The sequence below is a fragment of the Dendropsophus ebraccatus genome, chromosome 4 (assembly GCF_027789765.1).
Source record: "Dendropsophus ebraccatus isolate aDenEbr1 chromosome 4, aDenEbr1.pat, whole genome shotgun sequence".
Classification (NCBI taxonomy): Eukaryota; Metazoa; Chordata; class Amphibia; order Anura; family Hylidae; genus Dendropsophus; species Dendropsophus ebraccatus.
This window is the reverse complement of record NC_091457.1, coordinates 77,621,006-77,765,184: the sequence shown is the minus strand read 5'-3', so window position 1 is coordinate 77,765,184 and position 144,179 is coordinate 77,621,006. Positions and strand designations below refer to the sequence as shown.

Sequence of the window (144,179 nt, the reverse complement as noted above, 5' to 3'; positions counted from 1 at the left end):
CAGAGTCCTACTTCACACTGATGAGGGGCTAATAGGTGGTTAGGTGGTTTCCTTGAGTGGAGACATTCCTTGGCTTGGTTGTTCCTTCCCGAAGGAAGGTCTGGCTAGTTCACTGACATCGAGACATGTGATGGTGTCTTTGCAGTGTTCTTTTTCATACTAACGGACGCTGACTGACACTTTCTAATGGAAGCTGACTGATACGTACTGACGGACACTGACACTGACACTTTCTTACTCTGACTGGTGCTTACTAACGAACGCTGACTGGCGCTTACTAACCGACGCTGAGTGACACCGATGCCTACTGACGGGCACTGATTGATGCTTACTAATGGACGCTGACTGACACTTACTAACCGACTCTGACTGACGAACACTAACTAACTAAGATCACAGCAGCGGGGGGCAGGGATGCGGCGGCAGCAGCTTCCCCTGGATCCCGAAACTCAGCAGAGACAGGGACCAGGGGTTTACTGCTTGCTTCACCTGGATCACTGGATAGTTACCGATCCACTGATGTCGGTGATCGCCTCTGCTGGACCCCTATCAGCTGACAGTTTAGTTTTGGCTCCCGGTCACTGTTTATGTAAACAATGAGCATCGGGAGCCGGTCAGTACGTTCTGGTGTGGAAAGTTACCTCCGGCCAGGACATACTATAACTGACTTGTGCGGCTAGGGGCTAAATTTTTTCCTTGAGCACTTCCCGAAAGAAAAAATCCATTGGGGTCAAGCTTTGTGAAAGTGCTGGCCAATCAAGTGGGCCTCTTCAGCCAATCCATTTATTGGGAAATGTTTCATCAAGATACTCTCTGACTACTCTTGATTAATGTGCAGGGGACCCATCTTGTTGGAAATAAAGATCATTTGAATTAGGCTGTTGCTGTAACTTGGGAACAACTTGATTCATTAGAATGTCAAGATACTTATCTCCTGTGACGGTTCCATCAAAAAATATTTGTCCTAAAACAGCAAAACTTTAAATACCATGCCAAACATTGACACCCGGCTCATTTAGTTGTTGCTCTAATGTTAAATGCATGATCTAATTATACCAGTAAATACAATTATGTTTGTTAATAAGACTGGATAATTTGGACCACCACATAATTGTATAAATAAATCAAAATAAATATTATTTTCTGTCCACCTACTTTTGGACCACCCCGTATCTATCTATCTATCTATCTATCTATCTATCTATCTATCTATCTATCTATCTATCTATCTATCTAGTAGAAGAGAAGAAGCAGCACTGCTTAATGTGGTATTGGTGGTGCCAGCGGATCTTGATCCAGACCAAGGATCGTAATAAGTATATATGCAGAGAATCCACAGCACTCCAGCGTAGTGAAAAAGCTCAACAAGCTGTGTTTATTCAGTCAATTCATAGTGCAACACTCCAAACGCAACGTTTCAGTGATGCTTGAAAATGGTGACAGAGAGTCACTGAAACGTTGCGTTTGGAGTGTTGCACTATGAATTGACTGAATAAACACAGCTTGTTGAGCTTCTTCACTATGCTGGAGTGCTGTGGATTCTCTACATATCTATCTATCTGCAAAAAAATAATACAAAATAGAGAAATACAGCTCACCCTGAGTTGTGTTTTCACTGCAGCGGTCAAATGGTTGATAAAGGTGCACGAGCTCCTGGGCGTGGGCTAGGCGCCTCGAGGAGTAGCTGAAGATTATAGGTGGTGGAGCCAGCACCGTGGGACGTGAACTATAAAATATAACTTTTATTCATAAATTAAAAGCGATGCTCCATGATAGGACCTACCCGTTTCGCGCCAATGCGCATGGACTAGACCATGATTAAGCACATTGGCGCGAAACGCGTAGGTCCTATCATGGAGCATCGCTTTTAATGTATGAATAAAAGTTATATTTTATAGTTCACGTCCCACGGTGCTGGCTCCACCACCTATAATCTTCAGCTATATCTATCTATCTATCTTATATATATATATATATATATATATATATTTATTTTATTTCTTTTTGCGTAAACTGCCTAGGGAGAAACAACCTAGGATATAAACATCACATCTAATTTTACATCTAAATTATCCTTTTATAATAGGATTCCTAGGAAACTTTGCACTTTTGCAAAGATATATTGGGCTAGATGTGCCACTATGTAGTGATGGCCTAAACAAAGAGCCTCATCCTACTGAATCAATGTTCCTTTTACTTTTATTAGCCAGTTTATCGGAATAAAAATCAGAATAGTCACAAGATTCAAGGGGTTAATCACTGGGATGCTGTATGCAACAAGTAGAGGAACAGCCTGGGGTGTTATCATTGGTATATTTACTAACTGGTTCCACGGCTCTTTGTTGTGGTCTTGGGGCCATAGCACAATAAAATCTTCTCACCCATGTGAAACATCAGTTCTGGTATTTTTAGCCTGTGTCACAAGTGGTTCTTTCTCTGGAAAATATAGTCATTGGATGTCCCCTAGAGCCTAAAGTGTGGAGACTTGTGAGCTTCATTCCAACAAAACTCTAATGACACAATAAATTATTATAAAAATAAAGGAGAAGTCTAGCAGATTATAAAATCTAGCAGCCATGAGGGGCAGGGAAGAAACTGATTACAAGTACTAACTTACCTCTCCCCATGCCCGTAGTGAGTGATGGGACTGGCCAAGGGACCCCCTGCCGGAAGGCATTTTCCCCCAAGACATCACAACTCAGGGGAAAAGGCCTGTCCCAGCTGATCGACTGGCTGCTCAGCCAATCAGGGACTAGAGCGGCATCCCGCCCCAGTCACTGACTGGCTGAGCAGCCAGTCCATCAGCCGAGTTGTCGTGATGCGTCAGCTTTAGAGTTCCCAGAGCCAGGAGGGGGTCCCACGGCCAGTCCCACCACTCACCTTGTGCACGGGGAGAGGTAAGTTAGTACTTGTAATCAGTTTCGCTCCTGCTGGCTGCTGGAATCTGACGGACTTCTTCTTTAAGGGGGTACACCAACCTACTGTTTGGGCAAACAGAAAAAGACTACAACTGTATAAGGGGGTGATCAATGCTATATGGGCAGGGCCGCCTTAACCAGAGGGCACATAGTGCACCGGGCCCACTGGTTAAAGGGCCCCCCCAGCAGGCCGGCCGTTGTTAAGTGTGACCAGTGCAGTAGCACAGGGCTCTGGCCACCAGCCTGTCAGGGGGGAGCGCCATGGATGGGTAATCTACTTACCCATCCATGGCGCCCCCTGCAGGGCCCGCCCGCCGCTGTGCTTCAGCAGCAGTAGCGGTACTGACAGAGAGAGAGCGCCATTGGCTCCCTCCCTGTCAGTCACTCTTGTGGCCGCACTTCCTGCGGTCACAAGAGGCAGCACTCTCCCTCTGGCGCCCGACGTCACTGGAACGTCGACGTGAGGGTAAGGGGAGTGCAGCCTCTTGTGACCGCTGTAGTGCGGCCACAAGAGGGAAGAGAAGAGGAGCGCGTGGACCCAGGTGAGTATAATTGTTTTTTTTTTCTTTTTAATGTTATATGGGAGGGGGAGCGCACGGGGGAGGGGGAGCACACCGGGGGGGGGGGGGGGGGGGGGGGTGCACAGCAAGGGGGCTATATACTATTGGGGAGAGCTATATACTATTGGGGAGAGCACAGGGGGTCTATATACTATGGGGAGAGCACGGGGGGCTATATACTATTGGGGAGAGCACACAGGGGGTCTATATACTATTGGGGGAGCACAGGGGGGCTATATACTATTGGGAGAGAGCACAGGGGGTATATATACTATTGGGGAGAGCACAGGGGGTCTATATACTATTAGGGGAAAGCACAGCAAGAGGGCTATATACTATTAGGGAGATCACAGGGGGGCTATATACTATTGGGGAGATCACAGGGGGGCTATATACTATTGGAGAGAGCACAGGGGGGCTATATACTATTGGGGAAGATCACAGCAAGGGGGCTATATACTATTGGGGAGATCACAGAGGGTCTATATACTATTGGGGAGAGCACAGGGGGGCTATATACTATTGGGGGAGACCACAGGGGGGCTATATACTATTGGGGGGTGCACAGCAAGGGGGCTATATACTATTGGGGAGATCACAGAGGGTCTATATACTATTGGGGAGAGCACAGGGGGGCTATATACTATTGGGGGAGACCACAGCAAGGGGGCTATATACTATTGGGGAGAGCACAGGGGGTCTATATACTATTGGGGGAGAGCACAGGGGGGCTATATACTATTGGGGGAGTGCACAGCAAGGGGGCTATATACCATTAGGGAGATCACAGGGGGTCTATATACTATTTGGGGAGAGCACAGGGGGGCTATATACTATTGGGGGAGAGCGCAGGAGGGCTATATACCATTGGGGGAGTGTACAGCAAGGGGGCTATATATTATTGGGGGAGCGCACAGGGGGCTATATACTTCTTGGGATAGCGCACAGGGGGGCTATATACTAATGGGGGAGCTCACAGGAGGGCTGTATATAACTGGAGGACCACACGAGGGTCTATATACTACAGGGACACCTTAAAACTATGGAGCTACGGATAATAAGATAATAAGATAATAAGAAAGGAAAGGGCAGGCTAGATGGACCAGGAGGTCTTTCTCTGCTGACAGTCTTCTGTTTCTATTATTATTTGCAGTTTTGCATATGCAGACTGTTTATGGGCCTTGTTAACAGCACTAGATCTGAAATGGGGGAAAGAAGTCTACTTAGGAGTTCGAAGGGTACTCCCAGGCTCAGACTGGCCCACAGGGGTGCAGAGGAATCCAATCCAAACAGCATGTAGGCTTCCCTATCTGGCAGCTCCAGGATGACATATAATCATCCAACACTGCTGCACATGCCTTTCACCTGGTCACTAGCTGTATCACTGGTCACACTGGTCACAAAGCTGTATTCCACAGAGAGATTGACGGCCGATAATCACCCCGTGGAACAGAAGGCAACGATCAGCCGACATCGTCCATGTCGGCTGATTGTTGCGTCATTTGTCTTTCAAACATGTTGAAAAACAAACGACTCATACAGCAACGATCTGCTGCTGTCTCTCCGTGGAATAGGAGCGGTGGCAGCAGACCACTGCTGAAAGCTATGGGCTTCCCGGACGATCTAGCGATCACCAGGGCAGCCCCCCCCCAGCACCTCCCTGAGGCCCCTCCTGCACTCACCCGCTCGCTGCTGCCGTGTGGAATAGGGGCGGCATCGAGTGGAGAACGAGGAGCAAACGAGCGCTAATAGTGCTCACTTGCTCCTCTCAGTCGGCCCGCGGGATTTGGGCTTTATTGCCTCTCATCATCATCATCATTAACTTTACAGTAATGGAGCAGCTTTATCAATCTGCCAGAGACAAAACACAGTCTGATTTGCCTATTGCAACCAATCACAGCTCACCTTTCATATGTTAACAAGCTCTTATAAAATTAAAACTGAGCTTTGATTGGTTGCTATGGACAAGTTATGGTGCGTTTACACGTAACGATAATTGGCCCGATCATACGATTAACGATGTCGGAGTAACGATTTTTTTTTTTCATAACGAGCAGCGTTTAGACGGTATGATATATTGTATGGAAAATTCGTTTTGCGATCGTTTTGCGAACGCTTAAGCCTATCTCACACATTGGTTAAATCGGCAAACGACTGTTCACACGGAACGATTTGCGAATTTTTTGCGAACGACGAACGCCGATTTGATAACTTGTTGAAAGATCAAAATGAGCGATGTATCGTTCGTCGTTTGATAGTTTGCTGCGTTTACACGTATGATTATCGTTCGAATTCGATCGTTAGCGCGCAAATTTGTACGATAATCGTTACGTGTAAACACACCTTGAGACTGTGTGATGCTACTTTTACACGAAGCGATAATTCGCCCAATCGATCGTTTAACTATTTTGTAGCAACGATTTGGTTTTCATAACGATCAGCGTTTAGACAAATAAATCGTTAGAAAATTCGTAAGAAAATTTGTAAGAAAAATCGTTATTGCGATCGTTTTTAAGATCGTTTAAGCCCATCTTTTACATGGGGTGAATCTTTGAAAGACTGTTTACACGAAGCGATCTGCGAATTTTTAGCGAACGATGAACGATGATTTAAGAACATGTTAAAAGATCAAAATGAACGATTTTTTACTCATCGCTTGATCATTTGCTGTGTTTACATGGAACGATTATCGCTCAATGCGATAGTTTTTGGGAAAATTCGAACGATAATCGTTCCGTGTAAACGCAGCATAAGGGTCCATTTACACAGAAAGTTTATCTGACAGATTATCTGCCAAAGATTTGAAGCCAAAGCCAGAAACAGACTATAAACAGAGATCGGGTCATAAAGGAAAGCCTGAGATTTTTCCTCTTTTCAAATCCATTTCTGGTTTTGGCTTCAAATCTTTGGCAGATAATCTGTCAGATAATCTTTCTGTGTAAATGGACCCTAATGGCCTAATGGCCCTTTTAATTGGCCCTGTTCGTTTTTGCACGATAACGGTCGAATTCGAACGATAATCGTACGTGTAAACGCAGAGAACGATCAAACGACGATCAAAAAATCGTTCATTTTGATCTTTCAACATGTTCTCAAATCATCGTTGGTCGTTCGCAAAAATTCGCAGATCGTTCAGTGTAAACATTTTTTCAGCAATTTCTCCTATGTGTGAGATAGGCTTAAACGATTGCAAAACGATCGCATAGCGAATTTTCCGTACGATGTATCGTTCCGTCTAAACGTTGATCGTTATAAAAAAAAAATCATTCATTCAAAATCGTTAATCGTGCGATCGGGCGAATTATCACTCCGTGTAAAAGTACCATAATGCTGCGCTTACAGAAACGATAATTGGCCCGATCGTACGATTAACGATGTCAGAGTAACGATTTTTTTTTTTTCATAACAATCAGCGTTTAGACGGTATGATATATCGTACGGAAAAATCGTTTCGCGATCGTTTTAAGGTTGCCCGCCCGCAGCCCGGCCCCCGCTCATCCGCAGCCCGGCCCCACGGTCATCCGCAGCCCCCTGCGCCGGCTTGATCGCCACCCCGATCGCGGGAATTTCAAACGGCTCCTCTTCAGCCAATCAGTGCTCTCTTCAGCACTGATTGGCTGAAGAGGAGCCGTTTGAAATTCCCGGCTCCCCTCTTCAGCCAATCAATGCACGGCAGCACTGATTGGCTGAAGAGGAGAGTCGGGAATTTCAAACAGCAACTCTTCAGCCAATCAGTGCTGCCTTGCATTGATTGGCTAAAGAGGGGAGTCGGGAATTTCAAATGGCTCCTCTTCAGCCAGTCAGTGCTGAAGAGGAGCACTGATTGGCTGAAGAGGTGCTGTTTGAAATTCCCGGCTCCCCTCTTCAGCCAATCCATGCACTGAGGGGAGCCGGGAATTTCGAACACCCGCTACGCTGAGCAGGTAAGGTATGCTCGCGGCGGGGGCGATCGGAGCGGCGGCAGCAGGGATGGCGATTGGAGCGGCGGGTGTGGTGATCGGAGCGGCGGGGTGGCGATCGGGGCGGCAGGGGTGGCGATCGAGCCGGCGCAGGCGGCTGCAGATGAGCGGGGGGCCGGGCTGCGGATGAGCGGGGGGCCGGGCTGCAGGTGGCCGGACTTTCGCGACGACTGTTTACACGGAACGATCAGCGAATTTTTTGCGAACGACGAGCGACGATTTAAGAACAAGTTAAAAGATCAAAATGAAGGATTTCTCGCTCGTCGTTCAATCGTTCGCTGCGTTTACACATACGATTATCGTTCGAATTCGATCGCTATTGTGCAAATTCACACGATAATCGTTCCGTGTAAAAGCAGCATAAGTTGCGCATGGAAACCAATCACAGTTCAGCTTTTATTTTACCTGAATAATTTGAGAAACGAAAGCTGGGCTGTGATTGGTTGCTATGGGCAACATCAAACCATGTTCTTAGTGTGGCCTAACCATAAGCTGTTTGCTTGGTCACAAGTGTGTTTAGTGACCTCTGCAGTAAAGTGCGTTGCCAGTCATTAATGGGTTAATGCTTTACATGTGTTTCCTGCAGTAACCATGGCAACCGTGCACTGTGAAGACAAGCGCTTATGTCATAAAGAAGGTTCCATAAAGCAATGCACCGCGCCCTGATCAGTGCCATCTTGGATGGGCCAGAGGACCTTGAGCTTGTATACTTTACTGCCCCCTACCCCTTGGAGGTTTTAGTATGGGAAAAGAGGTGGTCTGCTTTAGACTCCCCCTTCATTAAGTCCCCATCTTTTTAGAGGAGTGAACCTGGATCTGTGAGGGAGAAGAGATACATCCGCCTAGCCATCAATAAGGTGACAGATGTTTCAGCCAGATCTAAGAGCCCTTTTACACAGAAAGATTATCTGCTACATTATCTGCCAAAGATTTGAAGCCAAAGCCAGGACTGGATTTGAAAACAGGAGAAATCCCAGTCTTTCCTTTATGACCTGTTCCCTGTTTATAGTCTGTTCCTGGTTTTGGCTTCAAATCTTTGTCAGATAATCTGGCAGATAATCTTTCTGTGTAAAAGGGCCCTAAGGGTCCATTTACACAGAAAGATTATCTAACAGATTATCTGCCAAAGATTTGAAGCCAAAGCCAGAAACAGACTATTAACAGAGATCAGGTCAGAAAGGAAAGCCTGAGATTTCTCCTCTTTTCAAATCCATTCCTGGCTTTGGCTTCAAATCTTTGGCAGATAATCTGTCAGATAATCTTTCTGTGTAAATGGACCCTAATGCTACGTTTACACGAAATAATTATCGGGCGAATTTTCGCAATAACGATCGAATTCGAACGATAATCGTACGTGTAAACGCAGCGAACGATATAACGATAAATCGTCGTTCGCCGATCGCAAAAAATTTGCCGATCGTTCCGTGTAAACAGTCGTCGCGCGATATTCCGGCCGCCCACCGCCCGGCCCCCGCTCGCAGCCCGGCCCCCCGCTTATCCGCAGCCCCCTGCGCCGGCTCGATCGCCACCCCCGCCGCCACCGCCGCTCTGATCGACACCCCCGCCGCCGCTCCGATCGCCACCCCCGCCTCCCCTATCGCCTCCCCCGTTGCCGCTCCAATCGCCACCCCCGCCGCTCCGATCGACACCCCCGCCGCCCCGATCGACACCCCGCCGCTCCGATCGACACCCCCACCCGCCGCCGCTCCGATCGCCCCCCCCCCCCCCGTCGCTGCTCCGATCGCCCCCACCGCTGCGGCCAAGAACATAAGTTACCTGCTCAGCGCAGCAGGTCTTCAGACATCCCCGGCTCCCCTCTTCAGCGCACTGATTGGCTGAAGAGATGAGCCGGGAATTTCAAGCGGCTCCTCTTCAGCCAATCAGTGCTCCTCTTCAGCACTGACTGGCTGAAGAGGAGCCGTTTGAATGCGATCGGAGCGGCGGCGGGGGTGGCGATCGGAGCGGCGGGGGTGGCGATCGGGGCGGCGGGGGGCAATCGGAGCGGCGGGGGTGGCGATCGGGGCGGCGCAGGGGGCTGCGGTTGAGCGGGGGGGGGGGGCGGGCGGGCCGGGCTGCGGGCGCACGATCGCAAAACGATTTTTCCGTACGATATATCGTACCGTCTAAAGGCTGATCGTTATAAAAAAAATTGTTACTTCGAAATCGTTAATCGGACGATCGGGCCAATAATCGTCTCGTGTAAACTTAGCATTATGGTGCGAAAGATTTATCTGACAGATTTTGGAAGCCAAAGCCAGGAATGGATTTGAAAAGAAGAGAAATCTCAATCTTTCCTTTAAGACCTGTTCCCTGTATATAGTCTGTTCCTGGCTTTGGCTTCAAAGATCTGACAGATAAATCTTTCTGTGTAAACGCACCATAACTTACATCCAGTTTATTATATTTATAGTATGGTATTACCCTCTAAGGCCAGGGGAGGGGCAATTCTCCAGCCATGGCTCCCTCAAAGTTTCCCCCACAGGGGTTTTTTCCTCGTCTGAGTGCTGGAGGGTGACTCTTCTTGAGTCGGGGGTCTGCCATTTTCAGTGTCATGTAATTTTAAATAAAATTGGGACCCTTTGACACCTGATTACAATGTGTTGTGTCTTTATTTTGCGTTCTTTGGTATAACTTATTATCCTTGGGAGTTGGGGATCTATAACATATTGCAGAGTCATAAAGCTGGACATCAGCCTGATACACGATCTATCACCTGCACAATGAGCACAAGTAGGATGGAGCAGTGGCTAGTAGAACTCCTGCATGTATGTGCGTATCCCTGGACTAAAGGGGTACTCAAACCTTGAAGAAAAAACAGCATATCATAGCAACATGGACACCACCATAAACATACATCACATATATGTTGCAGGGAAATGATAAAATCAGGGATTTGATAAAAATCCCTAAGGATTTGATGTACGTATCGTGCGTGTGTTTGTACTATGTATTCATATAGGTAATGTGCATTTCTTTATATCTGTGTATGATGATGTGTGTATATATTGTGCATATTTGTATATAATATGTATGTACACATTTACTAAGCGTCCGCCAGGGAGAAGGTGCAGATTCGCTCCTTCTCCCTAGCGTACGCCTCCCGTACGCCCCGCTCACCCGATGAGCGCGCCGGGGGAGCTTGGGGGGGGGGGTGACAAGGTGGGAAGGAGGCGTGGCCTCCTCCCGCGCCTCATTTATCTTGATTTACGCCTGCCGGGAAATAGGGGGCGGAGCCTAATATAAGACCAGCGTACTTGTGCGCTGGTCTTCATAAATCCCCCCCCCCCCGTTATGTTCACTTATTTGTAACTCCTCCTCCCATACCTAAACCTGCTGGGGACTCAGCGTCCAACTGTCAATTAAGCAGGGAGAAGCCTTTTCGACTCTTTCTACCATAGAATAAAAGCATTTTCTATGCTATGGAAGCACAGACAAATATATTTAAGGTACCATGTGTTTGGAACATGAATTACAGCTGACAGATTCCCTAAAGGAGAAGTCTTGTGAAACTAACAAATGACAGGCAGGCAGTAGGGTGTGTGAAGATAATAAAGTATACTTACCAGTCCCTGTGCCCCTTAGCGCTGCTCTTGGGTCTCTCTCACAGCTGCCAGAAGTAATTTTCCCCAGGTTCAGTGTACATCTCAGCCCTGGCTCCTCCAGCTGCAATGTCACGGAGCGGCTGATGGATTGCCTGCTCAGCCAGTCAGTGACTGCAGTGGTGTCCCGTCCCAGGCACTGATTGGGTGATCCATCAGCCTAGTATGTGACGTTGAAGCTGGAGAAGCTGAAGGAGGCCTGCATCTGTCGGATATAGTTAAGGAAGCGCTATGAGAGCACGGGGACAGGTAAGTATACTTTCGTTATTATGTTCCTGCTCCCCCCTGGCTGCCTCAGATTTGTTAGTTTCATGACACTTTAAAGAAAATTAAGTGGCACGCTATGCTGTTTGCATAGAGAGACTGACCAGTTACTAGCAGTGAGCTCGCATCGCTGGTCACATACACAGCTCTGTGCAAAGTCGCTATAGTAACGTTAAAGGTTTGTCGCTGGTTATATCTGGTATATGTAGGGTGGGCCCCTAGGATTAAATTCCCTGGTGGGCCCAAGGTACCCCAGTCTGACACTGGGTACTCCAGCTAGAAGTAAAAAGAAGAAAAAAAAGATGCAGAAGCATATAGCATTGTTTACCTGTCTGACCCAGTTCTGAAACTACTAAAAATCCTTTGTTCTGTATTTTGTGGTTGCACTTCCTGGTTGAGCAATTGCTCAGTACTAAAACTTCCAGAATGCAATGCTTTCTCTCAGCTGTTCATCACAGTCCTCCACCCTGCCCATTCCCCTCCCAAAGCTGTTGCAGAACATCTAGGCTGTGTTTACACATTGCAGTTTCATTGTGTTACTGAATTATTTAATTGTACTGTAATGTATTGTATTAATAGTACTTTATCATTTCATTGTCCCACCCATACAGCGCGCTGTATTCTCTAACTGTATCACCACACAGCACACTGTATTCTCTGCCTGTAACACCAGACAGCATGCTATATTCTCTACCTATAACACCACACAGCACGCTGTATTCTCTACCTGTAACACCACACAGTGCTGTATTCTCTACCTGTAACACCACACAGCACACTGTATTCTCTACCTGTAACACCACACAGCACCCTGTTACTACCTGTAACACCACACAGCACACTGTATTCTCTACCTGTAACACCACACAGCACGCTGTATTCTCTACCTGTAACACCACACAGCGCTGTATTCTCTACCTGTAACACCACACAGCACACGGTATTCTCTACCTGTAACACCACACAGCACGCTGTATTCTCTACCTGTAACACCACACAGCACACTGTATTCTCTACCTGTAACACCACACAGCATGCTGTATTCTCTACCTGTAACACCACACAGCACCCTGTATTCTCTACCTGTAATACCACACAGCATGCTGTATTCTCTACCTGTAACACCACACAGCACGCTGTATTCTCTACCTGTAACACCACACAGCACACTGTATTCTCTACCTGTAACACCACACAGCACGCTGTATTCTCTACCTGTAACACCACACAGCACACTGTATTCTCTACCTATAACACAACACAGCACACTGTATTCTCTACCTGTAACAACACACAGCGCCCTGTATTCTCTAATTGTAACACCACACAGCACCCTGTATTCTCTAACTGTAGCACCACACAGCACACTGTATTCTCTACCTGTTACACCACACAGCACACTGTATTCTCTACCTGTAACACCACACAGCACACTGTATTCTCTACCTGTAACACCACACTGTATTCTCTACCTGTAACACCACACAGCACGCTGTATTCTCTACCTGTAACACCACACAGTATGCTGTATTCTCTACCTGTAACACCACACAGCACGCTGTATTCTCTACCTGTAACACCACACAGTATGCTGTATTCTCTACCTGTAACACCACACAGTATGCTGTATTCTCTACCTGTAACACCACACAGTATGCTGTATTCTCTACCTGTAACACCACACAGTATGCTGTATTCTCTACCTGTAACACCACACAGCACACTGTATTCTCTACCTGTAACACCACACAGCACTGTATTCTCTACCTGTAACACCACACAGCACGCTGTATTCTCTACCTGTAATACCACACAGAACGCTGTATTCTCTACCTGTAACACCACACAGCACACTGTATTCTCTACCTGTAATACCACACAGCACCCTGTATTCTCTACCTGTAACACCACACAGCACACTGTATTCTCTACCTGTAACACCCCAAAGTTGACCAGCTGCACACTCCCTCAGTGAGATGTAGAATAAGCAGGTACCAGCTTGGCCTACTCATTGAAGTCTCATTTCAGGGCTTTTAGTGATCACATGACCCATAGCTCCCCACCGTCCCGGATCCGGCGGGACTTTCCCGATTTTGGGGTGATGTCCCGCCGTCCTGGAACGTCCCTCATGTGTCCCGCTTCATAATAAAATGTGTTCAGCGCCCGGCAGGGATTAGCACTGCATATAGCAGTCAGGTCCCCTCCTCTGTGCATCCATATAGTAGCCAAGCCCTCTCCTCTGTGCATCCATATAGCAGTCAGGGCCCCTCCTCTGTGCATCCATATAGTAGCCAAGCCCTCTCCTCTGTGCATCCATATAGCAGTCAGGCCCCCTCCTCTGTGCATACATATAGTAGCCAGGCCCCCTCCTCTGTGCATACATATAGAAGTCAGGCCCCCTCCTCTGTGCATCCATATAGTAGCCAGGCCCCCTCCTCCGTACATCCATATAGCAGTCAGGCCCCCTCCTCTGTGCATCCATATAGCAGTCAGGCCCCCTCCTCTGTGCATCCATATAGCAGTCAGGCCCCCTCCTCTGTGCATCCATATAGCAGTCAGGCCCCCTCCTCTGTGCATCCATATAGCAGTCAGGGCCCCTCCTGTGTGCCTCCATATAGTAGCCAGGCCCCCTCCTCTGTGCATCCATATAGCAGTCAGGCCCCCTCCTCTGTGCATCCATATAGCAGTCAGGCCCCCTCCTCTGTACATCCATATAGCAGTCAGGCCCCCTTCTCTGTGCATCCATATAGCAGTCAGGCCCCCATTTTGTGCATCCATATAGCAGTCAGGGCCCCTCCTGTGTGCCTCCATATAGTAGCCAGGCCCCCTCCTCTGTGCATCCATATAGCAGTCAGGGCCCCTCCTGTGTGCCTCCATATAGTAGCCAGGCCCCCTTCTCTGTGCATCCATATAGCAGTCAGGCCCCCTCCTCTGTGCATCCATATAGCAGTCAGGGCCCCTCCTGTGTGCCTCCATATAGTAGCCAGGCCCCCTCCTCTGTGCATCCATATAGCAGTCAGGCCCCTTCTTCTGTGCATCCATATAGCAGCCAGGGCCCCTCCTCTGTGCATCCATATAGCAGTCATATAGCTGGCTGCTATATGGATGCACAGAGGAGGGGGCCATTGCAGGTTTATACAGATTTTCTAATGTTATATGTTCCTTTTTATGAAATCCTATTTTTTTGCAATTATTAACCCTTAGGGGACACTTTTGCGCTTTCGTTTTTTCCTCCTCGTGTATATAAGGCCATAGCGCCTGCATTTTTCCACCTAGAGACCCAAATGAGCCCTTATTTTTTGCGCAACTAATTGCGCAAACTAATTGTTTTTGATCGCTTTTTATTACAATTATTCTGGATTTGATGCGACCAAAAATGCGCAATTTTGCACTTTGGAATTTTTTACGCTTACGCCGTTTACCGTGTGAGATCAGGAATTTGATAAATTAATAGTTCGGGCGATTATGCACGGGGCGATAGAAAGCATGTTTGTTTATTTATTTTTATTTATAAAATGGGGAAAGGGGGGTGATTCACACTTTTATTAGGGGAGGGGGCTTTGTGTTATTAAAAATACATTTTTCTTTTACTTTACACATATACTAGAAGCCCCCCTGGGGCTGGATGCGGGGATGGATGCGGGGATCGCCCCCCCGCAATCGCACCGCGGGGGGGGGGGGGCATCCCCCCACTAGACCACCAGGTATGGAGATGAGCAAGTATTTAGTTCTAAGTTCTAAGTACTTAATTAGCGGGCACGGCGATTGGACCGTGCCCGCTAATAGCCGCTGTCCGCCGCGCGACCCCCCTCTGAACTCCCATAGCGGCACCAGGACGTTCAGTAACGTCCTGGTCCACCTATGGGTAATAAAATGGGCCTATTGTGACGCTTACAACAGTTTTATTGTTTCACCTACGGGGCTGTTTGGGGTGTCATTTTTTTCTGCCATGATCTCTAGTTTTTTTAATACCACATTTGTGAAGATCAGACGTTTTGATCACTTTTTATAAAAATTTTTTTATATATAATGTAACAAAAAATCAGTAATCCACACTCTTTCCCCCCTCTTTTCGTGTACACCGTTCGCCATTAGGGATGACGCTTGATATATTTTAATAGATTGGACAATTACGCACGCTACAGTTTATTATATGTTTATTTATTTCTTTTTATATGTTTTATTTATATAATGGGAAATGGGGGTGATTTAAACTTTTATTGGGGGAGGGGCTTTGGGGTATTTATAAAGACATTTTTATTTATTTTTTTTACACATTTTAAGTCCCCCTGGGGAACTTTTACATTTAACACTTAGATTATTCACACTGATCATTGCTATGCCATAGGCATAGCATTGATCAGTGTGATAGGCGCTCTGCAGATTAAGCCTGCCTGTGGCAGACTTAACTAACAAAGCGCCGATTTGTCCACACGGAGGAAGGTGAGAGACCTCTGGCGATTCCGGGACTGCCCCTGTCACTTACACGCCATGGCTGTGGCGTTTAAGGGGTTAATGAAATGCTGCAGCACGATCGGTGCAGCCTGTCATTAACGGTGAGGGCCCGCCTGCCCACTGCAGCCGGCCCCTACCACCTATGAAGCGCGCTCCGCTCTGGAGCGCACTTCATAGGACAGGACGTATCGGTACGCCCAGGGTCGTCTTTTAATTAAAGTATTGTATTTTCCCCCAAAAGTTATACAAATCGCCAATATACACTAACTAAAGGAAATGCACATAAGGGGGGACATTTATCAAATGTCCACCTGAGGTGTACGCCAGGGAGAAGGTGCAGATTCGCCTCTTCTCCCTGGTGTACGCCTGCCATATGCCCCGCTCACCGGATGGGTGGGCTGGGGGAGCTAGGAGGGGCGTGACAAGGCAGGGAGGAGGCGTGGCCTCCACCCGCGCCTCATTTATCATGATTTACGTCTGCTGCTTCCAGCAGGTGTAGATTTATTACACCAGGCGCAGGTTCGGGCACCCGGCCAGATTCACTAAAAGGCATGCGCCTCTTAGTGAAACCTGCTAGGGAAAAGGGGGCAGGGCCTAATATAAGACCGGCGTACTCATATGCCGATCTTCATAAATCCCCCCAAAGTGTTTTTTTCCCTGCACTTACTTCCTCATCAAGGCTTCACTTTCTGGATAAAATGGTGATGTCACAACTCGACTCCCAGAGCTGTGCGGGCTGTGGCTGCTGGAGAGGATGATGGCAGGGGGACACTGAGGGACACAGGGCACTGGAGGGACACTGAGCATCCCTCTGCCATCATCCTCTTCAGCAGCCACAGCCCACACAGCTCTGGGAGTCGGGTCGTGACATCACCATTTTATCCAGGAAGTGAAGCCTTGATACAGTAGTAAGTGCAGGGAAAAAAGCACTTTCTGTACATTTCCTGTAATAAGTGTATATTGGGGATTTGTATAACTTTTGGGGAGGGCAATAGAATACTTTAATAAAAAATTTCGCCGGACTTCTCTTTTAAGGCCCCAGGACTGAAATGTGGCGAGAGGTAAGTGTGTATATATATATATATATATATATATATATATATATATATATATATTTTTTTTTTTTTTTTTCCTTTCCTTATTTCCTGAGGTACACATATACCTACTGGGGACAGCCATGGTTACTAGAGTACAACTGTGCTAACTAGGGGCAGCAACACTGGTAGCAACTAGACCTCATGTGAATAGCTCTACTGGGGGAGAGTTCCAGCTACTAGGGACAACTATACCTACTTGGTGGCAGCACTAGTCTTTGCAGGGGAACTATACCTACTGGGGCAGCTATATCTTTATATAAAGACAGCTATATTGGGGGCAACTATACCTACCAGGGACAACTTTACTTACTTGGGGTCTGCTCAAGTTTCTGGAGGGCAACCAGGGCCGGGACAAAGGGTAGGCCAGGGTAGGTGATGGCCTAGGGCACCATGTCCTGCTAAATTACAGGGTGCGCAATGTATCCTCAAGTAAAAATCCCCCCACCCAACCTCATCCCTGGCAGCATCCCTTCCCCTCTCTGCTGAAGGCTTCAGCCCCACAGCGGCAGGACCTGGCTCCTCTCTTCTGCTTGGCACCGGAGCTGAAGAAATGAAGAAAATCTTCTGACCAATATCACATGACATTCGGAGCCAATCAGGAGAGAGGAGAAGTGCAGAGACAACCCTCCCCCTCCTGACAAAGACAGATAAGGAGTCCGATCCTCTGCTGAGAGACAGTTTCATCCTCCACTGCTACTGCTTTGTGGGTGAGTATATGTATGTATCTGTGTGTGTGTGTGTGTGTGTGTGTGTTAGTGGAATGTGTGCTAATGGAGTGTGTGTGTTAGTGCTCATGTGTGGCTGAGGTAGAACTACAACTCCCAGCATGACGTGAGTGGCTGTGGTAGAACTACAGCTCCCCTCCCATCATGCTCCTGTGTGGCTGTGGTAATACTACAGCTCCCAGCATAATCGTGTGGCTGTGGTAATACTATAGCTCTCAGCATGCTCCTGTGTGGCTATGGTAGAACTACAACTCCCAGCATGCTCCTGTGTGGCTGTGGTAATAGTACAGCTCTCAGCATGCTTCTTTGTGGATGTGGTAGAACTACAACTCCCAGCATGCTCCTGTGTGGCTGTGGTAATACTACAACTGAAATCGTTCACCCAATTACACATAACGATGATCGTTACTTATAATCGCCCTTGCGGTCGTCTCTACTGCGAACGACCGAACGGCATCTTATTTCATGCGAATGATTTGCAAACGAGCAACAATAAAAATAGGTAATGATATTCAACCGAACAATAACGCTTTGTTCCAAATTATTTAACGATTATCCGAACGATAATCGTCCCGTGGAATAGGACCCTTGTGTTTGCTGTATGATTCTCCGACAAAACACAGCAATCGCTGAGCTCAGGGAGACCAGCGACAAAAAAAAAAATCTAATGGAGTACTCACTAAAGAGTCTCCACTGATGCATTGCCCCCTATAAATTTAAATATGCAAAAGGGTCCGTGGAGTCTCAGTTACGAGTCTCAAAACACAGGAATAGCCAGATATCCCTCCAGGGGAGGGAAGCCTATTGCCAAGGGGGTGCCTCCCAGTGGGGAGATCACCAAACCACCCTGATACGTAGCCCCTTAAGTCCCACTCGGTTGCGAGTATTGGAACATAAATAGGGAAATTCCAGGGTGGCCCCTTTTACGTCAAAGTCTAACTCTGTGGCGAGTATTGCGACATGACAAGGAGACAGAATTAGAAAATTATAGATTCTTGCTAGCATAAGAGAGTTGCATTTTTGCATCTGTATAAACACCTGACAACACCTGGCAGGGGACAGATTGGCAAAAGAGGGCTTGTGCCCCAGATGTTTTAGGACCCTAGCAACGCCCCTGTCTCTGAACATCCATAAATATAAAACACTGAATGACTCCTTTCATTAAGGAACCCAATATGGTAGAATTCTGGACAATATAGTGTCTATTCCTCAGTACATATGTGACGAGGGTGAGAACTAGCACACTAAATACATTTTATGTGATATATAAATCTGAGATGAAAGACAATTGACCTGTTCTTCTTGTTCTGCTGGTTGCGTGCAAAGAAAATTGTAAGTTACATAATAGCTTCAGATGTTGCCTTTAAGTCATGACTAACCACAGATAAGACCTGAAAGCTGGATCTGTGGGTTTCCAGTTTCTAAAGGTGTTTTAATTCCACTAGAAACCTTTATAAACCACTAAGGCTGTATTCACGTGATCCGTGCTCTGTCATTAGCTCTGTCATATTCATATATATATATAGCTAAAAAAAATAACTCAAATAATAATGGAAATCAAATTTATTAACCAATGGAGGTCTGGATTTGGAGACACACACAAAATTTAAGTGGAAAAACACACTACAGGCTGATCCATGCCTGTATGACCTCCCTACAATGCCTGGGCATGCTCCTGATGAGGTTGCTGATGGTCTCCTGAGGGATCTCCTCCCAGACCTGGACTAGAGCATCCGCCAACTTCTGGAAGTCTTTGGTGCAACATGACGTTGGTGGATGGAGTGAGACATGATATCCCAGATGTACTCAGATTCAGGTGTGAGGAATGGGCGGGCCAGTCCACAGCTTCAATGTCTTCATCTTGCAGGAACCGCTGACACACTCCAGCCACATGAGGTCTAGCATTGTCCTGCATTAGGAGGAACCCTGGGCCAACCGCCTCACTCACTGATTGGCTGAGTGGGGCCATTTCAGAGTGGGGCTGTGACATCACAGGATTTGGAGCCTGGCGGGGGATTATAAGCCATAATGTTGCACTGTGAGAGCATGAGAACGGGAAAATAGGACTTATATTTTATGATCCCATCATCCCCTGGATTTCTCACTGTTGCCCAGAATACCCCTTACATTTCTGCCTCTAACATGCACACAGCCTGCTGTAGTCATAGCACACACACACAGCCTGCTGTAGCCATACTGCGCGCCCCCACACAGAGCATTCTGCTGCCATAGCACACACAGTCTGCTATAGCCATAGTGTGCATGCACGCACACACACACACACAGCCTCTTGTAGCCATAGCATGCGCGAACACAAACACACAGCCTGCTGCAGCCATAGCACACACACCCTGCTGCAGCCATAGAGCACACACACACTCAGCCTGCTGCAGCCATAGCACACACACAGCCTGCTGCAGCCATAGCATGCGCGAACACAAACACACAGCCTGCTGCAGCCATAGCACACACACCCTGCTGCAGCCATAGAGCACACACACACACTCAGCCTGCTGCAGCCATAGCACACACACAGCCTGCTGCAGCGATAGCACACACACACTGCCTGCTGCAGCCATAGTGCGCACACTGAAGAAAAACACACAATCTTCTCCCAGGGAGAACACCACATTGAGGACAGGGTTTAGGCCGCTCTACTTATGGCTTCTCCTCCTCCTTCTCTATATTACACTGCTGCTCATATACAATCATCCAGCATTCAGGAAGAGAACAGCACAGATCTCCCCCCCCACACAATGGACTCTTCCAGCTCAGAAACAAACTGCCAAATAGTGACCGCCAACTTTTCCCTGACTATTCCTTATCTTATAGGGCCAGTGCTTTATTGCTGATATATGGAGGAAATGTTTTTCTGGTTGTTCTAAATAAGGTCATTGGATTGGTAGAAAATAAACTATATTAATGAGGAATGTTTATAAAATTCATATAAATACTCAATTATAAAATTTTCAAAAATTTTGTTAGAAGCTGGAGCCGGAACATTTATTCTGACTCCAGCCAAAACTAGACTCCACAGCCCTGATAGTTACGCCCCTCTTTGCCTCTATATATTATAGGCATTCTCTGTGCTGTCATATAGAGTTTGGTCTCTTCTGTGCTGCCATATAAAACCTCCCTGCTAAATTACTGGAATTCTGTTGCTGCTAAAGGAAGAAGATCTGAAAGGAATACTGGAACAGTGAACTTCTAGTCAAAGTGTACCTGTCACTTTAAAAACTTGTCATAGAGACATGTCAACAATTTTGATCAGTCGAGGACTGAGTGTTCAGAACCTGACCAATCACTAGAACCCTGTTCCTGTTACCTGTGCCTACAACAGAGATGGTCCCATAGACTTACATTTGGGTTTCCTCTTAATAATGTGGCAAAGAGTTGGGAGAGAAAATGCCTAAGAAAAAAACTTTGTTTTTTTTTCAGCCCCAAAAAACACCAAACAAATCATGTGTTTGTTAAAAGCCCTAAAGGGGTTGTTTAGGATAGGCTAATAATAGTTGATGAGTGGGGTGACTCCCTCCCACTAACCAGCTGTTTGGCGCCCTTACTACAGTGAGAACAGAGCTGTAAGCAGTTGTCTCAGCTCCTATTGAATTGAATGGGAGCTAGTGTTGCAGAACACCAGCACCACTGCTACACAGGGAACAGAGGAAACAACATACAGATTCATTCTCACTGTAGTGAGAGTGCCAAGCTGCTTATTGACGGGGGAGACAGGTGTCTGCCATAATTTATTTTTGTATTAACATTTTTTGCTCACACATCTGCTGATCACTTTATAACATGGGGGAGATATCTGCACTATGTACTTTTGCGCAGATTGATCAATCTGGGCCAGTATTTCTTGTGGGATAATCCTGGGAATGTATCCCCTAGATTTATGTTCACTGATTAGAACCAGATACTGTAACATGTTTAATTACATTATTATGGGAGCAGTTTTTTTTTTTTAAATAGTCCTATGAAACTATGAAAATAGAACATATAACTCAGGCAAAAGGGTAATAAGAACATTATTAAATAAGCTACCCTCCCAGGGGAGCATCATACATTAGAAGAGAAACTATACAGTTGGGAGCTATTAAACAGAAATTAAAGCGACTCTGTACCCACAATCTGCCCCCCCCCCCCAACCACTTGTACCTTCGGATAGCTGCTTTTAATCAAAGATCTGTCCTGCGGTCCGTTCGGCAGGTGATGCAGTTATTGTCATAAAAGATTACTTTTAAAATTGCAGCTCTGTGCCCTACGGGCATATCTGTGCCCTAACTTTGCACCACTCCTCTGTCCCTCCTCCCCACCCTCCTCATCATTAGGAATGCTCCAGGCAGATTGCCTCCTAATCCCCACCTGTGTCAGCCCGGCACATGGGCTGGATCATTAAGACACCTGTGCAATGTTCAACATGGAGAAAATGTTCCAGTGGCATTCCTAATGATGAAGAGGGTGGCGAGGAGGGACAGAGGGGGTGGTGCAAAGTTAGGGCACAGATATGCCCGTAGAGCACAGGGCTGCAATTTTAAAATGAATTTTTTATGACAATAACTGCATCACCTGCCGAATGGACCCCAGGACAGATCTAGGATTAAAAGCAGCTATCTGAAGGTACAAGTGGTTGGGGGAAGTCAGATTGTGGGTACAGAGTCGCTTTAAGTAAAAGGTCTAAAGCAACATCTTACAACAGTCATGTTTAAGCACCGAGTCGTGTGCGGAAGGAGTCATAGTATGCAGAGAGAGGACATGCACACCATGCACCCCAAATCTAAATTTATTGGGGTTACCCCTATTTTTATAAACATGTCAGACTGCATATATGTGACATTTAGCCAGTAGGTAGGCACTTATCTGCTTTAGGGTTATGGCATCTATGCCTGACAACATTTTAGTGATATGATTTACAGAAAGCCCCATGTGTAACAATGTATCTGTTCTACTGGAAAAATACGGAAACATTACTGAGCATACACTGCAATTTTTTTGAAGACATCATTCCACAGGGAGGCTGATTTGTCAGTGTTATCTACTGAAATATCTGTTCACTGGTGTCACCTTTAACTGTTATGATGTACAGATCACTTTACAGCAGACTCCTTATCATCAAAGAGAGAAGTGGGGGGGTGTCACCAAAATACTCTTAAAAAAAATCTGTTTAAGGCTGGGTTCACACATTGTATATTTCAGGCAGTATTTGGTCCTCATAGCAACCAAAACCAGGAGTGGATTAAAAGCACAGAAAGGCTCTGTTCACATAATGTTGTAATTGAGTGGATGGCCGCCATTTAACGGCAAATATTTGCTGTTATCTTAAAACAACGGCTGTTGTATCGAAATAATGGCAGTTATTTACTGTTATATGGCGGCCATCCACTCAATTTAAACACTGTGTGAACAGAGCCTTTCTGTGTTTTTAATCCACTCCTGGTTTTGGTTGCTATGAGGACCTGACATTAGGACCAAATACTGCCTCAAATATACTGTGTGTGAATCCAGCCTAAGGCTGGGTTCACACTACGTATATTTCAGTCAGTATTGTGGTCCTCATATTGCAACCAAAACCAGGAGTGGATTGAAAACACAGAAAGGCTCTGTTCACACAATGTTGAAATTGAGTGGATGGCCGCCATATAACAGTAAATAACGGCCATTATTTCAATATAACAGCCGTTGTTTTAAAATAACAGCAAATATTTGTCATTAAATGGTGGCCATCCACTCAATTTCAACATTGTGTGAACAGAGCCTTTCTGTGTTTTTAATTCAATCCTGGTTTTGGTTGCAATATGAGGACCACAATACTGACTGAAATATACGTAGTGTGAACCCAGCCTTAGGCTGCGTACACACTAAGTTTTTCCTATCCGTTTAACGGATACATTTTATGAAAAAAAACGGATGCAATTGTATGCCATCCGTTTGGATCCGTTTTTCCATTGACTTCCATTATGAAAAAAGAAAAAACTGTTGTTTTTTTTTTTAACGTACACAAAAATAGGGTTTACTATGTTTTTCTGTCCGTTAAAAGTAACTAAATAAAAACGGATAGGAAAAATGTACAATTACTGTAGAATTTAGCAGTAGTCAGACTCTTTTAGTGCTGAAGGTCTCCATAGACCTTGTAGCCTCAAATCTAAGCCTTACAACGGTAAAGGAGAGTTATTTTTCATTGCCCAAAGGTTGTTGGCATGGAATCAGGCAAGGCAGACAGACTATAGATAGGATGTCTTCTTTATGGTAACCCCCGGTTATGGTCCAGGGAAAATCATCTATAAACCATAATTTCAATCACAGGTCCCAAGTGAGGTCATTCTGTCAGAATGAAGGCAGTTCATCGCTGGAACAAACCTCATTTCATGTTTTCCGTATGACTAGTCTAATTCTGAAGGCACTGCTGTACCTCACATGAGATTTGTTAACAAGCTGGATATTTAAGCCCCCTGCTTCACACTTCATGAGATTTGAAGGACTCTCACATGTTCTCAATGCCTGACAGATAGAAAACACATGATTTCCACATGAAAAAGTATTTTTTATGGAAACTATTATTTTTTTTAGAACCTGTTTGGAATTTGCACACAGAAAGCAGCACTGTGGCATAACATTTCTATTTATTGCACTGTACAGTTTGTGTAAAAAGTGTGGTGGGCAAAGGGGAATTCTTAGGGACTTGTCCTAAGAATCAGTCCCACTCTTCATCTCCTTCCCCATCAGGATTGTCCTCCCGCGGAGGTTCTTGGAACTGGATATTAGCCAGCATGTCTCTCATTGCTGCCATGAGTCGGTTCACACCTCTATTCAAGTCTCGGACAGCTCCAGCATCTTCACCCTCAGCAGCAATCTCACCCTGCAAAACAATGCATTTTTATTACAGGACTACTGATACCTCTCTGATAGGTCTACTGTTAACAGATGACTAGATTTTACTCCCAGAAGGGATGCATATGAAATGTTTTCCCCTAAAACAAAAACCACCATGTAAAAACCTGGAATTGTTACCACCAAATTTACAGAATAAATGTTTCCGGAGCTGCAAACTTGCAGTTGGATGCTAGTTTAATCACTATGGGGGATAATTGGATACTATATCGGGCCCTTTTTTTTGGGGGGGGGGGGGGGGGGGGGGGGGGGGGGGGGGGGGGGGGGGGGGGGGCGGGGGGATTTGATACTATATGGAGCACTATGGGGGGATTGGCTAATATATTGGGCACTATTGGGGAGATTGGCTACTATATGGGGCACTATTGGGGAGATCTGCTACTATATGGGGCACTATTCGGGAGATCTGCTACTATATGGGGCACTATTGGGGAGATTGGCTACTATATGGGGCACTATTGGGGACATTGGCCACTATTGGGCACATTATTGGGGGGAGTAAGTATGGGAAAATACTGGAAGGAGTTGGCTACTATAGTGGGTGCTAATGAGGGGATTAACCCCTTAGCGTCCCATGACATACCTGGTACGTCATGCTGGCGCAGGGGAAGTTCAGAGAGGGGTCCCGGCAGGACCCCTCTCTGAACAGCACCACTCCCGGCTGCTATCTGTAGCCGGGGAGTGCCTCTATTAGACAGCGCAGGTCCCGTTGCTGCGCCGGATAATTAAGCATTTCAATGCAGCTGTCAAACCTGACAGCTGCATTAAAATGCTTTGTACTGCATGTCCCTGGTGTCTAGTGGGACGGATCTCCCCCGCGATGCGATCGCAGGGGAGAGATCCATTCTTCTGGCTGGACCAGGCCTCAGCGTCGCACTGACGCTGATCATGGCTCAGTAATACATTGCTATGGCCTGCAGCAGGCCAAAGCAATGTATCACCGATTACAATGATCATTGCTGTGTATATACAGTAATAGCTCGGTTTTCGAACGCTTTGGAACTCGAACTGCTTGGTATTCGAAAGAAAATTTACCCAGAAGTAGTGTTTGGATTTCGAACTTTGCTCGGTTTCCGAACATTTTTGCGAGCGTGGATGGTGGGTTGTACCTGGCGAGTTAAGCAGAGGTGAGGCTTCACATACAGTACAGTGCTGTATAAGACTGCTGGAGTGCATATACAGTGCAGTAGTAGTACAGGCAGTGCACCACCATCTCCCATACATTACAGTGCTTGGATGGGGGGGGACGCTATACAGTAAAGGATGGGTGAGGAGTTGGTGACTACTGTACTATAATTGCTGGTTCTGATGAACATTTCTTATGTTTAATGTCCTGTACAGTATAGTGCTGTTCTGTACTGATTATGCTGAGCACTTATCAGTGTAATAAATGAGTATTGTAGGTAATTATTGGTGGCTGCTGAAACCAATTAATCACATTTACATTATTTCCTATGGGAAGACACTGCTCGGTTTTCAAACTGCTCGGTTTTCAAAACTGCCTTCCGGAACCAATTAAGTTCGAGAACCGAGGTACCACTGTACACAGCATTAATCTCTATGAGTGTTTTTAGGGTATAAACCCACACACCGTATATGCAGCGTATTTACTGCTGCGATACGCAGCAAACTCGCAGCAAACTCGCAGCAAACTCGCAGCAGATTAGATCTAAATAACTGAACACAGCATCAAATCTGTACCAACAAATCTGCTGCGTATTTGTTGCATATCTGCTGCATATACGGTGTGTGGGTTTATACCCTTAAGTGTTTTTATTAATAAAAAAAATCCCCTCCCCTAATAAAAGTCCAAATCACCCCCTTTTCCTATTTTATAAATATAAATAAATAAACAAATATATAAACATATTTGGTATCGGCACGTGCGTAATCGCCCGAACTATTAAGTTATCCCATTCCTAATCTCACACGGTAAATGGTGTAAGCGCAAAAAAATTCAAAATTGCAAAAGTGCAAAATTGCGCATTTTTGGTCGCATCAAATCCAGAAAAAATGTTATAAAAAGTGATCAAAAAGTTGCATATGCGCAAACAAGGGACCGATATGAAGTACAGATCATGGTGCAAAAAATGACACTTCAGACAGCCCCATAGACCAAGTGATAAAAGCGTTATAAGCCTGGGAATAGAGTGATTTCAAACACGTTTAGTTTATGTGTATAGTTTTTTAAAAGCCGACAAATAATATAAAAGTTATGCAAGTTACATATTAGTGTAATTGTACTGATGTGGGGAACATAGATAACATGTTCGTTTTACCATAGGGCGAACGGCGTGAATACGAAACTCCCTGAAATGAAAACAAATTTCTTTTTTTTCCATTTGACAGTGCAAATGATTTTTTTCCAGTTTCGCTGCATATTTTATGGGAAAATAAAGTCTGTCGTTGCAAATTACAATTGGTGTTGCAAAAAATAAGGGCTAATGTGGGTCTTTAGGTGAAAAAATGCACGCTCTACGGACTTTTAAACAAAGTGGAAAAAGCAAAAGCACAAAAATGAATATTGCCATTGACCTTAATGCTATGTTCACACGGCGTAAAAGTGAGACACTGCCTTATTTCCTATGGAATCCTGGCCGAAGTGTATATACATTGTATATGCTCTGGCCAGGATCCCATGCGGCGCCACAAAGAACTGACATGTCAGTTTTCTGCGGCCGCAATTCAGTAAACCCAATTCAGTAAACCCATTTCTCCCCTATGGGGAGTTGTGATGCAGGCGCGCGCTGATGCGCCTGCATCAGAACACTGCCGCCATAAAGATCACCCGGTCCGAAACGTAGTGTTAACATAGTCTAAGGGGTTAAAAACAATATGGGTTATGGGTCTGATGACTGTATTCTCTATAATCTGCAGGGTGATAATACTCTTCAGCACCTGTGTATACCTGGTATCTGATTGTATCTGAAATTTTTCTGCGCTGCACAGTTGGCGCAATGGGTGTATGGATATTTGTATGTGGGCTGGTGGGGTTTGTGTGCCAGGGCTGCTTTTCAGTGCCAGTCCGGCCCTGTTTACAGGCCTAGCTTTGAATTTGTGAAGGACTTCTTCTGAGTTTAGAAAGTTGGAGGGTGGTACCAATCACCTCAGGAACCCAGCATCTTCATTCCCAACACTGTGTGCCTTCTCCTCTGACATTTGATAGTAGATAGGAATACTAAGCACTTAACAAGACCTGCCCCACCCTGTGGACACTTGCTTCTTATTTCATCCAGGATAAAACAAACTGCAAGGCTCACAAGCAGAAGTTCCCAAATCTATAGGTATGCCTGCAAAGGTGTGTCTAACCTCTACCTGGTGCTCTGATTCTGTGACCTCACTAAGAACCACATAAACAACCTGGTCCCTGACTTACCTTACACTAGATCAAATTGCCCTCTAAAACAAATATTGTGTACTGCTTGTGAACCCCACTCATGCCTTTTTATTGTGTGTCCCTCTCACTAATCCTTATTTCCCTACTTACATCAGTGCCAGTGCTCCGTTATATATAGCACTGCCCTCTCTAACATCATCACATGAGTGTACTGGTGGACCCTTTCCAGAAATGATCTGTACAACTGGTAAACAGTGCAGCAAAATAAGAAAAAAGGAAAACACAGCTTTAACCCTAGGGATATGAATCTGTGAAAACAAGACATTGTGCACGTACTTCTGGCTGATTACTATAATAACCTAGGTCTGTGACAGGAATACACTGCTGCTTAACTGTGATAACTAATGGAGAGTGAGAGAAGAGTATAAAGTGTCTGACTGCCAAGATTTCTGTACTGTAGACACAGTGGGAGTTCATAACTCCTTGTTTCTCTACAAAGGGGGCCCAAAGAGCTACACACATTACCTACCTGTAAACACCGGAATAGACAGACATGCAGCCATTTGGCACTCAAACTTGAATAGTAATAATATTACAGGGGTTGTCCAAGGAGCAGAAGACTCATAAAGAGCTCACTTTCTGAGATTCCACTTCTCTAAGTAAGCCTTCTGAGGTGTGGGGGTCAACACATGTGGGCGTAGATTCGCAATAGCTGCACAATGTCTCAGATATTGCAGAGACACTGTGCAGCTATTGCAGGCGTGTTTCATCCGCATGAGATGAACGTCTCAGAAGGAATAGAGGTTTCAGCATTTGCAGGCAGGAGGCTTTAGCCATCCTCTGCTCACCTGACAAGCCCTTTAATGCCTTCATGTCCTGCAAAGTAGAAAGGGCAGACTAAATGGACCAAGTGGTCTTTTTCTGCCAACAATCTTCTGTTTTTAAAGTAATATTATGTCTTAGCAGAAAGGTGGCTAATGTGAAGCACCAGTATTGCACAGTGTTAACGTGATGCCATTTTGGTTTAGCGAGTGATGCAGGAGCTGCTGTTCTAGACACTGGCTATGGTCATGCCTCTGCAAAAGCCGTTACTGGTCGGTCAGCAATGACTGACTATTTGCAGCTCAAGATGACATCAGACACTGGTATGTCCATTACCTTCTACCCTGAATGCCTCTATAGTTTGGGTTTTGTATAGGTGTAACACAGGCAGCCTCCTCATCTAAGTGACAACCACAAAACAGATGGAAGAGATTAAGTCTAACAGAAATGGCTTTTTTTTCTAAGCTTTACAATCTCACCCACCTGCAAATTAAAATTTGGCAAAAGTGATCTAAAGAACAGAGATAGGGTCCCTTCATTTGATGGACGATTCGTCCTGTGAGGGGAAAGGGATAGCATATAGAGAAAAAAAAAATCAATCAGGCATAAACTAGACACAAGCAAGCAAACCGACAATATGGGGAAATAATAGTGGAAAATGGCAATGAACAAGACACTTACCTCTCAGGTCTTGTGTAAGAAACCACAGAGTCCAAAGGAGGTAATGGATCAAAGCTGAGCATGGGCTGCGATGTCACCTCCTGAAAACAGTACAGTATATCACAATTTACACATAAAAACTAGAATTTCTGCACTGCTATAAACAAGAATCAATAAAATAATTTATAGACCAAGATGCAATTACCAAATGTAAGGTTTTATTAAGGAGCCTTATGCATAACACGTTACATAGGATCAGGTTTGATGAGATATAATATATACTACATATAGGCTCCATACTGAGCAGGGCTATTCACAGCAAATACTAGAGATTAGTGATTCTTTACTGTAACACAAGCACATTCAATCCAGCAATTTCACAGTATCACCCATCACCAATCAATGCTAGACAGTATATCAGCATGGTCGGTAAATGTCTGCAATGTGACTGGGGCCAGTTAATACCATGTTAAATACAATTATATCCAATGACAAGTTACACAGTATTACAACATTAAGCCTAGTTCCATCTTTACATAAGTTTACAGCCTAAAATAAAAGTAAACAGCTATGGAAATACATTTATTGATATAATAATTTAGATAGAAATGTTGGATTGCTGCAAAACTTGGCCCGCAGTTATGTACAGGACTAAAGGTGTGGTATGACTGGACAATGGGCCCAGATTTATCAATCTAGAAAACAAACTGGTGAAATTTGCAAATATCAACCAATCACTTCTTAAATAGGACCTGTCACTACATAAATAAATGGAATCCAATAGGCTCACCTAACTGCTGCTGCCTCCTGTTCTCCCATGATGCTTGTCCTTTTGGATAGTGCAGCACTTAGTAAGACATGCCATTACAGCGCACTCAAAGTGATGGTGTCACCCAGGTTTCCCTGAGTGCTTTTATTATTGTTGAACAGTGTGACTAAGGCAGTGCCTCATCACAGTGGAAGCATGGATAACAGCAGTGGACCGAGCAGGAAGAGGGGGCTCAACGGACGCTAAGCCCCACCTTAGTGACACTGTGCAACAATGATAGAAGCACACGAGAGAGCTGGGGCGTCAGTATCACTTTAAAAAAATACATTTTTCCCAGTTGGCAGACTCAGAGAGGGGGGTATATCACTAGAGTAAGAGGAACAGGATAGTTTCTTCAACAAATTGCTGCTTACTAATCCTTTCTGACCAAGTTGTAAAGAGGTGTTGGAGCAGTGGTTATGTGTGGGCACACACACGTCCAACAGGCTCTAGACAGCCCAGACAAACCACAGATAGAGAGGATTGTTTCATCTGCCAAGAAGCACAAGCAGCTCCTACGGTTTCCTTGTCCATCATCTGGACACAGGTGGCACCTTCATTACACACCCGTCTGCAGAATCAAGAGGCCAACCAGAAAGGGCACCTAGGGCTACTGAATGATTTGAAGTAATATTTTTGGGACTGACCACAGGCCCTTTTTTAAATTGTTACTGTCATTTGTAGTAACTGTTGAAATGTCATCAGGAACTCAAAAGTTATTGATCGCACTGGATCTCACTGCTGAGATCCTCAAAAGAGTTGGGTGTTCTGCCAGCCAGAAATTGAAGTGCAATGCCACAAACTCCCCCCAGCTGTATCTCAGAACCACAGCAGGTCTTAGCAGTGACAACCAATGCAATCTGTAACTTTGTCTCATGTCATGTCAAAAAATACTACGAATTAAAGTAATGCTTTAAGGCTTGGTTCACACATAGTATATTTCAGTCAGTATTGTGGTCCTCATATTGCAACCTCAACCAGAAGTGGATTGAAAACACAGAAAGGCTCTGTCCACACAATGGTGAAATTGAGTGGATGACCACCATATAACGGTAAATAACTTCCATTATTTCAATATATCAGCCGTTGTTTTAAACTAACAGAAAATATTTGCCATTAAATGTCGGCCATCCACTCAATTTCAACATTGTGTGAACAGAGCCTTTCTGTGTTTTCAATCCACTCCTGGTTGAGGTTACAAAATACTGACTGAAATATACTGTGTGTGAACCCAGCCTAAGGCTGGGTTCACATTTCAGTTTGCTCCTCCGCTTGTTTTCCTCTTTTATAATTAGTTTGGAAATCAGACAAATGGAAATAAACTAATCCGTTTAGGTCCCCATTGATTTAAATTAGAATGTATTTGCATCAGTTTGAATCTGTTTACGAACCCACCCTAAAGCATATTGGAGTAATGCTTGCACATTGATGACCATTACAGACATCTAATGATGATGTTACAGTGTAAAGGGTGTGGATCTTACACATGCAGCAGTTGTAGAAGTTTTTCCGAAAGGAAAATTCACAAAATATTATTCACTGGTGCTCCTTTCATGTAAATGGAGTGGCGTCTCAAAAATGATACTTTATTACTGGGCCGTGCAAAAGCATCTCAAGAATGAGTCAACTGCTGATTCTGAGTATTGCCTTAGCTCCCAGCATAAAAAAACAGACAGCCATTTGTTTGCAATGACATCTTTCCATTTCAAGATTACGAAGTGACATCTTGTGATATTAAGAACATGAAAAAAGCTCATATTTCTGGACTGTATAAATAGTAGCACTTAACAAATAAAAACTGTGAAAATGGAGGGGGCACAGAAAATGGTAAAATCCCTTCAGATTACACCCAAAGCAGGCCGGATACTGACCAGAGGCAGTGCAGAGTTCGCTCCCTTGATCTCAGACAAGATGACATGGCGATGTATGTTCCTGGGGGCACTCTGATACCGAGTCTTTCTCCTGGCAGTGGAAAAAAGTTATATTTACATCAGTGCAACAATACGAAGTCTTGTAAGCACAGTGCAATCCAGCTATTTCTATCCAGAGATAACACTTTCATGTTTTCAATAGGTCATTGTTCCAAGAGGTTATCACAGCCAGACTCCTTATTCAACAGTGTAAAAGCTATGTTTTTGGTCATAACTTCCTAAGTAATAATTTAGAAAATACAGTTTTCCAGATTTTTTCCTGCTATATTTTAAGGAAGCTTACTGAATAAATAATATTCACCCCAAAAATTAATTTTCCAGTTCTCCTATACATACAGACAGCAGGCAGCTCTGCAGCCCATTCATTTATGTGGAGTGGGTGTGATAGGGTTAATAATGTGTTACAAAAAAAAGTGGTTTAACAAAACGATTTTATAGACTACAATGTCATTGGGTCTCCAAGTTCTACTATGCAGAGAAAGACTCTAAGACACATCATTTAGTTTCACTGCCAACACTTACTGCCAAAAGATAATGCACAATCCCGGAACATGCGTGGCAGAGTTTCAGCTCTGCGGTTTCATCAATATGCTGAAAGTACCAGCAGTGAAGCTCCAACTGGATAACACTTGCATCTTATGAACTGCTTTATTCAGGGTTGTCACCAGCACCCAGTCCCTTGTCACTCTGTGAAACCTAACTGAATTACGTTTGCAGTAGCGTTTTTTTTTTGGCTCAGTGAGCCGAGAAGAAGCGTTTTATACGTGAAACGGCCGTCGCTCTGTTTATTTGTGGATAGTACCTGCTATTGATGCCTTCTATGTCCAAATAAAGCATCTTTTAACTGATTTTGGTGAGCTGCCGCACTTCATCTTATCCTTTTGTGCAAAGATTTTACTGGACTGTTTTCTCAAGCTGAGCACAACCTACGGTAGACTTACACAAACCAAGGGAGAGTCACGGTGAGGTCCAAGTTTAGTTTCCTAAAACTGGGGACAGTGCCAGCATACACATCTTGTGTGAATCTAAGTATTTAAATTGTAGCAGCAGTAATTGAATAGTTCATCAAGTGTTAATTCATACAGTTAGTGATTAACAGCGTTGTTCCCATAGGCAGTTGCAATACCAATTGTGACATACGACTCGAGTTTATCGCTTGGTGGCGTAAGTTGTAAATGACTGTTTTACTTGCTTAGTGTGATATACAGAGTTTATGTTAGAGGTCACTTACTGCATCCACACTTCAAAGTGATAAGCCGCGATGTGTTAGTGTTAGTAGCGGTATCAGTCTGTGATAATGCTTGTAAATAAGCGGCAGGAATATTTTTTTTTTTACTTTTTGTGCATTGTTATGGGAGCTGTCATCTTGCCTGAGCTGTTAGTAACAGGACTTAGTGATGTGCTTTACAGCAAGACTCATGGGCATAGACGAGAATAGACAGACTCCCCTTGAGATGAATGTAAAACATTACTGAATGAACTTTGTGACCTTTGAAGAGGTCATGCCACAGGGAGCAGCTATTGCTTCCTCTATCTACTGGTGTTACACGTCACGGTTATGCTGTACAGATCACAGGACTATGAGAAAAATAATTATTTTATTTTACTTTTTCTGCAACTGCTTCAGCTCATCCATGTGTGGCTAACAACCCATATAGAGGAGGCTGAGGTGAAACAAGACTAAAGGGATACCCTACCTACACTGGGCGGCCATCTTCTCTCCTGATAACAAAGACAGGACTACATGACAGTGAATAGATAAAAGCGGTAAGCTAAAAGACTTCACTGCAATTTGCTAGGTTCCTTAGGGTTCCCCCCAACGGCTAGCTATACCCACTAGGTGGGGTCTACGTCCCTGCTCTGTTACAAGGTGCCCATAGACAGCAAAGGGTGGAGGATTCATACCCATGGACATAGGCATTTTCTCTTAAAGCCCCTTCAGTTGAGTACCCCAGGGTCTAGGTAGGCCCGTATAAGCCCGGAGTAACCCTTAGTCCTCTCCTCTGCCAAAGCCAGCCAAGCTACAAGATTCAAAGACATTCCTATTAAATAAATAAATTATTCAAGCATTATCCCTCCAGCGAGAAGCTGTGTCCAAAGATACAGATACCTAGCTCAAAGATTGGAGAATATATATATGCATACATATATATATATATATATATATATATATATATATATATATATATATATATATATACACACACACACACACACACACACACACACACACGGTAGCTATACTTTAAGAAAGGGACTGACTACCCTGTATTACGTGCAAGGGTTTACAGTAAAGATTGTTTTCTTGTTCAAAACTCAAAACTCTGGTGATTTACTGCACATCTACACCCATTTTACAAAAGTGTTTTGTTGGTGTACCCAGAGATGGGCACATACCCCTCCTGGCCACCGTGACAAGTGCCTCAGGAGCACCACCTAGCATCCCCTGGTCACCACAATAGTGCTCAGTAATGTATCATATTTATCTCAGAGGGGACAGGTCCTGTCTATTATCTATGTTATCTATGTCTATGAGACTTGCTATAAAGCATATCACTAAATGCTTTTAAAACCAGCTCAGGTAAGATGTCAGCTCCCATAATAATGTACATAAATTTAAAAAAAAAAATACAATCAGAAAAAAATCAGAAAAAAATAGCATGTTTCAGTATCTGGTTCTAATCAGTAAAAGAAGATGTAGGCAGAAAGCTCACTCTCAAAAGCCTCTTAAGGGTGCCTTCACACCTACCGACTCACAGCGTTAATAACGCTGCAAGTCGGCTAGGTCCTGTCAGATCACTGCCGGCTGCTTAACCCCTTCTGATGCCGGCCGCCTCCCGATCTGTATACATACCTCCTCGCTCCACGGGGTCCCGGCGTCCTGCTCTCGCACCCGGCCAATCAGTGTGTTGCCCTGCCGCAGCCACTGATTGGCCAGCCGGGAGAGCAGGATGCCGGGACCCCGTGGAGCGAGAAGGTATGTATACAGAGCGGAGCGGGAGGTGGCCGGCATCAGAAGGGGTTAAGCGGCCGGCAGATTTACATACACGCAGCGGTCGTTCAGACCGCTGCGTGTATGTAATGACAGTGATCTGCCAGGACCTAGCCGACTCGCAGCGTTAAGTCGGTAGGTGTGAAGGCACCCTTAAAAAGGAAAATAAATAAAATGTAGGCAATTCAAGCACCTTTAAGTAAAAAGAAAACAAAACCCTTAGCACAAAGTTGCCATGTTCTCACCGGAGCTCACACTCTTTCACTACAGGATCATTACGGTCAACCATGCGCAAAACTTCCTGCACATTCTGCTCCAACCAGGACATCACTGAAGGCTCCTTCCAGAGGCTGTGGCATCTTCCAATATAAAGACTGGTCAATTGGGACAGGGCAGCGGGTTGGCTGTGAAAAGAATAGTAAAATACATTTTTTTTATTGCAAAGATTAATGCATACATGTCAGTGGTATATATCTATCCATTCAGCAACCACTTCAATAACAGACTTGCTTACAATGACTGGACTGGTGTAGTGTTTAGAAAATGAAAGGACCCCACAGATTTACAAGGAGCTGTCTAAAGTGGATATTTCCTACTTAGAACTAAGCTCTGACACATTATATTAACCTGGAAACCCCTAGCAATAACATAAAAGTTATCTGTCACTTGCAATGTAGGTTTCAGACTGCTGAAGAGTGAAACAAAAAATATTTCTTAGACAATTGAAATCAATTGGCTATACAGTACTTTAATGCATGCTGCATCAAGTCTTGGTTTAAATAGTGGCAGGGTCTCCATGTGTAAAAGTGAATGAAGATGCTGATATGAATCTAGAAAAGGTCTTTATAACACCAGAACTCTGTTTTAGTGAAGATTGAAATTAACCACTATTTACCTTATTTGGGCGACTGCTCCAAAGAAAGGATGTGACGCTACAGCAGAGTCGGGCTGAACCCCGCAGACATCAAGAAGAGGGATAAGAACTATAACAAAGAAGGTAGAATAAATCATAGCGATCATTTATTAAGCAGTAAACATATTAGCAGAAAGAAATTAATGGTTAAGGCCGTTTTACACAGCATGACAGTGAGGGAGAAGCGAGCGCCGACCAGGGCCGTATTTACCACTAGGCACCCATGGTCCAGTGCCTAGGGCAGCACCTTGCAGGGGGGCAGCAACAGGGAGCAGGGGGAAGAAAACAACTTCTCCTACCTCTAGTTCAGACTTGCCAGTAAATCTGGTGTCTTTTTGAGGGGGGGAGGGGGGTGGGGTGTATGGTGGAATTGTTCAGGCCTGGTATGGTGGAGTTATCCAGTCACAGTATGCTCTAATCATTGATTCAATGTGGAAATTTGTTTATGTTTTAGGCCGTTAAAAACCATGAAAAATGTGATTCAGACAGTGTTTCTACATGTGGAGAAATGCATGTGGCCAAAATCACGCCCCCCGCTCCCCAAGATGGGGCATCTTCAGGTTTAGTGCCTAGGGCACCACCAGCTGATAATACAGCCCCTGGCGCCGACCTATCAGATAATCGCTTGTTTCCCCCTCGTTCCCCACTCACTGCCTGTGCTATTACATGGCAATAAAAGACTCCGTGCACTCTTTTTAATGCAAAAGTGTTCAAAAGTTTATTGACAGCATGCAAAGGGCAAAGCCAGGTATATATACAACATTTATCACCACACTGGTGACTATATAATGGAAGCTTTGTAAGGCGACCGACAAAGCTTCCATTATATAGTCACCAGTGTGGCGATAAATGTTGTATATATACCTGGCTTTGGCCTTTGCACGCTGTCAATAAACTTTTGAACACTTTTGCATGAAAGAGAGTGCTACGGAGTCTTCTATTGCAGTCTATTGGGGTGAAAACCCATCCGTGAGAAGCACCTACCATCTACACCAGGGGTGTCAAACTCAAATACACGGTGGGCCAAAATTAAAGATTTACACAAAGTCGCGGGCCAACCTTGATATTTATTGAAGATGGCATGCGGCGCTCCTGCCACTGTCAGATTAGTGTGTAGTGTTCCTGGCACTGTCAGATTAGTGTGTAGTGTTCCTGGCACTGTCAGTGATGTGTACTATGATAAATGATAAGATAAATTGCTATGATATTGTTAAACCCCAACCCCAATGGTTACCCATTATTTCCCCCAAGCAGTAGGTAATCCCATAACTGTGCCCTATGCAGTAGCCAACCCCTCCAATAGTCTCCCACATAGTAACCATCCCTCCCAATATTGCTCCACATAGTAGTTAGCCCTACTATTGGTGCCCCTTATAGTAGCCATATAGTATCCAGTCCTCCCAATGGTGACCCATATAATAGTCACCACCCCCAAATGTCCCATATATTAGCCAACCCTCCCAGTAGTGCCTCATATAGTAGCCAGCCCCCAATAGTCTCTTATATAGAAGCCAGTCCTCCGCAATAGTGTCTTTTATAGGGGCCAGCTCTCCCAAATAGAGAGTTTTGTGTAATAGGGCCTTAAAGGAGAAGGGTGGCCAAAATTTTTATTAAGGTATTGTATTGCCCCCCAAGATTTATACAAATCACCAATATACACTTATTATGGTAAATGCTTATAAAGTGCTTTTTTCCCTGCACTACTGCATCAAGGCTTCACTTCCTGGATAAAATGGTGATGTCACGACCCGACCTGCTGGAACTCCCAGAGCTGTTCGGGCTGTGGCCTGCTGAAGAGGGTGATGGCAGGACTGAGCACTGGAGCCTGGAACCTAGAGTGTGTGACCAGAGCAACTGGTCACAGTTGTGGTGTTGGAGGAGCATTGGCAGAGCCCCCTGCAGCGGGGAGACAGAGGCAATCAGACACTGAGCGACTCTGAGCATCTCCCGGGGCAGAGGTGAACACTGCCCCACTGTAAGACGGGCAATAGTATTATCCTGGGGACGGAAATACTGACTCCACAACTGTGGCAGAGGCAGCAGCAGCTGCTGGGCACACAGTTGCCCTGGTCACACACTCTAGGGTACAGTGCCCAGTCCTGCCATCATCCTCTCCAGCAGCCAGCCAGGTCGTGACGTCACCATTTTATCAAGGGAGTAAAGATCTGATGCAGTAGTAAGTGCAGGGAAAAAATAAATAAAATTTCCCCATATAAGTGTATTTTGGTGATTTGTATAACTTTTTTTTGTGGGGGGGATACAATACTTTAATAAGGATTTTGGCCAGACTTCTCTAAGTCTGAGTTATAGAAGTGGAGGCCAGTTATACACGCCATAACAGATTAGAAGAAGGATACTACAGAGGACAGGTGGCAAACCCATGGCACAAACAATGTTTGCCTAGCATAGAGAATTAGAGATTAAGTACAGTAGAGCTGGAGCTACTGAGGAACATTGCTTCATACCACAAGCATTTACCAATACTATATTCTTTATGTTCTTTTTGGTCTTCACCATAGTGCAGTTTGGAGTGTGACTGTTTGAGGTTGTGGCAGGTGTTTTTATATTGATAACAAGTTTAAACAGGAGCCAATAAGTAATGAGTGGGGGAGAGAGGAGCCAGGTCTGTGAGAGCGAAAAATCTTGCTGATCTGTAGGTGACAAAATACTTATTTTCCACCATAATTTGGAAATAAATTCTTTCAAAATCAGACAATGTGATTTTCTGGATTTATTTTCTCATTTTGTCTCTAATAGTGCAGGACTACCTATGATGTCAATTACACAGGCCTCTCTCATCTTTTTAAGTGGCAGAACTTACACAATTGTTGGCTGACTAAATATATTTTTGCCCCTACTGTATGCACAGTAATCCATAAAGGCATAATACAAAGATACTGGGTGTTACAATATTACAAATGTTACAATTATAATGTTACAAATAAAGACTAGAAAAAAGGAATTGCTATAGAATAGGACGCATACCTCCTGGAAACATTATAAGAGCTTGTCGAATAAGATGTGAAGCTCTGTCATAGGTTGTCACCTGCTCCTGTTCTGACACCTCATCCTGCTGACTGTATTGTAATAGAGCCAACGCTACAGAAAATGCAAAGTTGGGCAGTTGTGATAAATTCCGATGAGCCTGAATATGAAATGAAAACAGTGATAAAACATTGTCTCGGAATAAACATCACCAACGATTTCTTAAAATGTATGTAAACATAATAACAGGTTTCTTTGCCTACTCACCTCCCATTCATCAAACATCCGGATGAGAAATAAGTACTCCCGTGCACGCAGAGCCAGGTAATCAACTAGTAGCAGCATACAGAGAGGGTCATTCTCTGGATCAAGACTGATACAATGACAGAATATCAGATTATTCAGTCTCATAATTAGGTACTTGGTAAGTATCACAAGTGTCACTCCAAAAATATAAAACCTCCTTCAATCTCACACTCACTAGAAGCTAAGGTATGATAAACTGTTTGCCGGGGTGCTCCCAAGTGGTGTTATCTGTTCCTGTAACAGACTGTGACATAGAGAGAATACTAAGGCAAAAAACCTATTAGGAACTCTCTGCCAAAGCATAGCATTCATCCACCAAAATCCGTTTCACTGCCAAAGGGGAACTAAAACATAACTTTTACTGGATATTTATAAAAGCTTCACAGAAAAAAAACTAATGATCCAAGAGACAAAATACACATGACCCACACAAGAGATACGCCGGGTATCTGATCCACTGCAGATATTGTCCAACAAGCTGTACAGGATAACCAGATGATGCACTAAGGGTAGACCCTGAGAGGAATTGGGGTCCTAAATGGTGAAAGAAATCAGGAGCAGTGGTTTGGTATAGGGGGAAAAGGAAAAGCTGTAGAGCTGGTATTGTGGAGTATACAGCCTAATGTGGCTGTATTATGAGTGCTGTCTATTCCTCACCTAGGCAGAGTGTTCGCCCTTTGAAGGGTGGCCCCGCTGCAGAGCCTAAGGGTTGAACTGCTAGATCGGCACTCGCTTACAGAGCCTATTGCATGGTATTGCAAGTATATAAGTTAACTCTTTCTCTATGCTCCCTGGTGTTCTTCTCGCTTCTGTCCGCTCCCTGCAGCTGCAACTTCAGACGCTCAGCCAATCACTGTCCGAGATGGGACAACGGCATGGCCAGTGATTGGCAGAGCAACCTGTCACTTCAAAGACAATTGTAGAAGCCTCAGAGGCGAGTGGGCAGAAGTGAGAAGAACACCGGGGAGCGGTCAGGTATGTTTGAAGCTTTTTCTTTTTGTACATAGTCATCAGTCGTCAGCTATGCATCGCCATTATACTCAGCAATGCGCGGCTGGCGACCTATGATTTTTAGCCAGGATCAAAAGACTTGATCAGCTGATAAACATTATCATCGGCTGATGGTTGTCGTTATTACACAAAGCGATAATCTGCAGAACTGTCTGGTTTGGCAGATTATCCCTCCGTGTAATAGGGTCCTAACCCTGCACTCCAATTGTTCCTTTTAATGGTGTTTTTACACAGGCAGATTTATCTGGCAGATTTTTTAAGCCAAAGCCAGGAATAGATGTGAAAAAAGGAGAAATCTCAGTCTTTTATGATCTGTTCTCTGTTTACAGTTTGTTCCTGGCTTTGGCTTAAAAAATCTGTCAGATAAATCTCTCTGTGTAAACGCACCATAAATAAGTCTAATTATCTAACTAGTTGTGGCTCTCTAGCTAAACCGTTTGGGGGGGTGGGGGGGCAAGGTGAAAACAATATTATTTCCATACTATAGGCAGGCACGGATACAGCAGATCAACGTTGCTATGACCCAGCAGATGTCTGATCTCGGCATCCTGGACCCCTGTAGTATTATATTCAAGTAAATGACTAAAACATGTAAGGTACGTTCGCTTACCTGAGGATCAGCTTACAGTACTCAAGTGCAGTCCTTAGACAACCTCTCTTCTCCAAGAACATCATGTGCTTGAAAAGAGCCAAGAAAAACCCTCTATAGAAATAGGGAAAAATTATCAGGTTGTCTTTCTTCTAGAAATGTGCATATACTGCATAAAAACAGCGTGAGGATGGTAATTCTAGGCATCTTCTAACAATTGGTGCTAGATTAAAGGAGAAGACCGGCGAAAATTTTTATTTAAGTATTGTATTGCCCTCCAAGAGTTATACAAATCCCCAAATCCCTGCACTTACTACTGCATTAAGGCTTCACTTCCTGGATAACATGGTGATGTCACGACCCGACTCCCAGAACTGTGCAGGCTGTGGCTGCTGGAGAGGATGATGGCAGAGGAATGCTCAGTGTCCCTCCAGTGCTCTGTGTCTCTCAGGGTCTCTCTGCTATCGTCCTCTCCAGCAGCCACAGCCTGCACAGCTCTGGGAGTCGGGTCGTGACATCACCATTTTATCCAGGAAGTAAAGCCTTGATGCAGTAGTAAGTGCAGGGAAAAAAGCACTTTATAAGCATTTCACGTAATAAGTGTATATTGGTGATTTGTATAACTTTGGGGGGGGGGGATACAATACTTTAATAAAAAATGTTGTCGAACTTCTCCTTTAAGGGTTTATACCCCCAGAAACACTGATGGCATTGATTACATAGACTAACAATATCTATCGTATGTGTAAAAACCTGGTTTTGGAAATTAGGGCACTCTGATGGCTTGCTTTTTGCAGAAGTACATTTTTTCATTGGCAGACATTCATCTGCGGCATAACATTCTATTTTTGTCCTTTCATTTTTCACTGCAGGACACAGCAGCATGGGTATAGGCCCTGCTACTAGAAAGCTGACAATAGGCATTAAAAAAAAAATCACTGGCTTTGCCTATGTAAGCTATACCCCGTCAACAGGCAATAGCCCAGTGGTTCTTAACCTGCTGTAGAAGTACCATAGGGAGTATGCTCTGCAGCCTTAGGGGGAGTACACTGGCCATAGTAAATAAGATTGCACTATCATTCTGCAGAGCTTCTATGCTAGTTGCTAGGGCACTGCTGTGGGATCAGAAGAGTGGTAAGTCTTCTTCTCTAGGAGTAGAACTCACAAAAGGAGCTAAACCTCTAAAAGAGCGATGAAGGCTGCTGTCTCCTTTTTTTAGGAATGAAAGAACTGATTCCATTGTGGCTTTCAAAAAAAGCCCTACTACCACAGAAGGCTAAGCATACTGCCCAAGATCTCAAAATCCCAAAGATGATACATAAAGCAACAGAACTAGCTACTGGTCTAGCGGTAAAGCAGGCTAACTCTACAAAGGCCTCACAAAGAAACTTGGATACATGGATACATTTTGGGCACAAATCTGTCAAATCCTCCTGAGGTACTCCTTGGACATGTCCTGCTGAAGTCCGTACCTTAGGCTCGGTTCACATCACAATTTTACAATCTGTTTAATGTATCTGCTCTATATAAAAAAACGGATGCAAAAAAGGATGGTAAAAACAGATGCTGTTGTATGCCATCCGTTTTGATCCATTGACTTAAAAAAAAAAAAAAAAAGGCTCAAAATGAATGTTTTTTTTTTTACATTTTGAAACATGCACAAAAACGTGGTTGACCGCGTTTTTCTGTACGTTTTGCAAAACAGATACAGTGAGATGGATTGCAAAATTGTGATGTGAACCCAGCCTAAGGCCCCCTTCACACGTCCGGAAAATCTGTCTGGATTTCCTATCAGGAAATCCGGACGGATTTCCGGACTCATAGGCTAACATTAGACACGGACAATAGGACCGGATTTTTTAGATCCTGTCCTATTTTCGTCCGGAAATCCGGCACGGACGCCCCCATAGAAGTCTATGGGAGCGCTGGAATTACGGGCATTTTCCTGATGTATATGGTAGAGAGCCAGGACCTCACCACGAGGCCGACCACCCGCACCGCACACTGTGCCCAGTGCTGGCAGGCCATGATGGGAGTTGTAGTTCTGCAGCCTGTGGCCATCCTGATGGTAAAAACAGATTACTGTCAGGAAATACTGATACTTTCCTGATGACATTTGAGGTCTCCTGATCAGGATTTCCTGACAGTAAAAACTGACACGGACGTGTGAATGGGGCCTTAGAGGTTAAAGGGAACCAATCACACAAAAATTGGCTATAAAGCTAAGGATACGTGCTGGTAGATCAGCCAGCACGCTTCCTAACCATCCCCCTGTCCTCTCCGTCCCCTGTACATAGAGCCCGCAAAGTTAGTTTATTAGTCTCCCGAGCTCTATGCAAATTACCATGTAAGTAGTCACGGTGGGCGGGCGGCTTCTTCAAGTAGTCACGGTGGGCGGGTGTCTTCTTCAAGTAGTCCGTGTCCTGGGCCGACTCCAGCGCTGTAATCACGCCCCTCTGGGCGTGTGTAGAAAGCGCTGCATGGTGACGTCATTAGGGGGGGCCGGCAGTGCACGTCGGCCTGGCCGACGTCTTTACTAAGCTGCGCATGCGCAGTACTGTGGGTGAAGCCACTGCTGTACTACGCCGCGCAGGCGCAGTACCGCAGCGTCTTCTCCGGCTGCACTGCGCATGCGCAGCTTAGTAAAGACGTCGGCCAGGCCGACGTGCACAGCCGGCCCCCCCTAATGACGTCACCATGCTGCGCTTTCTACACACGCCCAGAGGGGCGTGATTACAGCGCTGGAGCCGGCCCAGGACACGGACTACTTGAAAAAGACACCCGCCCACCGTGACTACTTGAAGAAGCCGCCCGCCCACCGTGACTACTTACATGGTAATATGCATAGAGCCCGGGAGACTAATAAACTAACTTTGCGGGCTCTATGTACAAGGGACGGAGGGGACAGGGGGATGGTTAGGAAGCGTGCTGGCTGATCTACCAGCACGTATCCTTAGCTTTATAGCCAATTTTTGTGTGATTGGTTCCTTTTAAATGGTCGGGACTGGAGATAATCTGTATGCCAGTGGTTGCAGCAGGATGTTGGCCACACGCAGCCAGCAACCACTGCTGATGGTGTGACAACAGCTCATGTGCTTACATCATCCATCAACTTTTAATTGAAGGTCAATTTGCAGCAATGCACCAGCAAAATGGACATACAGTTAAAAGGTTAAGGACATTTTAAATGCACACAATAACCTACCAGCGCTCCCAGGAGGTCAGAGGAAAACGAGAATAAACAGACAACTTTATTGTATAGCAAAACACATTAAAATCAAGACCGAGGGGGAAGGATACCAAACTACTGGAACACAATTGTGTGCAGACAAAAGGGCCATTAGTGAATACAGAATACTATAGTATAGTGTGATACAATAAAGTATATATTTTGTGTATACCATGTTTACACTCTTTTTTGTGAAAACTTGGTACAAGTCAAAACCTCTACTTGGTATATAGCAGGTCTATTGCGTATTTCTGAGAAAGTTGGTGTTTATTACATCCTATTGATATATTATAAATGTACATGGTAGGTAAAGTGAAATACTGTAGGTGAGCATCATTACAGACCTGTTTTCTGATCGGCAATAATCGAGTCTGCAGGTCCCACTGGTGAGACTAAACACAGGATGGAAAGCACACTCCAGACTATAAAGGGCTCTCTCTGCAAAACAAATCGGTGTTATGAGGTTTTTAGCTGAAAATGTTGTAGCACAGAAAAAAAACAAGATTTTTTTTTATTACCTGGCCTCTGCTGTTTCCTGCAGTAGCTGTTACCATGCTTGCAAAGTCCTCATCCTCTCTACTTTGTGCTCCCTCTTAAAATGGGGTCAGCTTTCAGAGGCCAGTGGTTGAAAACCAAGCAAGCGTAGGAACAGCAGCAGTGGGAGACTGATAAGGTGAGTATATTTTTTTTTGTTGTTTATTTCGTATTTAGATTGTTAGAGAGACCCTTTAATACCAGCATAAACTGTGAACATTTACCAATTAAATCTCTCGCCATTTCCTGGTCTTCCTGAAGACGGCAGACATCGCTGAGCTGCAGCAAGGAGTCTACATGATATGGGTTCATCTGGAGAAGTAACTGCAGAAAGAGTAAACAAAGATAACATATATAACATAATGCATATGCATAATATGTAATATAGATAAAGATAGATAATCCATTCTTTAACTACACTCATGCAATTTCAAATGCCGTTTTATAAATGTTTGGCATGGCTGAACATTCTGGTGTTCTGAAAGGAGAGACAGGAGATAAGTCGCTGGCAGATTCCTACTCAGTGACTGACAGCTTTGTGTATATGAACACATACACACGGATAGCTGTCATTCACCACCCTCTTGACTACTTAGCAGAATGAGCAGAGGTTTACAAGGCATAAATGATAAGCAGGGCTGTGGAGTCGGTAAGCCGCAGTTCCGACTCCAACTCCGACTCCTGAATTTTATCAGGACCGACTCAGACTCCTGAATTTTATCAGGACTGACTCAGACTCCCGCTCCTTCAAAAATGGCCAGTCATATACCAGGGGAGTTATTTATCACACTGGCTCAGCAGCTTCTCCCTAATGTCCTACATGATCCTGGGCGACTTCTGAGGGAATAAGGAAACATATAAAGCAGCTTCTCCTGTGTGTGCAGTGGATGCAGCCAGTCTCCAGCCTCCATGTCCTGAACAACTCAGAACTAGACTAAATGGAGCAGGTGATCTTTTCCTGCTGACAGTCTTCTATGTTTCTAACTAAATATTCACCATACTTAAAGAAACACTGCTAAGAATGCCAGATACCTGTAATATTGAGGTCAGCCATAGTGATATACAGGGGGTCACACATAGTGATATAGAAGGTCACTGTGGGGGCACACAATAGCACACACACACACACACACACACACAGCCTGCTACAGCCATAGCATACACACACACCCACACAGCCTGGTGAAGCTATAGCACATACACACAGCCTGCTGCAGCCATGGTACACACACACAGTCTGCTGCAGCCATAGCACACATACACACAGCCTGCCGCAGCCATAGTGTGCGCACACACACGCAAACACACACACAGCTTGCTGCAGCCATAGCACACATACACACAGCCTGCTGCAGCCATAGCACACACACACACAGCCTACTGCAGCCATAGCACACACAAACACACACACACACAGCTGCAGCAATTGAACAGTAAATAAAAACACTCAAATCTTCTCCCAGAGAGAAAACACCACACTGAAGACAGAGGTTACTGCTACACTACTTATGTCTTCTCCTCCTCCTCTATATTACACAGGATATCTTCATATTACACTGCTGCTCATATACAGTCATCCAGCATCCAGGAAGAGAACAGCACAGATCTCCCCCCTCACAATGGACTTTTCCAGCTCAGAAACAAACTGCCGAATAGTGACCGACAACTTTTCCATGACCACCCTTATGTAATAGGGCCAGTGTCCTATTAGAATGTTGCTCATAGTATACATTCATGAGCAAAACTTATAAAATTCATATCAAAATTCAATTCTAAATTTTTTAAAGATTTTTTTTAAAGCTGGAGTCAGTACATTTTTTCCGACTCCAACTCCGACTCCAGCCAAAGCTAGCTCCCACTCGACTCCACAGCCCTGAGAAGTCACCCTTGAACCTTTCCAAAGAAAACTATACATCCATCTACTCAACTCCTCTTGTACCATTATGCAATGCCCTTTAATTCACCAGAGGGGTGCAGGTATTTGCAGCTTTTCTCTGTCTGAGTTTATAGATGTAGGTTGGGTATAGACAGAGGTTATCTAGAAAAGAAAAGTGGCCTAAGACTTACTACAATATTGTTTGGATCCATTGACTCTACGGCATCCAGAAACTTGAATTGAACCTGCTGGTAATCTCTCTGGTGCTCAAAGGTGAAATACTGAACCCCTCGTTTGGTCTCTAAAAGGCTCATAGTAATACCTAAAAAGGACACAAGAAACAGTAAATAGAGTGACCTTACAAAATATACCATGACTGACAGCTTGTCCGGCATGGAGTAAACACACAGGCAGTAAAGAGATCTTAGTTGCCATCCTGGATTTTTTTTTAAAACATGTTTTATTGATTTTCACATAAGAATTAAACATACACATGCCAATAGAGTGGCAAAACAGGGTGGCATTTTACCCTAAGAAGCACCCACCTGTTTTACTGAATCTTGGCCACGTGTTCTTTGGGGATGTAAGCCACGTGCTTCGGTGATGCAGCCGTTGTCTGTGTCGCGGTCTGCAACGTAAATGCGAACTGATGTCATCTCTAAATAATAATAAGGATTCTTAAAGTAAAGGACTGCTAGAAAAACAGTTATTAATCTCTTCCTGACATATGATGCACATGTACATTATGACGATTGCAGGGCACAAATACTGCCTGGCTGTGACTGGCTCTAATAGCCGGGATAAGAAATAACTCTAATCCTGGTCTTTTAACCTTTTAGACACTGCAGTCAATGGTGACTGTGGCATCTATGTGGTTACCAAAGGACAGGGGCTCCCTCTGTCACCTCATCATACTCTCCCATGACAAGATTGCAGGGTACAAATAATCTAGATATAATCCATATAAATATGCCTACTGGGCATTATGATTAGCATTTTGGTGACATGCATAATACACGCCTATATTACTTCCCAATTCCCAATAAGGACTAAAACTAAAAGGCGAAAATAATATCTGCTTTATTACATATATATAAACATAATTGATATTATTTCATTCTTAATGCCCTGAATGGTAACACACTGAAGGCCAAGAAATATAGTGAAATGTGATTAAAATATCACATGTACCCCAAAAAATACTAAAGAAATCTTCAGCTCATCAAAAAAAAAAAAAAAGACCTTCCCACAGCCCTGCTGATAGGCATGAATTTGGTATCACCATAATTGTAACAACTAAACCCATCTACTGCTATTATTACATATGGGTGGATTTTAGCCAGTGGGCGAAATCTTTGAATCCCCAGATGACAGGAGATGCTGCAGTTGTCCCTGTTTAACAATTTACCTCTGATCTCCCATGACCGCTCGAGATCCAAAAAATTTTTTGAGCTCAGTTTCAGGGTTAAGGTTCCTGCAAATAGAAAAAGTGCATGTTACAATAATAACAGACAGTACAGTGTCCTGGTATGGGAATTCCTATTGGACACACAGGGGAACATTTATCAAGACTGGTGTACTCGTACGCCAGTCTTAAAAAAAAGCCCCACCCCCTTTTCCTTGGCCGGATTTACTAAGAGGCATAGGTGTACATTTTTGCCAGGTTTAATAAATCAGGTGTTAGAGGAGGCCACCTTTCCTCCCTGCCTTGTCGCGCCCGCCTACCTATAAGGTGAGCATGGGATACGGTTCACGTACACCACGCTAATCTGCCTCCTAAGTGTCCAGTTATACACTATACACTAATGCAAAGATGATGAACTTTTGCCACCCAGCTGTTGCAAATCCACAATTCCCATCATACCTGGGCAGCCAAAACAATTTCTTTAGTTGTTCAGGAATTATGGGAAGATGGGTAAATATACTATTTTTTACAGGGGTTGTAGATGCATCTCATAATATTACTAGGACTTTGTGTCTGTAGACAAGACTGATAAAGAGGGGCTCCAGCAGGTGTTGGACCAATCCCACAATGGTGGCCTATCCTAGAGATAGACTATCAATGTTACATCCGGGGAAGCCCCTTTAACATAGGGCTCAATGTTGCCTGTGCTTTGTAAAAAAGCCATAATTATCAAACTAAAGCCATGCATTGTGATGCTCCAGAAGGCATGTTTATAGCTATGCAGACTGTTTCCCTATACATCAGTTGGCTGTGGCCATACGTTGTGCATACAGAGATATAGACAATGCTGATCAAGTTGGCCACATTAACTCTAATGCTACCACCAAAGAACAAATCTGTAACTATACCTGTGCTCAACATATAGCAGGGGACGGGTGTCTGTGCTGTTGCTGTTGTTCTGGATCTGGTACACAATTCCATTGGTATTTTCTATACTCTGTAAAATACTGTCAATATTTCCAAGCTCATCGCTGCGCTCTACAGCACCATCCGTCTGTATGTGGTTGGAAAACAAAAGGGTAACAAGTGATACTTTGCACAATAACATACCAATACAACATGCACGCCACCTCATAGCACTTGAATAAATGAAGAGATTAGCGTCACAACATCTTATCTCTGGGCTAGCTTCTAAAAGCTATGTCTCATTCACATAACAAACCCTAATCTACACTACTATCCAAGTGGACAGATTACCTGACCATCAGCAGGTGTAGACTTCTTTGCTTTTTTTTTCTTTTTCTTCTTCTTTGTTTTATTACTTGAAGCAGTCTAAAAAGAAAGATAAACAAGTTGTAATGTAGACCAGACAACAATATAAAAGGGTTGTCCAGTGACAGATTTTTATTAGAGATGAGCGAACCTGGAGCATGCTCGAGTCGATCCGAACTCGAACTTTCGGCATTTGATTAGCGGTGGCTGCTGAAGTTGGATAAAGCCCTAAGGCTATGTGGAAAACATGGATATAGTCATTGGCTGTATCCATGTTTTCCAGACAACCTTAGAGCTTTATCCAAGTTCAGCAGCCCCAGTTAATCAAATACCGAACAAAATAAATAAATAAAAATTAGAGATGAGCGAACCCGGTTCGCTCATCTCTAATTTTTATTTATTTATTTTGTAAATTAGATGGTGTGAGAATGAGAGGACTGTTGGGTTAGGGCGGGTGAGTATGGGTTTTTATTTTGGTAGCAAATCGAGCATTTTCTGAGACATGCCTAAGACAGCGCCTTAGAGCTGAACCTGAGTCCATACCTGAGTTGAAGTTGTCCCACTGAGGTCACTTTCAGGTTTCTCTTGCACACTGGGCTCCTCTTCATCTGTCATTCTGGACTGAACGCTCTGATCAATGTCTGGATCACTCTGGGGATCTTCATCTGCTTCAGTGATCTGTAACAAACAGAGCTGCATTATTTCCATGATCTTGTTTTCCCACAACTAGATTAAAACAGATGTAAAGGGATTGTGCCTCCATGACTACAACATAAAGCATAAGTGTCTGATGATGGGGGGTCTGACTGCCGGGACCCCCCAGAAGCTCAAGAAGGGAACTCCAGAGAGTCCCGTGTGAATGAAGTGGCCATCAAGCATGCACACTGTAGCTTCAGTCATTGTCTATGGGGATGTGGATGACAGCGAGCTGGAATTAAGCATCACTGTAACATCTTAATGACTAGATGTGTGTAGGCCTTTATGCCTAACTATTTTTTTCAGTTTCTGCTTCTACATATCAACAAAACACAGCAATCGCTGAGCTCAGGGAGACCAGCGACAAAAAAAATCAGATGGAGTACTCACTGAAGAGTAGGGCTGGGCGATATGGCCAAAAAATAAAATCTCGATTTTTTTAAAATTTTGGACGATTCTCGATTTAAATCTCGATTTTTTTCTCTTTTTGCTAAACAAACAGGACATTTTTCTCCCTGCAGCATCAGAAACTATTTTATAGACGTTTGAGACAACAACCATATTGCTTCCCAGTGTAACAGTGCTCCTCCCGTGCCCCTATGTAGTAGACAAGCCCATTGTGTGCCCCATATAAGTAGTTTTCCCAAATATGTGCCCTATGTACTAGTGTATTAGTAGTAGTAGTACAGATGAGGGGATTAGCAGTACAGGTAAAGATGAGGGGTGTAGTAGTGGTACAGATGAGGGGTGTAGTAGTAGTAGTACAGGAACAGATGAGGGGTGCAGTAGTAGTAGTAGTGCAGGTAAAGATGAGGGGTGTAGTAGTAGTACAGGTACAGATGAGGAGTGTAGTAGTAGTACAGGTAAAGATGAGGGGTGTAGTAGTAGTAGTACAGGTAAAGATGAGGAGTGTAGTAGTAGTACAGGTAAAGATGAGGAGTGTAGTAGTAGTACAGGTAAAGATGAGGAGTGTAGTAGTTGTAGTACAGGTATAGATGAGGGGTGTAGTAGTACAGGTAAAGATGAGGGGTGTAGTAGTAGTAGTACAGGTAAAGATGAGGGGTGTAGTAGTAGTAGTACAGGTAAAGATGAGGGGTGTAGTAGTAGTAGTACAGGTAAAGATGAGGGGTGTAGTAGTAGTACAGGTAAAGATGAGGAGTGTAGTAGTAGTACAGGTAAAGATGAGGAGTGTAGTAGTAGTACAGGTAAAGATGAGGAGTGTAGTAGTAGTACAGGTAAAGATGAGGAGTGTAGTAGTAGTACAGGTAAAGATGAGGAGTGTAGTAGTAGTACAGGTAAAGATGAGGAGTGTAGTAGTAGTACAGGTAAAGATGAGGAGTGTAGTAGTAGTACAGGTAAAGATGAGGAGTGTAGTAGTAGTACAGGTAAAGATGAGGGGTGTAGTAGTAGTAGTAGTAGCACAGGTATAGATGAGGGGTGTAGTAGTAGTAGTACAGGTACAGATGAGGAGTGTAGTAGTAGTACAGGTATAGATGAGGAGTGTAGTAGTAGTACAGGTATAGATGAGCCTGGTGTAGTAGTAGTAGTACAGGTATAGATGAGCCTGGTGTAGTAGTAGTACAGGTACAGATGAGGAGTGTAGTAGTAGTACAGGTATAGATGAGCCTGGTGTAGTAGTAGTACAGGTATAGATGAGGGGTGTAGTAGTAGTACAGGTACAGATGAGGGGTGTAGTAGTAGTACAGGTAAAGATGAGGGGTGTAGTAGTAGTACAGGTACAGATGAGGGGTGTAGTAGTAGTACAGGTACAGATGAGGGGTGTAGTAGTAGTACAGGTACAGATGAGGAGTGTAGTAGTAGTACAGGTAAAGATGAGGGGTGTAGTAGTAGTAGTAGTACAGGTAAAGATGAGGGGTGTAGTAGTAGTACAGGTAAAGATGAGGAGTGTAGTAGTAGTACAGGTACAGATGAGGAGTGCAGTAGTAGTACAGGTACAGATGAGGAGTGTAGTAGTAGTACAGGTAAAGATGAGGAGTGTAGTAGTAGTACAGGTAAAGATGAGGGGTGTAGTAGTAGTACAGGTAAAGATGAGGGGTGTAGTAGTAGTACAGGTAAAGATGAGGAGTGTAGTAGTAGTACAGGTAAAGATGAGGGGTGTAGTAGTAGTACAGGTAAAGATGAGGGGTGTAGTAGTAGTACAGGTAAAGATGAGGGGTGTAGTAGTAGTACAGGTACAGATGAGGGGTGTAGTAGTAGTACATGTATAGATGAGGGGTGTAGTAGTACAGGTAAAGATGAGGGGTGTAATAGTAGTAGTACAGGTATAGATGAGAGGTGTAGTAGTAGTACAGGTATAGATGAGGAGTGTAGTAGTAGTAGTACAGGTATAGATGAGCCTGGTGTAGTAGTAGTACAGGTACAGATGAGGAGTGTAGTAGTAGTACAGGTATAGATGAGCCTGGTGTAGTAGTAGTAGTACAGGTATAGATGAGGGGTGTAGTAGTAGTACAGGTACAGATGAGGAGTGTAGTAGTAGTACAGGTAAAGATGAGGGGTGTAGTAGTAGTACAGGTACAGATGAGGAGTGTAGTAGTACAGGTAAAGATGAGGGGTGTAGTAGTAGTACAGGTAAAGATGAGGGGTGTAGTAGTAGTACAGGTAAAGATGAGGAGTGTAGTAGTAGTAGTACAGGTATAGATGCGGGGTGTAGTAGTAGTACAGGTATAGATGAGGGGAGTAGTAGTAGTACAGGTAAAGATTAGGGGTGTAGTAGTAGTACAGGTAAAGATGAGGGGTGTAGTAGTAGTACAGGTAAAGATGAGGAGTGTAGTAGTAGTACAGGTACAGATGAGGAGTGTAGTAGTAGTACAGGTAAAGATGAGGGGTGTAGTAGTAGTACAGGTAAAGATGAGGGGTGTAGTAGTAGTACAGGTAAAGATGAGGAGTGTAGTAGTAGTACAGGTACAGATGAGGAGTGTAGTAGTAGTACAGGTACAGATGAGGGGTGTAGTAGTAGTACAGGTATAGATGCGGGGTGTAGTAGTAGTACAGGTATATATGAGGGGTGTAGTAGTAGTACAGGTAAAGATGAGGGGTGTAGTAGTAGTAGTACAGGTAAAGATGAGGAGTGTAGTAGTAGTACAGGTACAGATGAGGGGTGTAGTAGTAGTACAGGTACAGATGAGGAGTGTAGTAGTAGTACAGGTACAGATGAGGGGTGTAGTAGTAGTACAGGTAAAGATGAGGAGTGTAGTAGTAGTACAGGTATAGATGAGGGGTGTATTAGTAGTACAGGTAGAGATGAGGAGTGTAGTAGTAGTACAGGTACAGATGAGGAGTGTAGTAGTAGTACAGGTACAGATGAGGAGTGCAGTAGTAGTACAGGTACAGATGAGGGGTGTAGTAGTAGTACAGGTAAAGATGAGGGGTGTAGTAGTAGTACAGGTAAAGATGAGGGGTGTAGTAGTAGTACAGGTAACAGTCAGGGACATAGCTAAGAGCATGGGGCAGACTGGGGGGGGAAGGGCATGGGGTACACTGGGCTGGAGAGCATGGGGAGCAAGGGGCAGACTAGGGGGGAAAGGCATGGGGTACACTGGGGGACATGCATGGGGCACACTGGGGGGAGCATGGGGCAGATCGGGGGGAGAATAGGGCAGATCGGCAGGGGCATGAAGCAGACCGGGGCAGGAGGGAACATACCTGGTGTACCCGCTCTGCGGGGGCGCACACCACCGGCACTTGCCCTCTCCTCCCGCCCGCACTACTCCCCGCAGCGGACCCGCCCCCATAGCCGGACGTGTACGCGCGCTTCCTCCCGGCCGCACATGGAGGTCCCCGGAGGAGGCTGCAGATACTGAAGCATCGGGTGATAGTGTCGCTGCTGTACAGCTCCAGCATCCGCAGCGATCACCCGATGCTTCAGTATCTGCAGCCTCCTCCGGGGACCTCCATGTGCGGCCGGGAGGAAGCGCGCGTACACGTCCGGCTATGGGGGCGGGTCAGAGGCGGGGACATAGGACGCTGCTGGGCGCTCTCGCTCCTCACGCTGTTTCAGTAGCTGGAGGATGCGAGCAGCCCGCGCGCCCAAATCCAATGATTTTTTTGGAAAATCGATTTTCGATTTTCCAAAAAAGTCAAATCGATTCTCAAATTCTGGGCGAATTAATCAAATTAATTCGATTAATCGCCCAGCCCTACTGAAGAGTCTCCACTGATGCATTGCCCCCTATAAATTTAAATATGCAAAAGGGTCAGTGGAGTCTCAGTTACGAGTCTCAAAACACGGGAATAGCCAGATATCCCTCCAGGGGAGGGAAGCCTATTGCCAAGGGGTGCCTCCCAGTGGGGAGATCACCAAACCACCCTGATACGTAGTCCCACTCGGTTGCAAGTATTGGAACATAAATAGGAAAATACCAGGGTGGCCCCTTACACGTCAAAGTCTACCTCTGTGGTGAGTATTGCGACATGACAAGGGTTTACCAAGGCAGGAATCCATCCATCCACAGACGATCGTTTCGGGGTAGTTGCCCCTCATCAGTGTGGAGTAGGATTCTGCCTAACAGGGGCAATGAAAAATAGACCAACAAAACACAGCAATCGCTGAGCTCAGGGAGACCAGCGACAAAAAAAAAATCAGATGGAGTACTCACTGAAGAGTCTCCACTGATGCATTGCCCCCTATAAATTTAAATATGCAAAAGAAGGGTCCGTGGAGACTCAGTTACGAGTCTCAAAACACGGGAATAGCCATCGGATTTCTTTGTCGCTGGTCTCCCTGAGCTCAGCGATTGCTGTGTTTTGTTGGTCTATTTTTTATTGCCCCTCTTAGCCAGAATCCTACTCCACACTGACGAGGGGCAACTACCCCGAAACGATCGTCTGTGGATGGATGCCTGCCTTGGTAAACCCTTGTCATGTCGCAATACTCATTACAGAGTTAGACTTTGACGTATAAGGGGCCACCCTGGTATTTCCCTATTTATGTTCCAATACTCGCAACCGAGTGGGACTTAAGGGGCTACGTATCAGGGTGGTTTGGTGATCTCCCCACTGGGAGGCACCCCCTTGGCAATAGGCTTCCCTCCCCTGGAGGGATATCTGGCTATTCCCGTGTTTTGAGACTCGTAACTGAGACTCCACAGACCCTTCTTTTGCATATTCTACATATCAGCAGTAAGAAAACACTAAGATCCACAAGGATCAGACAAATGCTGGACACACTGATAACATAATAATGTAAAAATATCCTTTATTAGCTCAAATTATACCATACTAAAATTCAGAAAATGCAGATGAAAGCAGTACAGAACACCAGTGCAACAGTATACTGTTTTATAGTAAGATAACAGTTGTGTATAACACATGGTGGGTCAGCTGGCGCAAAAAAATTACCCTTAGTAGACGATCTCTCCTCCCCTCTCTGACGCGGCTACATTATAATCAATGGAACCGCCTCACAGAGGGGAGTATAGAAACAAACATGAGGACGCTTCCTAGTGCAATACAATCAGCAAAGGTGAGCACACACAAAAGTGTATTGAAATTAACTCACCTAGTCGAGTTGTGCAGAAATAGGCACAACTCTATAGAAGTGTGTTGTGCTATACATAAGTCACCGCAGCTCAAAGGAAGAGGGATCACCACCCGTGTCCACCGGTGTCAGGAAAATGTAAGACAGAATGGCTCCATCCAGACCTATCGTGCCACTTGATCCTCTATGAAATCCCAAGCGCAGGTGAGTGGTTACCACGGTCCGTGATAGACGCAGTAGGGATGGACCATCAATTCAGGGGCACAAATTTATTAATAAGCGCTTATTAATAAATTATTTGTGTTCTGAATTGATGGTCCAGCTCTACTGCATCTATCATGGACTGTGGTAACCACTCACCTGCGCTTGGGATTTCATAGAGGATCAAGTGGCACGATAGGTCTGGATCGAGCCGTTCTGTCTCACAGAGGGGAGGGAAGATCATCACACGGGGGGCGGCGGGCCAGCCCTCAGTGCTTCATAATGGACAGGTGCCTGAGAATAGACCATAGAGGAGGGCCATAATCTGCTCTTATATGAGAGAGGAGGGCCATGAGACGCAGTCTGTATGACAGAGGAGGGCCATGAGCTGCAGCCTATATGAGGGAGGAGGGCCATTAGAGGCAGTCTGTATGACAGAGGAGGACCATGAGCTGCAGCCTATATGAGGGAGGAGGGTAATGAGCAGCAGCCTTTATGAGGGAGGAGGGCCATGAGAGGCACTCTGTATGACAGAGGAGAGCCATAAGCGGCAGCCTATATGAGGGAGGAGGACCATGAGCAGCAGCCTATATGAGGAAGGAGGGCCATGAGTGGCAGCCTATATGAGAGAGGAGGGCAATGAGCAGCAGCCTATATGAGGGAAGAGGGCCATGAGCGGCAGCCTATATGAGGGAGGAGGGTAATGAGCAGCAGCCTATATGAGGGAGGAGGACCATGAGCGGCAGCCTATATGAGGGAGGAGGGTAATGAGCAGCAGCCTATATGAGGGAGGAGGGTAATGAGCAGCAGCCTATATGAGGGAGGAGAGCCATGAGAGGCACTCTGTATGACAGAGGAGAGCCATAAGCGGCAGCCTATGTGATAGAGGGCCATGAGCGGCAGCCTATATGAGGGAGGAGGGTAATGAGCAGCAGCCTATATGAGGGAGGAGGGCCATGAGCTGCAGCCTATATGCGGGAGGAGGGTCATGAGCTGCAGCCTATATGCGGGAGGAGGTCCATGAGCTGCAGCCTATATGAGGGAGGAGGGCCATGAGCGGCAGCCTATATAAAGGGAGGAGGGCCATGAGCTGCATTCTATATGAGGGAGGAGGGCCATGAGCAGCAGTCTGTATGACAGAGAAGGACCATGAGCTGCAGCCTATATGAGGAAGGAGGACCATGAGCTGCAGCCTATATGAGGGAAGAGGGCCATGAGCGGCAGCCTATATGAGGAAGGAGGACCATGAGCTGCAGCCTATATAAGGGAGGAGGGCCATGAGCTGCAGCCTATATGAGGAAGGAGGACCATGAGCTGCAGCCTATATGAGGGAGGAGGGCCATGAGCGGCAGCCTATATGAGGAAGGAGGACCATGAGCTGCAGCCTATATGAGGGAGGAGGGCCATGAGCTGCAGCCTATATGAGGGAGGAGGGCCATGAGCTGCAGCCTATATGAGGGAGGAGGGCCATGAGCTGCAGCCTATATGAGGAAGGAGGACCATGAGCTGCAGCCTATATGAGGGAGGAGGGCCATGAGCGGCAGCCTATATGAGGGAGGAGGGCCATGAGCGGCAGCCTATATGAGGGAGGAGGGCCATGAGCTGCAGCCTATATGAGGGAGGAGGGCCATGAGCGGCAGCCTATATGAGGGAGGAGGGCCATGAGCTGCAGCCTATATGAGGGAGGAGGGCCATGAGCAGCAGCCTATATGCGGGAGGAGGGCCATGAGCGGCAGCCTATATGAGGGAAAAGGGCCATGAGCTGCAGCCTATATGAGGGAAGAGGGCCATGAGCGGCAGCCTATATGAGGGAGAAGGGCCATGAGTGGCAGCCTATATGAGAGAGGAGGGCCATGAGCGGCAGCATATATGAGGGAGGAGGGCCATGAGCGGCAGCCTATATGAGGGAGGAGGGCCATGAGCTGCAGTCTATATGAGGGAGGAGGGCCATGAGCTGCAGCCTATATGAGGGAAGATGGCCATGAGCGGCAGCCTATATGAGGGAGGAGGGCCATGAGCTGCAGCCTATATGAGGGAGGAGGGCCATGAGCGGCAGCCTATATGAGGGAGGAGGGCCATGAGCGGCAGCCTATATGAGGGAGGAGGGCAATGAGCGGCAGCCTATATGAGGGAGGAGGGCCATGAGCGGCAGCCTATATGCGGGAGGAGGGCCATGAGCGGCAGCCTATATGACGGAAGAGGATATATTTTCAGCAGTCTAAGGGGAGAAGGGGAAATCATGACCAGCAGAATATTAGGGTATGTGCACACTGCTGAAAAGTGACGAAAACTCTGTCGCGTAATCCGCCGCTCGCGGGCTGCGGCGGGCACGCATGTCCCTGCCCGTGTCATAGACTCCATTCTATGCACAGGCGGATTCCTTCCTCCGTCCAAAGAATGATCAAGTTCATTCTTTGGACGGAGGAAGGAATCCGCCCGTGCATAGAATGGAGTCTATGACACAGGTGGAGACGCACGTGCTCGCCGCAGTCCACGAGCGGCGGATTACATAGTTACAGTACATAGTTAATACGGTTGGAAAAAAACACATGTCCATCAAGTTCAACCAAGTTTCCTATGCACATACCCTTAGAGAAGAAGGTCACAAGTGGCAGTCTGTGTCAGAGAAGGGGGGGAGAAGGGGGGGATAAGCAGCAGAATACGTGAGAGAAAGGGAGATATCTTCAGCAGTCTATGTGAGAAAGGGGGCCCATGAACTACAGAATATGTGCAGAGAGGCATGAGAAGCAGTGTATGGAGGGGGGTCTAATTTGGGGTCGGAATTGACTTTGTGGTTTAATCTAATGCTCATGATTTTCTAGTTTTGCCACTGAGAGGATCACTATCCCCATCCTCTGCACCTATATCATCTTGAGTACAGTATATGGGAGGCACTAGGTACACTAATGGGGACACATAGGGCAGCATTTATAGTATTTGAAGTATCAGCAGGATGCCAGTATTAAAGGATGGGGGTTGTGTTGCTATAGATCAGGGGTGTCAAACTCACACCCGTCAGTTGTTACACAACTACAATCCCCATCATGCTTGGACAGGCAATGCTTTGCTATGGGGTTAAGCCTTTACTCTATAGAGCCCTGGTAACGGCAATCGCCTCTAACAGGACTTCGTCATGGGCGGTCTTGCCATCTGCAGGCCATGATTTTTTTTATTGGCATGTCCCAAGAAGATGTTGTTGCCCCTGATGTCTGCTGCCATCTGGGGACTATTAGATGAGGGGATAGCTGGCCTCTATTCCCTGGGAGATGTCTGCTGCCATCTGGGGACTATTAGATGAGGGGATAGCTGGCCTCTTTCCCTTGGAGATGTCTGCTGCCATCAGGGGACTATTAGATGAGGGGATAGCTGGCCTCTATTTCCTGGGAGATGTCTGCTGCCATCAGGGGACTATTAGATGAGGGGATAGCTGGCCTCTATTCCCTGGGAGACGTCTGCTGCCATCAGGGGACTATTAGATGAGGGGATAGCTGGACAATATTCCCTGGGAGATGTCTGCTGCCATCAGGGGACTATTAGATGAGGGGATAGCTGGCCTCTTTCTCTGGGAGATGTCTGCTGACATCAGGGGACTATTAGATGAGGGGATAGCTGGCCTCTATTTCCTGGGAGACGTCTGCTGCCATCAGGGGACTATTAGATGAGGGGATAGCTGGCCTCTATTCCCTGGGAGACGTCTGCTGCCATCTGGGGATTATTAGATGAGGGGATAGCTGGCCTCTGTTCCAAGGGAGATGTCTGCTGCCATCAGGGGACTATTAAATGGGGGGATAGCTGGCCTTTATTCCCTGGGAGATGTCTGCTGCCATCAGAGGACTATTAGATGAGGGGATAGCTGGCCTCTATTCCTGGGAGACGTCTGCTGCCATCAGGGGACTATTAGATAAGAGGGGATAGCTGGCCCCTATTCCCTGGGAGATGTCTGCTGCCATCAGGGGACTATTAGATGAGGGGATAGCTGTACTATATTTCCTGGGAGACGTCTGCTGCTATCTGGGGACTATTGGATGAGGGGATAGCTGGCCTCTATTCCCTGGGAGATGTCTGCTGCCATCAGAGGACTGTAAGATGAGGGGATAGCTGGCCTCTATTCCCTGGGAGATGTCTGCTGCCATCTGGGGACTATTAGATGAGGGGATAGCTGGCCTCTATTCCCTGGGAGATGTCTGCTGCCATCAGGGGACTATTAGATGAGGGGATAGCTGGCCTCTATTCCCTAGGAGACGTCTGCTGCCATCAGAGGACTGTTAGATGAGGGGATAGCTGGCCTCTATTCCTGGGAGACGTCTGCTGCCATCAGGGGACTATTAGATGAGGGGATAGCTGGACTTTATTCCCTGGGAGACGTCTGCTGCCATCAGGGGACTATTAGATGAGGGGATAGCTGCATTCTATTCCCTGGGAGACGTCTGCTGCCATCAGGGGACTATTAGATGAGGGGATAGCTGGCCTCTATTCCCTGGGAGATGTCTGCTGCCATCACAGGACTATTAGATGAGGGGATAGCTGGCCTCTTTCCCTGGGAGATGTCTGCTGCTATCTGGGGACTATCAGATGAGGGGATAGCTGGCCTCTATTCCTAGGATATGTCTGCTGCCATCAGGGGACTATCAGATGAGGGGATAGCTGGCCTCTATTCCTAGGATATGTCTGCTGCCATCAGGGGACTATTAGTTGAGGGGATAGCTGGCCTCTATTCCCTAGGAGAAGTCTGCTGCCATCAGAGGACTGTTAGATGAGGGGATAGCTGGACTCTATTCCCTAGGAGATGTCTGCTGCCATCAGGGGACTGTTAGATGAGGGGATAGCTGGACTCTATTCCCTGGGAGATGTCTGCTGCTATCTGGGGACTATTGGATGAGGGGATAGCTGGCCTCTATTCCCTGGGAGATGTCTGCTGCCATCAGGGGACTATTAGATGAGGGGATAGCTGTACTATATTTCCTGTGAGACGTCTGCTGCCATCTGGAGACTATTAGATGAGGGGATAGCTGGCCTCTATTCCCTGGGAGACGTCTGCTGCCATCTGGAGACTATTAGATGAGGGGATAGCTGGCCTCTATTCCCTGGGAGATGTCTGCTGCCATCAGAGGACTGTTAGATGAGGGGATAGCTGGCCTCTATTCCTGGGAGACGACTGCTGCCATCACAGGACTATTAGATGAGGGGATAGCTGGCCTCTATTCCCGGGAGACGTCTGCTGCCATCAGAGGACTGTAAGATGAGGGGATAGCTGGCCTCTATTCCTTGGGAGATGTCTGCTGCCATCAGAGGACTGTTAGATGAGGGGATAGCTGGACAGTATTCCCTGGGAGATGTCTGCTGCTATCTGGGGACTATTAGATGAGGGGATAGCTGGCCTCTATTCCCTGGGAGATGTCTGCTGCCATCAGGGGACTATTAGATGAGGGGATAGCTGGAGTATATTCCCTGGGAGACGTCTGCTGCCATCAGGGGACTATTAGATGAGGGGATAAATGGCCTCTTTCCCTGGGAGACGTCTGCTGCCATCTGGAGACTATTAGATGAGGGGATAGCTGGCCTCTATTCCCTGGGAGACGTCTGCTGCCATCTGGGGACTATAAGATGAAGGGATAGCTGGCCTCTATTCCCTGGGAGATGTCTGCTGCTATCAGGGGACTAATAGATGAGGGGATGGCTGGCCTCTATTCCCTGGGAGACGTCTGCTGCCATCAGGGTACTATTAGATGAAGGGATAGCTGGCCTCTATTCCCTGGGAGACGTCTGCTGCCATCAGAGGACTATTAGATGAGGGGATAGCTGGCCTCTATTCCTGGGAGATGTCTGCTGCCATCTGGAGACTATTAGATGAGGGGATAGCTGGCCTCTATTCCCCGGGAGATGTCTGCTGCCATCAGGGGACTATTAGATGAGGGGATAGCTGCCCTCTATTCCCTGGGAGACGTCTGCTGCCATCTGGGGACTATTAGATGAGGGGATAGCTGGACTATATTCCCTGGGAAACGTCTGCTGCCATCTGGGGACTATTAGATGAGGGGATAGCTGGACTATATTCCCTGGAAGATGTCTGCTGCCATCTGGGGACTATTAGATGAGGGGATAGCTGGCCTCTATTCCCTGGGAGACGTCTGCTGCCATCTGGGGACTATAAGATGAAGGGATAGCTGGCCTCTATTCCCTGGGAGATGTCTGCTGCTATCAGGGGACTAATAGATGAGGGGATGGCTGGCCTCTATTCCCTGGGAGACGTCTGCTGCCATCTGGGGATTATTAGATGAGGGGATAGCTGGCCTCTGTTCCAAGGGAGATGTCTGCTGCCATCAGGGGACTATTAAATGGGGGGATAGCTGGCCTTTATTCCCTGGGAGATGTCTGCTGCCATCAGAGGACTATTAGATGAGGGGATAGCTGGCCTCTATTCCTGGGAGACGTCTGCTGCCATCAGGGGACTATTAGATAAGAGGGGATAGCTGGCCCCTATTCCCTGGGAGATGTCTGCTGCCATCAGGGGACTATTAGATGAGGGGATAGCTGTACTATATTTCCTGGGAGACGTCTGCTGCTATCTGGGGACTATTGGATGAGGGGATAGCTGGCCTCTATTCCCTGGGAGATGTCTGCTGCCATCAGAGGACTGTAAGATGAGGGGATAGCTGGCCTCTATTCCCTGGGAGATGTCTGCTGCCATCTGGGGACTATTAGATGAGGGGATAGCTGGCCTCTATTCCCTGGGAGATGTCTGCTGCCATCAGGGGACTATTAGATGAGGGGATAGCTGGCCTCTATTCCCTAGGAGACGTCTGCTGCCATCAGAGGACTGTTAGATGAGGGGATAGCTGGCCTCTATTCCTGGGAGACGTCTGCTGCCATCAGGGGACTATTAGATGAGGGGATAGCTGGACTTTATTCCCTGGGAGACGTCTGCTGCCATCAGGGGACTATTAGATGAGGGGATAGCTGCATTCTATTCCCTGGGAGACGTCTGCTGCCATCAGGGGACTATTAGATGAGGGGATAGCTGGCCTCTATTCCCTGGGAGATGTCTGCTGCCATCACAGGACTATTAGATGAGGGGATAGCTGGCCTCTTTCCCTGGGAGATGTCTGCTGCTATCTGGGGACTATCAGATGAGGGGATAGCTGGCCTCTATTCCTAGGATATGTCTGCTGCCATCAGGGGACTATCAGATGAGGGGATAGCTGGCCTCTATTCCTAGGATATGTCTGCTGCCATCAGGGGACTATTAGTTGAGGGGATAGCTGGCCTCTATTCCCTAGGAGAAGTCTGCTGCCATCAGAGGACTGTTAGATGAGGGGATAGCTGGACTCTATTCCCTAGGAGATGTCTGCTGCCATCAGGGGACTGTTAGATGAGGGGATAGCTGGACTCTATTCCCTGGGAGATGTCTGCTGCTATCTGGGGACTATTGGATGAGGGGATAGCTGGCCTCTATTCCCTGGGAGATGTCTGCTGCCATCAGGGGACTATTAGATGAGGGGATAGCTGTACTATATTTCCTGTGAGACGTCTGCTGCCATCTGGAGACTATTAGATGAGGGGATAGCTGGCCTCTATTCCCTGGGAGACGTCTGCTGCCATCTGGAGACTATTAGATGAGGGGATAGCTGGCCTCTATTCCCTGGGAGATGTCTGCTGCCATCAGAGGACTGTTAGATGAGGGGATAGCTGGCCTCTATTCCTGGGAGACGACTGCTGCCATCACAGGACTATTAGATGAGGGGATAGCTGGCCTCTATTCCCGGGAGACGTCTGCTGCCATCAGAGGACTGTAAGATGAGGGGATAGCTGGCCTCTATTCCTTGGGAGATGTCTGCTGCCATCAGAGGACTGTTAGATGAGGGGATAGCTGGACAGTATTCCCTGGGAGATGTCTGCTGCTATCTGGGGACTATTAGATGAGGGGATAGCTGGCCTCTATTCCCTGGGAGATGTCTGCTGCCATCAGGGGACTATTAGATGAGGGGATAGCTGGAGTATATTCCCTGGGAGACGTCTGCTGCCATCAGGGGACTATTAGATGAGGGGATAAATGGCCTCTTTCCCTGGGAGACGTCTGCTGCCATCTGGAGACTATTAGATGAGGGGATAGCTGGCCTCTATTCCCTGGGAGACGTCTGCTGCCATCTGGGGACTATAAGATGAAGGGATAGCTGGCCTCTATTCCCTGGGAGATGTCTGCTGCTATCAGGGGACTAATAGATGAGGGGATGGCTGGCCTCTATTCCCTGGGAGACGTCTGCTGCCATCAGGGTACTATTAGATGAAGGGATAGCTGGCCTCTATTCCCTGGGAGACGTCTGCTGCCATCAGAGGACTATTAGATGAGGGGATAGCTGGCCTCTATTCCTGGGAGATGTCTGCTGCCATCTGGAGACTATTAGATGAGGGGATAGCTGGCCTCTATTCCCCGGGAGATGTCTGCTGCCATCAGGGGACTATTAGATGAGGGGATAGCTGGCCTATATTCCCTGGGAGATGTCTGCTGCCATCAGGGGACTATTAGATGAGGGGATAGCTGCCCTCTATTCCCTGGGAGACGTCTGCTGCCATCTGGGGACTATTAGATGAGGGGATAGCTGGACTATATTCCCTGGGAAACGTCTGCTGCCATCTGGGGACTATTAGATGAGGGGATAGCTGGACTATATTCCTGGAAGATGTCTGCTGCCATCTGGGGACTATTAGATGAGGGGATAGCTGGCCTCTATTCCCTGGGAGACGTCTGCTGCCATCAGGGGACTATTAGATGAGGGGATAGCTGGCCTCTATTCCCTGGGAGACGTCTGCTGCTATCTGGGTACTATTAGATGAGGGGATAGCTGGACTATATTCCCTGGGAGACATCTGCTGCCATCTGGGGACTATTAGATGAGGGGATAGCTGGCCTCTATTCCCTGGGAGATGTCTGCTGCAATCTGGGGACTATTAGATGAGGGGATAGCTGGACTATATTCCCTGGGAGACGTCTCCTGCTATCTGGAGACTATTAGATGAGGGGATAGCTGGACTATATTCCCTGGGAGATGTCTGCTGCCATCAGGGGACTATTAGATGAGGGGATAGCTGGACTATATTCTCTGGGAGACGTCTGCTGCCATCAGGGGACTATTAGATGAAGGGATAGCTGGCCTCTATTCCCTGGGAGACGTCTGCTGCCATCAGAGGACTATTAGATGAGGGGATAGCTGGCCTCTATTCCTGGGAGATGTCTGCTGCCATCTGGAGACTATTAGATGAGGGGATAGCTGGCCTCTATTCCCCGGGAGATGTCTGCTGCCATCAGGGGACTATTAGATGAGGGGATAGCTGGCCTATATCCCCTGGGAGATGTCTGCTGCCATCAGGGGACTATTAGATGAGGGGATAGCTGCCCTCTATTCCCTGGGAGACGTCTGCTGCCATCTGGGGACTATTAGATGAGGGGATAGCTGGACTATATTCCCTGGGAAACGTCTGCTGCCATCTGGGGACTATTAGATGAGGGGATAGCTGGCCTATATCCCCTGGGAGATGTCTGCTGCCATCAGGGGACTATTAGATGAGGGGATAGCTGCCCTCTATTCCCTGGGAGACGTCTGCTGCCATCTGGGGACTATTAGATGAGGGGATAGCTGGACTATATTCCCTGGGAAACGTCTGCTGCCATCTGGGGACTATTAGATGAGGGGATAGCTGGACTATATTCCCTGGAAGATGTCTGCTGCCATCTGGGGACTATTAGATGAGGGGATAGCTGGCCTCTATTCCCTGGGAGACGTCTGCTGCCATCTGGGGACTATAAGATGAAGGGATAGCTGGCCTCTATTCCCTGGGAGATGTCTGCTGCTATCAGGGGACTAATAGATGAGGGGATGGCTGGCCTCTATTCCCTGGGAGACGTCTGCTGCCATCAGGGTACTATTAGATGAAGGGATAGCTGGCCTCTATTCCCTGGGAGACGTCTGCTGCCATCAGAGGACTATTAGATGAGGGGATAGCTGGCCTCTATTCCTGGGAGATGTCTGCTGCCATCTGGAGACTATTAGATGAGGGGATAGCTGGCCTCTATTCCCCGGGAGATGTCTGCTGCCATCAGGGGACTATTAGATGAGGGGATAGCTGGCCTATATCCCCTGGGAGATGTCTGCTGCCATCAGGGGACTATTAGATGAGGGGATAGCTGCCCTCTATTCCCTGGGAGACGTCTGCTGCCATCTGGGGACTATTAGATGAGGGGATAGCTGGACTATATTCCCTGGGAAACGTCTGCTGCCATCTGGGGACTATTAGATGAGGGGATAGCTGGACTATATTCCCTGGAAGATGTCTGCTGCCATCTGGGGACTATTAGATGAGGGGATAGCTGGCCTCTATTCCCTGGGAGACGTCTGCTGCCATCAGGGGACTATTAGATGAGGGGATAGCTGGCCTCTATTCCCTGGGAGACGTCTGCTGCTATCTGGGTACTATTAGATGAGGGGATAGCTGGACTATATTCCCTGGGAGACATCTGCTGCCATCTGGGGACTATTAGATGAGGGGATAGCTGGCCTCTATTCCCTGGGAGATGTCTGCTGCTATCTGGGGACTATTAGATGAGGGGATAGCTGGACTATATTCCCTGGGAGACGTCTCCTGCTATCTGGAGACTATTAGATGAGGGGATAGCTGGACTATATTCCCTGGGAGATGTCTGCTGCCATCAGGGGACTATTAGATGAGGGGATAGCTGGACTATATTCTCTGGGAGACGTCTGCTGCCATCAGGGGACTATTAGATGAGGGGATAGCTGGCCTCTATTCCCTGGGAGATGTCTGCTGCTATCTGGGTACTATTAGATGAGGGGATAGCTGGACTATATTCCCTAGGAGATGTCTGCTGTATGGCTCCCACCCCGGTGCATTCTGGGCTAGTAACAACATGCAAGGGACAGCAGCCAAATGTTGCAGGAATACACAGCTAGCCCAGCGCCTATAGGACACGTTACTCCGGACAGCCGCTATTACTCTGCTCTCACACTAGATGGCAGTACACACCAGCTGGAATGGGTTGTTCAGGCCCCGTTCCTCCAACAGTTTACGGTTCCCCTTGTTTTTCCGGTTCCGTGACTCGGGCTGTAGAGGTTCCTCCTCTTTCTCAAACTCGTCTGGGCCACCTGGCTCCTCTTGCCCCCTCTGTTCTCCCCGCAATCTCCTCAAGGCCCGACGGGACATGGTTCCGGTTTACTCCCGTAGGTGGCGAGCACGTAAGTAACTAGAGATCAAGAACGAGCACGGAAAAGTTGACATCACGCATGCGCGCTGTCATTTCCTTGGCGTGCCATTCACGCTGTGACCACCAGGTGGGGATACTGATACGTGTGTTGCTCACATGGAGTACGGCCGCATATAGTCATACATAATTGTACATGATGTGCAATGAGGAAATTGGATGACTATTATAATAGTAGTAATTCAGTTACAGATAGGCTGCACATTGCAGGCAGCTACAGTCCTTCACAGTTCACCATATGAAATAACCTTGATTGCTTTTGCTTGTAATTTAGTCTCTAAAAATAACATAGTTAACCTCATAAAGGTGTCGTGTCCTGTAGATGTACTGGACAAGGGCGGAACAGGTGCGGAGTAATGACAGGTGGACACTTGGCCAAAAATGTGCCTATAAAAAGAGAACAGAATTCCCCGAATATATAAGCAGACCTTACGGTAAATGTACACTAGATGGAATTCCTGCAGATTGTTCACATGGAAATTTATAAGGGAAATCGGCGACACATTACAGTACCAGCAAAGTATGTAAGATCCAGCGGGTTGGTTTAATGTTCATGTTATTAAGGGGAGTCTGTCACTAGGTTTATGCTGCCATAAATAAGGGTAACATAAACTACGGTAACAGATTGGTGTATTACTTACTCCTGACATTCCGAAGAATAGGCTTTATGCTGCACTACTACTACGTCCACCCTCCAGATATTGATTGACAGCTGTCTGCCATTATAAAGTATAGAGCGATATCTGCCAATCAGCAGCTGGTGAGCTGAGTTAGCTGGTGCTTATGAATATCCAGGACTACTGAGTACACACACATAATGGTGAGGACTAGGTTGCCATGCTCAGAGTCATTGTTATTCAGGGGATATTTCAAAATCGGCTGCACAGAACAGTGTAAGTGATACATCATTCTGGTCAGCGTCTCTGTCTCTAGCTTATGCTACCCTCATGCATTATTCACAAGGTCTGTAAATTTGTCCATAATTGACCCATTGATTACTATAGGGTTATTCGTTCGAGCACACGGAGTAAGGAAGTTCTGGGGGGACTGACTATTACCCACTTTGCATGTTATGTTCATATTAATTATTAAAAAAAAAATTAAAAGACGTCCACTTTTTCTGGTTAAAAAGACGTCCATTATTGCTGCATTTTAATTGACCTCAATGAAATGCATTGAAGTCTATGGAATGACGGCTGCCCAATGCACACAGTGTATTAAATGACGGACGTTGGCTGCGTGGACATTAAAATAATGATCATGATATTTTTTTCGGACGTCTTCTCCAAACACTGGGCGTTAATTTTTAGTTGTTTACAAAGTTCTTCTTTTTTCATAGTCTTTTCACTGTCTTTCCTATTAAACTCAGCAGACCTTTCAATTTAAGACTCATCCAAAGGCTGATCAGTCCACCTGAACTAGAATAATGTACCAACAGCCGTCATTGTAATGAGCGGCGTGCAAACCGCGAAATGACACACTATATATATATAGCTTTACAGAGTCACAATCTTTTCCTGAAGAAATGCTGACCATAATTGCAGAACAATTAGCCATTAAAAGTCTATAGGATCTGCATTTTTTGTGGACGTTTCAGATTTTACCTAACCTTCCTATTTTTTGTGGCTCTCCAAACAATATGGATTGCAGATACACTACAGATGCACTATGGACACATTTTTGGTGGCTTGCGGATGACATAAATAATATACGGTCCTGAAAAATTACTCAACATGTGAATAAGGATTTATATAGGACAGCAGAAACTGCTAACAGAGTCTCTTTAAAGCGACTCTGTACCCACAATCTGACCCCCCCAAACCACTTGTACCTTCAGATAAGTGCTTTTAATCCAAGATCTGTCCTGGGGTCCGTTCGGCAGGTGATACAGTTATTGTCCTAAAAAAACACTTTTAAACTTGCAGCCCCTTGCCCAACGGGAGTATCTGTGCCCTTACTTTGCACCACCCCTCCGCCCCTCCTCCCCACCCTGTTCATCATTAGGAATGCCCCTAGAACATTTTCTCCTGTCTGAATATTGCACAGGTGCCTTAACGATCCAGCCCATGTGCCGTGCTGACACAGCTGGTGAATAGGAGGCAATCTGCCTGGAGCATTCCTAATGATGAGAAGGGTGGGGAGGAGGGACAGAGAGGGTGTGCCAGCGTAATGCATACACAATCTAGGCCACGGCCGCTTTGCACAGGGCTGTCAGTTTAAAAGTTGCTTTTTAGGACAATAACTGCATCACCTGCCGAACGGACCCCAGGACAGATCCTGGATTAAAAACAGCTATCCGAAGGTACAAGCGGTTTGGGGAGAGGGAGTCAGATTGTGGGTACAGAGTCGCTTTAACAATAGCAGATGACAATTTCACAGGATTGCTATATGCATCAGTACTTCATACATATGGCTTCTGGCACAGCCCAACTAGACCTAAGGCCTAAATGCTTGCAGGCCTCCAACAGATAATTTATTACAGGCACTGTGGCATGGCACCCTCTTTCATTAGTAGTGGAAGCTGTACAGGCCATTAGACCATAGGAAGGAGATATGCCAAAGCTGAGAGGGAATATATTTGATTTTCCTCAGCTACTCAGAGGTCACTGGTCATAAGCATATGATGGGCTAATATGCTTGGGATTGTGAGGTAAGTACACATACAAACTCTCCTTATTCTCTGCAGCCAATGGGCTCTCAGATTACCTCAGGCCTCAATGGGAGCTTGCTTCCTGAAGCATAAAAGGGTTCTCCTGTCCTCCATGTATCCAATGCTCCTGTGTGTGCACCAGCTGTATCCAGAGCCAGAGAGTCTTTTTCCAGAGGCCAAGCCCATCCAGTCTTAATCTGCTGTACTGCGGTGATTCTGATTTCTGTCCTCCTGACTTCTAGAAGTATGTGGGGCCAAACACTTCCCAGGTGCAACTACCTATGAGGAACCCGTATGTCCACGCTGCTAGTGTCATCATCTCAAGGGGAAGTGAATGACAGGCCTGTTCCCAAGCTAAAAGCACCTTGTGAACAACTATTGTATTGAACTGTATTGTACTGGAAAGTTTGTTCAGTAAAGTTACAATTTTCCTCTCACTTCTCGTGCTTGATGTCCTCCGCAAACTTATTGTAAGAAGGGGTTAACAGATTCTTTCATCATAGTGATTGTTGGGACAGTCAGTAACTGGTTCGGCCATACGCATGTCCTTGCTTCTGGCTACTATCTGGGCCCTTGATTAGGCTGTAGAGAAGCCATTTCCATAGAAGTCAGCTATGATTTTCATCATTAGCTAGTCTGTTTTCTGCCTCCTGTAGACTACAGTCTCTCACAGATTTGCAAGCTCAGCAGCGTTTTTCATAGATGTCTCTGTGGGCTTTGTCATGCTCCATCTCTCACTCACCTTTTGAAACTATGCGTCACAAGTTGGCATACACTGAGCCTAACCACAGCTGCTTCTCTAAGCCTTGACTGTTCCCAGCTTCTCTGTTTTCCTATTACCTGCTCCTCAGTATCTAGCTTAAATTGACTCTGTACCCACAATCTGACCCCCCCAAACCACTTGTACCTTCGGATAGCTGCTTTTAATCCAAGATCTGTCCTGGGATTCGTTTGGCAGGTGATGCAATTATTGTCCTTAAAAAATAACTTTTAAACTTGCAGCCCCATGCCTTACGGGCGTGGCTTAGAATATCTGTGCCCTAGCCTTGCACCACCCCACCGTCCCTCCTCCCCACCCTCTTCATCATTAGGAATGCCACTGGAACATTTTCTCAACACTGAACATTTGCACAGGTGCCTTACCGATCCAGCCCATGTGCCGGGCTAAACAGGTGGGGAATAGGAGACAATCTGCCTGGAGCATTCCTAATGATGAGGAGGGCGGGGAGGAGGGACAGAGAGGTTGTGCCAGCTTAATGCATACACAATCTAGGCCACGCCCGTTGGGCTGCCAGTTTAAAAGTTGTTTTTTAGGACAATAACTGTATCACCTGCCAAATGGGCCCCAGGACAGATCTTGGATTAAAAGTAGCTATCCGAAGGTACAAGCAGTTTGGGGGGGGGGGGGGGAAGGGTCAGATTGTGGGTAAGGAGTCGCTTTAAGGCCCTATTCCACGTGCCGACTGACAGGAGCAAACGAGCGCTATTAGCTCTTCGCCGCTACTCCATGCGGCAGCAAGCGAGTGGGTGAGTCTGGGGGGGGGGGGACCGTGGGGAGGGGCTGCCCGGGTGATCGCTAGATCGTCCGGGCAGCCCATAGCATACAACAGCGTTCTGCTGCCGCCGTTCCTACTCCACACAGATCGTTGCTGTATGAGTCGTTTGTCTTTCAACATGTTTGAAAGAAAAATGATGCAACAATCAGCCGACATGAACGATGTCGGCTGATCATTGCCTTCTATTCCACGGGATGATTATAGGCCATGACTGCCAATATCATCCGAATACGGCCGATAATCATACGGCCTTTAGGTCTGCTCATGTACATTTTTGTGTACACAGGTTGCTACACCAATGTCACACACACTTGTGGATGATGCCGCCAATGTCTTACAGGGCACCCAGCACACAGTAGCTGAATTTTGTACTGAAAACATAGGAAGGGCACTGTTATTTTTTATGTTATGTAATGTCTACATATATTGCACCCCCTTCTGGACACTTCAGGTATAGCCCGAGTCGTGACGTCACTTTTTTTTTTTTTTTTTTTTGAGAAATTGAAGCCTGCCTGAACTACTAAATTGAGAGAAATAGCAATATATGTGCGGGGACAAACTACTTGTTTTTTTCTATATACCTCTATATACTTTCTGTTACTTGCTTTCAAGTATTGTATTCTCTTTGTGAAATCATGCATTTGCAAATCCTGCCTTCATTTTTGTTATTTCTCTTCTTATGTTAAAAATGGAAAATTCAATAAAAAAACTATTAAAAAAAGCAAGTTTACTAAATGAATATATTTGGAAAAATAGTTAACGTGTCAAGCCCTACAGATTTAACTATGTTAGTTGAGATGGGAATATCACTTTAAAGGCATATGTCAGCGTATTATACAGTTTCTCCCTTTGGCCCTGATTTGTCCTGCATTTGCACTGTCAATTAGACCCCTGGTTAGTTATCTGACTCTGGTTTTGATTATTATTAGTGGCTTATATGTTCCTAGTTGGTTAAATGCGCACTGTTGACTACTCTCCCTTGATGGCCCCTAGCACTTAGCAGTGTAGGGACTGTCGCCCAGTTGAGGTCTGACACTTAGAGCAGCACGTCAAGTAGGCAGGGACAGAGGACTCATATAGGGCTCACTGTACCTCCCTGATGTGACAGCAATGCTATTGTACAGTGGGCATCAGGAGGGCTAATTCCAGAAAATATCAAGGGCCACTGGCCAGCTGCCTCGTGATCCTTGACCAGGCCTGCAGGGGAACAAATCCCCAAGAGAGCATGGCTTCTAAGTGTGTGTGCAGCTTTAAGATGCACACAGTTGAAATGTATGCAGTGGAAGCTCACAAGAGTAGCTTTGGGGACCGTCACATAGGGGGGAGCTGTCAGAGGGGCTTATCTATTATATAGAGAAACAAAGACAGCTATCTACTATAGAGTGGCACAGTATGGTGACACATTGTGGGGGCCTAACTACGATCTAGGGGCACAAGGTAGGTACAATTACTGTGTGGAGCAATACAGATAAGAAATTTGTGTAGAAGGCAGGATGGCACTGGCCCATGTGAATTACTAGATGTAGCTGCACTGTAGTTACTTATATGGTGTACAGAGCCTGTGTATACCTGATATTTACTTTAATATAGACACTGGTTAAGGTAGATATATTTGTATAGTGGATTTCAAGCAGTATCAGTATAGTGATATTAGTCATTATATGTTGGTAATGGTAGTGGTCATACTGTGGCGGGATTATTTGTCCCTTGTGTGCTAGTATGGGTATGATATTTTTTTCCTTGTATAAGGGTGTTATTTGGTAACTGTGATGGTTATTTAGAGACATACATTGTTATCTTGCAGAGAAAAACATCAGCCAGAACATTTCCCTAAGGTTGCTGGATAGATAGACAGACAAGAAATTTAATCTTTCCAAATCATCCTTTTTTCTACCGACTTAAGTCTCATAGAGGCGGCCCAAACAGCAGCATCCCATCCTCCCTTGCATGATTGACATACAGAATTCGGCTTCCAGCACTGAGCCCTGTAGGTCAATCAGTCAAAGCAGGGAGGGTGGGGAGTGAGGGACATGCCACTGTGGCTTAGCACTGCTTCTATGACAATTCAGCTGGTAACAAAAAGGATGATTTCAAAAGTTTACAAACAGCGATCAGCAGCACTACTTCTCCTGTCAATTTATATCTTCCTAGCAGCTGTCTGCTGAGATATGCAGCCCCATACTTAGTACAGAGATGACAGATTACTTTCTAATGGGCCAGTCCTTTTGCCCTGGTCTATCACAGTGAATATACTGTAGATGTGCAAGTGATAACAGGGCAGTACACATCTGGATAGGTGGCACCAGGGTCAGCTTTAGGCACATAAAGAATCACCAAAGCATCAGTAGTAACTTTCTCCCCTCTCCTCACTCAGAATAAGACCCTCAATCAGTACACACAGAAGTAGTACTCAACACTGTATATATAGAAAAAAATCTTTACTGCAGTGCAACATTTTATGATGAGTGCGATTTGGGAGATGCAGTTATCCAAGATACATATACATTATATATATATTTACACAATCATTCAGGCTTTACATTTTTTGGTATTTTTTTATTTTCTTACAAAAATAGGATTCGAACCACCTAAGGACTGTTAAGGGCTAGAGAAATGTTGCCCTGCAACACTCAGTCAGCTCTGCCAGTCCTGAAGGGGTTAAATCTCAGTTGGCGCACCTGTACATTTCCATATTAATGTCCCGTGTCTTTAAATGTAGTCCGTATAGCTATACAGCAGTAGTGATATAGTCTGTGTATAAATAGAGGGAGTCAAGGGAAGCAGATGTGGTCATTTACCATCTAAGCTGAGCAGTAAAGGTAGTTTAGGGCTAGTGGATTGCAGGCTTCTACATGCAATAGGGACAATGTAAGTAACTTTAAGGTTTGTATTAGGATGTGAGTGTGACTAAACTCCCCTCCGAGTTGCAATATCCATGCCTTGAAGTGTCACTCTGAAATAAAAGCGTACATTTAGTTTTCTTTTAGGTTAGTCTAGATAATCTACACCCAAAATCTTACTTAGCTAAGGCCTGGTGATATGGAGATCTCAGGAGTTCTCCTGGGTTACCTCTGATCCTTTACCTCCTGGATTCACAGAGAATATCTATACAGATGATAGGGTTATCATGACTATACACAGGTATCTAGGATGCTATAGCCCTAGAGAGAGCAGACTTAAGACCTTAGGTAAGTAACATTTTGTGGACTGTTTCACTTTTACTCAAGCAAAAGCTTATAGAGGTACATTTTACTATCTGGGTGCTGTAGCCTCTAATCACAGCCCTTTTAAATCTTGACCTAGATTGCCAAAGCGCCTGTAAGCATTGACCCTCCAGCTGTTGTAAGCTACAAGTCCCTGCATGTCAAAAAATGACGGGTTAGCCATAAGTATTCACTCATTATACTTTAGGAAACTGCTCTTATTACAATAACCTTCTATGCTTAGATTACCAGCAATGCAAGTGCACAATAATTTGGCTGCTGGAGGAAGTGACCGTCCACTGGGCCCTCATCCCCTGCTGACTGCAGACAGTCCTTGGTTTAGGCTTTAGTTTGGGGAATCTTAGCTGACCAGACTATGGTAAATGGCAGCTACCCTCATTCTTCATCAGTGTAGCCTCTACATATGCAAATATATTAGGAAACCACTGGAAGTGTACTTCCTTGCACTTGCATCACAAGACATAATAATTCTCCTTGTGGAGATCCAGCTTTAGGTTAGTGACCTCTGGGGGAAATCAGTATGTAAAATAGGCCTCTAGGATGCACTAAAGGAGTGGCGCCAAAACTGCAGCCTGCCAGTTGTTACAAAGCTACAATTCCCATCATGCCTGGACACCTTTTTGCTGTTTAAGCATGGTGAAAATTTTACTTTTGCAGCAGCTGAAGGGCTGCAGGTTTTGCATTACTGCACCAGAGTGTTTGTGTGTTCTTCCTTTTGGTGGTGACCTATTTGGATATGTGATCTTCATTCTTTTCTTGCACTCTCTTGAAGCAGTATGGGAACTGAAAAGATTCAGTGATCCAGCTGACATTTCTAGTGACCCTGCACCTTCCTAAGAGTGCCTTTACACAGACAGATTTATCTGACAGATTTTTGAAGCCAAAGCCAGGAACAGACTATAAACAGAGAACAGGTCATATAGGAAAGACTAGGATTTCGCCTCTTTTCAAATCCATAAATCTGTCTGTGTAAGCGCACCATTAGTAGCATAAATCTTATAAATTGTTATGATAAATTAAATTCAATTGCTTGCTCCTTATGTCCACCACCATAATACTGTTCTACCAAACTGCAGAAAGATCAGGTCTTCCAGAACTAAGAGCTCAGGGACCAGTGACAAAAGCAGCAGAGCTATTTTTCCTAAGGTATCTTCTCAAATTGATCGGTTCATTCAGTAGAAGCTTAATAAAGTATATATTGATCAGGTTATGAACACCTTAGGTGAATGGGGTAAACACTTGCTTCCCCTGCCACATGATTTTATAATAGTGAGAATAGGTTGACACAGGGTAGGTGCTGCTGTATTTTATCACAGTTTCTTGACTGTCCGATATTGGCCATAAGAGGATCCTGGTCTGGGTCTGGCGTTTAGAATGTCCACACTTTTTCGGCTGGAGCAGACCACATCGCGGATGAAGCTGGCACAATCTGAACATACATCCTTTAGAGCAGAACCTTGGGCGTAGATGTGGGGGAATTGACCTTCTACATTCTTCCAGGACAGGCCGCTGCAAGACCTAGGCAAAAGTTTAAAGGGGACATATATCAATGCAATGGTGCATCCATTGGAGAATAATTCCAGTCACCTCTGAAAATTCTTGTACTGCATGGGTTTGTATTCTTGTCCAAAGCTAGCATAATTATACCAGTTAATAAGACTGCGGCCACCTCAAAGCCATTTTTATTAGCAGTTGACTTGTGGGTCAGCATTTAAAAGTTTTTGACCATTTAATATATGTATCAATCGTGGCTCTTGTTTAAAGCAAAGGATTGGCACTGGATACTCACTGGAAGATGTCCCTCTTTTTGTGAGCATTTCCATTTGTGCTGATAACTCCTTGAGGGCTTTCAAACCCCACACTGTAGACTGGAATGTGCCCCAGCTTCTTGGCAGGAAGCTTCATCTAGTATAGGAGATAAATTGGGAAAAGACTGTTAAAAGGATATCTAGTGGCTGCTTAAAGGAGATATCCAGGATTAGAAAAACAGGCCCGATTGTCTCCAGTTTTGGTGTGGTTTTGCAATTAAGCTCCATTCACTTCAACTGAACTAAAGGCCCTTTTACATGAGCTGAAAATGCTAGAAATGCTCCTTCGGCCAATAATCATCTGAGGAGCGGGAAAAGGCCAAACCTAAGCTGATTCCATTTTTTTTGTGGGCTTTAAAATCTTTATCTATAGCAATAGATTTAAATGGCCGCACAAACAATACACTGATCATTCGTGCGGCCTGGTCACTCAATGGTTTGTGCCATCTAATGGCCCTGCAAATGAGCACCGATCAGCACTCCTTTGCTGCCACAGATGGGTGAAGTACAGAGGATCTAAAGAGGACCCTTAGGCTGCACTCACACGTTCTATGTAATGCCTGTAACAGAGACAACCCTCCACCCCCACCCCCATGCAGCATCTCTCACATGATTCTGGGAGCAGCGGAACTGTAGTTTCAAAACCACACCCAAATGGGGAGATTTATCAAACTGGTGTAAGGGTAACAGATCCGCAGCGGATGACTCGCTGTGGATCCCTGGCCTGTACACTCTATGGGCAGACAAAATTGCAGTGGGATGGATATCCCGCTGTGAATATGTCAGCAGCCTGCCCCATTAACCCCCCACCACCGGAGCATATACATCACTTTCTCTACGCTCCGACTTGCTTCAGGGCTCCCAGCACGTCCTGCATGGCCAATCAGTGCAATGCCCCACCGCAGCGCACAGATTGGCTGAGCGGGACGTGAAGACGCTGGGAACCCCGAAGCAAGCCGGAGCGGGGAGCAGGTGATGTATACGCTCCGGAGCTGGGGGGGGGGCTTGGTGGTTAACGGGGCGGGCTGATGACATACTCACAGCCTGATATCGATCCCAGGGGAGGGATCTGCAGCGGATCAGTTACATGTGAAGGCACCCTAAAGCAGAATTGTCTTAGTTGCCCCTAGAAACCAATCAGATTCCACCTCTCATTTTCCAAAGAGTCTATGAGGAATGAAAAGTGGAATCTGGTAGGTTTCTAGGGGCAACTGAGACAATTCTGATTTATACCAGTTTTATAAATCTCCCCCAAAAAGTTATCTTGTTTCTGGAAGAAAGCATACATATTTTTCTAAGCCTGGATACCACATGACTGAGGTTATGCCCAGTATCTTTAAATATAAAGCCAAGTTGCTGGATTATCAGAAATGCCAGACTATTGGAATTATTGGGAAAGAACATTCTGCAGACTAATCTCATGACTCTCAAGACCAGATAAAAATGGAGAAAATTCCAAACACTCTGCTAACCATAGATGGGAATTGTAGTACCACAGAAACTAGATGGCCATCCGGAATCTTACCTTAACACTGCAGGAACCACAAGCAGACCTGGAAGTAAACAAAATGATCTTAAATCTCCTAGTACCCAAGGCTTTACAATGTAAGAGATTAATATATATATACATATACTATAACAATTTAGTCACCTAACAAAGATTTGCAGTTTTCCAAGCAACTAATAGATGAAGTACATTAACTTTTCAGAAGAATCAAGCATATATTATACCTATAAGTACATAAGTCAAAAATCAGAAACCAGTCATAATGTGGCATACTTAAAGGCATGTAATGTACTTACTAGAATGAGTGAACCCGAGTGTGTAGCATTTGATTACCAGTGGCTTAAGAAGTTGGATGCAGCCCTAAGGCTGCCTGGAAAACAGCCCATGGTTTTCCAGGACGCCCAGTAATCAAATGTGCAAACTCAGGTTGATCTCTAATACTTACTAAGGGTGCCTTCACACCTACTGGATCCGTAGCGGATCTCACTTCTGCGGATTCGCAGCGAGATCAGCTGCGGATCCAGTACCATTGATGCCTATGTTAGCACATACCCGCAGCGGGATTGACATCCCGCTGTGACTATGTGCTTTAACCCCCTGGCGCCCACAGCCCCGCCGCTCGCATTAGCTCCGCCACCGGCATCCTCTATCCCTGCCACCCGCATCCTCCATCCCGGCCCCCCCCCCCCATCATCCCCGCCGCCCGCATCCTCCATCCTGGCCCCCCATCATCCCCGCCGCCCGCATCCTTCATCCTCCCCGCCACCCGCATCCTCCATCCCTACCGGCCGCATCCTGCAGCCCACGGCCAAGAGCATATACATTACCTGCTCGGCGGCGCGGCTTCAGTGAGGCTCCCGACTCCGGTCCCGCTCAGCCGATGAGCGCACAGCAACACTGATCGGCTGAGCGGGACTGGGAGCCTCACTGCAGCCGCGCCAAGGAGCAGGTAATGTATGCTCTCGGCGACGGGCTGCAGGATGCGGGCAGCGGTGCTGATAGGGGGCCGGGATGGAGGAATGCGGGCAGCTGTGATGATAGAGGCGGGGATAGAGGATGCCGGTGGCGGGGCTGTGGGCGCCAGGGGGTTAAGACACATAGTCACAGCGGGATGTCAATCCCGCTGCGAGTATGTGCTAACATAGGCATCAATGGTACTGGATCCACAGCGGTTCTCACTTTGAATCCGCAGAAGTGAGATCCGCTGTGGATCCGGTAGGTGTGAAGGCACCCTTAAAGGGAATCTATCAGCTCCCAGGTCCTACCTAAGGTGCTGACTGTGCTGTATTTGGCAGTCCCCTAGTGAGCATGGTACCTTTTGGTAATTCCACCATGGAGTGGATTATGCACAATCTCAGGTCTCATACTGTAATGAAAAGTCAAAGGGGAGTTGTGCCTCAGCATTTGTGCCGCATTCTGGCACACCTCACCACTGCTTCCTCCTCCCTCTTCTTCATGAAAAATCAATGCTGCCCAGCCTCCTGTTCACTCAGCTGTCAGTCAATATCTGCCAATAGAGGACTGATCTGCAATCTGATATAATTGAACCTCCTAGCCTGTGTTAGAGCTGTGGTCTAGGCGCAAATCACCTGTCCAGAGATCAAAAATCATTTATTTTCCTTGGTTCGATTGCCCTGATGGAAATTAAATGTAGTTTTGGTTTTTTTTTTGCTCATTATTGAATAATTTTTAAATAGCAATTGAACCAAAGAAAATACACTATTTCTGGTTTCTAGACAGGTTATTTACACCTATACCACAGCTCCAACACAACTCCAATATAGGCTAAGGGTATGCTCCCACTCTGGAAAATTCCAAGCATACCCGCAGAGGTTCAACGATATCTGATTGCAGATTATTCCTCTGTTGGCAGATACAGACTGAAAGCTGAATGAGCAAAAGGCCAGGCAGCATTTATGAAGAAGCCACAACTCCTCATTAACACTTCATTGCAGTAAAAGACCTGAGATTGGATCGGATTATGCACAAGGACAAAGTACCAAAAGGAACATGTTCACAAAGAGACTGCCAGCTAAGGCACACTGTCAACACCTCAGGTAGGGCCCGGGAGCTGACAGATTCCCTTTAAACTTGGTAACCCTGGCGCCAAAAAGTAAACACAAAGCTGACGATATCCTAATTATGCTAATAACTTCTGTTCACATTCCTAGAGTAATTGTACCCCTCCTGACTATTTATATGGTTTTATGTAACATCATGAAAGAACCTACTGTAATAATTACATAGCTCACCTTTTACAGAATAGACAATTTGCAGGCCAAGAGAACAAAGGGAATTTCATTCGGCAACAGCAGCAAACCTAGGAATGAAACATAAACATTCTGATAATCTGTCTGAAATACAGAAGCATCAAGTTGATGCCACAGACATCTGTGCCAGGATAGGAGTCTAATATAACTGACTATAACTAGATTGCATTTTCCTCTGTGGCTAGCTGGTCATTGGGAGTCTCTGATGGTTGCCATCAAGATGGGTAGCTTCACTGCCACAAAAATACCCAAGTAATAAAAAAAAACATGTAGCAGAAACTAAGACTGCAGTTTATTCTTCTAGTATCATCCATACTAAAATTATGACTTCAGTCTATGAGGTAGTAGTTCTTTGTACCTTTCCTTTCTTTAGGTTGGTGTACAGCTCTTTGCTCTGAAGAAACTTCTCCATTTCTGCCTTTACAAGCACCCGGCGCACATTTATAACCTCTTCTACAGTTAATGCCAATGTGTCCACTGGGTGACTGAACTCCTGAAAAAGAGACGACATTCACTGACACAGAAACAAGAGGTTTGATGTAACTTTGGCAGATCATTCTACTACTAAAGGGAAAATTTGACATCAGACATTTGAACAGGAGGGAAATTAGTTGCAGGTCCTCTTTAAAGTGACTGTACCACCAGATCCAGGCTGAAGCACTGGAGGCAGGCCGACCCACCCTTAGTGGGAGGAAACCCCAGCCCCTCTATGATATGGTTCCATTGATTCTAATGGAGTCACGTCATAGAGGGGCTGGAGTTTCTTCCCACTAAGGGTGGGTCGGCCTGCCTCCAGTGCTTCAGCCTGGGCCTGGTGGTACAGTCACTTTAAGGGCATGTTCCTTCAGGCAAAAACCTATCCAAAAAGAAAAAATCAGCCCAACCTTTTAGAAAACCTTATTTTTAACCCACTGAATAGGAGATGGAAACACACTTTTTTAAGTACAGTTATGGCCCTTGTGAGCGTTTCTTAAGGACTACTATCTTTTGGACACTACATAGTACAGCTCTTACCATCCAACACTTACCAGCCAACGATGCCTGGAGCTGCTGTCTAAGGCCGACTCTGGTTCTGCCCTCTCTTGCACAGAGCTAAGGGAGCTACGGCTGGGTGAAGGGGATCCAGAGCTGGCATAGTCTGAATAACTCACTGTAAGGGAAATTTGACGTTATTGCTACTATATATCAAGTAATAAACAGGATAGAAATCAGGCAGAAATTGCTTACTTAGATTCCGATGCAATGGTCTGTGTGGGATGTTCATGCTGCCGGATCGAGCCCGTGACTCTGGTCCTTGTCGTTCTTGAGCTGTTTCCCTCTGTGGCCTGTGCCCCATCTCACTCTGTAATTGTGCCAGGTCCTGCTCTGAGAACGAGCGGTCACGTTTCAGAGGTAATGGAGCACTCGTCACCCGCCGCAGCTCAGAATTGGGGGAGTCATCTTCCTGCAATAAGACCATGATACCTCAGTACCCAGATTCTCTTTGTTGGCTATATCAACCAATTACAGCTCAGCTTTTTTTTTTTTTTTTTTTTTTTTAATAAGAGCAATATAAGCAGTTTCTCTGCTATCTAGGAGACTATCCGCTGTTCGACAACACTCCCTCTGGGGTAACTGGGTTTCACAGTACAGACCAGGGATAGGGAACCTTGGCTCTTAAGCTTTTTGCAAAACTACAATTCCCATCATGCCTAGACAGCTAAAGCTTTGGCTGTCCAGGCATGATCGGAGTTGTAGTTTTGCAACAGCTGGAGAGCCAAGGTTCCCTACCCCTGGTATAGGCAGTTGCCAATCCGTGCTCAGCATCCTTGATATTCTTAGGGACATCAGGAGAACGGCTGCACAGAACAATGTAAGTAATAAGTCATTCTGAACAGTGTGTCTCTCACTAGGTTATGCTGCCCTCGGATAGTAAGGGAACAGAGTGTCTTTCAAGGCTATGGATACCTTTGAAAAATATTTTTTATTTTGTGCTTGTTATGGTGCAAAACACTGTCTGCCCTTTCTTTATTAAAAATGTGGCTGAATTTGTGTGTCTCAGTTCCAGTCCCCATGGCCACCAACAGGTCATGTTTTGAGGATTTCCTTAGTATTTCCAGGTGAAATAATGTATACTCCGTGCATCAGGTATCATCACAGGTGTTCTTTGTATGGGATATCCTCAAAACATGACCTATTGGCGGATCATGAGGACTGGAATTGAGAAGCACTGGCTTATTTGATTCTCCTTAGCAGACTGCCTTGTATCTGCTGTCTGCGTGAGATGTCCTTTGGGGATTTTTTCCCTCTTGTCTACCTCTGTGTAAAAGTAGTTATCTTTAATGCTGAGACATCAAAAACTCTGAAGGCCTTAGGTTTTCCTCTGAGTAGCAGGTAAAATACTTAAAGATTTTGAACATTTTAAATTCAATTAACAAAAAAAAAAGCAAAGGCATCCAGCCAAAGCCATAGCCAAATTTTTTATTAAAATACAAATCACCAATATACGCTTATTACGGGAAATGCACATAAAGTGCTTTTTTTCCTGCACTTACTACTGCATCAAGGCTTCACTTCCTGGATAAAATGGTGATGTCACGACCCGACTCCCAGAGCTGTGCGGGCTGTGGCTGCTGGAGAGAATGATGGCAGAGGGACACTGAGGGACACAGGGCACTGGAGGGACACTGAGCATCTCTCTGCCATCATCCTCTTCAGCAGTCACAGCCTGCACAACTCTGGGAGTCGTGTCGTGACATCACCATTTTATCCAGGAAGTGAAGCCTTGATGAAGTAGTAAGTGCAGGGAAAGCACTTTATAAGCATTTCCTATAATAAGTGTATATTGTGATTGTATATTGGTAATCTTTATAACTTTTGGGGGCCATACAATATTTTAATAAAATTTTGTTACCGGACTTCTCCTTTAAGCTTGCAAAATTGTGAATGCAGCTGTGAAGTAGAATGCACCTGAGGATCAGTATCAGGTAAGTAATGTAATTGCCCCAAATTACTCTGAAATGTGCGAGAATTGTAGCAAATGGCAACTGAGAGACATTTATTATGCATATTACACCAAAAAGAATAGTAAAATAAGAAGCAAGGGCATGGCATGGGCAGAAAGGAGGCATGGCTCCAAAGTATTTTCCTTTTAACCTTTCATGTAGGTTAGCTTTATGACAACAGTAAATTCACAAATATTTCAGACAATTGTACAGGTCACCCCATTTTCTTGTGTAAATAATGGCATGGTTATTCTCACTCTTTCCAGTTCAAAAATCATGTATTTGTACCTCAGACAAATTCATCTCTTCCATCTCTGCCAGTGTGGGAGCCTTGAGTAGGACACGGGGACGTGCTCGTGGCGGCGCATTTTCGGGAACGGAGAGGTTAATACAAGATGTTGACTTCATATCAGTGGAATAAGCATCCACAATACAAGGGAGTGAGCCAAATCCTAATAGAGAGTAAATTATAAAAGTATATATTATTCAGGTTTATAAAAGAGCAAAGCTGTCTACGCTGTATCTACAGTATATCAACATTTTGGGGTTCGTGGGTGTGTATGGGTGCTGAACTATAAGTGTACAGGAGCAGTGTTTGGCACTATCTTGTAGCCGCTGTGTCATTGTAATTTATGTTACTTGTGTTTGAGTATTATTTAAGCACTGTGTATCATACTTCTATGTCCTATGGCACTGTTAATTGGCAACTGTGTGCCAATTAAGTCAATTACTGGAATGTTATTTGGGCAGTTTATGAGTATTATCTGGCCATTTTCTACCAGTCTGTAAATGCATTATGGGACTGTTATTTGGGCACTCACTATGTGTGGGTATTATTTAAATATTATGTGGCACTGTTATCCGATTACTGTTTGGAGGTATTCTGCTCTTTGTGGCACTATTACTTGGGAATTGGGTTTCATTATCATTTAAGTTCCACATAGCACTGTCTGGGGATATTTGGGCACCATATGGTACTGTGTATTTTGGCCACTGTATAGATCTAAAAGTGTCACTGTCATTAAAAATTTTATTGCAGAAATCAATAGTACAGGCGATTTTAAGAAACTTTGTAATTGGGTTTATTAGCCGAAAAATGAATTTTTATCATGAAAACGCAATTTAAAGCTCTCCCCCTGTCTTCATGGTTTTCCTATGGAGAGAGAAAGTAAAAGCAGCAAAACAGGACAACAATGAGTTAATTTACATTCACATCGCGAGCTCTCTCCTCTGACAGTCACCACTGACCTCTCTGACCTCTAATTAGGGCTCTAAATAGCTCCCCCACTGAGCAATCCTTTGTTCTTGGCTCTCAGCTGCCCGCTAATCTCGCTCCTTCTTCCTCCCCCCTTCATAGACCAGACAGATCCGACTGATGAAAAAACAGTCGAGATTTCCTGATTCTGAGCAGTGGATGACAGAAAGGAGAGGAGACCTGGGAAAAGTCTTTTTACATGCAGATAATGGCATATTTGTCTAATAAACCCAATTACAAAGTTTCTTAAAATCGCCTGGACTATTTATTTCTGCAAAAAAAAATCAACGACAGTGACTCTTTAAGGACCTTTGTTGTGTGTCACACATGCAGAATTGTTCTCTGAGCTGTTCTTCTATTCCATTCTACAAAAAAATGTTCATCGGTCACAACACATCATTTCACTAAGGATATGCCACAAACCATGATCCAAAATCTAAAGTGGGACCCTGTAATACTGTACCTTTCTGTCCTCGTCTTTCAGTCTGCACAGGACGCAGTTTTGGTTCTTGCTTAATCTCCTCCAGAATCTTTTCATGGAGACTTACTTGTCTGAGAGGCAATGGTGGAAGACTCCGTTTAGAAACCTGCAGTGAACAGAACTGGTCAGTTTAGAGATCATGCTCCTCCACTCAGTGGAACACATGAGACAGTCTGTCTTTACCGGTTTCAGAGGAGGACGAGATCTGATGAAATCTAGGATCAATTCATGTGCATCCTTCTTGACCTTCGGTGGAATGTCTCCCCCAACCTACAAAACCCAGGTAGAGGTTTTTTTATTTTTTTTATTTACAGCAAATGATTGCACTTTGTTACAGTACATCTATACAAGGCCCTTAGATTCTACATTACTTCATCTACTGCGTTGCTTCCTTGTTACGAATGTTTCTTCCCCTGCAAACACCCTGCTGTACCAGTCTCCTGAATGGAACACAGTCAGATATTTTATGATATACGCTCAGTTGTGTTGCAGTAATGCTGTTACCCCAAATGTTGCCTAGTGACCCTTGTATAAAGCGGTTTAGAGAGGTGCCCTCTGTTCTGGATCACTTGGCCAGTGGGGACCATAGTTACTAGAAGCGTATCTTGCACTGGAAAATCTATCATGTGCTTTGCTTTATTAGGGCTCATTCACACTGAGCAATAGACGAGGAATTGAAGAGGAATCTGCTCTTAATTTCTGCTTGAAATATGTACAGAGCAATGTTCCATTGTGTTTATTGGGATTTCCGCTTTGTTGTTCACACTGCAGAATTTTCTGCTGCAGATCCGCTTTCTGCTCAATGAAGTTACATGTCACTTCTTTGGCCCCGTTCACACTGAGCAAGAGCAGCAGAATCCTGCCGTGCTCAGTGTCCTGCTGTGAGTAAATGAGAGGGCGTGCCCGTCTGCTGACGCCGCTCTCCACTTGAATGACATGTCACTTCTTTGAGCAGAGAGCGGCGACAACGAAATTCCGCCGTTCTTGCTTAGTGTGATCAGGGCCTTTGGGCGGATTCTGGTAGAGGAATCCTATAGAAGTCAATGGGGCTCCTATTCTGCCAGATCAGAATAGAAGAGGAATTTCAAGCAGAAATCTCTTTTCAATTCCTCATCTTTTGCTCAGTGTGCATGAGCCCTAACAGAGGCAATTCATAGATTTGAATAGGAACTGAGCAATACTCTATTACTTCCTTAGTGGCACTACAGGGTTCAGCTTCTAGGTGTGCCAATAAATCACAGTTGATAGCTGGGGGTCCCCGCAGGGGAACACTCTGTTATAAGCTTACTGTCAAGGAACTATTCTAAAGGCCCTTTTAAACAGGCCAATTATTGGCAAGGACCCAAGGGTATTTTTACATGACCTGTTCTTCTGCCATCCGCGGCCACAAACAGGTGCCAATCAGTGAGATCGGTGCTTGTTTGTAGTGCCTTTAATTGCACAGCCATGGCGCATAAACAATTTGTGCACCCATTTAAAGCGATTGTACCGTCTCACAATGCAATTTTTCTACCCTGTCGGTGCTGGCACTGTCCCTTTTTCAAGACACTCCCTTCTTCCAGCCCGCCTCCAGGGCATACAGCACACCAATGCACAAGAGGAAATTGGCGACGAGTGCAGGAAGTGAGCGGAATTTTGAAAAAAGGACCTCACCAGCACCACTTTGCTGCTTATGGCGCTACATTTATAGCGCCACACAAAAGATGCAATCAGATGGGTGGGCGGTTTTTCCGCTCCTAGGATAACTTTCACATGGGCCGATTATTGACCAATTGAGCGTTTCCAGGAACACTTGTTGCCGTCAATCGTCCCATTGAAAAAGGACAATAAGACAATCATCCCATGTAAGAGCTTCATGCTCAGTAGCATCCATGATTTACTGAACGTGTGAATGCCCCCTTAACAAGTAGGGCTTTTTCAAAGCAAAAACCCCACAGAGCTGCCATTAAAGCTTCTATAATGTAATCCCAACAGTCCATATACAGAGTACCTGGAGCATGACTGCAAATACCATATTGTACAATTGTGTAGTAAAGGTCCAGACATAGTGGTTTAATCACTGATTTTGCAAAAAAAAAAAAAAATGATGACAGTTTTGCAATCAAAGAAAAAAAATACTACATAAAATAGAGAATATCTTCAGTCACATAATTCACCTGCTGGATAGTACTTACCATAACCTTGCGCAGTTTGTAGTTTCGTGCCCTGATGTCTTGCATAAGCATCTCAAATGGAGTGAGCTGGTACTCAGTGGGCAAAGAGTTAAATGTTTTCTCGCGCACCTTTTTCAGCTGTACCCCATGTCGCAGATCTCTCATCAGCTGCACCCACAAACGTGCCTGTAGAGCGCAAGAAAACAAGTGTGACGTGCACAGCACTGAGCACACGGTAGGACGGGAACAGCTGTGTGATGCACATACATGACACAGCACATACTGTGCAACACACAGCACAGAGCAGAGAGCTACACACACAGTGAAAGAAGCACTGCGGAATATACAATGACTGCAAGACATGGTGATGTACACAATGACTGCAAGACATGGAGGTCCTGAATACTCACATCAGGGATTAACACAGGTGAATCCATCACAACATCTCAGGGAAAATAAAACCAGCTGGTCTCATGAGTTAGAAGCTTTCAGTTCTGGCCAGTAGGCCACAGAGTTGGGTGTTACCAAATTTTGCTTGAAGTTAGGCTTGGTTCACACTGCATAGGCTAGGGCTACATTGAATCATCACTGCTAAGCAAAGGAAATGTGCTTGCCCTGCAACTCAAAAGCGGCTGCTTCACAGCAGTTGCAAGATGGTCATTTGAGATCACCCCTTGTAATGCTGCGTTTACACGAAACGATAATTGGCCCGATCGTATGATTAACAATGTCGGAGTAACGATTTTTTTTCATAATGGTCAACGTTTAGACGGTACGACATATCGTACAGAAATTCGTTTTGCGATTGCTTAAGCCTATCTCACACATTGGTTAAATTGGCGAACGACTGTTTACACGGAACGATCTGCGAATTTTTTGCGAACGATGAACGACGATTTTTGAACATGTAAGATCAAAATGAACTATTTCTCGTTTGTCGTTTGATCGTTCGCAGCGTTTACACGTACAATTATCGTTCGAATACAATCGTTATCGTGCAAATTCGCACAATAATCGTTTCGTGTAAACGCAGCATAAGGGTCCATTTACACAGAAAGATTAACTGACAGATTTTCTGCCAAAGATTTCAAGTCAAAGCCAAAAACAGACTATAAACAGAGATCAGGTCATAAAGGAAAGCCTGAGATTTCTCCTCTTTTCAAATCCATTCCTGGTTTTGGCTTCAAATCTTTGGAAGATAATCTGTCAGATAATCTTTCTGTGTAAACGCACCCTAATGCTAAGTTTACACGAGGCGATTATTGGCCCGATCGTACGATTAATGATTTTGAAGTAACGATTTATTTTTTTATAACGATCAGCGTTTAGACGGTACCATATATCGTACAGAAAAATCGTTTTGCGATCGCGCGCCTGCAGCCCGGCCCGCCAGCAGCCAGCCCCTCCCCCCGCTCAACCGCAGCCCCCTGCGCTGCCCCGATCGCCACCCCCGCCGATCCAATCGCCCCCTGCCGCCGCTCCTATCACCACCCCCGCCGCTGCGATCGCCCGATGGCTGAAGAGGGGAGCTGGGAATTTCAAACGGCTCCCCTTCAGCCAATCAGTGCTGCCTTGCATTGATTGGCTGAAGAGGGGAGTCGGGAATTTCAAACGGCTCCCCTTCAGCCAATCAGTGCTGAAGAGGAGCACTGATTGGCTGAAGAGGAGCCGTTTGAAATTCCCGGCTCATCTCTTCAGCCAATCAATGCGCTGAAGAGGGGAGCCAGGGATGTCGGAAGACCTGCTGCACGGAGCAGGTAACGTATGCTCGCGGGCTGCGGCGGTGGGGGCGATCAGAGCGGCGGCGGGGTGGCGATTGGAGCGGCGGTGGGGGTGGCGATCAGAGTGGCAGCGGGGGTGGTGATCGAGCCGGCGCAGGGGGCTGCGGATGAACTGGGGGCCGGGCGGCGGGCGGGGCTGTGGGCAGCGCGCGGCCGGACTATCGCGCGACGACTGTTTACACGGAACGATCGGCAAATTTTGCGTTTACACAGAAAGATTTATCTGACAGATTTTGGAAGCCAAAGCCAGGAATGGATTTGAAAAGAGGATAGATCCCAGTCTTTCCTTTATGACCTGATCCCTGTTTATAGTCTGTTCATGGTTTTGGCTTCAAAGATCTGTCAGATAAATCTGTCTGTGTAAACGCACCATTAGTCGTGACGCAACATGACAATTTTTGGTCACAATCAAAATAGCTATGTAGCTTCAGCTTAAAATTTGTGTAACCTGCGAAATATAACCTCAGGCTATGTTCCCACACAGTATTTTTGCTCAGTATTTTGGTCAGTATTTTGCAACCGAAACCAGGAGTGGATTAAAAACAGCTATGTTCACACCCTGATGAAATTCAGTGGATGGCCGCTATTTAATGAAAAATAGCGTTCTTTTAAAAGGTGTTGTTTTGAAATAGCGGCCGTTAATTACTGTTATATCTAGAGATGAGCGGACCGTCAGACTTTTAGTTCCGATGGCATCGGCGCTCTCTCTGCATGCCTTTGATCCCGGCCGCATAGTTGCAATCCCGCGAATATGCGTCCAGGATATTCCAGGGAATTTAACAGTGATATCCTGGAATATTCTGGCCGCATATTTCTGGGAGTGCAACTATGCACCCGGGATCACAAGCATGCAGAGAGAGCGAACTGCTTTCCGACCAAAAGTCCGAACAGTTTGCTCATCTCTAGTTATATCATGGCCATCCACTCAATTTTAACAGTATTTGGTCAGTTCTTTGCAACTAAAACCAGGAATAGATTAAAAACACAGAAAGTAGGGATGGTCCGAACCGAGTTCGGTTCGGGTTCGTATGAACCCGAACTCTCGGTAATGATTCCCGCTGTCTGCCCGCTCCGTGCAGCGGGCGGATCCAGCGGGAGGACTGTCTGGAAAACTGGGATACAGCCATAGCCATAGGCTGTATCCCAGTTTTCCAGGCGGTCCTCCCGCTGTATCCACCCGCTCCACGGTGAGGGCAGACAGCGGGAATCTGATGCCGAGCGTTCGGGTTCATACGAACCCGAACCTCGGATGGTTCGGACCATCCCTAACAGAAAGGCTAGATTCACACTGGACGTATCCACAGTGGATCTTTCGCTGCAAGTTTGCAGAAAAATCTGCTGCCGATACCTCTCTTGTCAGTATCAATGTGATTACATACTCGCAGCGGGATTGTCATCCCGCTGCAAGTATGTAAGTCCTGCTCCCATTAAACCCCCGCCGCCGGGAAGATACTTTACCTGCTCCACAATCTGGCTGCATCTGAGGTCCTGCGTAGCCAATAAGTGGCTGCAGCGGGGCCGGGCACTGATTGGCTTCTTGGGACCTCCAGGAGCTGGGAGCCTCAGATGCAGCCAGATATTGGAGCAGGTAATGTACCTTCCCGGTGCCAGGGGGTTAATGGGGGTGGCACTTACATACACGCAGCGGGACTCGCATCGTGAAATCTGATGCGGATACGTCTAGTGTGAATCTAGCCAAAGGCTATGTTCACACACTGCTGAAATTCAGTGGATAGCTGTAATTTAATGGCAAATAGCCATTATTTTAAAACAATGGCCGTTATTTGCCATTAAATGGCGGCCAATCCATTTCAACAGTGTGTGAACATAACCTTTCTGGGTTTCAATTCACTCCTGGTATTGGTTGCAAAATACTGAGCAAAAATACTGTGTGTGAACATAGCCTTAGGCCGCCACTCCTATTACACGGAGTGACAGGCAGTAGACCTCCGTTATCGGCATCGGGATTCTGGTTCCTGTTGTAAACTGTTGATCAGCCACCATTGTGCATGTCGGCTGATCATTGTTTTACAACACGAGCTATTACACAAAGCAATTATCGGCCGGTGATCGGCCAAGTACACATAATCGATTTGTGTAACAGTACCCTAGGAGTATGCAGATTTATGCAGCCACATAATTCTTTATTGTTTGTTTTTTTACCCTAAAATATGTTGTATGTTTTTCAGTTTATTTGTATAGATTATAAGTGACGTTAAAGGTGAATCAAATTCCAAAAGTATTCTTCTTGGTGTTTTTTTTTTTACGTAACAAAAACCTGGACTAAAGTGTGAAGAATTTTTATATCCACTGTAGTGAAGCAAAATCCACCTGACAAGGGGGATGTGGCTTGTTAGAAAAATCATGGTTTAACTGGAAAGAGGAGTGGCTTAAGATGGAAATGAGTGCATCAAAAAAGCAAGCCAACTAATAGTTGTTCCAACTTACTACTAGTAGTGTAAAGAACACAATATAATAAATCCTAAATTTCTTATACGGCATCAACCACTGTAAAAAAAAAAACTGGTGCATTCCTAGACTGTCAAATAAAAGTTTTCCCTATTTAAAGGAGAAGTCTAGACAAAACAAAAAAATCCATAGCAGGCAGAGGGGATGGGAACATAATAAAGAATCAATACTTACCTGCCCCTGTACCCCTGCAGAGCTGCATGACCACTCCCAGACACCTGCCCGCCTCCTGCAGCCGCCACTCCTGCCATGTCAAAACCCGATTCAAGAATGTCTGCTCAGCCAGTCAGTGACTGGGATGGGACATTGCTGCAGTCACTGACTGGCTGAGTGGGTGGTTGAGGAGCTGGTAAAGTGGCGCTGGGAGGCACAGGGACAGCTAAGTATAGATTCTTTATTATCTTCCCGCATCCTCCAGCCTGCTACTGTATTTATTTTTTGTTTTGGTTGGACTTCTCCTTTAAGAATTAGACAGTGTTAGTAAATTCCCCTTTGTGTGAAGCCATGTGGTGTTTGTAGAGCAATATGACATACGGATTCATATGGAAGAAACACTGTAGAAAACTGATAGAACACTGGTATATACATAGCATTAGAAAAGAACAGTCTTATCAATAGTGACTAAAATTGCAGTTCAATTACATCATTCCTTCTTCTTACCCAGTCTGTGTTCTGCAGATTCACAAGTCCGTCTGGTTCTGCCTCCTCCACCCTTATCTTCTTCAGCATCTATCAAATCAAAACCAGCATGTTATGCAGAATGTTTGGGGAGAAATATCAGCTACAGATCATGTTGGACTCCACTCTCACCTCTTTGGCTTCCCGTATTTTGTTGAGAAATGCTTGAAGTTCGACAGTTTCTGCAAAGAGTGCTCTACAAACAGCCTGGTAGTGGACTGGTGCTTCCTGGGGCTCCGGAAGATGGGATGCACAGAAGCGCAGAACTGCTGAAAAACTACGGACCACCTTTGGAGGACCTTCTTCATCTTCATCCTCTGTTCCTTCATAGCCCTCATCTGTCATGACCCCCTCGGAGTCACTGGCAGCCATGAGGTCGATGAGCTGCTCCAACTGAGGACTGAGCTCTCGCTCCTCACTCTCATCGAGCCCCCAGTCCAGTGCCCGGTATATGGTAAAGCCCAGACACTGTACCATCTGCAGAGGTAAGCAGGAAATAAAAAATATATATAAGACATTAACATATTAAGATTATGTATATATACATATATATATATATTTTTTTATTTTTTCATAATCATAGTCTCACTCCAGTAATATAATTATAACACAAATACAGTACAAAGAAAAGTTTACAGCTGTGCAGTACTCACCAATTGTTGTGAAGAGGATTTATTGTAGATAAAAGATGCACAGACTAATGACCGTTTTACATTTCACAGTTTTCTCAAAGCTTTAAGAAAGGCCGTGAAATGTGAAACAGAGTTTGGCCTATGCATCTTATATCTACAATAATTACTCTTCACAACAATTGGTGAGTGCTGCAAACTTTTCTTCATATTGTATTTGATACAACAACTATTTCTAAAACATGTGCAACAATGTGCACCACCTCTAGTGTTATATCAAATCCAAATGTAGTCTTCTTATATTATTTTACAGCCAGCTGAGCTGAACAATCCCCCCTCTCCCCTGGATAGACGTGCCATGCAAACAATCACAACATGGTAAAAAACATACACATTTTCCTGCAATGTAGCTACTGGTCACAAGGTTTTCACAGGCGATTTGGTTAAAAAAACATCATGCTGCCAAAAACCACTCTGCAAAATTGAAGTAACTTGCGGTAAAGTGTCTGAATTTTAGCAGAGTGGTAACTGGCCACACTGCACAGAAACTACGTGTAAACCCAGCATTAACCCTTAGAGGACCCGGCCAATTTCAATTTTTGCGTTTTCATTTTTTCCTCCTTGTGCTTAAAAGGCCATAGCACTTGTATTTTTTCACATAGAAACCCACATGAGCCCTTATTTTTTGCGCTACTAATTGTACTTTGCAATGACAGGCTGAATTTTTTCATAAAGTACACTGTGAAAGCAGAAAAAAATTCAGTGTGGTGAAATTGAAAAGAAAAAATGCATTTCTATTATTTGTTTTTTTTTTTCGTTTTTACGCGGTTTGCCCTGGTGTAAAACTGACTTGTTATATATGTTCCTTAAGTCGTTACGATTACAATGATATGTAACATGTATAACTTTCATTGTATCTGATGGCTTGTAAAAATTCAAACCATTGTTAACAAATATATGTTCCTTAAAATTGCTCCATTCCCAGGCTTATAACGCTTTTATCCTTAGGTCTATGGGGCTGTGTGAGGAGTAATTTTTTGCGCCATGGTGTGTTCTTTCTATCGGCACCTTGATTGCGCATGTGCGACTTTTTGATCGCTTTTTATTACAATTTTTCTGGATTTGATGCGACCAAAAATGCACAATTTGGCACTTTGGGATTTTTTGCGCTTACGCTATTTATTGTACGAGATCAGGAATGTGATTAATTAATAGTTCGGGAGATTACGCACGCGGCGATACCAAACATGTTTATTTATTTTTATTTATAACATGGGAAAAGGGGGGTGATTCAAACTTTTATTAGGGGAGGGGGCTTTTTTATTACACTTTTATTTTTACTTTTACACTTATACTAGAAGCCCCCCTGGTAGACTTCTAGTATAAGTACTTTGATCTCTCATACAGATCTATGCTGCATAGATATGCAGCATAGATCGGAGAGATAGGCACATTGATTGAGCAATCGGGTGCCGAGCCTGGATCAGCACCATTACGGCGCAGACCCCAGACGGGGTAAGATGTGTGGATCGCTCCTCCGGGACAACGTCCCGGAGGAGCGATCCACCCCACTAGACACCAGGGATCAGCTGCATCAAGTAATCGGATGAAGCTGTCAACTTTGACAGCTGCATCCGATTACTTTATTAGCGGGCACGGCGATCGGGCAGTGCCTGCTAATAGCCGCGGCCCCAGGCTACGAGCAGCACCCGGGACCGCGGCGGTTCAGAGCGCGGCCCCGCTCTGACATGGAGGCGGCCCTGGACATACGGGTACGTCCAGGGTCGCCTAAGGGTTAATCTGATCATATAGAAAACATCACAGCCATTGCCTTTCTTAATTCAGGCAATATTGAGTTGTCGCAGCACAGGTATAGTTCTTTAGCGCTGCCCTACATTACAGATTACAATGATCTAGTTTCTACAAATTGCTCTAAGTGATTGATGTCTACAATACCATCACGATTCTTTTTTCTTCTTATTAACATTTACTATACTTCTCCCATACTCTTATTACTTGAATGATCTTCTTGTAGCATTATAATTAGCAGTATGCCTACGGGAATAGCTATAATGGGTGTAGAGGTAGAAATATCACCCAACCCCTGGAGTTTTTCCTGGGCCCTATAGTCCCTCCAGTATTATAAATGGTGCATGATAGGTAGGTGGCCTCATTACAGTGCTAGTTCATCTTTCATCCTTCTAGTTACTCATTCTAGTTCATCCTTAAAGGGAATCTGTCATCTCCAACCCATCCTCCTCAAAACCCTAAACTAAATTCATCTGTAAGTAGGATAAAGGATGCTGATTCCAAATCTGTAATTTTCAGCTTTCTACTCCTTTGCCCTTTGTATTTCACCATTGAATACCTACAAACTGGGCATCTTGATGCCTAGAGAGGACTACTTTGCTCAAGAATATAATGCAGAGGACTACCTTCACTTCTTCATTTGTGGGTTTACAGCAAAGGAATGCAAGTATATAGAACGATAAAAATTGCATATAGAATCAGCATTGTATACTCTACTGATGTATAATCTACTGATAACTTAAGTTTAGTGGGTGTTTTGGAGGTGACCAGAAACAGGCCTTGTATAGAAAGGAGCTTTCTCCTCCTCCTCTCTGTTCTGCTAATATATAGGCAAGAGAACAAACAGTACCAATTACATGGTCTCCTAACTAATGCCCATGTAAATTATTGGTTCAATGATGAGTAATGTTTGTTTCTTAAGTAAAGTCCATAAGAAAGACATGTGGAGGCTTATAGGCCATTCCTGCTCTACTGGGAATTCTGTGAAGAAAGGATATGCAAAATAGCTCTCACACCACTTAGGCAAAGTGGTGTCCCTTTAAGTCAGTGTTTCACTTAATCTAAGAATCTTATAACATTGACTGGGGATCTCTACTAAGCCAAACAATCTCTCCAAAAGGAAAGACTTCCCATCTGCAGACAGCTGTTTGGGGATTGTTGTCCTCTTTTCAGTGCAGAGCAAGGTGTTGGCTGGCTAGTGAGAGGTCTATGAACGTGGGTCCAAGGGATACAAATTCTTCTTAGGCCACATTCACACGTTCCGTGTTCCGCATGTGACACGGACATGGATTGCCTGTAACAGAGTCCTCTTTTTATTTAGGTTAACTAGGCATCATGTTTTCCAACTACCCTATGTACTGTGTGCTTTGGTAGTCTGAGACATGCCCCCTGCTCTGGGACCAGCACTGATCATCTGTGCATAGAGTAATCTCAGGCTACCTAAAAATGGAGGAGACATAAAACTGGGAAAAGAGTAAATAAATAAAAAAGTTACTTTAAAGTGTCACTGTCATTAAATCTTTTTTTTTACAGAAATCAATAGTACAGGCGATTTTAAGAAACTTTGTAACTGGGTTTATTAGCCGAAAAATAAATTTTTGTCATGAAAAAGTAGTTTGAAGCTCTCCCCCTGTCTTCATTGTTCTCCTATGGAGAGAGGGAAATGAGACACCAAAACAGGACATCAAAGAGTTAATTTAAAGCTACATCACCAGGCAACACTGACTCTCTGAATCTCTGAATAGCACTCTGAATAGCTCCCCCTTGTGTAATCCTTTGTTCTCTGCTCTCTACTGCTGACTAATCTCCCTCCTCCCCCCTCCCCTCTCCATAGCTCAGACAGGATCTGTCTTATTGAGATTTCCTGATTCTGAGCAGTGGATGACAGAAAGGAGAGGAGGGGGGAACCTGGGAAAAGGCTTTTTAAATGCAGATAATGGAATTTTTGCCTAATAAACCCAATTACAAAGTTTCTTAAAATCACCTGGACTATTGATTTCTGCAAAAAAAAAAATTTAACCACAGTGACACTTTAACTTTCCATTTATGTAATGTGAAATTTTGCTCACAAACTAAAGGGTCTCTATTTTTTATTCCGTTCCATCTGTTCCCATGACAGCTTTTTCCGACTCTTGAATTTCAGATCTTCATAAATATGTAGCAATATGGGAAGATGAATTCCTTATCCGAAAATGGATTTCATCTTCCCATATTGCTACATATTTATGCAGATTTAAAATTCATGGCAACATGGCAATTGTATTATTGTGCTGCATGTGACATTGAGGCTACTGCAAAAAATCGAACCCAGTCATTGTGGTGGTGTTGTGGTATTACCATGATTTTACTGCATTTTACTTAGCTATAGATTTCATTTCAGCTTCTAAGTCAAAGGCTGGAACTTGTGGTGCCACACTATTAAACAAGTAGGTGTGCTCATCTTTCCTACGATGTACGGTAAAACATAAAAGAATATCACGTGTACTATGATGTGAGTAGGAAATAGAGCATGGCTGGCTGTGAATTAGGGGATAACCTAACCACAATGCAATTATCCCATTATAAATGTAATACTAATTAAATTCCTATCCAAATAAGGTTGCTATTAAAATGCTTACACTTGCAGGAAATGAACACGTTTACTACAACAGAACAAAGCTTGAACCTTAGAAAATCTGAAGACTGGGATTGCTGTAGAACAGGGCTTAACACCTAAAAAAAGTCTAATAAAATATTTATATTTTAAGTTATATGTTACAAGATGTTTGATTCCCCCTTTATTGTTATGTAGAAACATATCACTAAATAGGCAGGTTTGCCCTTCAGGAATCTGGGAAAGCTGGGTAACAACCCCTATTTCATGTCAGTCATAATGACCATCAACTATCCCTGACAGAAGAGGGCTAGGACTCATTTTATAACATTGTCACAGTATGATCTGCATTTCATGGCACAGTTCCCACACTTGGCCAAGCATGTTACCTGATCTGGTTATAATTCTTACCTGCGTCTCTGTGAGTGATGAAAGGGGGGCACTCCCAGGAGTCCCTAGCGACAGAAAAGACAACATGCATTATTCGACCTGAGAGTAATACATAAGACATAGTATATCATGAGCATCTTTGGTATATGTACCCAATACACTGATGGTTAAGAAAAAAATTGCTGCAAAATTGGCTAATGTAAAGCTTAAAATGACTCTGTACCCACAATCTGCCCACCCCAAACCGCTTGTACCTTTGGATAGCTGCTCTTAATCCAAGATCTGTCCTGTGGTACGTTCGGCAGGTGATGCAGTAATTTGTCTTAAAAAACAACTTTAAGGGTCTGTCCACACGTACAGAGTCTGGCAGGTCCTGGCAGTTCCCTGTCACTACATACTTGCAGCAGTCTGAACGACCGGCCCCTTAACCCCTTTGGCTCCCGCCCTGCTGTGTCTGTATATACGTTACCTGTCCTCGCTGCACGGGGTCCCGCTGTCCTGCTCTCCCGCGCTAGCCAATCAGTGGCTGTGGCTGGGCAACACACTGATTGGTCGGGCGGGAGAGCAGGATGCCGGGACCCCGTGCAGGAGACAGGTAATGTATATACAGACTATAACGCCTGGAGTAGTGGATCCACTGGACCGTCACCAGCGATGGCACTAACCTCCCCAGGGAGCGGAGTCTAAGGGGCCGCTGGTTTTCACCAGAGCCCGCCGCAAGGCGGGATGGACTTGCTGCGGCAGGCGACCCCCAGGTCGCTACCCCTGGCTTGGTTGCTGGTGACGGCAGGCGAGGCGTGGCAGGAGCAGTAGGCAGGAGATGGTGCTGCAGAGGTCAGTGGACGTAACCGCAGGTGACAGACTGTACACCGGAACAGTGGTGACGCAGGGGAACAGGGACCAGGAATAAGGACTAGGGACCAGGTGGCGGATAGGAATCAGGAACAGGGACTAGGAACCAGGTAGCGGACGGGAATCAGGAACAACAGGGAGCTGGGCCAAATGCTAAGGAAGCATGTAGAGGCTCCAACACTAAGGACAGGGCATGCTGGGATTTATAGGGGAGTGATTGGTGCCACTAACCAATTAGGAGCACACTGCCCCTTTAAATCTGAGACAGCCGGCGCGCGCGCGCCCTAGGAGGCGGGGACGCGCGCGCCGGCCGGCACAGACCGCGACATGCACGGAGGAGAGGTGAGGCGCCCCAGGGGCCGAAGCAGCAGCAGCGCCGGGTCCCTACACAAGGACCCCGGCGGCTGCACGGGACAGGAGGCGGTCGCGGCGGCCGTGACAGTACCCCCCCCCTTTGGCCTCCCCCTCTTTCTTGCCTGCAAATGGCACAGGAAGCCACAAAGTCTTTGACATCTTGGGATAGACTGGGCCACCAGTAGTGGCGAGCGATCCGTTGGCCGGTCTTACGGACTCCAGGGTGCCCGGCCTCCAACGAGGAATGTCCCCACTTCAAAATACCTCTTCGAAGCGCAGGGTGAACATGAGTCTTTCCGGGGGGTACTCTCCGAAGAGTGGAGGTGACGACTGGTACTAGGCAATCAGGCGGTAAAACGTGGCAAGGGAATGTGGGTCTGTGGACGAGGTCCTTCTGTAAGTTCTCCCGGTGGTGAGAGGACATGACCTCAGTCTTGGGTACGGAGAGAGGGTACACCTCGGCAGAGAAGGCATCCGCCGAGTCTTGGTCTTCTGCCGGTAGGCCGGATAGAGGCTTGGCAGGGACAGAAAACGACATAGTACACTTGGTCTGAGGTGACTTGAGACACTGGTTGGAACAGTCCTGACCCCAACTGAGAATCTCCCCGGTTCTCCAGTCCAGCTGAGGGGCATGTTCTTGCAGCCACGGGAGTCCCAGGAGGACCGCAGGGGAAGATTGGGCAGGACATAGAAGGATATCTCTTCTTGATGTAAAGGACCCACCTGGAGGACTAAAGGTGCGGTCTGGTAGTACACACGGTCGGTAAGAATTTCGCCCGTGACCGAGGAGATAGTCAGGGGCCTGGCTAGTCGGGTCACGGGTAGCCGCCATCTTTGGACCAATGTTGCCGCAATAAAACTGCCTGCTGACCCAGAATCGAGGAAGGCAGTAGTCTGATGATTTTGTCCTGAGGGAGTCCGGATGGAAACTGGCATAGACAGACTTGGAAAGGTGGCATTCACACCTAGGGACACCTGTCCCACCGGACCTAGGTGCGAGCATTTTCCGGATGTTTGGGGACGTAGGGGACATCCCAGCCGGAAGTGATCGGAACCACCGCAATAGAGACAGAGATTCCGCTCCAGGCGCCGGATTCTTTCATCAGGCGTCAGGTGAGCCCGTTCCACCTGCATAGGAATCTCAGGAGAGGGCTGGGACATCGAAAGGTCAGGATTCTGGAAAACCGGCGCCAGCTGGGGATGGCGACGGGAACGGCTTAGTAAATGTTCATGCCGAACCTCCTCCTCCCTCTCCGAAAAACGAGTATCAACTCGGGTGGCCAGTAGAATGAGTTCGTTCAGGGAGGTAGGCAGGTCTCGGGCAGCGAGCACTTCTCTCACTCGACTAGACAGACCCTTCTTGAAGGTGGCCAATAGGGCGGCCTCGTTCCAGTCCAATTCAGCTGCCAGGGTGCGGAACTGGATGGCGTAGTCACCAACAGAGGAGCTGCCTTGAGAGAGGTTGAGGAGAGCAGTCTCGGCTGAAGAAGCACGGGCAGGTTCCTCAAAGACGGAGCGAAACTTGAATAGGAAGGCCCGGAGATTGGCAGCAACAGGATCATCACGGTCCCACAGTGGCGTGGCCCAGGCCACTTTAGAGCGCTCGGTGGAAAACTGACTACTCAAAAGTTCAATGTGCATGGTGCACTGAGTCAAGAATCCTCTGCACAACTTAGAGTCCCCAGAGTACTTGCTTGGGAGAGCCAGTCGGAGTGAAGAAGAAGCGTCAGGAGGTGGTGTGCGCTGGGCAGTAGTCTGCTGCTGTAAGGCGGTAGTGAGTTGCTGGATCTGCTGCGACTGTTTCTGGATTTGTTGCGCCTGCTGAGTGACCACTCTGGCGACGTCACGGAGATCAGGCACCTCGCCGGGATCCATGGTTGGAGCCTACTGTAACGCCTGGAGTAGTGGATCCACTGGACCGTCACCAGCGATGGCACTAACCTCCCCAGGGAGCGGAGTCTAAGGGGCCGCTGGTTTTCACCAGAGCCCGCCGCAAGGCGGGATGGACTTGCTGCGGCAGGCGACCCCCAGGTCGCTACCCCTGGCTTGGTTGCTGGTGACGGCAGGCGAGGCGTGGCAGGAGCAGTAGGCAGGAGATGGTGCTGCAGAGGTCAGTGGACGTAACCGCAGGTGACAGACTGTACACCGGAACAGTGGTGACGCAGGGGAACAGGGACCAGGAATAAGGACTAGGGACCAGGTGGCGGATAGGAATCAGGAACAGGGACTAGGAACCAGGTAGCGGACGGGAATCAGGAACAACAGGGAGCTGGGCCAAATGCTAAGGAAGCATGTAGAGGCTCCAACACTAAGGACAGGGCATGCTGGGATTTATAGGGGAGTGATTGGTGCCACTAACCAATTAGGAGCGCACTGCCCCTTTAAATCTGAGACAGCCGGCGCGCGCGCGCCCTAGGAGGCGGGGACGCGCGCGCCGGCCGGCACAGACCGCGACATGCACGGAGGAGAGGTGAGGCGCCCCAGGGGCCGAAGCAGCAGCAGCGCCGGGTCCCTACACAAGGACCCCGGCGGCTGCACGGGACAGGAGGCGGTCGCGGCGGCCACCCGGGACGCGGGAAGCCGCCGCGGCCGTGACACAGACACAGCAGAGCGGGAGCCAAAGGGGTTAAGGGGCCGGCAGAATTACATACTCGCAGCAGTCTTTCAGACCGCTGCGAGTATGTAGTGACAGGGAACTGCCAGGACCTGACAGACTCGCAGCGAGATTTACGCTGCGAGTCTGTGCGTGTGGACAGACCGTTAAACTTGCAGCCCTGTGCCAAGCTGGCGTGGCCTAGACTAGAGTAACTATGCATTAGGTTGGCACAACCTCTCTGTCTGTCCTCCCCACCCTCTCCATCATTAGGAATGCTCCAGGCAGATTTTCTCCTATTCCTCACCTGTGTCAGCACATCACATGGGCTGGATTGTTTAGGCACCTGCGCAGTTTTCACTGCAGAGGAATAGGAAAAATCCTGCCAGTGGCATTCCTAACCTTGAAGAGGGTGGGGAGGAGGGACAGAGGGGCGGTACAAGGTTAGGGCGCAGATACTCTAAGCCATGGCAGTTTGGCACAGGGCTGTAAGTTTAAAAGTTGTTTTTTAGGACAATAACTGCATCACCTGCCGAGCGGACCCCAGGACAGATATTGGAGTAAAAGCAGCTATCCGAAGGTACAAGTGGTTTGAGGGGGCAGATTGTGGTTACAGAGTCGCTTTTACCTGCTCACACACTCATTATTCTAGTTGGTGCTGTATTTTAGATGCAATGAAATGGTTAATCAATGGGCTGTGCCAAGACAATGAGCTGTGGATAAGGTAACAGGATGCTCCAACACCTTCACTGAATTCACTATTTGCGTTGTGCTCTGCATTCAGCACAGCAGATTCCCAGACAAACCTGAACAGATGCCATACATAACACATAAGCAGCCTGCTTCAATGAACATCAGACTATGAATACACACAAATTTTGTTAGGTCTAAAAAAAAGTTGTAACAAAAACCTAATCCCTATTTAATGGCGTTTTTTCCCCAAAAAAATATTGTGAATTAGTGTAATTGTGGTAAAGAAATGCCAACATGCATGCACACATGACACTTATTCTCTGGTATTTTTTTTTTATTATAGAAGCCTATGAGAGGAAAAAAATGACACAGTTTCTCATTAAAAAAAAACAACAAAAAACCTATACCCAGGCCATGCTGTTGAAAAACTGCCACTGAGCCCAAAAACACCACTAACACCCCCCTCCTAAAACAAACAAGCAAACAAAAAAATTAAGAGGGTATGGTTCGCAGCAAATTCTTCAGCTTCAGCAAACAGTTATCGCTCCTGTCCTCTCTATACACATTAATGTTCGGCACGTTCTTTATAGAGGAGAGGGGGTTAGCCGTCACCAGACAGAGAACAAAGAGCTTGCACATTGAGAATCTATCGCTCTTCACCCCTGTCCCCACGGACATCTGTCGGTGGCATCTCGGGAGACCCCAATACCCTTTATATTGTCAGTCATACTTCCACCAGTGGCGGGTTCATCGGGCATTTCTATAGAATGCATGGAAACCTTTAGTAACTAGATGAACAATATCCAAAGAGTAATGCAGGTGGTATGAGAGAGAAAACTATACTGATACATATACAGTGTTGTTGTATGCATATATTTTTCTCTCATAACACCTGTATTATTTTTTGGGATATTGCTAATAACAGAGTATTTCCTTTCCTATGTTTGATTATTTTGACTATTTTTCATCTATAGTCTGAACTGTTAACTAGAGATGAGCGAATTTACAGTCCAAGTGAAGCGAATCGCTGTGTTAGCTCGGCAATCTACTTATCTGTTAGTTGTTTTTGAAGTCCATGCTGCTCCATTCTGGGTGCGTGGATAAGCTGGATCCAGTTCAGGAAAACTTCTCCTAGGACTGGATCCAGCTTTTCCAGCCACCCAGGGTGAAGCGACAAGGTCTTTAATGGCAGCTGGCTGATAAACCGATTGCCGAGCTAAGAAAGCGATTCTCTTCATTTGGGCTGTAAATTTGCTGTTTACTATGCTGTTTACTATGCTGTTGTGACTCCGCCTTTCCACCCTCCCTAGAAGTTCCAGTTTTTGGTGTTTTTTTTTGTCTATTTAAACTTGCTAGCCTTGCTTGTATGTTATGCACATTTTTATATCTGATGAAGGGGGTTTATTCTCCTAAAACACGTTATATTTTGTGTCATATATAATAAATTCTTTCATTTATCTATATTTAATGTCTGAGAGCACTTTTTTGGACAGCGCTGACCCTGCAGTACCTTTGCTTTTCTCCTGTATTTTACCTTTGTTTACACTCATTGTAAGTTATAGATGGAATGAAATAGAAGGGAGATGTTTCTATTCTTCTGTCAATTTAATTTTTAAAATATTCAGTTTTTTGTTTATTAAACAATATGGTTGTACCGGCAGGTGATGTCCTAAATGGTTGTCTGCTTAGTTATGCACTGATACCTTATATGATCATGTATTATTGCATAGTCAGATTTGTCTTTCTGGGCAGATGCCCCTGCAAGCCATGTAGTGGTGGCTGTACTGCTGGTCGCACAAGTTTCCATGGGAATCAAGGAAATCTAAAAGGTCTTTGTCTGAAAAGGAAAATAACTCAAGGACTTGTATTTACTGGTGAAGATATGGAATACATCACCTGCTTTACTTCAAAATGAAAAGCTTGTTTAAGGCCCCGAGGACTAAAGTCTTCTGCATAAAGCAGCACTTAATACAAACATTATGCTTGTTTGTTTCAAAACCCATTTAAATACACTGAGTAAAGTCAAACATCCTACACAAACATGACAGCTCTGCCAGATACTCATGCAGTCAGAGCATCAATTTTATTTGTGTATGCTCAGTGTCAGGAGATTACTACAAAAGCCTCCCTCACACAAAAAAATTTGCCTATCCTTACAGATAGATTTCCTCAACAGGCTCATCCTGTAGAGTCCTTTAAGGTACTACAATATAAAAAAAAACTTGCTACATAGTACATGAATGTGGAAAACCATAATCTGGTGAGAGATATGAAGATGATGTTCTTTCAGTAAAGAAATAATTAACATGGTGATTGCTAGTTATGTACCTCCAGAAATAGCAAAAACACAAAGAGCTATTCAACGCAAATAAACATGAGTAAGAAAAATAAACCTGGATAATGAGTACATCAATAGCCTGGATAACAGGGTGATAACTGTTCCATGTGAATGACCACATCGGTCTGTATCTGAAGGGCCTGAGGCTGCACTACAGCACTCTCTCGTTCTCAGTTTGGGTGCGGTTTTGCAGTTCAGTTCCATTGAAGTGAATGGAGCTGAATTGTAATACCACACACAACCTGGTGGCAGGGGTGATGCTGGTTTTGAAAAAAAAGGGTTGTTTTTTTTAGTCATGGTAACCTCTTAATATGTACAAGTCATTATATCTTAATGTATAGCTTTTCTAAAAATAAAATACTTGTGGTTTTTCTTTTTTTTTATAAAAAAGAAAAGAACATCCTATTATATTAACATAGTAAATGCCCCCCCCCTCAACACCCCCCCCCCCAGCTCGGGGGTACAAGCACAAACAAAAAAAAACTACAGTTACCAATTCTTCCACATCTTATAGAATCTCTACTTCTAACCCTTCGCTGATGGCCAGTCATAACTTTTAATCACATTGACTTGACTTATCCATTCTTCTTTGGGCTAGGCGAATTTTCCCCTCCAGTTTCTCAGTATTACCAATCTTGCTACAAAAAACAGTCTTACCAACAATATACTGCCTAATCTACTATCTGGTTCCTCCCCAAAAAACGCTATTTTGAATGATAATTAGCCTCTAAAAAGTTTTTCCGTTTCCAAGCTTACCTCTGTCCAGTACTTTTTTATACTGTGACATGTCCAAAACATATGGGTCATATCTGCCTCTTCCTCCCTTATCCCTACCTTATGCATAAACAGTGGAGAATAATGTACTCTATGCAGAATTTTAAATTGTGTAAGCTTATGCTCTTGATTTTGTGATACCTTTCCCACATTTTTAACAATACTCTCCCACCTAGTGTCAGTGAATACTCCACATACCTTCTCCCATTTTCTTATCTGAACAAGCAAAACCAATACGCATTTTTCTCCTAATAATATTTTGTATATCCGTGACGGGAGACCCCTTCCCTTTATCAACCCCATAATTCTATTAATTCCCTCATTATGTGAAATTTGAAAAATCTCTTTATCCTGTGACTTATTAAATGCATTCCTTAATTGTAAATATCTAAAATTAAAACCCCAATTCTCCCTCCATCCCGCAAAGATATTGTCTATCTTTCTAAGAGAGCCCTCCTCAACAAAATCTTGGACTTTACTATGGCCACACTTCCCCCAAACCCCCTGGGCAGATAGTTCCAAAAACTCTGGGAAATTAGTGTTGTTCCATAGCTCCGTACAGGCAAAACTACCTCTTATATTACAGATTCTCTTAGCTTCCTGCCAGATTCAATGTGTCAATCCTCCAAACCTATCTACTCCCTTTGAAAATAGCCTTATCCCACCTGATTCTGACCAAACAAATATACCCTTTTTCCCTTTGTTTCAAACAATTAGCAATGATCCATCCTAAATCTTTATGTGAAATTATAAAGGCCTTTTAAAAAAAAAGCCAGAAAATACAGAAAAAAATCTGGCAGGGCAAAACCACCCCTCTCAATTTTGGGGCAAAACGCAACCTCACCCTCTTTCTTCCCCATATGAGTTGGTTAAGAAGAACTTCTATTTTCCTAAACCACTTAGCTGGTATCCAGATTGGCGAGGCCGCCAAATAAAAAATAATTTGAGGGAGAAGGACCATCTTGATAAGAGCTATCCTTACTGACATTGATATACGGAGTCTTGACCATACCATTACCTATTTTGCTATTTTTTCCATCAAAGGCTCCATCTTTATATGCTGATCCCATATAAAGAGGGATCAGCAGCCAATGTTATCCCCAAATACTGCATTCAGTTGTGCATGTTGCTTACAGCAATACAGAGCATACAGGCCATAATTATCAGACAATATAGTGTTACACATGGAAACAGACACTGCCAAACATCTCCCTTTATATTAGCTTCCTGACCACTATGAAAAAGTATTGGGGTTTACTGAAGACACACCTGAATTATTAGTGATGTATTTTAATCCCCATTTTATATACAGGTGTCTATATAAATAAGGCATTCTGAGCTACACAACTCCCTGGAACATGCTTGTCAATGTTGTCACTTACCTATTCAGGCTATGCATGGTGTCTTGTGGATGAGTAATGTTAGGGTTATGATAATCTGCAGTAATGTATTATTATAAAACATGAGTAATGTCGGTGCTATGATACTCACTGTGTGCATGGCTCTAGTCATTGAGCCATGTAAATAATATGAATGAGTAGTGACAGATACAAAACCACCCTAGCTAAACAAATCACTTATGATACTGTATATTAATCCACCCAGACTGTCAGTGGTGTACATTGATGTTGTGGAGGCTCCATAGTAAATATATAAATTAGGCTTTCAGGTTTCGCTTGACACCAAGACTCTCTTGGGGTATGTTCACAGGCCGCAGATCTGCCCAATTAACTTCAATAGAGAAGTCAAAATCTGCAGCAAATCCACAACAAATCTGCAATGCCTGAATCCTCAGGGTATATCTACACTTAATTGATACACTGCAGACTTGCTGCAAGGAATTCCTGTAAGAAAAATTGACAGCACTTTTAGTAGTGTCATGTATTGTGGATTTACTGAGGGTTTTGCCTATTGATTTAGTGGGGAAGACAAAATTATCTATAAGGCTATGTTCACACAGTTTTTAGTGCCATCATTTTAGTAACAAAAAAAAAAAAATTAAATATAACATTAACATTAAGCAACTAAAATTCTGTATATAGCATGATTATATAAAACTGTTTATTCAAAACAACATAACACTACACACCACAAAAAAGGTCTAGTCAAGTTAAAGCGAATGTACCATTAGGTACATTCGCTTTAACATGACCAACAGATAGATTGGCACCGGCGCAGGTAAGCCGATGCCACGGCCCATTATTTGAACCGCGGCCTGGTTCCCGTGTACAGCGCCGTTCTATCCACAGGTACCGGGCCGGGGCTGAAGGGTGGAATCCCCCGCCCCTCTATGACGTGGTTCCATTGATTCTAACGGAGCCGTGCAGGTCATGATGCATTAACCTGGCATCCCTACCTACTCAGAGGAACCTATGTAATGGGGAAAACTACACATAAGTGAAACCAGTCTACCAACTGAAGCAACCTACCTAATGGGGGTTCTCCCACCCACTTCCATCTCCCGCCAAACCACTTACATACCCACTCTCCTGTTTGGAACACTAAGGGGGCATTATTGCTGTTCAGGTATTATAGTTGCAGGAAAAATGCAAACCTAACTTTGGTAGTTTCTGTAGAAAAGAGTTTTGTTAAGAAGAAATCATTATGGCAGTCTGTACTGGATGGAGAATAAAAGGCAAAGTAAACAATGCCAACTGGAGAAGATGTTACCTGTGAATCACTGGCTGTAACTGCACTGTAATCTCTTAGACAGTATGGTCTACAGTAGTCATAATGATCAGAGCCCATTTTAACAAAAAGGTCCATCGATTCGCTGGTTACCTTTACAGAGGCAAGCAATCTTTTCAATGAGACCAGCTACAATCTGACCATCTCTCCCTACAGCGTATTCAAAGAACTGCATCATAGCTTTTGATAACAGTTTGAATACACCTCTTACAGGTCCTGGTTTATTCTTATATTCTATAGTCCACTATACATAGGGTAACCACCAAGGTAGCAAACATAGCAACACCTATGGTAGCCCAGCAGTTATATGCCTTTTAACAGAGGTTTAGATTGAAGCTCTCAGGCCCCAATGCAGAATCTATAATGGGCTTCCCCTAGTCTTGGGAGTCAAGGCCTGGGTGTAAACTCCAAACCCACAGGCCGTAGCCCGGGGTAAAAAACCCCTTTAATTATTATCACCCCCCTAGTAAAAGTTAACTTTTATTACGTATCTTTAAAATAAATATGTGAACTTCTTTAAAACCACAACACACCCAGTACTCCTATCACTAGCTAATACTAGATGATATATAGGGATATAACTATCCTCTCTAACTAACTATATCAATCACTATCACAGTCTGCAGTCCTGTATAGAAGGTAACTAGGAGATACTGGATGTCTGCTATTTAAAACCACAAATAGTGCCCCCTCTCTACATGTTTCGTTGCCACAGCAACGTCATCAGGAGAAAAATTAGGCAACACTTGCTGCTGGTACTGGCCGATATTTATATCCACATCCAATTAGCTAGTATCATAGTACCGCCCCAAACACTCACCATGGTACACCAATAAGATCTTATTTTATTATAAAGAGACTCGCCCCCTCTATCAGATTGGTGGGCTAAAATGGACACACACGCCCACCTACTCACCCTCCAATCATCTCCATATGACACAACCCTGCATCATCTGAGTATCAGCGTCACGTGATCCATTGCGGTCACATGACTGCTACTATCGCGGAATCACTTCCGGGTTCCCAGTGTCATGTGATTACGCTGTGTCATCTGAGTCTCAGCGTCACATGATCTAATACACTCACATGACTGCTACTATCACGGAATCACTTCCGGGTTCCCAGTGTCATGTGATTACGCTGTGTCATCTGAGTCTCAGCGTCACATGATCTAACACACTCACATGACCGCTACTATCGCGGAATCACTTCCGGGTTCCCAGTGTCATGTGATTACGCTGTGTCATCGTGCATGTCACTGCACTTAGACTATATCCAATGCGCATGACACCTGACTTGGTGCTAAATTACACTCCATAGTCAGTGCGCTTGACACAAACTCCATTGGCAACCCCGTTCTATGTATATAATAATGGTTATAAAAGGTGGATCAGCTAAATAAAATCAAAGATCCGTAATGTTCACAGGGTTAGGAATTCATGCAATATTATAAATATATGCCAATGGAAAAATGGTACACAAAATTAATGCATGACAGTGAACAACGCTAATAGTATATATAAATAAATGTATAAGGGTAAGTATCAAAGTGTATAAGGGTAAGTATCAAATAGTGGATATAAATCAAGCTGTTACACTGATAGTATATATAAATATATGTATAAGGGTAAGTATCAAATAGTGTATAAAGGTAAGTATCAAATGGTGGATATAAAACAAACTGTTATTCTAGGGTCTAAAAACCCAAAAATCTTAGCCAGCCAGCAGTCACTTATCGTTCATCATCATTATTTGAAAGTATTAAGTCTATAACACACTTAGAGGAAAGCAGCAAATGAAAAGCCCTCATTTAATCCAAGAGGTGCTTGACTCTGGAGGCGAAAAATCCATCTCGCCTCCTCTTTTAATAATAATCTGTCAATGTCCCCTTTTCTCGGTCCTAATTTCAGCTGGCAGAGTCCCCAAAATTTGATGTCCTCAATTCTCCCACTGTGTCGGTGGCGAATATGTCTAGCCAAAGGCATGTCCGATTCAGTTCTAATGGTACTTATGTGTTTGGACACTCTACGTCTTAATTCCTGAGTCGTCTTACCCACATATAGGCGCGGGCATGTGCATTGCGCTATGTAGATAACATTACTGCTACTGCAGTTCAAAAATTGTCTAACTTCATAGGTTCTCTGGTCTACTGGATTCTCAAATGTTTTGATCTTAATCATGTACTTGCATAGACCGCAATGGCCACATGGAAAGAAACCTTTTACTGCACTTGTTAGCCAAGTACGTGGGACAGATGGCATCTGTAAATGGCTGTGCACTAGCATATCCCTAAGGTTAGGACCCCTACGGAATGTCACCCTAGGATGTCTACTGATCACTGGGGCTAGATCAGAGTCTGCCTCCAATAAATGCCAGTGACGTCTCAAAATTGCCATTATTTGATCAGTGTGTCCATCATAATTGCCAATGCATCTTATCTCTTTCTTGTTGGTCACAGGTCGAGTGTTGTGTAGGAGATGGGTCCATTTTAGCCCACCAATCTGATAGAGGGGGCGAGTCTCTTTATAATAAAATAAGATCTTATTGGTGTACCATGGTGAGTGTTTGGGGCGGTACTATGATACTAGCTAATTGGATGTGGATATAAATATCGGCCAGTACCAGCAGCAAGTGTTGCCTAATTTTTCTCCTGATGACGTTGCTGTGGCAACGAAACATGTAGAGAGGGGGCACTATTTGTGGTTTTAAATAGCAGACATCCAGTATCTCCTAGTTACCTTCTATACAGGACTGCAGACTGTGATAGTGATTGATATAGTTAGTTAGAGAGGATAGTTATATCCCTATATATCATCTAGTATTAGCTAGTGATAGGAGTACTGGGTGTGTTGTGGTTTTAAAGAAGTTCACATATTTATTTTAAAGATACGTAATAAAAGTTAACTTTTACTAGGGGGGTGATAATAATTAAAGGGGTTTTTTACCCCGGGCTACGGCCTGTGGGTTTGGAGTTTATTCGTATTAAGGGACCCCTGACTCTCCAGAGAGGGCTTAAGTGTGTACAAAAAAGGCCTGGGTGTGACTGTTTTTTCAGTTACCCCTATTTGAAGTTTCCTTCCATCCAGACATCAGATACAGTTAGAGGTCACCATGAGTAGAAAACGAAATACAGATCATTGTGAGTCACAAGGGACTTTTTCCTCCCCGATGGAGTCTTTCTTTATTCCATAATTATAAATCTGTGCTATAGATAATTAAGATAATTATGTGTTGTCCTTCCTATTTGCTGTTTTTCATTGCACCGTTCACATGTATATCAGTTACACTTATGTTTGCAAAACCAGAAATGCAAGTGCAGAGAACCCCATGTCTACACTTAAAAGTTATTGAGCAGAATGTTAAAGAGGAGGGAGACAATACATCGGCTTATGGTTCACTAACCAAAACAGGTGCAGCTGGAATAAAGACTACAGAAGAGGCATGCTTCATCAGCTACCACTGTAAGTATAGGTTGTTTAGCCTTTACCTACTAGTAACTGGATCCAATTGGACCCAACAACATCATAGAGAAGATGTGTATGCATCATATTTGTGTGAAGAAGGGTATGTATCCTAATGCTAATCAGCAGGTTCAAAGCTTGTAAAAGTTTACCAGGATTTGTCATTCTATAACAAATTGAGACATGTTTTTCTTGCAACTTCAGCATGCTCGAGTCTGAACATTTGGCATTTGAATACCGGTGGCTGAAGAAGTTGGATGCAGCCCTAGGGAGTCCTAGGAAACATGGATGCAGCCATAGGCTGTATTCCTATTTTTCCGGACTCCCTAGGGCTGCATCCAACTTCTGTAGCCACTGGTATTCAAATGCCAAATGTTCAGACTCGAGCATGCTGAAATTGCACTCATCTCTGATGTTTAAAAAACTGGGCTAAAGAGTCAATTTTCACAAAGTCTCAGTTTCACTTCCCTTGGACCCCCTAGAAGTCCCCTTATGCCCGAGCAATAATTCAACCCTATTTGGCATTCACTTCAAGTCCACTTTGGTGCACTGTCCTCTGTCACCATCAACCATCAATTCACGTATCTTATCTACCAGAATATTAGTATATAGAATTAAATGTATTAATAATATTTGGCTACTATTTAAAGATTTCATATTTAGGTTTTAGTCATGATTACAGGCCTGCTGCTCCTTTTTCTGTGGATCAGTCTACGTATGTTACTGTATTCAGCTCCTGTTTCAATGCATAAGTCAAGAATGAAGTTATGTACAGCACAATGCTAACTCAGCACGTGAATGTTTGAGTCAGTAGAAATGTACAAATCCTGCTGAGTGGAAATGATCCGGTTATTATTTTCTTATTACAGTTTACCTTTGAAGGAAATGATGCAGAACGCTGTGCCTCCATCGTGTGTCTTGAGTATCAAAAATTCTGTGTTCTGTATAATTTCATTACTGTTTCAGACTTTTGGTTTAAAGGAATTCTGTAAGATTTATGCTGACTGAACCACCCGCAGCATCACATTTCGACAGGTTCCCTCATCACTTGTTTTAGGCTATGTTCACACATAGTATTTCCATAAGTCTTTTGATCAGTCTTTTTAACCCCTTCGCGTTCCATGACGTACCTCATACCCCGCTCTGAACTATCTGCAGCCGTGGAGGGACTCTATTAGCCGACGCAGGTCCCAATGCCACGCTGGCCAATTAAGCATTTAAATGAGGGTGATAAACCTGACAGCTGGTATTGAAATGCTGTGCTCCTGTTGTCCCTGATGTGTAGTGGTACGGAACTCCCCCCGATTCAATCGCGGGGGGGGTGGGGGGGTAAGATCCGTTCTTCTGCCCGGGCCGGGCCTCAGCGTCACACTGATACTAGCTCGGCAATACATTGCTCTGGGCTGCAGCAGACCAGAGCAATGTATCACTGATCTAATGGATCATTGTTGTGTATATACACAGCATTGATCTCTATAAGGGATCATTGCTGTATATATACAAGTCCCCAAGCAGGACTTCTAGCTAAAGTAAAAAAAAAACGTAAAAAAAAAATTTACTAATAAAAAAAACCCCTCCCCTAATAAAAGTCCAAATCACCCCCCTTTTCCCATTTTATTAATATAAATAAACATATTTGGTATTGCCACATAGACCAAAGGTTAAAAGCATTATAAGGATGGGAATAGAGCAATTTTAAACACATTTAGTTTTTTTTTTTTTTTTTAAGGTTTTAATTTTATTAAATAGCTATCAAATAAATTAAAAGTTATACAAGTTGCCTATTATTGTAATTGTACTGATGTGAGGAACCTAGAGAACATGTTTAAACATAGGGCAAATGGGTAAACACGAAACCCCTAAAATAAAAACAAATTTCTTTTTTTTTTTTTTCAATTTGACAGCGCAAGTAATTTTTTTTACGGTTATGCAGCATACTTTATGGGAAAATAAATTCTGTTATTGCAAAGTACAATTGGTGTTGCAAAAAATAAGGCCTAATGTGGGTCTCTACGTGAAAATATGCAAGTGCTATTGTCTTTAAACATAAAGTTGAAAAAGCAAAAGCACAAAAAACGAAAATTGGCTTTGACCTTAAGGGGTTAAACCAAAACTAAGAGTGGGTTAAAACACAGAAACTGTGTAAATCTTTCTATTATACTTTTGCCCTGTCAGTTCCACTACTGGTTTTGGTTGAAAAGATATTGACTGAAAGACTGATAAAAATTCTATGTGTGAACATAGCCTGTAACTGAGATGTAGCATGTAGGTAGTGTCAAGGACAGTGATGGCTAACCTTGACACTCCAGCTGTTGCAAAACTACAATTCCCATCATGCCTGGACAACCAAAGATATGAGTTTGGCTGCCCAGGTATCATGAGAATTGTAGTTTTGCAACAACTGGAGTGTCAAGGTTAGCCATCACAGGTCTAGGAGGTGGTCCCCCTGCTCTCCATTTGCCTGACACAGCTTGATTGATAAACCAGAAGAGACCTGTCAATCAAGCCAAGCTAGAGACAGCGTATCCCCCAGCCAGGGATTGGCGTAAAAGCTTTTCTCTGAAACGCCACAGTGTTTTCAGTCATAAGGGTGCCTACTGGGATTTGATGCTGCTAGTGGGTCAGGCAGGATAAATTTGCCGAGTCCCTTTAGTGTTTAGATCACACCTTTTAAATGAAATAATTTCTTAAGCTGAGGGATCCTATTGAGATGAACATTATAAGACGCAAGGTCCCGTTTCTATTTGGTACCCAAATAAATAAAATTATTAAAGAGCTGAAAATACATAATACACTTTCCACAATGATAAATCGTCACAAGTGTAACGTGTATTAGCTACTCAGACTAATATGAATCTCATATATAGTAAAAACACATCAAATGGCTGCAACTTGTCAAGGTTAGCACACTAAGGGCTCGGCCACACTAGCGTTTTTACATGAAACTGACAGATCTGTTCATTTTCTCTAAACGGATAGCTAAAGACGGATTTGCTAACGGATGTCAACGGTTGCAAACGGATAGCCAAAATTGTGTATCTGTTTATTTTAGTAAAATTAGCAGAAGCTTGCCATCCTTTTGCTTCCGTTGTCATCCGTTTGTAATTCCGTTCGTGTCCGTTTTTCACTGTTTGTTTGTTTTTCAGCTCCTCCCCTTCTTTCCCAGAAGAACTTCCTGTCTTCTCTCCCCTTCTGCGCATGCTCCAACTAGAAAACGGAATGGGACGGAAACTTGAACAACGGACGCAAACAGATTAACCTTCCGTTTCGGTCCGTCACCATAAACTATCATTATAAAAAAAAAAGGATTGCATCGATCCATTAAAGTTCCGTTTTTGAAAACGGAAAAAAAAATACTGCAAACACAATTTTTTCGTCCATTCAGAAAAACGGAACTTGAACGGACTGCATGCTAACGGAGCACTATTTGGTCAAACGGAGCACAGTAAAATATCATTAAAACCTATGGGGATTATAACGGATCCGACAATTTCCGTTTCGCTTTCTCTAAAACGGAAAAGGATGACGGAATGGTGACGGAAGGACGAACGCTAATGTGAACGTAGCCTTATCTTGTTTCATTTCACAAACTAAGCAAGTTAGCAGTCTCCATGTACTAGGCTGCCACTGGAGGTCTATGGGATGCATGCCCTTGCCAGACAGCTTACACAACTAGCTTAAAAAGGATCTGCATTTGGAATGTATCTGCCTGCAAGTTTATATTTCATCTTTAATGATTCCCTGTAGACCATTACCATGTGGCATTTACTGTGCTCTCTAAACATACATATTGTAAAATCAATGAAAGGGAGTGTTGCATCATGATTTTCCCTTTTTTTCAAATTAAGCAGAGTCAGCCATCAATGGATTGCTGCAGGTCCGGCTTCTGAAATCTATTATGAACAAAGGGAAGTTGCTGCTGTTGGTTTGCATGCCGGCCACTCATATGAATGGCTGAACCCACAACAGGTTGCCGGGCCAAGTCAGAAGGAGAGCTGCTGTCTGTTCGTGGCCTTCTGCCCTGGCTTATAGACAGGGTTGTAATAAGGTGTATGGAAGGAGCCGGAGACATCCCCTTTTACATATAGACAGGAAGCCGAGCTATCCTTTTAAAAGGGTTAGAAAAACATGTCTACTTTCTTACAGAAACAGCACCACTCTTGTTGTCAGGCTGTATCTGGTATTACAGCTCATTCACATCAATGGAACTGAGCTGCAATGGCACACAGAGATTGAGGGGACAAGAGTGGTGCTGTTCCTGGAAGAAAACAGCTATGGTTTTCTAATCTTGGATAACTCCTTTGACATGGAATTCTAATATCAATATAATTTGGTATCTAGTTTAGATTTCTCTTGTGTTCTAAACAAAAGTATGAGACACCAAGTATTACTAGCAGTGGATAAATTATTAATGGCATGGCAGAATGGGCATAGCAGCAATATATAATACTACAGCAGCCTGTAGACATATTGTAAAAGCTTTTTACCCTCATTTCTATGTATAATGCAGGTGCATATTCCCATATATACTACTTATACTAATATATATCAGTGCTGTGTGCAGAGTCCATGGTCAGATGAGCCTTGGCTCCTATTTCACGGCGGTCAGGAAACTTCACAAAGTCTCCTTTTGCATAAGGGTCCATTTCTATTACAAAGGATGAGAATATTGGGGGGAAAGAGCAAGAAGCCTCTGTATATCCTGTAGAATGTATAGGTGTATTGGCACAACTAGTTCCAGGACAGGGCTGTATTTGCTTCTTACTAATGGGCTCCTTCCTCTCTTTATTCCCTTTTGCATTTGCATTTTTAATGTTGTTTTCTCTCTTTTGTCATATCTTATTATTTCTTTTTCCCCACATTTGTATATGTGCTGAATTGCACCAGTACCTTATGTATAAACCTTTCGTATAACATTATAAAAAACAGCTCATTGCAAAGTTTGGTAGATGCAGATGTAAATGCATTAGGAGACAGTGCACATATTTATAGAAACAGTCATTATTTATAGCATCTGATTTTTGCTGAAAAGTCCAGCCTTACCCTAATGGATTGCACTGACTTAGGGAATTGTATTTCCAAGGTGCGTTTAACACAAGGCTTGGTGTGTGCCAAGGGCTCTGGCCTTTTAACCTGCACTGTTGTAGGTCGTGTTTCCTCAAGAAAAGAAAAAGGCCGAAGCTTCTGTATTCCAAGGGGTAATAGAATTGTGTGCTAGTGTATGACATTCATTCTGGGAACTGGTATTTCAGTAATGTACAGTATTTGTAAGGACATAACTGCTCTTATGTTAATATTGCTTTTACAGGCGTTGTCCAGTGTTGTTTTTTTTCTGGGGGACCCAACTCAGTAATAATAAGGGGGTTGTGGATGTGTCCTTTCATCTGCAGTGAAGTGAAACTATAACTCCTAGCATGCCCTTCACTATAACTTACTTAGACTGGATTTATAGATGTTCACCGCATCTAAAAACAGCAACAAAATCATGTGATATGAAAGGTTCATAAAACCGTTTCTATGGAAAAGACATTGTCTCCGTTTTACAGGCATTTTATGTTACTCTCTGGATTTCAATGGAGGAATACATAACATATACCACAAAAATGTAAAACACTGGGCACGCTAAGGAGTGAAGAAAATGCAGCATGCTGTAAAAGTCACACAATTTGCACCATATAGTGAGAAAACTCCAGTTCAATACTATGTAAAATCTTTCCGCTGCTGTTACTGTAGGGAGATTATCACTAAACAGTGTCTCAGTGGCACACTTGCAGCTCTTGGGCCCCTTATTTGTGGCTCCCCATGGGCAGCTATAGATAATATTGTGTACTAGGATCCAGAGCACATCAATTCACAAGAACGTTACAGCAGTTACTTCTAAGGAAGGAACAAGAGCAGCCAGTCATAGTTGACTTGAATTATTGTGGTTTTAAGGACTGGGAGTGGCTGCAGTATGGGCAGAAAAAATTACCGCCATGATCAGATGTAAAAGTTTCTAGTTTCCAATACATTTGGGGGGAGATTTATAAAGGCTTGCCCCTTCTCCCTGGCATACACCTGTATCCAACGCTCGCCTAATGGCTGGGGGGGGGCTCTAAGGCAAGGAGGAGGCGTGTCCCCCTCCCACGCTTGATTTCCAAGTGTAAATCATGATACAAATCTACACCTGCATTAAACAGGTGTAGATTGGTTGCATAGAGCTGGCCGGGTTTACTAATTCTGCGTTTACACAGAACGATTATCGTTCAAATTTTCGCAATAACGATCGCATTTGAGCAATAATCGTTCCGTGTAAACACAGCAAACGATCAAGCGATGAGTGAGAAATTGTTCATTTTGATCTTTCAACGTGTTCTCAAATCGCCGTTTATCGTTCTCTAAAAATTCCCAGATCATTTTGTGTAAACAGTCTTTCAATGATTCACCCTATGTGAAAGATGGGCTTAAGCGATCTTAAAAACGATCGCAATAACGATTTTTATTACGATTTTTGTAACGATTTATTCATCTAAACGCTGATCGTTATAAAAACCAAATTGTTGCTTCAAAATCGTTAACAGATCGATTGGGCGAATTTTCGCACCGTGTAAATGCAGCATAACAGATATGCCCCTTTTAGTAAATCCGGCCAGAAGAAGGGGACAGGGCTTTATTTAAGATGGCGTATTCGTGTCTGTATCCGTGACAGGCATCACTGTCTTCAAAATTGTGGGAAGATGCTAACATCCAGAGGCTGAAACCCCATACATGTTAGGCTGGTTTAAAAAAAAAAAACACAACCAAAACACATCTGTTTTTTTTTTTGTGTACACGAAAACGTGGTTGACCATGTTTTTTTGGGCGCAAAAAAAAAAGGGATGCGTTTTAATCTATTTGTTTAACATGGAAGTCAATGGAAAAATGGATCCAAATGGAAGTACACACATGCATGCATTTTTTTCATACATTTTTTTTCATTAAATGACTCTATTAAACAGACAGCAAAAATGCAGTGTGAACCCAACCTTATACTCTGTTTACATCTAGGAGACCCCATCAATGATCGGAAGGGCTGCATGCAGCACTTGTCTGGCAAAACAATGGACATGTTGGTGGAACCTGATAGACATCAGTGGGGTCCATCATGTGTAACTGGATCTCTAATAGCATTACGGCTTCCATTAAGGCTATGATCACACTATGTAAAAATAATGGCCATATTTAATAACAACGGACGTTGTGCAAAAAACTGCGGTTGTTTCAAAAATAACGGCCGTTGTTTGCATAACAATGCACGTTATTATGCAATACAGACGTTGCTTTTACATAACATGAACATGGAGGACACATCACAAATGCATAGACCTTAATACTAAGCATTTGCTACTTAACTTGTATTCAGCCATATCTCCTTCCAGCCCTGATGGTATCAGTGCATTCATCGAGAACCAGAGATAATAAAAAAAGATGAGGAACTGACTGAAACAAAAAGTGTATTAGATAGTTGGATAACTTTTACTATACTCTGACTAAAGGGGTTATCATTAGATTAATATGTACGCCCCTACCCATTGGATTGGGTAACTAGGTACATGGTGAGGGTCTGACTACTTGGATGCCCACCAATCACAAGAAGTGAACAGTGCAGCATCATACCTGCTTTCTATGGGACCAAACATTGCTAAATTGAGTGCTTACCAATGTTCAGAAGTCCCCTAGAGAATGAATAGAGCAGCAGTTGAACATCCTAAGTAGTCCCCACTGACCAGCTATACCAAGGAGAGGGGATGACGTTTAAATTTGACATAACCAATTTCAGGAACCATTGACCGGAAAACTGACACTGTTATGGCTAGTACAGGGCCTGGGGAGGAGATGCATGACACAGGGTCTCTGGTCCATGTTCTGCGATTCCCTGTGTTGTACATAACCCCCGCAGGCTTTGTACTAGGTATAACACTGTATGGGGTTTGTGTAGAGTGTGCTTTTAAGCTTTATTTGCATAACACCAGAAGCCCCCTGGTCAGAATGCAAAAAGACAACTGTATTTAAACCACAAACTAGACAAACCACAACTGTATGTATCCTTCTGACATCTTCAGCCTGGTTTAGTAGCACATGCAGGTATTGTCTAACAGGCTAGATGCTTAGATGATCCTGTAAGCCTTCCGCCTATAATCTGTCAGAAATACAATAGGGTAAATGATAGGTTATTGGGCTGATTATGTGCACTGACAGTGTTGCAGCATTTGATGCACAGGGTGACAGTCATCTGTCTCTGGTTCCTTGCTGCTGTGCACATTGCAGTGGGAGATGGGGGATGAGAGGCTGGAAGCTGCTGCTGCTGCATGGCGCAGGCTGCAGATTGTAAACAATAGGCAGATGCAGAGCTGTGATCTAGGCACTGATTCCCACAAACCAAGATACAGGGTCACTGGCAGAGATTTATCAGCCTTGCCCTGGCTGGTCTAACCGTTTATACTGAGGAATAGATGTATGCAGGGTTACCAGGCATTTCTATACTGTGGTAATATAATATGTGCACCACAGAGGGGATTTAGTTTCATGTTTGTGTGTATGGGGGGGGGGGGGGGGGATGGTCATAACCTTTGTTAAAAGAGAAACATAAGGGAAAGATATCAGCGATAATTGATGTAATCTCTTTAATGGTGGCATAGGTACAAACAAGCATCTCCAGCTACAATTTTACAACTATTAAAGAACTATAAGTATCAGCATGCACTGAAAGTTGGCTAACCTGTAGCACTACAATGGTCAATAGGACCTACAGTCCTGTTTATGTTATCTGTAATATACAGATGAGCAGAGTTAACACTCAGTTTGTTCCAAGGGGTTGTCTGGCTTAGAAAACATATTTTCAAACAAATCTGAAAGGATTTCAAAATAAATACTGGGGGATCCCCTGTCCAGGACCCTCATCCATTACCCAGAGTGGGGAGTGGCTACAAAGAGCACTCCTTACTCCGGAAGACCCAACACAGCCAAGTATTATACAGGCATTTAAGTCTGTGGGAACTAAGTATTGCTCTGTATCCCCTGTGGCGGTACTGCAGGGAAATTAAACACTTTTTGCTGAATTCCCTTCTACAGATTGCAAGTGTTCAATGGGGGTCCCAAGTGATCATTGGGGGACCCATTGCTATAAACAGATTGTCCAAAGCAGACAATCTGGGGAAAAAATCTTTCAAATCAACTGGTGTCAGAGAGTTGTATAGAGTTGTAATTTACTTGTATTTAAAAATGTCAAGCCTTCCAGTACTTATCAGCTGTTGTATGTCCTGCAGGAAGTGGTGCCTAGTTTCCAGTCTGACACACTACTCCCTGCTTACATCTCTGTCTGTGACAGGTACTGTCCTGAACAGGAGAGGTTTTCTATGGGGATTTGCTACTGCCTATGACGGTTCCTGACATGGACAGAGGTGGCAGCAGAGAGCACTGTGTCAGACTGGAAAGGAAACACCCCTTCCACTGCAGGGCATACATCAGCTGATAAGTACCGGAATACTTGAGATTGTTTTTAAGTAAATTACAAATATAACTTCTGAAACTAGTTAATTTGAAAGAAAAAAAAACTGATTTGCTACTGCCAAACAATGCTCTTTAACATATAGTATAACAGAGCCAAATTTGTCATTAACATAATGATATTTCATAGTGTACATGAAGTTATAGGGAAAATAACACAGTTTGCAAAGTAATGATTTTTTGAGTTGAGCTTTGCTGCATTAGTACAAGCATGTCTCATCTTCTCATGTCCACTTGGTGTTAGTACAATCTCTCTTTCAAGGCCCTCAGTAATTTCTAAGAAATCAATACAACCTTGCACTAAAACTACTCAGTGCACCACTATTTTCTCTGACTTTAGTTTAGCAACTACCGATCTATTTTCAACATTGTTAGCCTAGTCAAATCCATACAGCACATCAGTTGGCCCACAGCACCCTCTTACTGTAATGTGTGCAGCTATGCTGGAAAATCATTGCTACCCATAAACAACTGCAGTACTGGGTAAAAAGTTATTAGACCTGCTTTAATAAAAAGTCATATCACTCAATAAAGACTTTCCAAAAATATACCATATGTGATTGGTTGGGGTACCATCTGTGGAATCCCCCTTCATCATAAGTCCAGGAATATTGATCCTGGTGGGTAAGTATTGTGAGCATGGTCCTGAGGAGGGTGCTTACATATATGCAATCACTTCTCTGTTACAAAATACAGACTGGGCACCTCAGTTGTGGATCTGGTGGTCACAGCCCTCCCAAACAGACTGCCAGTGACCTATTGGAATCTGTTTAGGGGATGTTACAGACACTACAATAAAGTACTACCACCCATAAAGAAACCTTCAACTGCACTATAAAAATGTGATGATCGTTTCTTTAGATTAAGAGCACAGATTATCAATACTAAGGCTAATTATTAGTGGCTTTATAGTAAGTGTATTGCCATATAGATGGACTACAACCTCATACTACTACACCCAACATTCTGTGCCACTGCTCTGATTCACTCCTAGCAACTACTAAGCTATGTACTACATTATAAAGTGTCCATGTATCACAGTCCTGGACACAGATATATATATATATATATATATATATATATATATATATATATATATATATATATATATATATAGTCAGGGTGCTGGGGTGTCACCTACCCGGGGTGCCCTGGCTCTCAGATACCACGGTGACTGTGCCATCCCGGTGAAGCAGCAGAGATGCCGGGTCCCGGATCCTGTTTCTCGGTGCCAGGGATCCCTCTGCCAGTCCCCGGGCACACTGGTAACACACGGCCCACGCCTGCTCCTCATTGATGGGCTGCTCGTAGGATTTCAGCACCTCCTCCAGGGACAGCTCCCCGCGTCCCCCCGCTGTCCCCCCGCCGCTGCTGTTAGCCTGGGCCATACGGGCAGCTCCATCACCGGGCACCCACCGGGGGGCTCTCCATCACACGGGCGGCCAGCCAGGGAGAGTCCGGTGCAGGGATGTGCTGGCACCGCCTTCTTCTAGCCCTCCTACCGGGCATTGTCATCAGCTGGGAGGGGTGAGAGCACAGGGAGACTAGTGCACTGCTGCTCACCACATCAACATCCAGACAAGTTCACACTTCTCACACATAGTGCAATCCAGGTCATGTCTCTCCCATTCTGTAGCTGCAAAACTCCATAGATTGGGATCCAGAAAAACAAAATATAACATCTGGCCCCATTGGTTGATATCCAGTTCCTTTCTTTCCCTCTTTATAAAGGAAGCCTCAGTGCTCTGCCATATCCAAAGCATTATGGATACCAGTAGAGCTCCATAAACCCATTATTTGTTATTTTGATGGGAAAACTGGCATAGCATGCTGCACTATATTCCCCATAAACTACAATGGAATCTTTGAAATTGTGAGCAAATAACCAAAAATTTATAATAAAAAAATTCAGTAATTATTGATCATCATATTTATTACAACAGAAATCTCAATGCATTGACAGAGGGGTTCTTACTGCTTAGGGCCCTATTACACGGGACAATGATCGAGCGAAAAATCGTTAAATCCTTCTAATTTAAACGATAATCGCTCTGTGTAAATGCAGGCAACGATTGAAAATGTCGTTGATCGTTGATTTAGATCTGAAACTAAAATTATCGTTAATTGTTTGCTAATCGTTTGCTGTAATTCTAAGTTTGTTCGCTCAAGTTCCGCACTTTTTCACTAATCGTTCAGTGTAATAGCACATTGCCCATTGTTTTCCTGAGATCAGAAGGAATAAATGATCGTAACTAACGACTATTGTTCTGTGTAATATGGCGAACAATTTCAGGTTAACAATAATCAATCTCGTTTGTGATCGTTTCTCGTTAGTCGTTAATCGTTAAAAATCGCTCCGTGTAATAGGACCCTAAGAAGAAGAAAAAAACTCACTTTTTTCCCTCTCAGATAACCCTTTTAATTATGTATGTTAATGAGGGAAAAGAAAATGTAATGCTTAGGAACAGGAAGTGTCAGCTGTGCACATGGAAGCCCAACCCAGTGCAAAGATCAGAGAGTACATGATAAATCAGAGTGATTTGGCTGGCTGCCTGACACCTCACCTCTTATACACACACAGTATATTTGTCACTATGATGCAGCTTGCTTGTAGTTCTGTATACTGCACAAGCTTAAAACAAATCTCCTTAGCTACAGCGCCTAAGAGAATCTGCTTCACCAGGGAAACAATGGGTCTAATACATGGCATGGTGTCAGGGTGTGCTAACTGGGTGCAACAGGTTACATATTACAGTACATTACATAACACATTGCCATACACACCATGTATCATTTGTGCACTAAATGCCATTTTTTGAGTATTTCTCTATGCACACAACCTAAGGCTATGTTCACACTACGTGAACAACCGGCCATTACGTGACCCCGGCCGGGTCATGGAACGGCCGGTCTTAGCCCGGATCATCCCGCGGAGCTCTGATGCAGGCGCATCAGCGTGCGCCCGCATCAGAGCTTCCCATAGCAGACAGTGAAGCAAGTGGCCGGAGCCGCTTGCTTCACTGTGTGAACTGACAGGGCTTTCAGTCATTTTTTTCCGGCGCCGCATGGGATCCCGGCCGGAGCATGTACGATGTGTGTACACGCCGGCCGGGATCCCATTGCAAATAAGGCATTGTTCAACTGCTCAAAACTACGGCCGTAGTTCTGCGGCGAGGACTATGGCTGTAGTTTTACATAGTGTGAACATAGCAATATATTGTAAATTTCCAGGATTGTCTTCCCCAATGCAGATCAGTGTATACCTCTTATTGGCCCTTTTACATGGGCTGATTATCACTATAGAGCATCCTTAGGAACGCTCATTCACTTGATAATTGGCTCATGTAAAAGAGACTTGAGATACAAAGCCATATGCCCCTAGAAGGTAATGGGACATGCTGTGAAAGATGCTAACCAGGGGTAGATCTTTTGTGTTGGCGGTAAAATCATGGTTACTGGCTACAGGAGGTGTGCGGCCAATAACTGTATATTTAATAGGCCACATGATCGATACAACAGTTGTGCCTGTAAATTAATTGTGCCTTGTAAAGTCACTAAAAGGGAATGCTGATCTCGCTGATTTATGGTGTAGGCTACTCTTTGGGTCTAAGGCTGCATTTACACACACAGATAACTGACCAATTTATCTGGCAGATTCTTAAAGCCAAAGCCAGGAACAGACTATAAACAGGGAACAGGCCATAAAGGAAAGACTGGGATTTCTCCTCTTTCAAATCCATTCCTGGCTTTAGCTGAAAAATGGGTCAATTATCTGTGTGTTTAATTGCAGCCTAACCTTCACACCACTCCAACAGGTACTCTGGCGCAGGTCACAAAGTAAGTCAGAAGAAATAAACGTGAATATCCACTTCATAATTTATTACTAAAAGCACTATGCTTTTCTAGGCCGTACTGGACTTTTATTTTCTCATGCAACTAGGCTCTATTTACTTCTGGGTCTTCCATGGCTGTGAAAATATAGACCCACTTTCAGCTGGAGTACAGGAGAGGTGACACACTGGGAACAGCAATGCCATGGTTCCTGTCTTCTGCTTCTACGATCACATTAACTAGTTGAAGCCTCCACTCTCCAGCGAACTGGTCCTCTACCCTCAGCTCTGCCTGAACCATATTGTGACTTTGTGGATATCCTCTGCAAGAAACTGGCAGAGACTCTTCCACTACACAGGCCATATGATTTCACTGTCACAGACTGAGATGGAGGCAGTGTCAGCTAATATCAAGGAAAACCCTCAGAAGGGTTTCATCCACAAGTCATCAGCAGGCTGCAGGTATGTCAAAATTAGCGCCATTAACCCCCGTGGCCCGGGAACATACTGTACTGGGTCCCCGCTCCTGCTTGCTTCGTGGGCTTTTGGTGTCTCCTTGTGGTCAGCCAATCAGTGCGCTGCGGTGACAATCCCACTGCGAGTTCACAGCGAGAAATTTGCTGTTTATATGTTATATGTGAAGCTACCCTTTAGGGTATAAACACACACTGTATATGCAGCGTATTTACTGCTGCGATACACAGCAAATACGCAACAAATACGCAACAAATACGCAGCAGATTAGATCTAAATAACTGAACACAGCATCAAATCTGCACCATCAAATCTGCTGCAGATCTGCTGCGTATCTGCTGCGTATACGGTGTGTGTGTTTGTACCCATAGTAATAAATTATAAGGTGGCTCTTTTATATTTATTTATTCTGACTTACTTCGTGACCCATGCCAAGAGTTCCTGTAGGAGTGGTGTGGAGCCTCTTTGGTTTGCATTTACCCTTTGGAGTGGAAGATACAGGAGGGGGTGCTGTCTTAGACTTTCTTTGTTTTATTCACACATGCGGAATATTGTGCCCCGTCCTTGCACAACATATTATAGGTACACCATGGAGTGCTGTCTGCTGTGTTTTTTCTACTTTTTGGGTCTGGCAGTGCTAACCCAACTCTTTTCAGGTGCCTCATATTTCTCACACATAGTATTTCCACCAGTCTTTTGGTCAGTCTTTTTTCAACCAACATCAGGAGTACAACTGAAAGTGCAAAATTATAGTGGAAAGATTTTTACAGTTTCTGTGTTTTCAACCCACTCCTGGTTTTACTTGAAAAAAGACTGACCAAAAGACTGATGGAAGTACTATGTGTGGACATAGCCATAACCTTGCTCTCTCATCTGACACTCTGGCAGTTCTCAAGAATAAGGCTCAGTGCTTGTTACAAAGTCAAGAACACTTGTCCTGTGGCTCACCAACAATTACGGCCTGTCAGTTGCATTCTTGCTCCTGACACTTCAGTGGATGTTTCTCAGTCTTCCAAGTGGTAGCTCTCTTTCATTTACACCTTATAAAAAGACAATATGGGTTATCACACAGTCTTCCACAAACCCTGAATGATATATAAATACTTAAAGTGAATGTACCATTAGGTACATTCGCTTTAAGATTTAACCATGTATAGAATGACGCCAGCGTGTGAAGGCCGGTGCTGCAGTCCTTTATTTGAAACGCGACCCAGTTCCCGTGTATTGCACTATTCTACTCATGGGCACCGGGCTGGGCGTAAAGAACTGGAGGTGGGCGTGGTTCTATCCATGGGAAATACTTAACGTTAATGTACCTGATGGTACATTTGCTTTTAGTCCCTTTAATACAATGTGATAGCTGTTGGCTATATATTACTTGGCCCACATTTGCCTGCTCTTTTCTGCATAGACAGAAGAGCATAGCTAAACATGGGCACTAAACTCTGATGTCAGATTGGCTGCTATGGTCAACAATGTCCTGTTTCCTTTTACACACTTTTGATAACTAAAGCTGATTACATAGTAATTATTCCTAGAGTTAAACATGCATTGGAGACGCGTGAGCTTGTATTCTACTGCAAAATAAAGCACTGTTATTGTCTGGCTGTAACCACACGGACACCCTAGCAGGAAGTTTTGTAAATGTTTTAAAAGCCTTTATGGTAATCAGTGTACACACGTTGTAACCAGGCATTTACAGCAGACAAGGACTAACCTTCCCAGAGCTGAGGCTGACTCTGGTGAGATACACAGACTACCTTGCCTTCATTAACTGCCAGTAATTCTATCCTGCCATGGAACACACTGAGGAGAAAGCTACTATGTCACATCCCTGAGACATTCTCCAATTAATCCAGCCCTGGAAAGTAGGGTAGTGGAAAGTGGTTTTCTTTAGACTTAATAAAAGTGGCTAATAATTAGGTTAATAATAATCTATAGGGAATAATGCCCCACCACTGTACCATATTAAGAATATTAAAAGTCACCAGCTGTTACATAATCATATAAAAGAACAAACTTGCTGGTAAGTGCAGTTATACCGGTTCTCTGAGGTGCTTTCTTATATTCCTGATAATTTACTGTTACCGTAAGACGAGGTCCACTTAGCTATAATGCTTCCCTTAGTGTCCCCTCATTTATTGAAATAAAATAACCCCCCCTCCCCCCCGCCTCAAAACTAATGCTTACTAGAGATGAGCAAACCTCGAGCATGCTCGAGTCGATCCGAACCCGAACTTTCGGCATTTGATTAGCGGTGGCTGCTGAAGTTGGATAAAGCCCTAAGGCTATGTGGAAAACATGGATATAGTCATTGGCTGTATCCATGTTTTCCAGACAACCTTAGAGCTTTATCCAAGTTCAGCAGCCCCCGCTAATCAAATACTGAACGTTCGGGTTCGGATCAACTCGAACCCGGTTCGCTCATCTCTAATGCTTACCCATCCTCATTCACACATATCAACTTGTGTATCTTCAGGCTTGCAGGCTGTGAAATGCTGCAAGGGATGCCTAGCGTACCAGTAGTTTCGGGTGTTTTTTAATATAAGCTGTCCTGTGTGTATACATGAGGATTAGCACTATATCTGGCCATTAGTATTTTTGTATATCCAATTTTTCAACAGATTTCTGCTCTGCAAGTTGTTTCTTAGCTGTCTTTCACTTTTTGCAACCCCCCCTTATGGGTTTGTAGCTAGCTCAGGAATGAGGTTACAAGTTATTACAAAGTTATTGCTAAGCTGATAAGAAGAGTCGATGACAGTTTGATAGGAAGCAGGAGTAAGGAAGATGCTTGATAACAGAAGAAAGAATTTTTGTCTAATAAGATATTATTACAAGGTTTTATTTATATTTGCATTTACCGTTGATTGGCTGAGCAAGCTGGAAGCCATGAGATACGATCTAGCCAATGAAAAGGCTGCCGATGCGCATGCGCGACAGTAGCCTTTTCTCTCCCATTCACTTCACTGGAACCTAGAAGTGTGGGAGATCCGAAGACGCCGACTGGAGCTGTCGGAGACCACAGCCGGTGGGAAGCTCAGGCTGTGTGTTCCTTTTAGTAAATCTGACCATGGGAAAGGGGCAGGGCCTTATTTAAGACTGGTGTACGAGTACGCAGGCCTTGATAAATCCCCCCCCCATGTGTCTTAGAAGGTAATGAGGAAGAAACGTAAGACAAACACCATTGGGAAGGGGTTAAAGGCAGCGCATGTAGCTAGTATGTTTCCTATGTGGGAATGATAGAGCTTTACTGTCCTTCAGTTTCTTTAGGGCCCTTCTTTTCTCTGTACTAACCCAATCGCATTTACATTTATAATTCTTTTTTTCTAGTATTTCATGTAAGGTTTAGTTAAAAAAAAAAAAAAAGAAAGAAAGAAAAGAAACTGCTGTATATCCTTCCTATGTTCCCAGGCTGGTACAATAGACCTCTGTGCCTTCAATCCCAGAAGTGGGGTTTCTGAATGAGACTGAAGGGTATTGACTGTGAGGCTGTTCTAGGCTGCATCTAATTTCATGTAAGAGGAGCCTGTATTAAGGATCCCACAGGAATATGGACAAAGGAGATCAGGAAAGTGAGCAAACCGGCTCTCCTGTGGCCTCACTATTATTATCTGCCTGTACTGACAACAAAGCAGCCCCGGCCATCCTCTAATATACAGAACTTGCAAAACACAGGAGAAGATACCTAAGAATTTACCATCTAAAATACAACTTAAGGAGTTACGACATAGGCCTACTGCCTACACAGCATTTGTTACTGAAGAGGATCTTAAATTATTTAGTGTGCCTTTTATATTCACCAGAAAGTGTTTTTCCCTTTGACAATTCTATGCACAGCAGCAAAGTTCCCAGGGAAGGAGACGCCATATCTGTTCACCCTGGGCTACCAAGGTCAATGCTTATTGATTCAAAACAGGTGCACATAGGATTTTCTAAAGGCGGGGCAGGGGGTTTTGAAAAATTATTCTGTCATACTACTGTTACTAAATAAAAAAACAAAAAAAACAAACACAGACCAATATCCTCCATATATCCAGTCACTTTCCCTTTTGTGTGTTTTGTAGATTCCCTTGTAGAAAGCCCCCAAGAAGGTAGGTTTCCCCTGTAGTTAATTTACAGTATGCAGTTTTCTCCTGTAGATGGCCACAGTAGATAGTTTTCCCAGTACCCAGGGAGCCTAGGTAGGTTCCCTTGTAGATAGGTCCTCAGTAGGCTATTTCCATTTTAAGATAGCCCCCAGTAGGCAGTTTTTTCCTTTAAGTAGGCCCCCAGTAGGCAGTTTTTTTCCTTTAAAGAAGTCCGGCGAAAATTTTAATTAAAGTATTGTATTGTCCCCCAAAAGTTATACAAATCACCAATATACACTTATTACGGGAAATGCACATAAAGTGCTTTTTTTCCCTGCACTTACTACTGCATCAAGACTTCACTTCCTGGATAAAATAGTGATGTCACGACCCGACTCCCAGAGCTGTGTGAGCTATCGCTGCTGGAGAGGATGATGGCAGGGGGACACTGAGGGACACAGGGCACTGGAGGGACACTGAGCATCCCTCTGCCATCATCCTTTCCAGCAGCCACAGCCCGCACAGCTCTGGGAGTCGGGTCGTGACATCACCATATTATCCAGGAAGTGAAGCCTTGATGCAGTAGTAAGTGCAGGGAAAAAAAGCACTTTATAAGCATTTCCTTTAATAAGTGTATATTAGTGATTTGTATAACTTTTGGCGGGGAATACAATACTTTAATAAAATTTTTCGCCGGACTTCTCCTTTAAGTAGGCCCCTAGTAGGCAGTTGTTGCCTGTAGTAGGCAGTTTCACCCTGAAGATAGGCCCTCAGTAGACTGTTTCCACCTGTAGATATCCCCTAGTAAGCAGTTTCTGCCTCTAGAGAACCCTACACAGTTAACACCCCTTGTGGATAGCTCTCAGTAGGTAGTTTCAGCCCCAAAAAGGTAGTTTTTCCCATATATAGGCTTCAGAAGGCAGCATTTAAAGGGGAACTCGGTTAAGAAAGATTGAACCCCCACCAATAATCTAAGCTTGTTTGTAATAGGTTTCGTTTACATGAATTGGGCCGTTTGTCTGGAGCATATCATAACTATAACCCTGAGGCTGCAGAAAATCCTCACTTCCTGGTCCACTCTGTCTCCGCTCCTCTGTCATCTCCCCAGTATTTACACCTCCATTCAGGGCAGTATTTGCCATTAGGAGTTAAAGAAAGACTTAAAGAAAAATATGCTTTTTATGTAAATACTGCTGCCATGTGACTTAAAGGGAACCTGTCACCCCCAACTCCCCCCCCCCCCATGCCAGGGCAGAGCCCGGCCGACTCCCCGGTGCAGACCCATATACTTACTTTCACAAAATCCTGGTCCCAGAGCCCGCCCTGCCGCCGAGAAATCCCCATCCGAAGCCGCGAGCGAGAGAATGATGATCATAGAGAATGATGGCTCCAGTCATTCCCTATGGATGTCGGACTCATCTCTGGTGAGCGCGCGCGGCTTCAGGTGGGGATTTCTCAGCGGCGGGGCAGGCTCAGGGACTAGGACTTTGTGGAAGCGGTAAGTATATGGGTCCGCACCGGGGGGGTCGGACGGGCTCTGCCCCGGCACGGGGGGTGACAGGTTCTCTTTAAAAAAAAGAAAATCAATCTCCCTTTGGTTGAATCCACATGGATCAAAACTGAAGCAAAATTTACCTGCTCGCCAGTACGGACACATGGGTCTGTTTCTATTGGCCACCAGGTGATAACTGCATTATTTAAGGCAGCCCCTACTCTCCCACTCCATTGCTCCTCGACAAAGCAGCAGCGAAACGCGTTGGTGTGTGGAGAGGTGGGAATCAGAACATGGCCACTGGGTTAGTATTGAAGTTACATGACATGTACTAGAGTATAAGGTGGGGGGGTCAATTATGTGGCCTCAGACATAGAGGCATAGTGCAATTCATTGGTGGGTACAATCAGGGCCGTATTTGCCACTAGGCACCCGTGATCCGGTGCCCAGTCCGCGCTGGGGGGGTATTGACCACCGCGGTCCGGGGCCGGAATGAGCTTCCGGCACAGACAGCTTGACAGAGGCCTCTGTCAGCCTGTCTGTGCCGGAAGCTCACCCCAGCCCCGGACTCCAGCGCTGAATTGCAGGGGGTGGGGGGTGGGACCAGCCCGCTCAGCCTGCCTCTGCAACCCCCGCCCTCCGGCTGCCCCCGGCCGCTCCGTCTTCCCCCCGTCTCTCCCCTGAAACCTCAGCTGCTCCCCTGCCCCCCTACTGCTCCCTGTGCCCCCCAGCTTCTCTCCCGCCCCCCTAATGCTCCCCCCTGACCCCCAGCCTCTCCCCCTGACCCCAGCCTCCCCCACTGCCCCCCAGCTTCTCTCCTGTCCCCCTACTGCTCCCCCTGACCCCCAGCCTCTCCCCCTGTTCCCAGCCTCCCTCCCTGCTCCCAGCTTCTCTCCTGCCCCCCAGCCTCCCCCCTGCCCCCCAGCCTCCCCCCCTGCCCCCCAGCTTCTCTCCTGCCCCCCCTACTCAAAAATCTGTCAGATAAATCTCTCTGTGTAAACACACCATTACTTACTTAGGGCCCTATTACACGGAATGATTATCGCGCAAAAAATCATTATATCGTTCGAATTTAAACAAATCATTCTGTGTAATTGCAGGCAACAATCGAAAAATCGTTCGTATGTCGTTGATTTTTGATTTAGGGCCCTATTCCACTGGACGATTATCGTTCAGATTATCGTTAAATCGTTCTAATCTAAACGATAATCGTTCGGTTGAAATGCAGTGAACGATTAACGACCGAACGAGAAATCGTTGATCGCTTTATAAGACCTGGACCTATTTTTATCGTTGCTCATTCGCAAAATGTTTGCAAATCGTTTGCATTAAATAAGACGTCGTTTGGTCGTGCTCAGTAGATACGAACGCAATAGCGAAGAAATAGCGAAGAAAAAACTATCGCAAATACGATCATAAGTAACGTTTATCGTTCCATGGAAATGAGTGAACGTTTCCAGGTCTTTCGCAATAGCGGTCGTTTGAGAACGTTAATCGTTAACGATTATGCGAACAATAATCGTCCGGTGGAATAGGGCCCTTAGATCTGAACCTAAAATTATTGTTAATCGTTCGCTAATCGTTCGCTGTAATTCCACATTCGTTCGCTCAAGTTCCGCATTTTTTCACTAATCGCTCAGTGTAATTGCACATTGTTCATTGTTTTGCTGGGATCAGAAGGAATAAACGATCATAGTAACAATGGTAACTAACGACCATCGTTCTGTGTAATATGGTGAACGATTTCAGTTTAACGATAAACAATCTAGTTTGCGATCATTTATCGTTAGTCGTTAATCATTAAAAATCGCTCCGTGTAATAGGACCCTTCCCTTTACGTCCTCAGCAGCAGCACAAATGGGGAAGATCCTATCTTCCTGCAATGGTAGGACAGATGGTACTAATAAAAGATTGATTAGGAGCCCTATAAGAAGGCCATACAGACCCCTCCTCCTTGTGTTTTTTTCTGTCCTCCTGTGGGACAGGTGGTAGGAGAGGGAAGCAGGCTCAGGCCTATGTTTGTGTCTGGCTTTCCTTTCCAAAGATTCTTCCTCTCCACATGGTCGTGTGGAGAGGGGAAATTTATAGAAATGTTGTTTTTTCCTGCTCTGCTGCATCAGAGAGGAGATTATTTACTTTTTAGTAGAGTTATCGCTCAGCTTCTCTGCTGTATGAAGTCGCTGTGTGAGGGAAGCCATGAAGCTGCTGCAGTAAGTATTATGGTGCTGCCAGACCTGTGTCCTCACCTGGGCGGCTGCTAATTTTCTTGATACTTCAGCAAGGTAAGATATGCTGTTTTTTCTTTTGAGCTGGAAGCCTGGCCTGTGTGTCAGGAGGATTATTTGATATATATGTTGTATGAGGCTTTTACGCCTCAAATGTTTCGTTTCAATGTCTTTCACTTTTTTTTTAACATTGGTTGTGCAAGTCCTGTTAGACTGCTTCTCTATATGAGTGACCTATGTGACTATAGTGTGTATACATGAACACAGCTTTAGAGCTGCTAGTTGGGTATTAGTACACCTGCTGTCTCATTATTTTTTCCAGTACTGCTACAATGAAGCTATGAAACTGTGTATGTGTGTGAACACAGCCCTAGAGCTGCTAATTGTGTACACCTGTTGCCTCATTACTTTCTATAGTACTGCCATCAGATGATGCAGTGAAGCTATAAAACTGTGTGCACACAACCCTAGAGCTGCTAGTTGTGCAGTGTGCACACCTGCTGCCTGATTACTTGCTATAGTACTGCTACCAGATGATTCAGTGAAGCTCTGAAACTGTATGTGAACACAGCCCTAGAGCTGCTAATTGTGCACACCTGTTGCCTCATTATTTTCTATAGTACTGCCATCGGATGATGCAGTGAAGCTATAAAACTGTGTGTTTGTGTGTGCACACAACCCTAGAGCTGCTATTTGTGCATTGTGAGCACCTGCTGCCTAATTACTTTCTATAGTACTGCTACCAGAGGATGCAGTGAAACTGTGTGTGTGAACACAGCCTTAGAATTGTAGTTGTGTAGTGTGTATACCTGCGGTCTGATTACTTTTCCAGTATTTCTATCAGATGATACAATGAAGCTATAAAACTGTGTATGAACACAGCCTTAGAGTTATTGTGTAGTGGTAGATACACCTCCTGTCTAATAATTTTCACTAATACTGCTAACAGATGATGCAGTCACCCTATGGAGCGTCTGTGTGCTACTCCAGTGCTGCCATTTAAGAATGCAGTGAAGCTACTGTGTGTGAACACGGCCTTAGAATTGTTAGTTGTATACTATACACCTGCTTTCTATTTACTTTCACTATACTGCTATCAGATGATACAGTGATCATGTGGACCTTCTGTGTGCTGACATTTAAGAATGCAGTGAAGCTACTGTGTGTAAACACTGCCTTAGAATTTAGTTTGTAATATGTACACCTGCTGTTTAATTACCTTCACTAATACTGCTATCAGATGATGGTTATCATGTGGAGCTTCTGTGTGCTGCTATTTAAGAATGCAGTGAAGTTATGAAGCCACTGTGTGTGAACATTGCCTTAGAATTGTAGTGTACTGTGTAACACCTGCTGTCTGATTTCTTTCACTATACTGCTATCAGATGTTGTAGTGCCCTATGAAGCTACTGTGTGTGAACACAGCCTTAGAGTTGCTAGTTGTACAGTGATAGTGATACATCTATCTAATTACTTTCCCTAATACTGCTATCAGATTATATAGCTATCTGATTACTTTCCCTAATACTGCTATCAGATTATATAGTGACCATATGGAGCTATGTGTGTGAGCACGGCCTTACAGCTGCTGGATGTGTACTGGATACACCTGCTATCTGATTACTTTCCCTAATACTGCCATCAGATGATGCAGTGATTCTATGGAGCTTTTTTGCGCTGCTCCAGTGCTGCTATTTAAGGATGCAGTAAAGCTACTGTGTGTGAACATGACCTTAGGATTGTAGATGTGTACTATCTGTTTAGTACTATTATCAGATAATGCATTGACGTATGAAGCTACATCCTTAGAGATGCTGGATGTGTACTGTGTATACCTGCAGTCTAATTACTCTGTAATACTGTGTACACCTGCTGTCTAGTTACACTCTGTAATACTGATATCAGATGATGCAGTGACCCTATGGAGCTTCTGTGTACTGAAGGATGCAGTAAAGCTATGAAGCTGCTATGTGTGAACACAGCCTTAGGATTGCTGGTTGCATATTCAGTGCACCTGTGTGTCTGTTCCAGGCACTCTGCACTAGTCTGTTAGTCAGCCGGTCAGTCTGGCACAACTTCCATCCTTGGATGTAGCAGGATTCTGGTAACAGAACTTCTGGGGAAAAAGCTTTCTTGGCGTACAGATCCTGCAAGATTCGACTTTCAGGTGGCAGGGAATTCATTTGTGGATTGCAACTTTTTCTCAGAAGAGACAATGACTGCTTAAGATTTTACATCTGAATGATAATCTACAGGCTGAACTGGATGGAGTCCGAGGTCATGGCTCCTTCAGACGCACAAAGACCTTGTTAAAAAAAAAAAAAAAAAAAATTCTTAGTAATTTTCAAAAAATAAATAAATAAAAAATAAATAAATTAAATAAAATAAATAATTGTCTATATTACTATAGCTGAGCAGTATACTTGGCTGCCCGATCCCCACAGTTTGGAGACTGGTCCTTCGTTGTAAGGGGGCAGATGTTCACTCCAATATAAAGATAGTTGGATCTGTATTGGACATTCTCATGAAAGTCCTTTTTTTCTTATGATCAGGTCCATTATCTGCCCCAGTCTAATAAGAGGAGAAGGAACTTCTACTTTTGTTCCACATTCCGTAGGAATTCTAGTATGGAAGGTAAAGGAAAGAATCCTGCACAAGAAGGACCAGACGTCTCGGAGGCCTTGGGGATGGGGACAAGAACTTGTGACTACGTCTTTTCTGACAATTTATTTCCATAATGAGAGAGGTCTGTACCAGTGTTATATGATAGGAAAGGCTGCCATATTGAATTTTGATCTGTGGGTCCCTCCTAGAGGGATGTTATCTGACCGTGTATACCTGTATACAGTCTCCTCTGAGGAAGCTGCTGTATGTGGGATCTATGATCTGTGGGTCCCTCCTAGAAGAAGGATGTTATCTGACCAGGTATACCTGCATGTACCTGTATAAAGCCTCCTCTGAGAAAGCAGTTGTATGGAGGATTTATGCTCTGTAGTTCCCTCCTAGAAGAAGGATGTTATCTGACCATGTATACCCGCATGTACCTGTCTACAGACAAGCTGCATATTCCTTTACATCAAGACCTTTTGTACAAGGCAATTGGCATTCTTTTCAATTTACAGCCCTTCTGTTTGGAATCATCTTGGCTCCATCTACAGTCACAAAGGTGATGTCTATTGTACTTTGACTGTTTGAAAAAATTGAAGCTCATCATTGTTTCTGGCATGGGACAATTCCTAGGGAGAATAGATCCCCAGTCTGTGACTCTCTCTTCCTCCAGAGAGATTACAGAAGTTGACACAAGTCGGGGTTCTCAGTACTCCCCAGTTGCTGTCACTTCATCTGATACCCTTGGGTCTTATGTCTACACTGGAAATAACACCCAGAGACAAGGATAGCTTTTCCTGCTCAATGGCAACAGTCTCCCAATGAAGTGGGTAGAGAAAACCATTGATATATCAAGCAGTGGGGCGCTTGTATGCAGGAGCAACGAGCAAAGGAGCCTTAATCCCCATCAGAGATGTTGCTGCCATCCAACATATGAAGGGAATACTAGTCCACTCCAGCACATCAATCTATGGTAAGCTATCAGTATAAGATCAAAACCGCATCTAGGATGGCGCATATCGATCTTTATAGGGGCACTAACTCTGTAGGATAGACCTATTCCTATTCAAGGTTCAAATTGGGAAAACCTTTTTTCCTCACTCCTAAAAAGCCCAGAGTCTTGCAGAATCTGAGACAAGGTTGGGCCTTGGTCAGCCTCATTTGCCCCTATTGACCCAAGAGGGCATGGTTCACAATGGTGAGCCCCCTGCCTAAGAATCTTCTGGGAACTCTCCCAGTCTCCCCAGCTACTGACACAGAGTAGCAGAGATTACTCCCAGCGTCCCTGCCAATTGTGGGCAGAGTCTAAAAATCTTGCAAGTAGCAAGTCTCTGGTTTCATGATGGCCTCTTATTATCTAAAAGCATGGCGCTGATTCCATAGGAATAATCTGGAGGCTTCTGTATACCCTCAGTTAATAACTCAAGAGGGCAGGCTTGTCCGAAGCTTGACTGCCGTCAACAAGGTGGGAATTGATATGCTGTCAAAGTGGTGACCACTCTTCTGCAGTCCAGAGCCACAACTGCCTACAGAACCTACCTGAAGGTAAAGAAGATGTTTGAAGCCTGGTGGGTGAAAGTCTCTTCCACATCTCCATTGTTACAATCCATTACTCCTGCCAACACGGGAGAGAAGGAGCTTCACCCCTTAGATGTGGGAAGGGCTTGGAACATGTATATTGAACGGGCAAACTCCTTCAGGAAATCTAACCACTTTGTTTTTTCTTGCAAAGGATAAAACCAAGGATGCAAGTCATCCAAAGCTTCTCTGTCCAGATGGATAAGGGAAGTCATCTCCATATGCTACCAAGAAGCTGGATTACAGGTACCTGGTGCAATCACATTCAATGAGGGCAATATCATCCACATGGGCTGAAAAAAGATCTGTACCCTTGGAACAAATATGCAGGACTGCTTCATGGTCGTCCGTCATTACCTTTGTCAAGCACTATAGACTAGATATTCACGAGTCAACCAGTTTTTGGCTCAGCCATTCTGTCTTCTGTAATGTAATGGCCCTCCCTAGTCTGTTTTCATAGCTTGCTATATCCCCATTTGTGCTGCTGCTGAGGACGTAAAGGGAAAGGATAATTTTTTACTCACCGTAAATTTTCTTTCCTGTAGTCCGAAGCAGCAGCACAGACTTCCCGCCCTGATTTAAACAAACTATTATTTATGCAGCATACCTTGATTGTTTTAATGCCTTATTAACTAAGATTTTATTATGAATTTTTAATTTTTGTCGTTAGAATTGACACAAGGAGGAGGGGTCTGTATGGCCTTCTTATAGGGCTCCTAATCAATCTTTTATTAGTACCATCTGTCCTACCATTGCAGGAAGATAGGATCTTCCCCATTTGTGCTGCTGCTTCGGACTACAGGAAAGAAAATTTACGGTGAGTAAAAAATTATCCTTTACTCTATGTGCAGTTCTCTGCAGCATCCACAAGTTTATATGCTGCACAATCCTTATATACCTTTATAAAGCTTGCCTTTGTCTTCTTTGTCCTCTTAGCATCTATTAAACTGCCTCTTCCTGCATCATCACAGAGGGAGCATGGACACTGGACAGCACTGGACCGGGAGAGGGGACATAGAGGTGACTCAATGGATGCTAATCGGCTGATTGTGTCTCTAGGTCCTGACCTAAAATTATTGGTGTAATAGTGATGCGTGGGCGACGACTGATGAATCTGTAAATAAAATAATAAAGTTCATACATTACCTCTTCATGCTTTCCAGTGATTTCTTAATTTCTGCCTGTTCCGTGCAACTCTGAAGTGACAGGCTGCTCAGTTGATCAATGGCCAGGACGGGGTCGCCATTGGCTGAGCAGCCAGTCACTTCAGAGGCAGGCTCTGAAGTTCCACAGAGGCTGCAGATAGCAATCAGAAGCGAAGAGAACATCGGGGAGCGGGGAGAGGTAATGTATGAACTTCACTTTTAAAGCAAAGGTTAACGATGTCTGTGCACAATAATCGAGCCATGTAATAGGCTCAGTAAATGAGCGCCGATGTAGCAGATCAGCGCTCATTTACTATAGTGATCGGCCGTCTAACACGGCCCTTATTCTCCCGTCTTTCTAGCCATTGCCAGGCTACATCTTCAAGCATATAGCTGTCAGGGTATGCTGGGAGTTGTAGTGTTGGTTTTAAGATCACTAATCTAAACAATACAGAAACAATGCCTGGAAACAGTCTTGGAAGACCTGGAAGACAGTTCATTGTTTTATCGATTCACACAGTATTTACTTTAGAGTGCCATATAAAAAATGAGTTTGTTAACCTGTGTACTTTTAAAAAGAAGCAGAGTAAGAACTGATTTAAAAGTGTTCGGTGCAGTAGCCGATGCAAGATAAGATGATCGTATGATCAGTACAAAGGTTTATCCTGTGCTATAAAAATAAATGGTTGTGAAACATGCTGGATAGAGAACAATCAAACTACCGTGTTAAATTTGGGGGACTTTAAAGCAAATACAAGGAAGTCAGTTTCCAGTACATTCACATGAACTGTGTTACAGGTATAGAGAGAAAATAGAACTCACACAGCACATTGTAGAGGCTGTAAAAGCAGAAATAAGTAAAAGTAAGTAAAATCTGTAAATTTTACATAGAAAACCCCTTAAATTCTTTACACTCTGTAGACTATACGCTCTGCACCCTCCTCATGAAGCTGCAAGTTTTGGTTCCCATTAAAAAACACTACTAGCAAATCCACTGTTGATTTGAGGCAGAATGTGCTGCATGAAATCCATTGCAAATTACAAGCATGGCTAACACACTGACTTAGCGTAAATTTTTGCACAGTTGCAACCTGTCCCAAAAAGGAAACTTTTGTATTAAAGTTTTCTGGTGTACAGAGTTTAATAAATTCAAACCAATCCTATACACTTCGACGAGAAAGGGGAAAAATAACCCAAGTGTTCGCTGGTGTGCATGGGTGCAGGTGCAGATAGACAAGATAGATTCCATGCATTTAGTAGAAAAATAGAAAAGTTTACTGAACAAGGTTTGAAGTGAACAGTACACATAATAAAGTTATTTTTAGGGAACCCAGCCTTTTAGGGAACCCAGCTCCTTAATAGGATGTTCTTAACCAGAAGACTGCAACTATACCTAAATAAGTAATAATCCTATGAGGCAAAGAAAAAAAGACCTTATGTGTAATAATAAACTGAAATCAATACAAATAGAATATGAAAGTTCAAAATTTTATTGGCTAAAAAATTGACAACAATAGCAGTAAAAAGTTCAAAAACCACACATGGAAAACAGCACCACAGGTATGGGCAGGTCCGGGTAACCTGATAATGCAGGCTGCAACACGCTGTGAGTTATTGGGAGATAGTCAAATAACCATGCACTGATACTATATATAACCAGGATAAACGGGTCTAAAGCCCATACAATAACCTAAGTAGACCATCCCCTGATGAAGGAGACGAAAAGTACGTCGGGGTTTGGCGGCATCCAGGACGGGCAGTGAACTGTAGATGGGTATGCTCTGCACCTTGCTTTATGCACTTTAGCACTTAGTCACTTTACCATGGATGGTCTACTTAGGTTATTGTATGGGCTTTAGAGCCGTTTATCCTGGTTATATATAGTATCAGTGCATGGTTATTTGACTATCTCCCAATAACTCACAGCGTGTTGCAGCCTGCATTATCAGGTTACCCGGACCTGCCCATACCTGTGGTGCTGTTTTCCATGTGTGGTTTTTGAACTTTTTACTGCTATTGTTGTTAATTTTTTAGCCAATAAAATTTTGAACTTTCATATTCTATTTGTATTGATTTCAGTTTATTATTACACATAAGGTTTTTTTTCTTTGCCTCATAGGATTATTATTGATTTAAGACTGTGTTTGTGATGTATATTACAATAACTCAACATTGAGTATTTATACATATGTGCATGTGTGTATCCATTTTGGATATACCTAAATAAGTGCAGAAACACAAGAAAAAGACAGGACAGACTAAACACAGTAATAGAGGGGTAAACTAGCCAGTCAAAACACAGTCAGTCATCGCAGTACAAAATCAGAATATAATAGTCAAAAGGGATAGCCAAGGAATTATATAACCAGATAGCATGACAGGGATAAGGGAACGTAAGCAAGGCACTAACAAGTTAGGCGCTATAGCAGGCAATGAATAACAGGAATAGGCAGATACTTAAAATCTAAATCATCAGTAGATGCTATTGCAAGTTTGCAATTCAGAATCATTATTTTTTTTAGTTATCATGGAAAAAACGTCACTTAATTTTTTTCTCAAAAAACAGGAAACAGTCAGAAAACAGGAAGTCCTGTGTATCCTAGGCCATCTGCGTGTTCACAGAGAAAGGGCATACGGCAGCTGATAAGTATGGGAAGACAAGATTTTAAAATAGAAGTAAATTACAAATCTATACAATTTTCTGAAACCATTTGAAAGATTGTCACTGGACAATCCCTTTAATATTAGGCAAGGTATTTATTACAAGTAGCAGGTCATACCTACAGCAGGTCACTGCTGAGGTAAATTCAATATACTGACATTTCCTCCTTGTATAGGGTATTATATAACTGCTGAGGTATGCCCTCACCCTTCCCTTGAGGTCAAAGTAGAACTTGCTCATGTTCATTCTTCCTGGGTCATATGTAAGGTAAGAATAATGACAAAAGAGATGAGGTATGTATCTATAAAGTTGAGCATGTATTAGCAGCCTGTGAAGTTGAAATCGGTCTATTGAAAATGAAAAACATTCCTCAGGCGGCTGATAAAGAACAATATGCACTTTTTGTTAAAACTTCACAAATCAGTAGTGATTAGAGATGAGCGAACCTGGAGCATGCTCAAGTCCATCCGAACCCAAGCTTTCGGCATTTGATTAGCGGTGGCTGCTAAACTTGGATAAAGCCCTAAGGCTATGTGGAAAACATGGATATAGTCATTGGCTGTATCCATGTTTTCCAGACAACCTTGGAGCTATATCCAACTTCAGCAGCCCCAGCTAATCAAATGCCAAACGTTCGGGTTCGGATGGACTCAAACCCGATTCGCTCATCTCTAGTAGTGAACCATAATAAAAATGTAACTATAATCTTATGACTGGAACCCTAAAGACCCTATTACACAAAGCGATTATTGGCTAATATCAGCTGCTATGGCCGATAATCGTTTTGTGTATTAGAAGGCAACGATCAGCCGACATGCGCGATGCTGGAGTTTGTGTAGTTTTGCGCCTGCCTGCAGGTGTAAAACACGGTTACTCAGGCGTAGGAGGAGACCTAGCAGCAGCGTGTTGCTCTCTATGACCACAGCACGTGAGAATTACTTTATCAATCCTCCTTTTATATGCAGGCTTTGCGGACACTTGCTTCTTGCCCCTAATTTCCTCATACTAAAAACCTTGAGGGCTCCTCATTATCTCAACCACATGTCACGGTCAGACAATGTGACTTACCATGACATCACCCAATATACTGTAAATAAATAAGTGGATAATGGGTAGGTGCTCTCGCACAACACAGACGAGATAACAAAGGAAACCAGTTAAGTATTTATGTTATTATAATAACAGATATAATATGACTTCATCTACAACATATGTTGACACTGTCGCTGCAGGTATCTGCTGCCATTCAAAAATACATGCATTGTTCAATAGTCAGAGGTAGAGCGTAGTATTTATATTTCATGGCTTGTACAAAAAACATATGGGCTAGTGCACACATCAAGCACAATTCTTTTCTTTGATACACCCACACATATATAAAACTGGCACAAAACAGAAGACCAGAACTAGGTTAACTCTCTTCCTCAGATTGTAAGGCTCAGTAAATTGTGTGGCTGGGCCTCATGAACCACCACTGGTTTGTTCATACAGGCATTCATATTCACACATCTCCTGTTTAGACAGGGCACTGGGTGGGCGATAAGGAAGATTTTATAGGCCACATAAAAGTATTAATTAGCCAACCTGGGCTGGGTGGTGCTGGCTCACGTTCCTAAGCATGAAGAAAGCCCACCTGCCAGCATTTGAAAGAATTAAACATTTTAATGCTTTATTTTAGAATCATCATTAAAGAGGTACTCCGGTATCAGAAAAGATTAATGTAGCGTTATATGTAGCTTTTATATGCTTCAACCAACAAATTTTGTATTGTCTCTTGCTCCTCCCTCACGAGACAATGCATCATCCTCTGATGTAACAAAAGGCTTGTGTCAGGGGCCCGCACCTAGACAGCAGCGGCAGAGCACCCTGCTTTCTGCCAGGACACGCTGATGGTGTCCCTAGAAACCAGCCCGGCTGGCTGCTGGTGGCCCGCCCTTGGCGTCACTGCTTATTCCATGACCGAAGCTGCACTGCTCCACTGACACCTACCAGTCAGTTATGTGTATAACTGACTAGCAGGTGCAGCTGCCAGTCAGCTCCAGGCCATGTGGGTAGGCTGGAGTTTCTTCCCCAATGAGGTTCTGGGGCTGGGACTTCAGCTCCCTTAAAGGGATTATCCAAGGAAAATCTTTTTCTTTCAAATCAACTGGTTTCAGAAAGTTGTAATTTAGTTCTATTTATAAATATCAAGTCTTACCATACTTATTAGCTGCTGTATGCCCTGCCAGTCTAACAAAGGGCTTTTTGCTGCCACCTCTGCTCAAGATAGGATGGGGATTTGTCGCTGGACAGCGCCTGTCTTGACGGAGATGTCAGCAGACAGCACTTTGTCAGACTGAAAAGAAAACAACATTTCCTGCAGGACATACAGCAGCTGATAAGTACTGGAAGACTTGAGATTTTTGAATATAAGTAAATTATAAATCTGATAACTTTGTGAAACCAGATAATTTGAAAGAAAAATATTTTCGCTGGATAACCCTTGTAGTGCTGCATGTCTCAGCTACACATGTGCAATGGGTTGGGCCATTAAAGTGAAAGGACACAGTGCTGCACACCATAGCATATGCCTTTATTGACAGCATGCATATGTAAAGCTGGGACGCACAGCATTAATGCTTTGTGAATGCAACCTTAGGGGAGCACAGAGGCTGGCTATTTTACTGGAATAGTTTTTTTTTAGGTTGTCATTAGTCACTAACCCTAAATCCTTCTCTTCTGAAGTCTTTACTAACACAGAACTGCTGATATGACACTCGGATAGAGGATTCTTTTTTTTCCCAAGGGACTGTAATTATTGTCCCTCAGACATAACTTTTGCCCTGCGGTTTTCTAGGCTGAAAAAAATGCCTAAAAAATGTCGAGCAGTTTTTCTTGCTTATTAACGTTTTCTTATTTTAGTGTGAATTACTAGATGAATGAATTTACCATAATAACAAAGCAAAGAGCTTTTTCACCTCTGAAATCACCAGCCTGCTGCCTTTTAACTCACTGCTGCTCCCCTGGGTGCTGGGAAAAGCTGGATCCAGTCCTGAGAAACTGGGAGAAGGCAGAGAGTTAGGGTACTAACGATAATCGGCCGAATCGGCCCTATCTGGCCGATTATCGTTTCGTGTGATAAATACAACGATCAGCCGATGATCTTTGTCATCGGCTGATCGTTGAAATAGGTTCTGACCTATAATTTTTGTGTAATAGCTGTGCGTGGCCGGCGCTGACGATATGCAAGGAAGAATACATTACCTATCCAGGTTGCAGGGCTCCTCTTGTTCTGTGCTTCTCCCCGGGTCAGCTGAGACAGGCCATTCTGAAGCTGGAGAGCGTGGACCCGGGGAGAAGCACAGAGGAAGAGGAGCTCTGCAGCCTGGACAGGTAATGTATAAAGTTTAAACATGGGCTGCAAGGACATCGGTAATGATGTCCATGCAGCCCTTGTTAAACCGTGTAATCGAGCAGATCGGCGCTCATTTACATTTATTATCGGGCTCCCATCGGCCCGTCTAATACCACCCCTAAAAGGCAGGACGCTGATGGGCAGATTGCAGGGATAGTGATTCCCTTTGCTAGTACTGTAAATTCGCTCATCTCTAAAAAGTACTATAGGTGTTCTCATCTCCATTTGGCATTATAGCCAGTGTCTTTTTTATTTTTACTTTAGAACAAGTCATGTGATTCCAGGGAGTCTACTGAAAAACTGAAAAAAAAAAAAAAAAAAAAAACGCCAGAAAAACGCAGAATGCAGGCCCTGCTTCAATAAAAAACAAAACAAACAAACAAAAAAAA

General features: G+C 44.6%; 2 protein-coding genes across 3 annotated transcripts; both read right to left on the bottom strand.

Moving 5' to 3' along the window:
• Positions 1 to 24,178: 24,178 nt before the first annotated feature.
• TCF25 (transcription factor 25) lies at positions 24,179 to 66,815 on the bottom strand. 2 transcript variants are annotated; one of them, XM_069966069.1, is made up of 18 exons: positions 66,567 to 66,815; positions 49,679 to 49,813; positions 49,121 to 49,195; positions 48,772 to 48,917; positions 47,867 to 47,932; positions 47,004 to 47,116; positions 46,650 to 46,780; positions 44,807 to 44,906; positions 44,393 to 44,486; positions 40,841 to 40,933; positions 39,181 to 39,286; positions 38,914 to 39,073; positions 35,911 to 35,998; positions 35,261 to 35,419; positions 31,964 to 32,054; positions 29,306 to 29,385; positions 29,108 to 29,180; positions 24,179 to 24,433 (listed from the first exon to the last, which is right to left on the bottom strand). In XM_069966069.1, the coding sequence occupies exons 1-18, from the start codon at positions 66,741 to 66,743 to the stop codon at positions 24,269 to 24,271; spliced, it is 2,052 nt and encodes a 683-aa protein (XP_069822170.1). In that variant the 5' UTR covers positions 66,744 to 66,815; the 3' UTR covers positions 24,179 to 24,268. The 2 variants fall into 2 exon arrangements, with proteins under 2 accessions (XP_069822170.1, XP_069822171.1); XM_069966070.1 differs by having other exon boundaries at positions 47,004 to 47,086; positions 66,567 to 66,814.
• Positions 66,816 to 73,430: 6,615 nt separating this feature from the next.
• Positions 73,431 to 121,787, bottom strand: SPIRE2 (spire type actin nucleation factor 2). Its single transcript, XM_069966067.1, has 15 exons — positions 121,458 to 121,787; positions 97,060 to 97,103; positions 91,750 to 92,094; positions 91,600 to 91,668; positions 86,711 to 86,875; positions 84,720 to 84,806; positions 84,519 to 84,642; positions 83,089 to 83,252; positions 81,044 to 81,260; positions 80,845 to 80,966; positions 80,175 to 80,309; positions 79,799 to 79,866; positions 77,565 to 77,592; positions 76,021 to 76,136; positions 73,431 to 75,749 (listed from the first exon to the last, which is right to left on the bottom strand). The coding sequence occupies exons 1-15, from the start codon at positions 121,702 to 121,704 to the stop codon at positions 75,542 to 75,544; spliced, it is 2,139 nt and encodes a 712-aa protein (XP_069822168.1). The 5' UTR covers positions 121,705 to 121,787; the 3' UTR covers positions 73,431 to 75,541.
• Positions 121,788 to 144,179: the final 22,392 nt, after the last annotated feature.

Bases quoted from the DNA above. Each gene is read 5' to 3' on its own strand.
- SPIRE2 (XM_069966067.1), bottom strand. From the start codon at position 121,704: ATGGCCCAGGCTAACAGCAGCGGCGGGGGGACAGCGGGGGGACGCGGG. The intron at 84,643-84,719 runs GTAAAGACAGAC...TGTTCACTGCAG, and splicing joins CTCGTCCTCCTCTGAAACCG to GTTTCTAAACGGAGTCTTCC. The intron at 76,137-77,564 runs GTAAGATTCCGG...CTCCTATACTAG, and splicing joins GTGGTTCCTGCAGTGTTAAG to ATGAAGCTTCCTGCCAAGAA.
- TCF25 (XM_069966069.1), bottom strand. From the start codon at position 66,743: ATGTCCCGTCGGGCCTTGAGGAGATTGCGGGGAGAACAGAGGGGGCAA. The intron at 49,814-66,566 runs GTGTGTACTGCC...TGTTTGTTACAG, and splicing joins TGAACAACCCATTCCAGCTG to ATCACTGAAGCAGATGAAGA. The intron at 39,287-40,840 runs GTAAGCGAACGT...TCATTGTATCAG, and splicing joins TACTGTAAGCTGATCCTCAG to TCTTGATCCAGAGAATGACC.